A 127,130-nucleotide genomic window follows, 5' to 3' on the forward strand; every position below is an offset into this window, starting at 1 on the left:
GGATCCTCACTTGTTGAGCACCGCAGACATCACCGTCAACACAGAACGGTCCAGATCCTGGCCGGGCAGCTGGATGTGGGTGGTGAGTAGTGCCATGGATGGGATGAGGAAAATGAAGATGTGTGCGAGAGTGAATGGTGATGCCCCTTGAAATGGGAGTGAGCAAGAGCCCGGTAGATATGTCATGGGTTTGAGAGTGTGTGAGTTGAGAGTAATGGGAAAAGTGACTTACCCTGGTGGAACAGAGGAGATCATTCATCCTCTTGTGGCAATGGGTGGCTGTCCTCTTTTGCAGGGCATTGGCGTTGACCACCACTGTCATCACCTCCCAAGCCAGATTAGTGATGTTGCTGCCCATCCTGTGGCCAGAGTGGGGATAGAGGACATCATAGTGAGCCTCCACTGCATCCAAAAGGTGCTTGAGAGCTGTGTCATTGAACCTGGGTGGCTGCAGTCTTCTTGCCTTTCAGGGCCATGTCTTCTGTGCAGCAGTTGTGGGCTGGAAGCACTGACAGGTGTATGCACAGCTGCACTTTAAATATGGCTCCTCATGTGATGAAGCGATGAGGTGATGGTGTGGCAGGTGAATGAGAGCCCGTCTGCCATGGAAACGGAATGTTTCCCAGGAATGCATAATTAATACGGTGGGTTTGGGATGATACGGCATGAAAAGCTGCCATCGAAAAATATATGGCACAGGAGGCCATTCAGTCCAACATGGCTCTGCCGGCTGAAAAAGCACTATCCAGCCTAATTTTGCTTTCCAGCTCTCAGTTCATGGCCTTGTGGCTTTGGTAGCTCAAGGGCATATCCAAGTGTGCTTTTTAAAATACGATGAGGATTTCTGCCTCTACCTTTTCAAACAATGAGTTGCAGACCACTACTACCCTCTGGGTGAAAAAAATTACACCTCAACTCCCCTCTAATCCTTGTACCAACTACTTAAAATCTATGCCCCTGGTTATTGGCCTCTCTGCTAATCGATATTGATCCTTCCTATCTATTCTATCCAAGCCCCCCATAATTATATACAGTATATCTCAATTAAATTTCTCTTCACCCTCCTCTGTTCCAAAGAAAACAATCCCAACCTATTCAATCTGTCTTCGTTACTAAAATTTTCAATTTTTGGCAACATCTTCATAGATCTTCTCTCTAGGGTGATATCCTTCCTGTACTACCATGACCAGAACTGTACGCAGTACTCTAGCTGCAGTCTAATTAGCATTCTGTATGGTTGTAACATAACCTTCTTGTTCTTATTCTCTAGGCCTCAGCTAATAAAAGAAGCAATCCCATATGCCTTCTTAACCACCATATATCTACTGATACCTTCAGGGATCTGTGGACATGCACCAAAATTTCTCTGTTCATCTATATTTCTCAGATTCCTATAGTTTATTGGCTAGGAGGGCGGGACATGTCGCCGACGGGAAGGAAAACTCGGAGAGGCAGCCAAATGTCCATTGACTTTGTGTGGAAATTTCCGGTCTCACCAAAATCCTGGCCATTGTGAATTCCCTTGCCTTGTTTGTCCACCTGAAATGCATTATCTCACACTTTTGCAGATTGAATTCCATTTGCCACTTTTCTTCCGACCTTACCAGTCCAATGATATTTTCATGTGGTCTACGGCTTTCTTCCTTACTATCAGCCACGTGGCCAATTTTTGTATCATCTGCAAATTTCTTAATCAGCTCTATTAATATGTGGATAGGCAGTTAAAAAAGCATACAGGATCATGGGCGATATAAGTAGAAGACTATACAAAAATAATTAAGTTGTGCTAAACTTTTATACTTCACTTTTTAGAATTAATAATTAATTTAAACACTATGAAGGCAACAGGGCAGGTGATGTTTTGCAGCTGCAAATGTGGGAGCTTGTAGACTCCAGTGTGATCAAAGACAAATATACCTGCAGTAAGTGTCTGCAGCTCGAGGAACTTTGGCTCAGAGTTAATGAGCTGCCGTTTGAGCTTCAGACACAGTGATGCATCAGGGAGAGAGAAAGTTACCTGGACACTTTGTTCCAGGAGGCAGTCACACTCCTTAGGCTAGAGTCTTCTGATTTAGTCCATGGTCAGGGACAGGAGGGTTTGACTGCGAGTGAGGCAGGTATGGGGATCGAGAAGGTAGAAACGGGGAAGGCTCAGCCTTTGCAATTGTCTAACAGGTCTGAGGTTCTTGCGGCTTGTGTGGATGAAAGCAGAGCTTACGGGGGGGATGAGCAAACAAACAATTGTGCTGTGGTACGGGAAGCCATTCAAGCAGAGGGAGTTAGCAGGAATGTAGTGGTAGTATAGGACAGTATAGTCAGCAGATAGATATGGTTTTCGGTAGCTGACAGCAAGAGTCCAGAAGGCTGTGTTGCCAGTCCAGGTTGGAGTGGAATTTGCAGTGGGAGGGGCAGGGTCCAGTTGTCGTGGTTCTTGTAGGTACCACCAACATAGATAGGATTAGGAAAGACACTCTGCTTAGGAAATATGAGCAGCAATGGGCTAAATTAAAAAGCAGAGCCTCAAGGGTAATAATACAGAGACTGTTTAATAATAATCTCTGGATTATTACCTGTGCCATGAGTGAATGATGTGGGGTAACTAAGATCAGAGAGTTGAATGTGTGGCTCAAAGTTTGTTGTGGGAGAAATGGGTTCTGATTCATGGGGCACTGTACCAGTACTGGGGAAAATGGGGGTTGTACAGTTGGGACAGCCTTCATCCGAACCGTGCTGGGACCGGTGTCCTGGCAAGTCATATAACTAGGGCAGTAGAGAGGGCTTTAAACTTTAGAAGGGGCTTTAAATGGGGGAGAGGGATCAAGTGAGGGAAGGTGTGATAAATTAAAGGGAGAGAACAAGATAAGAGAGCAAGGTAGCAATAAGAGTAATGATCAGAATATGGCTGGAAGAGACAGAGGGTACAAACCTAAGAATGTGCCAGCTGGTAAGGCTAGGGGTTGTCAAAATAATAAAAAGACAGAATTGAAGGCTCTGTATCTGAATGCATGTAGCATTCATAATAAAACGGATGAATTGTCAGCTCAGATAGAAATAAGTATGCATGACCTGATAGCCATTACAGAGACATGGCTGTAAGTTAACAAAGTATGGGACCTGAATATTCAAGGTGCATAACATTTTGCAAGGGCAGGAAACGAGGAAAAGATGGTGGGGTGGCTCTGTTAATTAAGGATGACATTAGTATAATAGTGAGAGATGACCTTAATTCTAAATATCAAGATGTAGAATCAGTTTGAGTAGAGATAAGAAATAGCAAAAGTAAGAAGTCACTTGTGGGAGTAGCTTGTAGGTCCCCTAACAGTAACTACATGGTAAGACGGAGTACACAGGAAGAAATAATGGGGGCTTATGGAAAGGTACTGCAATAATCATGGGTGATTTTAATCTACATACAAATTAGACAAATCAGAAAGGATAGTCTGGAAGATGAGTGCATTGGGTGTTTTCAGATCAATTTCTTAGAGCAGCACATTCTAAAGCCAACATAGAGCAGACTATTCTAGATCTGGTAATGTGCAATGAGACAGGATTAATCAAGACCTCATAGTGAAGGCACCCCTGAGTTGGCTAAAGTGAACTGGGAAATTAGGTTAAGGGATAGGTCAGTAGAGATGCAGTGATAGGCATTTAAGGAGATATTTCATAACAATCAACAAAGATACATTCCAGCGAGATAGAAATACTCAAGGAGAAGGATGCATCATCCATGGCTAACTAAGGAAGTTAAAGATAGTATCAAAATGAAAGAAAAAGCAAACAATTCCACAAAGATTAATGGCAAGTCAGAAGATTGGACAGAATATAAAAACTAGCAAAGATTAACTGAAAAACAATGAGGGAAAAATTAAAGTGTGAGAGAAAACTAACTAGAAATAGGAGAACAGATAGTAAGAGATTCTACAGGTAGTTAAAAAGGAAAAGAGTAACTAATGTGAGCATTGGTCCTCTAGAAAGTGAGTCTGGGGAAATTAATAATGGAAAAAAGGAAATGGCAGACGCATTGAACAGATATTTTATGTCTGTCTTCACTACAGAAGGCACAAATAACATCCCAGAACTATATGTAAACCAAGAGATGAAAGGGAGGGAGGAACTTAAAACAACTATAATCAACAGGAAAAGGGTACTGTGAAAATTATTGGAATTAAAGGCTGACAAGTCCTTAGGTCTTAATGAACTTCATCCTAGGATCTACTGAGAAAGTAGATACATAGTTTTAATTTTCCAAAATTCATTAGATTTTGGAAAAGTCCCAGCAGATTGGAAAATGACAAATATTACTCCTCTATTCAAGGTAAGAGGGAGCCAGAAAGGAAGAAATTACAGGCTAGTTGATCTAATGTTTGTCATAGGGAAAATGCTGGAATTTATTATTAAGGAGGTTATAGCAGGGAACTTAGAAAATCTGAACGCAATCAGGCAGAGTCAAAATGGTTTTGTGAAAGGGAATCCGTGTTTGACTAACTTGTTAGAATTCTTTGAGGAACTGGCAAGCAACATGGATAAAAGGGAACCTGTAGATATGGTGTACTTGAATTTCCAGAAGGCATTTGACAAGGTGCCACATCAAAGGTTACTACTGTACACAAAGTAACAGCTCCTGGTGTAGAGGGTATCATATTAGTAACGATAGAGGATTGATTAGCTAACAGGAAACAGAGAGTATGGATAAAGGGTCATTTTCAGGTTGGGAAGATTTAACTAGTGGATTGCCATAGGGATCAGAGCTAGGGCCTCAATTATTTACAATACAGATCAATAACTTGGATAAACCAACCAAATGGTTGCTAACTATGCTAATCATACAAGGATAGCTAAGAGGGCATAAGGAGTCTAAAAAAGGGATATAGATGGGTTAAGTGAGTGGGCAAAAATTTGGCAGATCGAGTATAATGTGGGAAAATGTGGACTTGTCCACTTTGGCTGGAAGAATAGAAAAGCAGTATATTATTTAAATGAAGAAAGATTGCAGAACTCTGAGGTACAGAGGGATCTGGGTGTCTTGGTACAAGAATCACAAAAAGTTAGTATGCAGGTACAGCAAGTGATTAAGAAGACAAATGGAATGTCATCATTTATAGCAAAAAGAGTGGAATATAAAAGCAGGGATGCTTCACTACAGTTTTACAGGGCATTGGTGAGACCACATCTAGAGTACTGTTTTAAGTTTTGGTCTCCTTATTTAAGGAAGGATATAATTGTGTTAGAAGCAGTTCAGTGAAGGTTCACTCAACTGATTCCTGGGATGAAGGGGTTGTCTTAAGGTGACAGGTTGGGCAGGTTGGGCCTGTATCCATTTGGAGTTTAGAAGAACGAGAGATGATCTTATTGAAACAAGAAGATACGGGAGGGCTTGATAAGGCGGATGCTGAAAGGATGTTTCCCTTGTGGGAGAGACTGGAACTAGGGAACACAGTTTAAAAATAAGGGAAAATGAGGAGGAATTTTTTTTTCAGTGGGTCTTAGTCTATGCAATTCTCTTCCCCTGAGAGCAGTGGAGGCAGAGTCATTGAATATTTTAAAGGCTGTTAGATAGATTCTTGACTGACAAGGGAGTCAGGTAGACAGGAAAGTAGCATAATCAGATCAGCCATGATCTGATCAAAGGCTCGAGGGAACGAATGTTCTACTGCTGCTCCTAATTCATATGTTTGTATATATGTTCGTAATTCACTGGTTGGACCTCAGCTGGAGCATTGTGCCCACCTCACATTAAGAAGGATGTAAAAAGCCTTGGAGCAGGTGCAGAAGCAATTTATTAGAATGCTAACACTAAAATAACAATTGATAATTAATTAATTAATAGCATGATACCAGGGCTGAGAGGCTTGTTATTTAGATAGACTGACTAGAGAAGCCGGGACTGTTATTCTTTGAGCAGTGTTAAGGATTTTGATGGGATAAGTAAGGAGAACCTATTTGCATTGGCAGAATAGGTAACTATGGGATATATCAAGAGATTATGATAATTTTTAATGCAGTAAATTGGTATGATCTGAAATATATTATATATAACATTTATTGGCCTGCATGTTTTAAATGAAGTTACTATTGAACACAGGAACTATTCTGATAAAAATAAAAAACTGCGGATGCTGGAAATCCAAAACAATCTTTCCTTGACCTCTCTGTCTCAATCTCTGGTGATAGGCTGTCCACCAATATCCATTACAAACCTACTGACTCCCACAGCTACCTCGACTACAGCTCCTCACACCCGCTTCCTGTAAGGACTCCATCCCATTCTCTCAGTTCCTTCGCCTCCATCGCATCTGTTCCGATGATGCTACCTTCAAAAACAGTTCCTCTGACATGTCCTCCTTCTTCCTTAACTGAGGATTTCCACCCACGGTCGTTGACAGGGCCCTCAACCGAGTCCGGCCCATCTCCCGCGCATCTGCCCTCACGCCTTCTCCTCCCTCCCAGAAACATGATAGGGTCCCCCTTGTCCTCACTTATCACCCCACCAGCCTCCGCATTCAAAGGATCATCCTCCGCCATTTCTGCCAACTCCAGCATGATGCCACCACCAAACACATCTTCCCTTCACCACCACCCCCCCCCCCCCCCCCCCGTTGGCATTCCGGGGGGATTGTTCCTTCCGGGACACCCTGGTCCACTCCTCCATCACCCCCTACTCCTCAACCCCCACCTATGGCACCTCCCCATGCCCTCGCAAAAGATGTAACACCTGCCCCTTCATTTCCTCTCTCCTCACCGTCCAAGGGCCCAAACACTCCTTTCAAGTGAAGCAGCATTTCACTTGCATTTCCCCTAACTTAGTCTACTGTATTCGTTGCTCCCAATTCAGTCTCCTCTACATTGGAGAGACCAAACGTAAACTGGGTGACCGCTTTGCAGAACACCTGCGGTCTGTCCGCAAGAATGACCCAAACCTCCCTGTCGCTTGCCATTTTAACACTCCACCCTGCTCTCTTGCCCACATGTCTGTCCTTGGCTTGCTCCAGTGAAGCCCAATGCAAACTGGAGGAACAGCACCTCATCTTCCGACTAGGCACTTTACAGCCTTCCGGCCTGAATATTGAATTCAACAACTTTAGGTCTTGAACTCCCTCCTCCATCCCTACCCCCTTTCTGTTTCTTCCCCTTTCCTTTTATTTTTTCCAATAAATTATATAGATTTTTCTTTTCCCACCTATTTCCATTATTTTTAAATATTTTTAAATCTTTTATGTTCCCCCCACCCCCACTAGAGCTATACCTTAATTCCCCAACCATCCATTCTTAATTAGCACATTCGTTTAGATAATTTCACCAACTTCAACACCTGTGTTCTTTTGTCTGTGACATCTTTTGATGATCTGCTTCTATCACTGCTTGTTTGTCCCTATAACCACACCCCCCCCCCACCCCACACACACCTTAAACCAGCTTATATTTCACCCCTTCCTTGGATTCACCTAGTTATGTTGAAGAGTCATGAGGACTTGAAAGTCAACTCTTTTCTTCTCCGCCGATGCTGCCAGACCTGCTGAGTTTTTACAGGAACTATTCTGTTGGATCAGCCATTTATATGTTGGTGAAAGCTGAATCAATGGTAAATTTCAAAAGGGAATTGAATAAATACTTGAAAAGGCAAAATGGGGAAAGATCAGGAGAGCAGAGCCAATCAGATGACTCTTTCAAAGAGCCGGCACTAGCAGTGAAGGTCGAATGGCCTCCTTCTGTTCTGCGTGGCTCCATCAATTATCAAGGTCCTATTTTGTCCCGAATGCTGTTGCGCATTGAGCATTCTTATTCCGCCACAAAGTCTTTTACTTTGTTTTGAATGCAGGTGTTGCTGCAGAGCCAGGGTAATGTTAGGTGTGAACTGGCCTGTCCCCAGCACAGAGAAAATCTCTCGAGGCCCCGCCCCTCCTGGAATGCCAGCGCAGCGACGCGAACGCCCGCGGCCACGTGATCCGAATGGAATGAAAACAATGCGGCGCGCCGCTGTCAATCAGGAGCGTTGCAAACCCCGCCCACATTCTGAGGCGTGGGGGAAGCAGTGAGGAGAAAATAGAGTCTGATCAAGACCTGGAATCCTGGTAGAGGCTGCAAAAAAAAACTGGACAAAACATTGAAGGAAATAAATAAAGCCTCATAACTTGACCGAAAAAACCAACCCAACGACATTGTCAAGTAAGGAAAAACTTAAAAGACTCACCATGCATCTTTCAACAGTTGTATTGTATTGCTGTGTTTAACATATATAGATTATCTATAAAATTTCTTGGTCTAGATTGTTTTAAATAATTGTTACTTTTGAAAACTGGAGCTGTTCTATGAGACGAGCCATTGTGTTTTATCTTCCTAGAATATCATTGCACTGTGATGCTTATTAATAATTTATCTGAATTATTGTTGGAGACTGACCAGGTCTATAATATGACTTTACAGTGACATTTACGGGTGGTCGATTAATGAGAACATTTTTGATGCTGGCAGATTGAAATATATTTTCTCCCTGTTGTGGAATGCGGTTTCTCCGTACGAGTTGCCTTCTATTGGCTCTGATCCGCATAACTTAGCGCAAAGAGAGAGAGAGAGAGAAACTCCAGCGGTTCAGAAACTGCCATCACTTACTCCATTAATTCGGGGACAAATTTCTCGGCAGACTTTTGTGTTTTAAGGTACAGTTAACGAGAGAGAGAGAGATTTCCTCGATGGCAGTGGTAACGTATTAATTTAATTCCTTCTTGTGCTGTCACCTAATTTTTTTTTAAAGGTTCTCTCCACTAACTTGAAGCAAAGTTTCTTTTTAAACTGGAGCCTCAGCGACGTAATGAATCTTTCACAAACTTTCTCCGGGCCCCCAGTCAGTTCGAGGATGGATCAGACTTTCGGAGGGTCCGTCTGTCGCCCTTTGATTTCCTTCCCAGACGGTAGCGATCTCCGAACACTTTTTTCGAAGCCGGCCAGAAGACTCTACGATGACAGCTTGGGGTAGCCGACAATGTCTGCTGAATCAGGGCCGCAAAATAGTCAGCGCTGGAACTTGCATGCTTTCGGAAGTCTGTCATCGATAATTCTGGTGGTTGGGTTAGGTATATACTGTTGTGCAAAGTTTAGAGGGGCTTAAATTGCCTTCCCGACTCTCTTAAAATATCCGACCGTGTACATTTCCGATTGAAATATTTTAAATCCCACCTAGCATATTTTTGGTGTTGATCTAAGAGACTGCAACCAAAAGGGGTGGATTAATATTTCAGTAGAGTCAAAATATTGTTGGAAAAGGTGGTTTGACATTATCGATTCTTTTTCAATCCCTCTATTTATTGTTTTGTTTTTTAACTTTAGCTTCTCATTGATTAAATGCCGCGAATAACACTAATGTAGAGGCTAGTGCTGCATTCGATACATATTATAAAGACGGTCAAAACATTTAATGTATATATTATGTATAATTAGTTTTTCGTCGTAACAATCTGCAAACACGCTGTAATCCAAAATGATGTTATATATTTCTGCGAGCCGATGTTTTGGCATTTTAAAAACAGATTAACCTTTCCCTATACACCCAAGATAAAGCAGAATTTAACTGAATGCCATTTTGATTGCTGTCTTCCTGTTGTCTTGAAAAATCACAAAGCAGCATTATTGATAGCGATTACTTTGTACTTAGGAAAACACGCATTCTATTTTATTTATATTTCAACTGCAGGGTAAAGCCCCCGTTATGTTTCTATTTTCCCTCTGAATATTGATGGACATTTCTGAGACATTTATAACGCAGAACAACTTATATAAACATCGTGGGATTGTACATTATTAAACTAATGACACTTATTTGATATGTAATCTTCGTATTATCGATGCTATAATTTATTTAAAAATGCATATGGATGGTTAATAGTCATTGTGTTTTTTTAAAAAAGGTAGTGATTTAATTTAGTGTTGTTGAGCACATCACAGGTAATGAGTACAGTAGGTTAAGATAATGGTGATTTGTAATGTGTTTGCACGTTGCTGTGACAGAAACAATAATGACGCAACGCATATATGAGAGTTTTGATGGTCATTCCATATATTAAATATGGTACTAACATCCGCATTGGTATAGATGGTGTTGTTTACTTATTTAAGATGTCAGTTGACATGGTTTTCATTAATTTGCATCTAAGATGATGAAAAATTGTTTGATTTGGTTTTAAAATGATTGTGATGCTTGATTTGATAATCTAATAACTACAATCTATGTAGGTTTAATTAGCTATTTCTATTTAGTTACTAGATTCCTATAGAATTCATGTTCTCAAACTGGGGTCTACAAATCCTGGGGTCTACAAGTTCATCAAATGTCCACTGGGCTGGATACTGTCATATAAAGCTCCCAAGAACAGTATATGGAGACTTTTATATTTTTTCTATTTGTTGACTTATTAGCAAGTTATTTCTGTTATGCTTTGCAGTGTTATGGCAGTGTTTTCTAATGGGTAGCTAATACTGTTCTAGCAGTCAAGACAGGGCATCAGTATCTCCTGCTGATTTTTTTGGTGATTTAGATGCAAAATTCTTGCGCTTATCCATCCTATCATAGGGTGATTGCTACTACAGCTACTGAGCAGTCATAGTGTATGGGGAGCTTTAGTAAAAAAGTTGTGGGAAAAACGGGAGGAAAATATAACAGTTATTCATCAATGCCTTAACATATATGTTTGTATTTGTTGATATAATGCTTGTCTTTCAGGAGAGAGGTTATTTTGTGTATTATGTATGCAATTATAAATTAAAGAGGGAATAGTGCAACAAAACCATATGAAGGCAATTTTGTCAACATGTTTGAATTTTGATAGAGACAATTAAAAGTGACTACTACTATGACATTTATTAAATCTTTGAATTCTTCCAAAAATTAGATGTTTTAAAAATATTGTGTAACTCTTATGATTTATTTGTGAGTAAAGTATGTTAGAGGTATTGCAGCTTCATGAAAAAATGTATTAAAAACTATAATCAAGTTATACAATAAAATGTATACCAATGTCTGAAAGTAATTAGCAGGCAGGTGCACTTATTATCTCACGAAATGTAAATACTTTTAATTACTTTATAAGTTTAACAAATTGTTTTGTTTTCCTGTTCAAGTCTTTGCAAGTTATCACCCTCTTGATTGACACTACTAAACAGTTCCATTCAGGGTTAAAGGCAAAAGAAATGAAAATAATAATGCTATAACTTGCCTAAGCTTGTGATAAAATGCACAGCGTACATTTTTTCTACACAGTGCCTATAGTGAAATGAACATGCAAAAATATAAATATTGTTTCACTTTTATTAATCAAATATTAATAAAATAAACTGCCAATTATTTTCAAATCTGTATTCTAGCTACACAGCTACCGACCAGAAAAATTTAAAACTGACTGCTTTGTGTACTTCAGTGGAGCATTCTATTGAATGGCCCTCATCAGGTTGTTGTTTTATCTTTACACAAACCTGTAAGATAATTGTCAACTACTGACTAAAATATTAAGCTATAATCCTTTCTTTCTGCCATTATGGTATTATTTATCTGGATGCGGTAGTTATTGGGTTTTTTTGTGGAGTCTTTCTGTAATTGTAATTTGTAAGGTTCCTTTTGGTATGCTGTTAGTAGAAGTATTCACATTGCAATCCAGAGGGCAAAAGTTCAAGATCTTGCATTTCCTGATAGTAGAATCTGGCACTTTTGATTATGGTGAGTTTTATTCTTTTGTGGTGTGGCCACTTCAGAGGAAGGAAATAACCGACATTGTCCGCTCTAGCTCAGAACAAGTATTTCTCATCCCTGCTTCCCATTCACAGAACTGTATATCTGGCAGTTGTTGAATAGTGGGGAAGTTAGACTACCTTCTGCTTCTTTACCCTGCAAATAATGGCACATTCCTCAGGACTCCTGTCTTAATTTTAAAAAGAGAATCTTAGCTACCCAAAGGAAACAGTCCTGTACTTACAGAAATACATATTTTATTAATATACAGCAGCCAAAATAACATGTTAGTAAATTAAGAAATATAGAAATAAAGAAGGATAACAAATTAGTGCCCAGTATATGCATGACCCCAGTCAGATAGAAACCTGATGACTTTCCAGAGACAGTATGATCTATTAGAATGACAACAAAATGTTGGGAATGGAAGGTACAGATGTACTTCACCCTGCAAAGTAAACCTGTCTCACTTTGGTGTTTTTGAAGGGGTTTAGATGCAGAGTATTAGACACGTTTGCAGTGTGGTCTCCGCCCCTATGTTGGCTTATTAAGTCAAATGGTTAAGTATGGGGAAAATACATATTTATTTCTTCATTTAAGTTTCTATTTTTTGAATACTATTCATGGTGAATTATTGCAGTTCTACAGGAAGATGACCTGTGCCAAATTGATGAATTCAAGGATGAATGAAGTACTATCCAAGCTGAAGCATCTCATTTGTTCTTAACCTGTAGGCAGGTATGAGAAATTTCACAAATGATAGGAGACAGTGCAAAATAGAGATTAAGACCATAAGATGTAAGGGCAGAAGTAGACCATTCAGCCCATCGAGTCATGGCTGGTCTGATAATCCTCAATTCCATTTTCCTGTCTTTTCCCCATAACCCTTGATTCCCTGACTGATTAAAAATCTGTCTATCTCACCTTGAATATACTTAATGACCCAGCCTCTACAGCCTTCTGTGGTAAACAATTCCCTTGTAGATTCACTACCCTTTGAGAGAACAAATTCCTCCTCATCTGTGACTTAAATGGGCAACCCTTTACTCTGGGATTATGGCCTCTGGTCCTAGACTGTCCCACAAGTGGAAACAACCTTTCTGCAACTATCCTGTCAAGCCCCCCAAGAATCTTATATGTTTCAATAAGGTCGCCTCTCATTCTTCTAAATTCCAACGAGTACAGGCTCAACCTACTCAACCTCTCCTCATAAGAAAATCCCTCCATACCCGGGATCAACCTACTGAACCTTCTCTGGACTGCCTCTAATGCCAGTGTATCTTTCCTTAGATAAGGTGACCAAAACTATTCACAGTATTCTAGGTGTGATCTAACTAATGCCTTGTATGGTTTTAGCAAGACTTCCCTATTTTTATACTCCATTCCCATTGAAATAAAGGGCACATTCCATTGCTTTCCCTATTACCTGCTGAACTTGTATGCTAGCTTTTTGTGATTCATGCTCGAGGACCCTCAAATCCGCCTGTGCTGCAGCTTTCTGCAGTCTTTCTCCATTTAAATAATATTCAGTTCCTCTACTCTTCCTGCTGAAGTGCATAACCTTACATTTTCCCACATTATATTCCATCTGCCAAGTTCTTGTCCACTCACTTAACCTGTCTGTATCCCTCTGTAGACTCTCTGTGTCATTTTCACCGCTTGCCTTCCCACCCATTTTTGTGTCATCCACAAACTTGGCGATAGTACATTCACTTTCTTTATCCAAGTCATTAATTGTGAATAATTGTGACCCCATCACTGATCCCTGTGGCACTCCACTAGTTACAGGTTGCCATCCTGAAAATGCCCACCTTATCCCAACTCTCTGTCTATTAGTTAGCCAATCCTTTATGATAATATACTACCTCCAACACCATGAGCTCTTACCTTTATTAAGTAGTCTTATATGCAGTACTTTATTGAATGCCTTTTGAAAATCCAAATATATTACATCTACTGGTTCTCCTTTATCTATCCTGCTTATTACCACCTCAAAGAATTCTAATAAATTTGTCAGACATGATTTCCCCTTCATGAAGCCATGCTGACTCTGCTTGTTTGCATTATGCATTTCTAAAAGCTCTGCTATTACATACTTTACAATAGACCCTAACATTTTCCCAATGACAGATGTTAAGCTAACTGGCCTATAGTTACCTGTTTTGTCTCCCTCCCTTTTTGAATAAGGGTGTTACATTGGCAGTTTTCCAATCCTCTGGGACTTCTTCAAAATCAAGGGGAAAATTTTCTCCCTGTTGGGGTTGCTGAGTGAGTGTGGGCCAGCGCACAGCTGATCACTGCCCATGATGGGCTGTGCACCGCCATTTTACATGGGCGGGCCAATTAAGGCCTGCCAAGCGTGACACGTACCCAGAAGCGCTGTGCGTTCCCTGTGCGGACGGGGAGAGTAGGCTGACACGGGGCCTGCACTCTTTCGCACATGCGCTCGAAAGAGCGCCAAAATCTCCTTGACACACACAGCTGCCTCAGGGAGATTAGTTTGATTGTCAGAGAAAAATACTTTAAGACATGTCCCCTCATGTGACAGTGTCACATGAGCTGGGACAGGTCAATGAACAGTAATAAAAAGTTTTATTCAATTTATAAACACTTCATGAAACCTCATCCGCCCTTGGATGAGGTTTCATGATAAAGGCAAAGGCTGCCTGGGCTCTTCACCTGCCTGCCAACCTTAAGGTTGGACAGGTAGCTCAGTTAATTACTTTAATTAGTTTTTAAATGGCCTTAATAGGCCTTTAACAGTTTGGCAGGCCCTTCGAATTGAAGATCTGAATGACGCGCAGTGACATCGGGACACACCTGATGTCACTGCGCGTCATTTTATGTGTCGGTGAGCGGGGCACGCCCCTGCAAGCCGACCGAAGATTCTGGCCCTAAGTGAAAGGTTACTACCAGTGCATCCACTATCTCTGTAGCTATTTCCTTTAATATCCTAGGATGCAACCCATCAGATCCAGGGGACTTATCGGCCTTTGGCCCCATTAGTTTCCCTAGTACTTCTTCTCTAGTGATATTTATTGTATTTATTTCCACCCCCGCCCCCCGGCCTTTGCCTCTTGATTATTTAGTAGTTTTGGAATGCTTTTAGTGTCTTCTACCGTGAAGACTGATGCAAAGTATTTATTCAACTCCTCTGCCATTTCCTGGTTCCCCATTATTATTTCCCCAGCCTCATTTTCTAAGGGGCCTAGGTTCATTTTGGCCTCTGTCTTCCTTTTTATATATTTAAATAAGCTCTTGCTGTCCATTTTTGTATTACTTGCCAGTTTGCCCTCAAAGTTTATTTTCTCCCTCTATCTTTTTTGTCATCTTTTGTTGGTTTTTAAAATTTTCTTAATCCTCTGATTTACCATTAATTTGCCACTTTGTGTGATTGTCAGAGAAAAATACTTTAAGACATGTCCCCTCATGTGACAGTGTCACATGAGCTGGGACAGGTCAATGAACAGTAATAAAAAGTTTTATTCAATTTATAAACACTTCATGAAACCTCATCCGCCCTTGGATGAGGTTTCATGATAAAGGCAAAGGCTGCCTGGGCTCTTCACCTGCCTGCCAACCTTAAGGTTGGACAGGTAGCTCAGTTAATTACTTTCAATTTAATGCTATCCTTAACTTCCTTGGTTAGCCATGATTGCTTTATCCCCTTCCTAGCTTCTTCCCCACTGGGATATATCTTTGTTGTGAGTCATGAACTATTTTCTGAAATGCCTGCCATTGTTCATCAACCGCCTTTTCCGCTAGACTCCTTTTCCAGTCCACTCCAGCCAACTCTGCCCTCATTCCTTTTTAATTACCCTTATTTAAGATAAGCACAGTTGTTTCCGACCCAAGTTTCTCACTCTCAAACTGAATGCTAAATTCTACCATGTTATGGTCAATGTTTCCTATTCCTAGGGGATCTTTTACTCTGAGATCATTTATTAAACCTGCTTCATTACACATTACCAGATCCAAAATAGCCTGATTCCTGGTTGGATTCATGATATATTGTTCTAGGAAACTGTCCCGAATACACTCTATGAATTCTTGCTGGTGGCTACCTCTGCCTATTTGATTTTCCTAATCTACATGAAGATTAAAGTCACCCATGATTAATGTACTGCCTTTTTTACATGCCCTCATTATCTCCTGATATATTCTCTATCCTACAGTATAGCTACTGTTAGGGGGCCTATAGACTACTCCCACCAGTGTCTTCTTCCCCTTGTTATTTCTTACCTCCACCCATATGGATTCTACATCTTTCGATCCAAGATCATTTCTTGCTATTGTACTTATTCCATCTCATACTAACAAAGCTACCCCACGACCCTTTCCTTCCTGTCTGTCCTTTCGAAAAGTCACATACCCCTGAATACTTAGTTCCCACTTTGATCTCCTTGTAACCATGTCTCCGTGATGGCTATACGATCATACCCATTAACCTCTATTTGTGCCGTTAATTCATTAATTTTGTTCCGAATACCACGTGAATTTAAGTAAAGAACCATTAATTTTGCCTTTTTACCATTTTTTCCTCCTCTGACCCTATTTGCTGCTGTTTTATGTTTGTACACTCTGTCCCTTCCTGTCACACTCTGGGTGTCATTACCTAAATAACTGCCCTGTAATGCTGTCATATCCTTTTGCTTTGTAAGCCTATGTATCCCCTCTCCAGAACCCCTCTATTTAGTTTAAAGCCCTCTCTACAGCCCTAGTTATTCAATTTGCCAGGACACTGGTCCCAGCAGGGTTCAAGAGAAGCCCATCCCACTGGAACAGCTTCCTTCTAACAGACTATAGGACTAGCATCTTTATAGAGCCTTTCACAATGTTTTACAGCCTTTAGGAGAGTATAATGTAGGAAGTGTCAGACAAGATTTAAGTTCATAATGAGGCTTGACTCAGAGTGCTACTAGTGAACTAAGCTCACTCTTAACAATATGAAATAAAAACAAAAATAGGTGGAAAAGCTCAGCAGGTCTGACAGCAGCTGTGGAGAGGAAGACAGTTAACATTTCGAATTCGAACACAATCTGATGAAGGGTCATACAGACTTTAACTCTGTCTTCCCCTCCACAGATACTGTCAGACCTGCTGAGCTTTTCCACCTATTTTTGTTTTTATTTCAGATTTCCAGCATCCACAGTATTTTGCTTTTATCTTAACAAAATGAGTTGGCTGTGATGTCAGAAAGGGCTAGAGTTCCGCCACTGAATATGCAAGTATGAAATAGCAAAAAGCAATGCTATTCAAAAGCATGAAATATTGTTTTTGAATAACATTGTTTTTCTCAGATATGGGGCAATATGGGGGCCTGGCTAGGAAGAAAATAAACACCACACAGAATTTCTGCTTTCTGATTGATATCTAGTGTCTTGTGCTGTAAATTATACTTATGCAGTCATCTGGTGAAGATAGGGTGAAGCCTGGCTGCGATATCCTCCATTGTCACGTTCCCTGCCTTGGTGCCTTGACCCATATGTAAAGAATGACCATAAGGGAGCTATCCAGCTCTGCTGACAAATGTGCAACCGTACCCTGACAGGCATCAGCATTTTTAAGAGAGTGGGAAAAAAGGGGGTGAATATTAGAGGGGGATAAACTGTGCTCTTCTTAAGTATTCAAGTGGTCAGTTACCCTACTAAAGAATACAAGATGTTCTCCCAGCTTTCAAAATATGCACAGTTTTTACAATGAAGATTTGTGAATGTTCTGTAATAGATTTAGACAAATATGTCAAAATACACAACATTTCAAAATATTCCTGGAATATCAGAATTTTCAGCTTTGTTTTTTTTACTGTAATCCTCAGGTGCTTCAAATATGTGTATGTGTAAGTAAGCACCAAAAAGGGAGGAAATAAAGTGAATGTAATGTAGTGACTATTCAATTTCGCATTTAATTTTTCTGTTATCTCACACAACATCTTGTGTAACTGTGACAAAGGTAAACTGTCCTTCATCATCCTTCTTGACCTGTCTGCAGTCTTTGACACTGTTAACCACACCATCCTCCTCCAATGCCTCTCCACCATCATCCAGCTGGGTGGGACTGCTTACTTCTGGTTCTATTCTTATCTGTCTAATCGTATCCAGAGAATACTTGCAATGGCTTCTTTTCCCTTTCCTGCATTATTACATCTGGTGTTCCTTAAGGATCTATTCTTGGCTTGCTCCTATTTCCCATCCATGTGCTGCCCCATGGCGAGATCATCCAAAAGCACAGTGTTAGTTTTCACGCGTATGCTGATGACACTCCGTTTTACCTCACTACTACCTCTCTCAACTCCTCCACTGTTGTTAAATTATCACACTGCATATCTGACATCCATTACTAGAGGAGCAGAAACTTGCTCCAATTAAAAGCCGTTGTCTTCGGTCATCCCTAGCTACCGACTGTCTAACTGTTGGAGTCTAAACAACACTGTTCACAACCTTGGTGTCATATTTGATCCCAAGACGGACTCACAGTCACATATCTGCACCATTACTAAGACCACCTATTTCCACCTCTCTGTCATCACCCGATTTTGCCCCTTACTCAGCTCATCTGCTGCTGAAATCCTCATTCATTCCTTCATTACCTCTAGACTTGACTATTCCAACACACTACAGGCTGGTTTCTCACATTTTACCCTCTGTAAAGTTGAGGTCAACCTAAACTCTGTTGCTGGTGTCCTTACCCACGCTAAGTCCTGTTCCCCTGTTGCTTGCTACATTGACTCCCAATCAAGCCATGTTTTCAAAATCCTCCATAGCCTCACTCCTTCTTATCTCTGTAACCTTCTCCAGCTCACAACACTCCGTGACATCTGTGCTCATCTAATTCTAGCCTCTGGAATATCCCCAATTTTAATTGCTCCACCCATAGGTGGCCATTCCTTCAGCAGCCAAGGCCCTAAGCTCTGGAATTCTCTCCGTAAAACTCTCTGACTTTCTACTCCTCTTTCTTCCTTTAAGACACACATTAGAGCCAACGTTTTTGACCAAGCTTTTGTCCTAATATTGCCTTTTGTGGCTCAGTGATTAATTTTCCTTTATAATTCTCCATTTGAAGTGCCTTCGAACATTTCATTATATTAAAGGTGCTATATAAATGTAAGTTGTTATTGTCGCAATCTTATTTTGAGCTTTTCTACATTTCAGGTAAGGATGCCTATAAGAATGAAGTCAAAGTAGACTTTATGTTGAAAAAAATTCAAGGACCACAAGTAGGCATCAGTAAAAGGAAGAAAACTACAATGATTACAGCAAACTAAACGTTAACTTTCTGAAAATCTTTGTAGCACCAGAAACCCAAAGACAGCTTATTTATGATAAACAAAAGTTGGTTTTGTGATGAGGCCAAAGACATTTCCAGCCACTTCGTATGCTGGAAACAGCCGCCAGAGACTGCAGGAAATTCGGGAAGGGTTGAAACAACCTCATAAACCTTCAAGTCAAGCTTTAAATGTTGGCGTGAACAATGAAACTCAGCTTGACCCGAAAGTTGGAAAGGATGCCACCAGGCAGCAGCAGATGCGACCAGTCCCAAAATTTGGGCCTTATCAGAAAGCTCTCAGAGAAATCAGAAACTCCTTGATGCCATTTGCAAATGAGTCAGGTTCATCTAACAGTGTTGAAGTAAACAGACAGATGCTTCAAGAATTGGTGAACGCTGGGTGTGATCAGGTAAGTCATAAAGATATTATAACTTTGCTATATGTCAATAATTTTATAAGTTTATATTTCTATCTTGAAGATTTTGATGTCTGCTGGGTAACAGAAAAAATACCGACCCCCAAATTTCCATGGTGTAAGTTGAAAATGAGTGCAATAGAGAAAAAGAAAGTAGGGCAGGCCTCAGAAATGCTGCATCCCAGCCCAGACTATGCATTTCCATCAGGGCTTGTTGGGTGGAACTCTGTCAGCATCAAATATAGCCCATTATGTCTGAGGGGGTATGGCTAAAGGGCAATTAATTTTCTCAGAGTTATCCTGCCTTCTGCTATGTAATCTGGATGAACCCAGCATACAGGTCAACTAAGGGGTCAAAGTAGTCTTGGTGTGCAGGCTCGTGTCTTGGCCTGAAAGACGTCAGAAATTGTCCGCTTATACAAAGAGGGCTGATTATTTTTGTGGCTGCATTTTCTGGAAATGGGGGGGAAGATGGATGTTATCTGCTCCCCAGGCCCTGCCACAACCCCACCATGCAATCATTTAATGCTGCTTTTCCCACCTTCTTTGGTGGATAACAAAGCAGATCAACAGTGTCATGGGCTTGTCATTACCATGTAAATGAGGCGACCCTAGACACTCAGGACTGGAGGTCACTGGTAACTTCTCCACTGCCAGAAGACCATGCCTGAGGATTTCCAAGGCCATTGTTTCATCAATCAATGTCCCATTCCCAAATGCTGTGGTTGGAAAAGGTATTTTTCTCTTCTCTGACTTCCCTCCCACATGATACTATTGGTTGTTCTGTGGGTGCCTGCCAGCTGTCCTCCAATATTTTACCCATGTAATTAATCTCTAAATAAAGCCTGGACAGTGAATGTTGGAAGACTGTTCAATTGTGGGAGTCATTCAGTCCTCCCTTGAGCTTTACACTTTACAACTATCGCTGGATGGCGATCAGGAATGAGAACTCGACTGATGTTATACCTTTTCCCCTTACCTGAGAAGAATGAGGTTAGCTGTAGTGCCTGCCACTATTCTGCTGAGATTTACTAATTCAACACAGATTGGGGTGAATCCTAGGACTTTTCTGGTCTATATGGCTCAGCACCACTTTACACAGTACGTTTACTGCCTAAACCTCAGGCATTCAAATAAAGAGCTCTAAGACGGTTGGAATTTTGTTTAAAAGATTCATAGTGTTTATTTTGTACATTTGCTAAATAACTCTCAACTGGAGAACTTCACAAGCGGGATGTTGTCTGTCATCACTTGGTATTATGTTGTGGTATGTCCTGACTATGATTGCAAAACCTGCATGTGCATGGATCCACTATCATGCAGACTCCCTTGTGTACTCATTTGACTTTTGCTCAATGAGGAAAATTTTATGTATCTCTGTTGGTTGCAGAATTCCAACAGTGACCCCGTCATTTTCTTATGAGGAAGTCCTGGAATATTGTCTCTGTATTATTTGATTTAGATTTTCCATTTAATGTATCACACATTACTTTAGGCCTCTTCTGTCATTGGGTAAGGTTTAAAAATCGTATGTGTTTGCTGAACCTTGATTCCATTATAGTTTTATTGGTGTCTTGTTTTCTATACTAATTGATAATAACACAGCTCTGGTTTGCATGCTTTCTTAAACATATTTTTGATGTTTTTTGAACTTGGGTTAAAATTTTAAAAAACTGTTAAGATAAATAATTAAAAAATATATTTAATTAATTGAAATGTGAAGAGAAAAATGACTTCTGCCTAATATTAACAAAATATATATGTAGTACTTTGAGAAAATACTTTTCTTTGTGCTGTTGAATACAATTTAAATTTTATTTTTGAGTCAGGTGTGAAACACTGGTGTTTGGGGAACTTTTATATATATTTTTCTGATATTCACTTTTGCTCTGCTAGATATAAAATGGATTCATACTGTTTGCACAGCAGGTGCAAAGAACTTATGACAAAGCTGCTCAAGTTTTGAATTATAAAAAGCAAAAGACAATCACATGATAAGTTGTACTTGCCTCATTAAAAGGCTGTCTAAGTGCTGTGCATTGGACTGGAAAAAAGGAAATGGAGGAGAGGTTTCATCCTCATTATTTTATTCTTTCATGGGTTGTGTCGTTGGCAAGGCAAGCATTTATTGCCCATCCCTAATTGCCGTTTGGTGGTGAGCGTCATCTTGTACCTCTGCAGTTCACGAGGTGTAGGTACACAAACACTGCTTTTAGGGAGAAAGTTCCAGGTTTTTGACCTGGCAACAGTAAAGAAACGATGATATAGTTTCAAGGCAAGATGGTGTATGACTTGGAGAGAAGCTAGCAGGTGATAGTGTTCCCATGTATCAATTTCCCTTATTATTCTAGGTGGTAGAGGTCGCGGTTTTGGAAGGTGCCGTTGAAGGAGGCTTAGCCAGTTACTGCTGTGCATCAGTGGTGAAGGGATGAATGTTTAAGGTGGTGGATGGGGTGCCGATCAACGGGCTGCTTTGTCCTGGATTGTGTCAAGCTGCAGTCATCCAGGCAAGTGGTGTGTACTCCATCACATTCCTGTCTTGTGCCTTGTAGATGGTGGACAGGCTTTGGGGAGTCAGGAGGGAGTTACTCCCAGCCTCTTGTCTTGCTCTTGCAGGAGATGGTAATTGCCTAGCACTTGTGTGGCATGAGTGTTACTTGCTATTTATCAGCCTAAGCCTGAATGTTGTCCAGTTACGCTTTGTGGCACCTTCAAACCCTTCTCTGGGTGAAGAAGCTCTTCCTAATTTCCTATTGGATTTATTGGTGACACTCTTATACTTGTGGCCCCTAGTTTTGGTCTCCCCACAGGTAGAAACATAATTTCTTTGTCTATCCTATCAAACCCTTTCAGAATCTTAAATACCTCTATCAGTTCATTCCTCAGCCATTCCTTTTTCTGGAGAAACAAGCCTCAGCCTGTTCAAATTTCCTGATAAGTATAACTCTCAATTCTGAAGTCTTACTTGCAATGACTGTCTTTAATGAGAACTTGCATCAGCCTCCAATTCCTAGAAGGACGTTATTTTTCACATGCATTTGCTGTTTTCAGATACTTAAAAACATTTTTGACAGAATACTTATACATAATTGTTAAAATTACTGTACAGTTTTGTCATATGGTGCATACAGTGTACATTGACACATTTAGGGCTGTTACAAATGGCTTTTCACATGTTGAAAAACCCTATTTACTTCATTCTGATCTGAACAAATTCAACTAGATTTGCTTTTTCATTAGCACAGAACATTCTCCAAAAGAGGTAGCAAATCAAATCAAATTCTATCAATACATTCTATTCATAATTTTGTTTCAAGTATTAATTTCCAAAGCCAAAATGTTCTGTTCTTGTAAGATTACTGTAATCTGAAAGCACACAATAATCTCCTCACCACTATTGCAAGGAACAACTTCTATTCTGTACTACCGTTTGTTCTGCAAACCCAACAAAGTCCATCCTATGTAACTAAGGCAAGTAGTATAACACATTAATTTAAGCTTAGCTAAAATAACAAACATTAATGTCATTATTATAGTGCTTAGTGACGCACCACCCAATCCATCTTTCAGGTAAGATGTACTAGCAGGGCCCTGTCTGCCCACTCAGGTGGACATTAACGATCCCATGGCACTATTCAAGAAAGAACAGGAAAGTTCTCCTCGGTGTCCTGGCCAATCTTTATCCATAAACCAACACTACAAGAAATACATGATCTGGTCATTAGTTCCTTGCTGTTTGTGGGATCTTGCTTTGTGTAAATTGGCTGCCACATTTTCTACATCACAATAGCAATTACACTTCACTGCTTTAAAGCACTTTGGGATGTCCTGAGGTTGTTAGAGCCACTATGTAAATGGAAGTTCTTTCATTCTTTCATCTTTCACAAAGATTGTGTTACATTTTAAGCTCCCTTCCTTCAGCAACAACATGAAGATCCTATGCTTTGTAATGATGTTATCAAGGATGGTGAAGGGAAAATTTGTATTTGTACCACATTTCAAGTACAAAACAAAAGTGTCATAAGATGCCAAGATATGCTGAGATAATATTTTATAAGATGGTGTAGCCATAGATCTGTACCTTCAGATTTAGGATTAAAAATATGAATTCATAAACTTGAGCTCTTGGGAAGGGATTTCAACAGCATTATAGCTGCTTGAAAGTTGTCAGTAACCAAAAACAAAGTAGCTCATTGCATTTTCTGTGGCATCTGAGACAATTTTTCAGTGATTTGTAATAATCCCAGTGGTGCATATACAGAATGATTCAGGAAAATTAATCCAAATTAGAAGACTTGTCAATACTTCAATTATACTGTGACTACATTGTAACAACAAATAAAATACAGCCTTTGTAAATTTAAATGATTTTGTTGTGGTTCACGTAATCTATATTGTTCACCCATTTCCTTTCATCTGTAATATATCATCATACATATAAAAGAATTTGTAAGAAAAATAAGATGCATTGATACAGGAGTAGATTTTCATTCTTATTGTTAAGTATTGCTTGGGTGGAGCACCAAAAGGCAAAAATGATGGATGGACTGCATGCCAGTAACAAAATAACCCAGATTTTTCTTCCATTTAAATGAATGGACAGAACATTTGGCAGATTATGTTAGTGATGAGCAATCCTCTCCATCCGATTTTTCTTTTAGCACTCTATCTAGATGATGATTAACACCCAGGTGGTAAAGACAAAACTCTACCCTGTAGTGCCTCAGGATATCCCAAAGCACTCACAACTGCATAACTACTTTTGAAGTGTAGTCACTATTGCTATGTATATATACGTTGCAGCCAATTTATACACAGCAATATCCCACAAACTGGAAATAAGTTGAATGCTTAGTTAATCTTTTTTAATTGTTTTGTTTGGGGGGTGAAATGTTGGTTAGGACACTGAGAAAGATCCCTGCAATTCTTGAAATAATGCCATGAAACCTTTTACAGCCTCCTGAATACAGCTTCAGTTTAACAGCTCACCTGAAAGGCAGCACCTCATAATACAGCATTCTGTCAGTATTCCTCAGAAGTGTCAGTTTAGGTTATATGCTCATGTCCTGCAGGGTCTTTAACCTACAATCAAAGGGGAAGGGTATTTGTTGTCTGTTGAGCAAAGTTGATATTCATTTGTACAAGTTAATGTAGAAAAATTGTATTCAAAATGAACTGTAAAGCCGCAGAAGGGGCGAATATATGTGTGTAAAAGATTTTGCTGATTTTATCAGCTGGGAAAATGTAATCTTCATAAAAGCATAATATTGCGGAGCTGGACATTTGAAATAAAAACGGAAAATGCTGGAAAAACTAAACAGGTCTGGCAGCTTCTGTGGACAGAGAAACAGTTAACATTTCAAGTCCATATGACTCTTCTTCATTCTGTCTCTTTTCAAATTTTCCACTGAATTTAATATTTTGTTCTTTTCTTGGCACATTTTTCTCTTTCGTCCTTACCTTTTGCCTTTGCTTAAAGTTATTGACCCCTTGCTGAGTAAAGTTTCATGATTATCATTTGCCCTCTGTCACCTTACGCATGTGGGAATTAATTATAACAAAAACAAAAACAGAATTACCTGGAAAAACTCAGCAGGTCTGGCAGCATCGGCGGAGAAGAAAAGAGTTGACGTTTCGAGTCCTCATGACCCTTCGACAGAAATTATGTTTGACTCTTAACAATGTGCAATGCTAGAATATTTCTCTAAGGAAGGCATCACAATTGAACCCATTCTGTTCTCACCAAACCTTTACACGTGCATACACTTCCAACAGAGATCACTGATTAATGATCAGAAACTAGAAACCTCCCTAAACCTGCAGCAGCGAAACTAATCATAGTGCACTTCCACATTGGCTGAAATTAGCTAAATTAGCATCGGGATTGTTCCGGGAATGTTCCTTGTCTATATACCAGAGTTATTCACTGGATAAACTCGCTAAATCATTGGGATGTCAGATTAACTTTTTAAATGAAAACTGAACAGTTTCAAAAAATTTGTAAAAGTTAATCTGAAAATGAAGAACCCTATCTTTGCAATATTCAAATGTGTCAATGTTGCACAAATTTTATTCTATTGACCTGGAGAACATAATGTTCTAAATGAATTGTCTTCCTAATATTGTTAATGTATTTTTCAGTATTTACATTATTTTCAATGAGAACTCTTGCACAGTAGATTGCAGTTAATTTTAGTGGTAGAGCATTTTTTTTTAACTAGCTAACAGAAGATGCATTATCTATAGCAGTTTAATCCTGGAGTGTCAGTCAGTTGCTTTCAAATAATTTCTGTGACATGATTGCATAAGTAAATATTTGCAACCTAGTTTTGAATAAGATCTCATCGTTGTTCACCAGAAATTTTGAGGCCAAGCTCAGTGATGATTGAGAATGTCATTGAACTAAACAGGAAAGGTCTGGTGTAAACTTCATGAACGTTATGTTACATTTCCTCTTGAATGGCTAAATTTCACAGATGCATAGCTTAGTGAACGTGTGCAACAATCCTTTCAAACCATGTAAAATATTTCAAGACTGCTAGCAAAAGGATAAACACTATCTGAATTAATTAGCAATTTACAGGAAGAATGGATGACATTTTAACAGGCAAGTTATTGTTTAGTACTAGGCTGTTAATTGGGTCTTGGAATTTAGTAACTCAGTTAGCAGGATGGTTGTATTTCTATAATGATTGCATTGGAGCTGTTTGCCAGAATTAGTCATTGTTTTTTAATGCAACATGTTTTTCATCTCATTTGACATATACTTGTTTTCAGGAAGGCATAACCATTATTTTTAGCATGATATTTCATTCAGTATTAGTATACTTAACAGATTTCTGTGAGAAAATGTTTCTCACATGTATTTCATGTCTTTGAACCCCATGTCAAATTTCTCTCATTTTCCCTCCATTCCTGAAGCCATTGTATCATGATGGGATTTGGTTCAAAGGCCCATTTACCATCATCCTGGTTTTTAGTACCTCACCCAAATGACCATTTTTCATTCCACAGTCTAAGCAGCAAATGTTACCAGACTGTTCAATTTGAGGTATGGGGGCTGGGGTATGAAGAGTGCCACAGTCTAACCTAATGCCTTCCCCACTTGAAGTCTGTATTTTCTGTCAGAAGTTACTCAATAGTAAATAAGGAGCAGGAACACTGGCTGACTTATTTTCCCCTTCCCTAACCTAATATACTAAAGATCAATTGTAATGTTATAACCACAACCAACAGTGCCCATTTGAACTCAGATGTTTCTGTAAACATGTCCACACAGATTAAAATAATGAATTTAAATTTCACAATTAAATGACAAAGTATTTAATTTTGACGCATGACCCAAGATGATCAAATAATGGGTCTGAAATTTCGTGCAGATGGTGAGGCTCTCCGTCTTTGCAGAGATGGCTTGGATCCTCAAGTCCTGCCCCAGATTCCAGCCCCCACCATTTTTGCAAGGGATGAATGGGGGCTGATTCTAATAAATCATCTGTGATTCACTGCTTAGAGTGTGACATGAAAAACGGTCATTGGATGAGGTACTAAAAAGTGGTAGTGTGCCATTTGGAATTGGTAAGGTGCCCTTTGGGAGTGGTAAGGTGCCTTTAGGATTTTTAAAAGTAGATGCGAATGTGTGTAAGAAGTCCATAAACTCATTGGAACTGTCAAGAGAACTGTCAATGGATTTAAATCTACCCTTTTAATTTTAAAAAAGCAGTCTACAATGTTAAAAAAAATCAGTGCTTGCTATCTCACTGTCTATTGACATAAGCCTGAGGACTATCATTACAGGATTAGTGCTGTATGATCAATTTCACAAACTTTCATTATCACAGTGGGATGCCTGTCTGTTCACAGTTGTTACAACAGCTCCAAGTGCTTATAAACTCTTTGAAGTGGGACTTTGAAGACAAATGGTTGTTTTCATAATGGATTAAAGGAATTTAAAAGTAGTGAATGGGTTTGTATCAATGAGAATATTTTAAAGTAGTGAATTCGTCAATAGACACTTTAAAGCTTTATTTAATCTCAGCATGGGTCCTGAGGTCTGCCCATGGTGGATGCTGGGTGAGTTGCCATGCTAGGTGAAAAGTCAAAGGATGGATGGGGAACATGGATTGGCATAAGTTAGTACTAAGCTGGCATAGGGCCTATAAAGGGCCATGGAGGTGGGCAGGGGCATAGGTTGACATGGAGGGTATGGAGGGCTATAGGTGAGTAGGTAAAGGGGCATAGATTGGCATGGAGGGTATGAGGGTCCATGGAGGGTTGTGGGGCCATGAGGTGGCTTGGGCTGGTATGGATAGTGAATAGGGGGATGCGGAGGTGTAAGGGGTGAGGGCTGGAGGGCTGTTTTTTGTTTTATTGTTTATTTTCATTGCCTGAACAAAGTTCTGGTGCACTCAGGCTGGCCTTTTGCCCACCCCAAATCCACACCCAACAGCCTCTGACTTCTTTCCAGAGTTGCCTGCCACAGCTCCCATTTTCACCAGCTCCCCAGACCTAAAATCCGACCATTGAGGGCACTTTTTCCCGTGTCAATTGTCCCGGCTCTATGCTTCCGACTTGGGAACATAAGTTTAGCCATGAAGAAAGGAAGAAATAAGAAATTTACAAATGGATATGGACAAGTTAGGTGAATGGGCCAAAATTTGGCAGATGGAGTTTAACGTGGATAAGTGTGAGGTTATCCATTTTGGTCGGAAGAATAAAAAGGCGACCTTTTATTTAAATGGAGGGAAACTTCAGAATGCTTCAGTACAGAGGGATCTGGATGTCCACGTGCATGAATCACTGAAAGCTAGTATGCAGGTACAGCAGGTAATAAGGAAGGCAAATGGAATTTTGGCATTTATTGCTAAAGGAATAGAGTGTAAAAATAGGGAAGTGTTGTTGCAACTGTACAAAGCATTGGTGAGACCGTACCTGGAGTACTGTGCACAGTTTTGGTCCCCTTACTTGAGGAAGGATATTGTTGTACTGGAAAAAAAAACAAAAACAGAATTACCTGGAAAAGCTCAGCAGGTCTGGCAGCATCGGCGGAGAAGAAAAGAGTTGACGTTTCGAGTCCTCATGACCTTTCGACAGAACTTGAGTTCGAGTCCAAGAAAGAGTTGAAATATAAGCTGGTTTAAGGTGTGTGTGTGGGGGGGGGCGGAGAGAGAGAGAGAGAGAGAGAGGTGGAGTGGGGGTGTGGTTGTAGGGACAAACAAGCAGTGATAGAAGCAGATCATCAAAAGATGTCAACAACAATAATACAAAAGAACACATAGGTGTTAAAGTTAAAGTTGGTGATATTATCTAAACGAATGTGCTAGTTAAGAATGGATGGTAGGGCACTCAAGGTATAGCTCTAGTGGGGGTGGGGAGAGCATAAAAGATGTGAAAAAAAATAAAATAAATAAATAAATATTTTTTTTTCCTTTTTCTCTTTTTATAATGGAAATAGGTGGGAAAAGGAAAATCTACATAATTTATTGGAAAAAAAAAGAGAAAAGGAAGGGGGAAACAGAAAGGGGGTGGGGATGGTCATGAACTCTCTCCCCCATCCCCACCCCCTTTCTGTTTCCCCCTTCCTTTTCTCTTTTTTTTGCAATAAATTATATAGATTTTCCTTTTCCCACCTATTTCCATTATAAAAAGAGAGAAAAAAAAAAATTATTTATTTATTTTATTTTTTTTACATCTTTTATGCTCTCCCCACCCCCACTAGAGCTATACCTTGAGTGCCCTATCATCCATTCTTAATTAGCACATTCATTTAGATAATATCACCAACTTTAACTTTAACACCTATGTGTTCTTTTGTATTATTGTTGTTGACATCTTTTGATGATCTGCTTCTAATACTGCTTGTTTGTCCCTACAACCACACCCCCACTCCACCTCTCTCTCGCTCTCCACCCCCCACACACACACCTTAAACCAGCTTATATTTCAACTCTTTCTTGGACTCGAACTCAAGTTCTGTCGAAGGGTCATGAGGACTCGAAATGTCAACTCTTTTCTTCTCCGCCGATGCTGCCAGACATGCTGAGTTTTTCCAGGTAATTCTGTTTTTGTTTTTTTTTGGATTTCCAGCATCTGCAGTTTTTTTGTTTTTATATAGTTGTACTGGAGTTGGTTCAGAGGAGGTTCAGTAGATTGATTCCAGAGATGCGGGGCTTGTCTTATGAGGAGAGATTGGGCAATTTAGGCCTATACTCGCTAGAGTTTAGAAGGATGAGAGGAGATCTAATTGCGGTATATAAGATGCTAAAGGGGATAGACAAAGTAGGCGTGAAGCGGATGTTTCCCCTTCTGGGGCATTCTAGAACAAGAGGCCATAGTTTTAGGCTAAGGGGTGGTAGATTTAAATCAGAGATGAGGAGGAGTTACTTTTCTCAAAGGGTCGTGAATCTGTGGAATTCACTACCTCAGAGTACAGTAGATGATGGGACGCTTAATAAATTTAAGGAGGAGATAGACAGATTTTAATTAGTAATGGGTTGAAAGGTTATGGGGAGAGGGCGGGAAATTGGAGTTGAGGCCAAAATGAGATCAGCCATGATCGTAATGAATGGCGGGGCAGGCTCAAGGGGCTGAATTGCCTACTCCTGCTCCTAGTTCTTATGTTCTTATGATCTATGTTTTTGAGAAAATAGTGCCACAAACCAAACCAGTTGTAAACCACATGCCTGCAGGGATGCGGATTAATGAATTAATATCTATAGAACATTTCCCCCTTCAAAAATATTCTGATCCTTTGCTGAAAGTTTTCTGAACCTGTGATACAGATAAGTTTTCTCTGTGCACCTATTTCAGTTTTCATCAGTTTCTGGAAACTATTTTAGAATTGGGTTATCACCAGTTTTGAAAGATGTATGTATATATATATATATATGCCGAGCAGGATGAAATTCCTATTTCTGTCACAGCAGCAACTGGCCAAATTAAAGATGTTTCCCAAAGATGAAATGTGTGATATTTTGTCAGGAATTTTCTCAGAGGTTCTCCTGTTTCAGTGGTAGAAGTATTTCCGTGTGTAAGTGGTTTTTCGCCACACTTCTGTGGAAGGTACTGCATCTGAATAGGAGCACCTCTGAGGAAATATGTAAAATCAAATCATGTTTTTGAGGTAAGGTGTGTGTAATGTTGTGTATTCAGTATTCTGTAAATGCGATCCTATTAGAACCATAATCAAATATTGAACATAGCATTTGGTTAGATTAGTAGAACTGAGTATAAAGAAATGCATTTAGCTAGATGCTAGCCCCTGGTAACTTGCTTTATAGCAGGATACAAACTATAGGGTGAGATTTGTGTATTTTCTGAACCATGTGGATTAATTAGTGTGATATTGTTAGAAATTGCCAATAGAAATTTTAAATGTATGTTATGATCTGGAATGAACTGCCTGTAAGGGTGGTGGAAGTTGGTTCAATGATAACTTTCAAAAAGGATTTGGATAATTACTTTTATTTTCATTTATTCATTCACGGGATTTGAGCATTACTGGCAAGGCCAGCATTTATTGGCCTGGGAAAGGTGCTGGTGAGCTGCCCTTAGTGGCTTTCTAGGCCATTTCACAGGCCAGTTAACTGTCAATCACATTTGATGTGGGAGTCACATATAGGCTGGACCGAATAAGGATGGCAGGTTTCCTTTCCAAAAGGACATTAGTGAATAGGTTGTGTTTTTTTGCAACAATCTGATAGTAGCATGGTCACAATTCCTGATACCACCATTTTATTCCAGATTTATTTATTTAACTGAATTTAATTCACAGGTTGCTGTAGTTGGATTGGAATTCATGTCCCCAGATCAGTAGTCCAGGCCTCTGTATTACTAGTCCAACAAAATAACTATTATACTATCGTCCCTGAACTTCAAGTGGAAAAAAAATTGCTGGGCTCTGTGGCAGAGCAGAGGGATGGGATTAATTTGGCAGCACTTTCAAAGAGCTGGCCCAGGCACAATGGGCTGAATGTCCCATTGAGGCCATTGACAGGGTCAATTAAGTAATTAAAGGACCTGCCCATCCAACCTTAAAGTTAGCGGGCAGGCCAGGAACCCTGGTGGGAACTAGAAAAAAACATGAAACCTCATCCACGGGTGGGATGAGGTTTCATGTAGGCTTTAAAAAATTTAAGTAAAGGTTTTGTGAAAATTATGGACATGTTCCAACTCATGTAACATTATCACATGAGGGGACATGTAAGGGAAATTTTATTTTTCCATTTTTGTCTTTTTCACATTTTGAGCTGATCTCTCTGAGGCAGCACTTACCCTCAGGGAGACGACTGCACGCTTTCGTGCGCATGCGCAAAAGAGTGCACTCTCGATTTTGGGATTTCCACCCCCCTCCACACCTTCTCCTCCCCCCCCCCCCCCCCCCCCCCCCCCCCACCTGCACCAGGAGCGCATAGCGCTTCTGTGTGAATGTCACGCTGGGCCTGCCCACGTAAATTGGCCTGCCCACCTAAAATGGCGGCACACCTTTGATCGGGGGCGCCGATTGGAAGTGCGCCTGCACGTGCCCGCCCATCAACCTCCCCCCCCGCCCCAATGGTGTTGGGGGGGGTGGGGGGGAATTCAGCCCTATGATTCTATGATATAGAGGTAGATTTTTTATCTTCATTGCCCATGTGGTAATCTGATTGGGTGGGGGAGTGATATGGGGGAGATCGGGATGAGGTTATTGCCAGCTTTTGGAAGAGCTTGCTATAATGGGTCTGCCAAATGACTGCCCTGGCAGTGAAGACAAAAATCTACCCCATAGTGTCTTCTAAACTTATCATTTACTTCTACAACTTTCTTACATTAACAGTTGAATCTAAGAAGAGTAATGCACTTATCTTAAATTCTCAATCCTATATGATAAATAATATTTATACAAACTAATTCTGAATTGTCTTGAATATTATTTTTGTGAGGCGATCAAACAAAAGGCAATCCTGATTGCATCATGTATCTGTGAACTACATAACTGTAATTAATTTAGAACAGGAAAATGTGTAAATAAATTCAAGGCTAGAATGTAAGTACGACAGCTGGAATTCTCAGACCCTGTGAGGCAGCCAAGAGCATTTAGAATTCTTGCTTGGGTGTGATGTACATCTGTGTGATGTACATCACAGTTTGGATGGCCCCTTTGTAAGTTCTAGAAAAGTGTAATTTCACTATGTTTTTCTAAACATGTACTGCATGTACAAATTGAAGAACACTATTACTACTATATTAAAAATTAGATTCTGAATATAATGCTTCATCTTATGAGTACAATATGCTATAATGTCAACTCTTCAGTAGCCTGTTTTGTGTCAACCATTAAGCTTAACTTTGAAGTTAATGTTTAGTTAAACTGTAAATGTATTGAAAGATAAACAAATGTCAAACTCTTTGGGGATTTCACATATTTAATATGTGCTCTAGAAATAACATTTTACTGCATTTTATGTATGTAAAAAACACTGTCATAGTGTTAAACACGGAGAGGCCAGACTAAGTGCACTCCTCAAATCAAGTGGGAATAGAGAGATAGTTAGACTAGAGTTAAGGATAGGATTGCAAAACCAGAGGCCAGAAGAGGGAGGTAGAGCTCAGTGTGGTAGAGCACGGTTAGAGGCTGGAGAGGAGGAAAGTGGAAAGATGTAGTTTAGTACATAACCAAAGGAGAGTAGAGGCCCAGTGGGGGTGGAGGGAGAGAATCAAAGGATCACCAATGAATGCTGCAGTGGTGCTGAAGACCAGGGAAGGGATTGCATTGTTGCAACCAGTGACAGAGGACAGTAAGCCCAGTTAGAGTGGAACTTGGGGAGGAGAGGCAGTTGGGAGCAAGGATAGAGGTGGGATAAGAAGGAAGGAAGGAAGTGGAGGGGGAGGGAGAAAGTCAGGGAGGGGGAGATACTACTAATTTTTTGGAGTTTAATTTTAAGTATACATCTATATGTCAAAGCTTTGAATATGTTACGATGGAGCAGAGGCAGAGAGGCAATCATTGATAGCGTTTCGTGATAGTGGGAAGAATCATCCCAGATTTGAACTAAGTGTGGTAGTGGGTGGATAAAATGACGTTTTAACAGGTTTTCATGCTGTATCATCCCAAACCCGCCACATTACTTATGCATTCCCAGGAAACACGCTGTTTCCCGCCCGCCACACCATCACCTTGCCGCTTCATCACGCCAAGCACCACATTTAAAGTACAGCCACACTCAGTGCTTTCAGCCCAGGACTGCAGCAAAGAAAACATGGCCCGAAAGGCAAGAAGACTGCAGCCCTCAAGTGCCTTTTGGACGCCGTGGAGACCCACTGTATTGTCCTCTACCCCCACATTACTACTTTGGCTTGGTAGGCGATGGCAGTGGTGATCAGTGGCAATGCTGCACAAAAGTGGTTGGCCGTCCAATGCAGATAGAGGATGAATGATCTCATTCATGCAGCCAGGGTATGGCAACCATCTCATCACTAAATTTGCACACTCAAGCCCATCACACATTCACTGGCACCTCACTCACTACCAGCTCAAGGGACATCACCACCTGAACTTACATAGAAACATACCCTCACATGTCCCTCTGGCCTCATCATTTTGAGGCTACTTGCACAGATCAACATGTGCCCCTCCTGCACCCCCTCCCCCCACACACCCTGGGGTACCCTCCTTCCCCAGTACAAATCTCGTCCTGCAGCCTCTTTCCTTGCCTGATGCCACTTCACCCTTCCCCGAGTGAAGTGCAGCCCGCCAGGTGCTTGTTGCTTATGTGCTGTTGTGAAACACTTCGACGTGTTTTCCCGCCGATGTGGGCGGACATTCCAGTTGGCTGGGGTATTACTCCGCCAGGCTGGCCTTATGATAATGTGCTGATTATTACAATGAGATTCCTGACGTCCGATGGTGCCATATTGCCTGCTCACGCCACTGAACACGCCTGATGTTGGTGGGCACGGAAAATCCCAGCCAGTGTCTGACAGCACTGGGTTATTTGTGCATGGGTCCAGGCTGGCATGACATTCACAAAGATTTCTGTTCCATGGTAGTGACAGGCCATCAAAATTTATAGCCCAGTCAAGGGCCAGGTAGCAAGAACTCGTCAGGCAGCTGCAGCCTACAAAGATTTCCACCTAGGTTGGAAACTGAACAGCAAAAGCAGGGAGGACAGCAATGCTGGCTTCAGGTTGTGGGAGAAGACAAAGACAGCTGAGAGGACAAAGGAACAAGAAGCCAGGGGAATTTCCTAGAGTGGGAAGGAATTTGGCTGCTTATTGAAAAACAAGCACAGTCGCTAGGCTCTTATGCCGGGATATTACTGCCTGTGCATTTTGGACCAATGGGGGTGAAGTTGGTCTTTGGCAAAAGCATAAAATAGGTGATAGCAAATTGGCAGCCCATCTTGTACCCTGTCTGATTCCTTTTGCATTGCTTATCCTACCCCATCATCATCAAATCAGTGGCCCATATTCACACCACTGTGAATGGAAATTCTTCATGCCATCTAACTTATTTCTTTGGGATAGGAGAATTTAATTTTTTTTTATAGAAGAGTGTTTGAAAGTATGGTTCTCTTCACCTCCTTCCCACTTATGCACACATACATGCTTTCTTGTGGAAAAATAATCAAGTTCTCTAAATTGTGGGTACAGTCGACAAGCAATGTACAGGTATGAAAAAAAATGTTGAAAGGTAATCTATATTCACAACTGTAAATTTTCAATATTGCCTGTTTCCTAACCTAGCCCCATTCACCCATTACCCACACCTTTGCTGAGTTACATGGGACTCCTGGTCCCTCAGCATTTTAAATTTAAAATTTTCAAGCTCACGTTTATATCCTTTAATTAAAGCTTGTGAGACCACTACACACTTTGCATCTACACATGAAGAGACTTAAAGGTATGGTATTCCAAATACTGTAAGCATTCCTTTGACCTTTTAGCTATTCTGATGCAGTTGAGGGAAGAACAGTTAAGAATGGAGCTAAGGAGGATGATAGAATTTGAGGAGAAAGTGCTCCATAATATATTTGTCCTTTCCAAAGAATTTGCAGGTCATTCAGATCTTACAAAGTTCTTAGTTAAGAACTTTGTGTTAAAGGAGTATAATTTACCAAAGAGGCTATAGAAGACCTGAGACACCTTCAGTGCATGAAGACCTGCTGCCAAGGTTATCTGCCTGGACAGCCTGCCTGTGGTAGCTTTATGGCACTCAACTTTTCTGCCACCAGCTTACTTGAAGCAGTCACAGGGAACCCAGGGCGGAACCTAGGCATGCATTCATCAAATTTTTGAAATAGTATTAGGAAAGTTCAGGGAAGTTCATTCAGTTTGACAGGAAGGCAGCAGCACAACAAAACCACAACACAAAAACAAAATACTGTGAATGCTAGAAATCTGGTGTAAAATCAGAATGTATTGGAAATATTCAAAAGTTCTGATGAAAGATCATAAACCTGAAATGTTAGCCATGTTTTTCTCTTCACAGGTGACGCCTCACCTGTTGAATATTTTCTGTTTTTATTATAGCAGAATAAAAACATAGGGCTGCATTTTACATGCCCCCACCCGGTGTGTTTTAGGCAGTGGGGGCACGTAAAATACCTGCTCTCCCACCTCTGAGCTCGCCCCCATAATATGGGAGGTGGACAGGTACTGAAATCGGCAGCCCCCCCCCCCCCCCACAAACCATATTTAAATAAATAACCAAAGATTAATTGAGCTTGTTACCAAGCTAATTGACCCTGATAATATGCTGCCCCCAGGCCATAAAAGGTTTGGTGTGGGCAGTCGAGTGGGAGTGGACAGCCTGATTTTTTAAAAACAAGTTTCTGAAAGGGCAGGAAGGACGGTGGGGGTTTCTCTTTTTGGGAGCTGTCCTTTGCGGATTGGGGGTGGCACTCCTAAGATACAACACTCCCCAACTTTCTTCCTATCCATCTGCTGCGTTAAACCCACCCCTCCACCCTTAACCTGCCAAAACCGCCCCCTGCCCAAGACCCCAGACTTATCCGGGAATCCGTGGACTGCTCTCTGCTTTCCCGTCATAGTCCTGGCAGCACCTACTAATGCGCTCTTGGTGGGATTTCCTCCCCTGTGAGGGGCGGAGGTCCCACAGGCTGCCCATTTAACCTGGCAGCAGTGAGCACTCTAAGGCTGCAGGGTGGGCTGGCGTAGGGCGAGTTGGCTCCATGCTGACTTTTCTTCTTGGTGGGGAGTGGGGGGTGCAAGCTATCTGCATCCCCATAACTTCTGCCCATAGTTTCATCAAGTTGCTGGGTTCCACAAAGTACAGGGTGCAACAGATGGCATGCACCTGCATTATGAGCTTCTGTAGTAAATCTGCTAAATTTTCTGAATAGAAAATACTTGCAATTGCTGAATATACAGAGCCTATGTGATCAGAGGCAAGGAATTCTGCATGACAACGTCAGATTTGCTGGACGTTGCCATGTTACATTACTGCTCTGGAATTCTGCCCTCCTTGATTTCTTCAGGCAAAAAAATGTGAAGTTACCAAAAGTTTTATGCGTGACAAAGCACACACCCTGCAGCTGTGGATGATGACACTGCAACTGAAGAATGTTACAACAAGGTGCTTGCTTCTGCAATTTGTAATTGAGAAAACTGTTAGAAGCTTTTTTGCTGCCTTGTTAGACCTGGAACAGTGCTGTAATACACTCCTAAACAGGTATCCTACACCAAACACATCACGCAAGCTAGTCACTAAATCCCTGAAGCTACTGTGCTTTGAGAAGGAAGACTGATGCAGCGTAAATGAGAGGGTTTAACTGTATTGATTACAGGCTGCATTTGTTACACACGTACTCGGAACAATAGTTCTGGAATGGGGGGTGGGGGTTGCTTTTGCTGCTAAGCTAATGGCCAATGAAATGTTTTTGGTTAGAAGACTTTTGTGTTTTATTTATTGCCTGGATAGGAGGCTAGGGAGCTCACAAGTCTTGCAGCTGCTTTCCAGTGAAATTGCTGGCTCTGTGAAATGTCATGTTGGTCAGCCGTATGCAAACTATGTGAATAATTCTCATAAATGCCCTCCAAATGCTGAGAAAACTTGACCCTGGGATAATTCATCCTCATTGCTGTTCTTGCCTTTAGGTGATGTGAAAAGATTTGTTAGAAAACTGGAATGCCTGGTAAACTAACTATTTAAGTAGTTTATGAAGTAGAGTCAGAACTACAACACTGGGGTTGTTTGTGGAGCTGTACAATCCACAATAGTGTAAGCTGTGGATTACTAAAAGATTGACAAATTAAATGTTTGTAGAAATTCATTGTTATATGCTGTTCATGGTAGGGTGATGTTTCATACTTGCTTAAATCTATTGATTGAATTTTTTTTAAATCATGCACTGACATCATATTTGTGATAACCCAGAGAGACAAGTAACTGACCTACCTTCAGAACTATGCTGGGGGGACTCTGTAATCAGCCATGAGGAGGCAGTCAAGAGTTGCCTGGGTGTAGCTTCCTTTGCTTAGCAACCTTGGGATGAATCCCTGCCACTCTGCAACTTTCCAAGTGACACAGGTGAAATTGTGAATTCTGCATATATAAAATAATGGGCAAAAATCCTACTGTGATACAATGAGACCAATTTTCCTCATTTGAAACCTGTTTCTGAAGAAAAGGGCCCCATTTACATTTGACACACATTTCCAGAGGTATCCTCTGGCATGTGAATGATGTGGGAGTGATCTCAAAATGCGTCCTTCATCATGCCCAGGAATCCTGCCAGGTAGACAGCTCCAGAGAGTTGATTACCCAGAGGAAGTGTGTGTTACAAGTCAAAAAGGGGTTCAGGAAGAATAACTTTCTATGAGCCAGCAAGGTGGAGTTCTTGACAGCAGCCATTCAGCTCAGAAGCAGGTGGGAATTTGAATTGGCCTCTTAGTTCTACGGTAGCACACAACTCTCCTCTCCTAATCTGGATCACTTGCCCATTCACTGGCAGTATTCCCATCTGGGAACGTGCAAATGAGTTGAACCTGGAAATTAATTTCCAAGAACAATATTCATTTCACAAATGGCATTATAACCAGAAATAGAAAAGACATAAAACGTGGGCTGAGATTTTTGTTCCTGGGCTGGGTGCTCAGATGCAGGAGATTTCCTCGCTCTGTGAACTTAACCTTTAAAAATGGCCGCCCACGGGTTGAATTGTTGTTCTGGGAGTGGCGGATCCGGCTTCCAATCTAGCCCACCACCCCAGAATGAAAATCCACCAGGTGGCCATTTTAAATGTGGGGTCTGCAGAGCTGGGAGGCTGCTGGGTGCAGAGGCAGACTGGGCGGAAGGCCTGCCTCTGTGCTTCGATACTCTTGAATTAAATAAAAGAATAAAACAAATAACAGCCCTCCAGTCCTTGCCCCTCACCCTGCGCACACTCCTCCTGCCCCATCCATGTCAACCTATGTCACTTCATGCCCCCACACACCACCATGATCCCTCATACCTCCTATGCCCCCTCCATCCCCATGGCCATTTATAGCCCCAAGCCAACTCATGCCAACCTATGCCCCATCCACCACCCTTTGCACTTACCCCCTCTATACCAACTCACCTAGCAGCCTCTGACAATTCCATGACAGCTTTGACAGTTCTTTGACAGCTTTTACAGTTCCTTGAAAACTCTGGCAGTTCCTTGATAACTGGAGATTCCTTTGGCAATTGGACAGTTCTTTTATAGTTCTTTGACAGCTGGACAGTTCTTTGATAGCTGAACAGTTGTTTGACAGTTCTTTGACAGTTCTTTGGTAGCTGGATAGTTCTTAGACAGTTCTTTAACAGCTGGGCAGCTCTTTGACATTGGGATAGTTCTTTGACCGTTCAACAGTTCTTTGACAGCCATACGATTCTTTGACAGCTATACAGTTCTTTGACAGTTCTTTGATAGTTGGACAGTTCATTGACAGTTCCAATGAGTTTATGCACTTTTTACACACAATCATGTTTACATTTGACAATTTCAAAGGGTTCCTTACCTCCAAAAGCTGTCCCGGGACCATATACAAAGGAGTATCTTACCTCTTCAAAGGGTTATCCTGAATCCACTGAATTCAGACCTCCTCTTACCTGGTCTAATCTACACACTTTGGGTTTCACGATCCTGGTCTACTAAAATCCTACTTTAGTGGAGTCAGCTGTTGACTTAAATGGCCAGCTGCCTCCGTGAACCATGCATGTTCGTACTCCAGCCTCCCCCGCCTCCCTCCCCTCCCCCCTGCAGATATGGAGCACGCTGTGTTCAGGGGCGGGGCTTAGAATTTTTGGCCACTTCCGGGATTTTTCCCATAATGGAGAGGCTCTTGCTGTGGCAAAAATCTGGGCCATAGCATTTATTAGCATGGAGTGATCTTTTAAGAATATGGGAAATCATTATAGCCACAATCCTTTCAGTTGCCATCCAAGGTGCTGAGCCTTAATAGCAGGAGGCAGCTTGGAAAATTGGTAGCAGACCTTGTGTAGTAATTTTAACTCAGTTTCAAAGGCAATTTGAGGTGATAAAATAAGACTGCACTGATTGTATTATTTGAAGGAGAAGAAACATTCTTGGGAGAACAGTGCTATCCTCTACATTCATGGTCACTGACCCCACTGAAAAGCTCCCTGGCAGAGTCGTGGGAGGGGGCCTCAGCAGGACTGGAACAAGGAATGTTCCACATATCCCACAAAAAGACAAGCATAACCAGAGCTCATGCAGGTACCCATTCCACTCCTTTTATTTGGAGGGAATGAGACAAGTTAAAGGGAAGTTGTTTAAGGAGAGAGCAAGTTCAGCCAGGCAGAAGAGGATGGTGGTGGATGGGGACTGTTCAGGCCTCTGTTCAAGGAGAGCCCCCAGACTGTCCTGGTGGGGAATGGAGGCGCAGTGGGATTGGACGTCCAAAGCGCAGAGGAGGCAGTTAGGACCAGGAAACTGGAAATTGTTGAAATGACAAATCCCAACTTAGATTTGTACCACGCCTAATAACCCTGGCGAAAAATTGAAGTCTATAATTACCTTTATATTCCTTCTGACAGCATCAAAGGTCTTCCTCACTTCGAAACAGGTATGAGGGATGTAGGTAACTGCATTAGTTCAGTGGGTCATCTCCACTCATGTTGTTTGCTGAAGAAATTTGCTAGAGTGTGGCCCCCAAACCCAAGTAGGATTTCCCTCCTTTACCTGCAGCAGGATTTACATCCATTTTACATTAAATCTTTTGAAACAATGGGCAGAATTTTCAGTCACATGAGGAGGCAGGACCAGAGTTGGATGGGCCCACAATTTTCTGACAGTGGCTGGCATGCCAATTTGCTGACTTGTCCCCGCCTCCAGGCCATTGTGGAACATGCTTGTTTGGATGGAAAACAACTATCCACCCACACGCAGGGCAACATAGTAAAGGGCCTATTAAGGCTCCTCTCCCATCATCGACTTGAATTTTCCAGTCAGCAGGTGGGCCCTCTACAGTGGCTGGAACTCAGCTGGGGAATGGAGGTGGCCTCTCAACATCAGACTAAGGCGAGGACAGCACTTCAGTTGGCTTTTTAACCCCCACCCCACACTTTGCAGCCACAATTTATAAATGGCCAAGATTGTGGCTGCAGGCAGCCCTGTGGAGGGGCTTTCCCCTCCCCACCAGAATGGCACTCTGGCAGCTGTGGCCAGTTTTTATTGCAGTGATTTTATGAATATTTTATCATTTTGAGTGTGTGCCTCCATCTTGAGGTGCCCCCTCTCTCTTTTCTTCTACCTGCATCTGCAGCACCCACCTTTCACAATGGGGTGCTGCTCTCAGTGCTCTATTGGCCTTCTAGTCTTGGAAGCTTGCCGGCTATTCTTAATTAGATACCACTGTGTACCCTGGCCACTAATCCGCCATTCTTTCAAAAATTCCATTGGGAGTACAACAGCAAACGGGTGCGTGGTTGGGACTCGGAAATTCTCCTGACGTCGGGGGCCCAACCCCGGAAAAAAAATCTGCCCTAATGGTTCAGTCAACAGGCAAATTCTGCAATCTGCTAGGGGATTTCTAAGGGCCTGTGATGCATTTTTAAATAACCAAAACAATTATTTAACTGCAATATAAAGAAACTGTGGGGAAACTGAATGCTGAGTATGCTAGATAATAACCTATCATCTCTGGTGCCTTGGTTCAAATGCAGCCAAGATTGCCAACATGAGGTTTCCTTTGTGTGATGACTAAAGTTCCTGTGTTATATAAGTTTGGTCAGTTTCAAAATAGCATAGAAAATATCTCTAATTTAGCACTTTCACTTTCTCTCATTGAGGGCATAGGGTGGGAGAAATGGAAAGATATCATCCTTGTATCACAGGGGCTGCTTCGTTCCCCGGTACAAGCATGTTGATGAGTACAAAATTCACTAAAGAATGACATAAAGAAATTAGATGAGTTAGCAGATTTTATTTCAATTGCCCATGAAATTAATATCTTTAGGGAAAATATTTTTGTAATGAACCTGGATATTAATAATTCAATATTGCAGCTAATAGACTCTTAATGCATTTGTTTTTATTTATGCAATGGCACTTTCAAAAAGTGCCGTTGTACAGAGTAGAATTTTTTTGCTTGGGTGCAAATAAGTGGTAACTTAATGCATATGTTGCCAGGATTATGTTTTTGTATAAATCTAATCATCAGAGGTCACTAGCTACAGCTGAATACACAGGGGGAAAATGGAGTGCAAAATAGTTTGGCTTCCTTCCTGTTTTTTTTTCCTACACAAACACAGTATTTCTGCTGCATTGCCTTGTATTCGACTGAGTGTGGAATGTATGACTGAGATAGTAGATGAGGCTGAAGTATGTTTACCAATCCTCAGGCAAATGTTTGTGCAGTTTAACAATATTATTATGGAATTTAATAGGTGGTAACTTATAGTGAACTGCTGCAACTCCTGAAAAAGAAAATTGAAAAATAATCTGTGCTGGGGAATTCGCCAATGTTCCTACTCCTTATTGTTGTACAGTGAAATGGTTGTTTGTAGAATTTGAATGGTGGGGCGTCACATTACTTGCTGTGGTGCCTTGCATGGTCAGTCTTCTTGTTTTACTCACCATGTGTGATTGCACATGAAGAATAAGTACTTTAGTGTGGTACAGGAGACCTGATGTAGAACTTTATCCCAGCATAAATTGGTACCTTCAGCAGAGGAGGAAACCTGGAAAACAAAAATGAAATGATTTAAAATTAATCTTGTCACTTTTTAGTTTTATATATGTAATTTGTGATCCCACTATTTGAGAATTATGACTTTGCACATCATTCACCATTACTCAGCCAAGCAGTCAGACAAAAACTGTTTACTCCTAGGCCTTTGCCAGCACTACTTTTTAACCAGAACCTAAAAGGTATTCAAAAGTGAAGCATCCAACAAGTTTATGGTACAATTTCTTACACATGTTATGATCCCAGCTGACGTTACTACTGGACAAGCCAAATCCCAGTGCAGAACCCAGCTTGATAGATCTTAACTTTTATTTATTGTTTAGAGAGTGGCTACTGAACAGTGTCACAGGAATCAGCTGATGGTTAACAAAAAAAAAATTATTAAACAAGAAAAAAATGAACTATACTCCTTCATTCACAACTATACCTTTACAGATATATATAGATTCGTAAGGAAAGCACAAGTTACAAAAACTATTTTATACTCTAATGTTCACAGTAAGTACACAGTGCATGGAAACCAATAGACAACCTGTGGTCAGATGCATCACACTCTGAAACCAAGTGACAGATGCCACCCTAAACAGACGCTATAGGTCTCTCATCAACTCCACCAGATGCTCGTCCCACCGTGAGCCAACAGGTCTCACTGAACTCTGTCTTTCACAAGAGGGTTTACAATCTCCATTCTCAAAGAACTTGTTCTGGAATCTTCTCCCAAACAACGCTTTCTCTCAGACACCTTCCACAAGGGTCCACCTCCCAGGCTTCGAACTCTCCTTCCAATGTTCCTCTCCTCTAAATCGCCAACTACATTCAAGCTTCCTTCCACACACGTGCTCTCATATGCTCAGCCATGTCGACAGAACTTCGCTGCTTCGCATGCCCATAGTAGAGAGTTACAGGCCTTTGACTGTTCCCTTGGATCTTCCCTATTTCACTCCCCTGGATTTGGGGACTCTTTAGTTTCTGGAACCTGCTTCTGCAGTTCCTTCTCCTGTGTCCAGCTTCTCCTGGCAGCTGGCTTCAACTTCAGTTTGGGACTTGCTATCTGAGCCACCTCTCTGGAGTCCTGGCTTCAGCTGAACTGAAACTGCTTTTCTAGCTTTCTCTGTCTCTGTGAGTCCCTCTCTCTGGACCCCTGTTGCTAGGCAACAACACAGTTTCTTTTAACCTTGTGTTTGATTTAACTTCCCTTCAAGAGTTGTAAAACCTTCATTAAAATGCAGGCATCTTTTAAAGTGAAACTAAAACTCAACTTGCCCTCTTTCTTAACACCACAAATACAGAAATACAAATTAAACTTAACTTAAAGCTAAAACTTAAACTTAAAGATATACCTTATTCCTAACACACTCAAATACAGATATAGCTTACTCAAACTATCTCTACTTCCTAACACACACCAACTTGCTGCTTTGAACTGAATTATTTCAATAGATAATTGCCGTCGTGGTCTGTTCCAATCCTTGAAAAACAGTGCTCAAAACAATCATCTCTGCGTTTGTAGGGTCAGGAAAAACCAAAACATCTATGATCAAAGTTAAAGTACAGTGAATCGTCTACAAATATGAACACCGATACCAAATTCAGAAAACAGAAATGGTACTTAACAAATAACTTCAGATTTAAATAACAGTTATCTGGAATAATTAAGTTTTAAGGTGTGGTGGGTGACCTCAAGTCATTCTAGGCCTTATGGCCTCATCCACAAGCTGGTGATTAACCATGTGAAGACCCCAACTCTAGCCTACAGTCTACAGCATCTTGATGTGGGCCAGGCCAGTCTGTAGCAACTGGCTCCGTGACACTTAACAAGTGCATTGGCTGAGTGAGTGGTGGGGAGCAGGCACTCTGTTATCTCAAGAGAGAAAAGCAGGTACATCCCATGGAGCCGTGGTCACTCAACTGCGACTGTATCTCAGTATTCCTACAAACCTGCATGAGAACGGAGTGTAGGAGAGAAGTGATGCTATGGAAATCTCTTTCAACACTGCCCCTTACAGTCAAGATGGCAGCTGTCAGAATTGCATCCCATGCTGTTGGCACCAATATGATCCACACCAGCCATCCAACCAACCCCTAAGCAGTCTGAGTTGCTGTGGCAATGTACACTTTTACATGCACGTTGTAGCTTGGAGCTATGAACAGTGATGTTAAAGACTCCAATTTCATTCTATCGCATGGCTAACCAGGAATCTTTCCCAGTCTTACCGTCTGCCACTTGCATATGTTGGCAGGATTTACAAGTTGATACTCAACCTGTTTGGCCTCATTATGAACACACCTTCCTTGGCCATCAAGTCCTGGAGTGGGACTTGAATCAAAATACTAACCTATCTTTTTTTTCAAACATTGCATTTTTACTTCATTTTCAGATTTCATTATTTGCAGTTTTTTTTTATTCACATTCCTACCTTATAAGGTTTGGTTCAGAAATTTGACAGGTGCACAGAGAGTAGACTGCATGCCTATTCATGTTGACACAGAGAATGTAAAATTGGCGCAGGCAGCTCGTTATCATCCTCATCCCATTCTTTCATTTGACCACTGATCTCCAAATGTAAGTACTGTGGTCTCTTGCCCCAAGATTTGCAGGACTGAAATAATGTCACTGAAACAGCAGTGGAAACTGGCAATACAGACAGCTGCTTCAAGGTAAGGAGAAGAAAGGGATACTACATTTTACCAAAAGAAATGGTGGCCAGATATGTGGATCCTACCTTATGGGCCCAAAAACCTCTATGTCCCATGCCAACATAAGTGTCAAGAAGTGCCCACCTGTAACCTCAGGCTCTGACACTGCCAAGGTTTGCAGGATTATTTAGCATTAAACAGGAGGGGTGCATTCCAGGTACCTGCCTGCCCAAAGAGGCCAGAAATTATGGCAGATGGTGCAGTGTGCAGAGTGGGTGCCAAGCGTTGGGCTCCCTTTTCCCCAGAAAGATTACTCGTGGCACACTGTCCACCCTTTATAAGGGGGCCAAAATGCTTATGGAATTTTCTGCATTATTTGGAGGCCAGTACTCCTAGTCCAACCCAATATCTTTACATCGGGCAAGGAATGACAAAATTACAGTCCTGGAAATGTTTACTGGGCCATACCCTCTCTTACACTGGCACTTTTGTTTCAAAACAAGGTGCACTGGAAATGACCAAGGAAGGCTGGGATCAAGCCGATCCACTTGGCCTAATTTTTGGCTCTTTTGCCGAACATATTATCGTGAAAATGTCTAATTTCATGAATTATATCCGTTCCCCAAGAATTCCAGAGAATGGTTCCAGGAATGAGGAACTTCAGCTATGAAGATAGGTTGGGGAACTTAGGACTGTTTCCTTGCAGAAGAGAAGGCTGAGAGGGGATAGGATAAGAGGTAGTCATAGTCATGAGGGGTCAGGACGGAGTAGATAGGGAGAAACTTCCCACACTTGAAAGAATCAAGAATGAGAGGGCACAGATTTAAAGTAACTTGCAAAAGAAGCAGAAACAATATGAGAAAAAACTTTTCCAGGCAGTGAGCGATTAAGGTCTGGAATGTGCTGTCTGAGAGAGTGGTGGACGCAGGTCTAATTGAGGCATTCAGAAGGGAATTGGACTATTATTTAAAAAGGAACACTGTCCAGGATGATGGGGAAAGGGTGAGAATGGGACTAAGTGAATTGCTTATTTGGAGAGCTGGAACAGACAGAATGGGCCAAATGGCCTCCTGCACTTCAACAATTCTGTGATCAGTTTTAGGAGTATAACTTTTAGTTTGGGGATTGAAATTTTTAAATGCAAGATAAATGAAAGTCCCTGGTGAGAAGCTGGTCAACAAAGCCCAAAGTAATTGCAATTCAGAAGGATGGCCTGTGTTTATTTAATAAGGTCAGAGTTGGAAGTAGGAAAACAGCATACAATAGGTGGCCACTTTCTGAGTTTCTTGGTGAAGCTGAGATTTAGTGACTGGAAGCCAGTGGCATACCACAGGGATCTGTGCTTGGTCCCCTATTATTTGTAATTTATATAAATGACATAGATGACTATGTAGGGGTTAGGATTAGTAAGTTTGAGGATGACACAAAGATTGGCCAGGTGGTTAACAGTGAGGTTGAGTGTCTTGGGCTACAGGAAGATATAGAAGGGATGGTCAAATGGGCAGATAAGTGGCAGATGGAATTTAACCTTAAAGTGTGAGGTGATACACTTTGGAAGGACTCATTTGACAAGGACGTATTCAATGAATGGCATGACACTAGGAAGTTCTGAGGAACAAAGGGATCTTGGCCTGTGTATCCATAGATCTCTGTAGGCAGAGGGGCATGTTAGTGAGGTGGTGAAAAAGACATATGGGACACTTGCCCTTATAAATCGAGGCATAGATTACAAAAGTAGGGAAGTCATGCTGGAGTTGTATAGAACCTTAGTGAGGCCACAGCTGGAGTACTGTGTGCAGTTCTGGTCGCCACATTATAGGAAGGATGTGATTGCACTGGAAGGGGTGCAGAGGAGATTCACCAGGATGTTGCCTGGGATGAAACATTTAAGTTATGAAGAGAGGTTGGATAGACTTGGTTTGTTTTCATTGGAGCAGAGAAGACTGAGGGGCGACCTGATCGAGGTATACAAGATTATGAGGGGCATGGACAGGTTGGATAGGGAGCAGCTGTTGCCCTTAGTTGAAGGGTCATTCACAAGGGGGCATAAGTTCAAGGTGAGGGGCAGGAGGTTTAGGGGCGTGTGAGGAAAAACTTTTTTACCCAGAGAGTGGTGATGGTCTGGAATGCACTGCCTGGGAGGGTGGTAGAGGCGGGTTGCCTCACATTCTTTAAAAAGTACCTGGATGAGCACTTGGCACATCAGAACATTCAAGGCTATGGGCCAAGTGCTGGCAAATGGGATTAGGTAGGTAAGTCAGGTGTTTCTCACGTGTCGGTGCAGACTTGATGGGCCGAAGGGCCTCTTTTGCACTGTGATTCTGTGAGATATCAACAGTTGTCTTCCTAATTATTCATTTGGTTTCCCAGAACAAGAGGAAGGTTTGGAAATTGGAAATAATTAGTTGAAATCTTTATCTGGGACAGCTCAGGTGTGCCATGGGAATAAATTGCAGGGAGGTAGTTTGTTCTTTATTTTGGGTTTATCTCTGGGATTTCTCATAGAAACAAAAGCAGTTGCGGTTGGCCCCTAGAAGCTGCTTTGAGACAAGCAAATAGAGAAATCTGCCAGGAGCTGTAGACTAGGAACAAAGGCTGACAGAAACCAAGGGTGTTTTCTGATTTGGAGTCACTGAACAAGAAAGCAGGGAAGCCCAAGCTTGTGCTGGGCTGTCTACAGTTGTGAGATGCTTAAGAAGAGTTGGAGGGTTGCCCAGCCGAATGCTGCTGGAAGGACCCCAAGAAACCTCATAGCTTGGAGAATAGAAGGAACACTGAAGAGAATCAAAATGAATTCCTGAAAGCTATGGCACACCTTGGTTTGGTCCCAGGAGAAGTGAATGAACCTTCAAGATCCTGTAAAGTATAGGGGAACTCTTGAGTGGAAATAAAAGTAGAATGGGAAGGGTCCTGTTAAGATTTTTGGGCTTAAAAGAATAGGTGCTTACAAAATATAGTGTTAATTTAGTAGTACTTATTTTGATTAACCCTTGCACAGTAAAGGTTTTTGATTAAATGTAAAATCCTGTGGTGTAATTCTTTCAATTAATAACTGGGAGTTTGAATTACTTTGGGATCCACTGAGATCATAATATACAGGGAGCAGACCGGAAGATCTGTGGATTTTCAGGGCATATGTTGGATGTCCCATTCATAAAACTAACTTCTATTTGTTGGAAATGTACACCACCAAAATTCAGCATCACGGGAAAAGAGCAGGAAATTGGAACTAACTGGATAGATACATTTAGAGAGCTAACTGCCTACAGGAAAAATAGGCTATACAGCTCCCTTCTGTGCTGTATTCTACAATTCTGTGATCTTAAGACGAGCTGGTGAAAACAAGGAAGAAAGTTGGAAAAAACCTCAAGGTGTACCTTGTGTGTGCCAGAAGCATACAGAATGGGCAGATTGTGATGTCAAACAGCTTCTAATACTGATTTGGTGCAAAACCTGCCATCATAGACTTCGCAGATCATGTTAATGCCCTCTCTTAAATACCAAGCTGCATGAGGGACTCCCCAATAGCACTGTTTAAATGGATCACCATGGAACTTTCATATGATATATTTTTGACTTCCTTTTGCTGCTGCAGAGTGAGTAGAAGTACTGCGCTCAGTGTTGTTTAAGGAGTTTGGAAAAGGGTTAGGATTTACAAGGGAGAAGTGCTGGATTTTGACAAGGCGGTCAAAGAAGTTTGAAGACCTGTTAGCAGAAATCCTGCTTTCATTATTTCCCTCTTGGGCTGCAAGGTGACAGTGACATGGAGCTCAGGAAGCAGAGAGGAGAAGCTATACGTAGAGGGAGGAGGAAGAAGTCTTTCAACAGAAGGATGTACCTACCAGGAATCTTCAGGGAGAACATCTAACTGCATCTCTCCTGGAGCACTGAGGTAGCTCAACTTCACCAAGGAGTGGCCACTGAATTGTGCTGCCTCCTACAAACAGACCTGTAGCTGCCAGTGACCATGAAAATCACTGTGGCCCTTAATTTCTGCGCCCGCAGATCCTTCCAGAGGAGAGTGGGCAACATTACCAACATATGACAGCATGATATGCATCAGGGAGGCAACAGAGGCCCTATAAGCCAGGAAAGGGACCTTCATAGTCATAGATTTATACAGCACAGAAACAGGCCCTTCAGGCCATCGTGTCCATGCTGGCCATCAAGCACCTATCTATTCTAATCCTATTTTCCAGCACTGGGCCTGCAGTCCTGTATGCTATGGCGTTTCAAGTGCTCATCTAATTACTTCTTAAATGTTGTGAGGGTTACTGCCTCTACTACCCCCTCAGGCAGTGTGTTCCAGATTCCAACCACCCTCTGGGTGAAAAAAGTTTTCCTCAAATCCCCTTTGAACCTCCTGCCCCTTATCTTAAATCTATGCCTCCTAGTTATTGACACCTCCGTTAAGGGGAAAAGTTTCTTCCTATCTATGCCCCTCATAATTTTGTACACCTCTATCAGGTCCCCCTCAGCCTTCTCTGCTCTAAGGAAAACAACCCTAGCCTATCCAGTCTCTCTTCATAGCTGAAACGCTTCAGCCCAGGCAACATCCTTGTGAATTTCCTCCGCACCCTCTCCAGTGCAATCACATCCTTCCTATAGTGTGGCGGCCAGAACTGCACACAGTACTCCAGCTGTGGCCTAACTATCGTTTTATACAGCTCCAACATAACCTCCCTGCTCTTATATTCTGTGCCTTGGCTAATAAAAGCAAGTATCCCATATGCCTTCTTAACCACCTTATCTACCTGTGCTGCTGCCTTCAGGGATCTTTGGATATGTACACCAAGGTCCCTTTGATTCGCTTTACTTCCTAGGGTCCTATTATTTACTGTGTATTCCCTTGCAGTGTTAGTCTTCCAAAATGCATCACTTCCCTCTTACCAGAGAGCAGACACATGGCTTTGCTAGTCTAGCTGGATTCTCACTGGCACAGGGATGCATCGACTGCATGCACATAGCTCTTCAGACCCCACATATTAATGGGGAGATGTAATGCGACTGCAAGGGCTACCATTCCTGAGCGTGCAGTTGGTGTGCAACCATGCACAGAACATCATGTCATTGAATGCCTGCTGTTCTAGCAGCAGTCATGACACTTTCATACTGTGACAGTCAGCCCTATGCAGTATCTTTGGGCCATTACAAGCCAGAGACTAGTTGCTGGGTGACAAGGACTACCCACTTTACTCATGACTCCCCTCAGTCACCCAACCACCTGTGGACAGAGCATGCACAATGAGAGTGGTACCATGGAACAAACCATTGGTGTTCTGAAACAAGAAGCAGTATGCTATTTAAATGGAGAAAGATTGCAGAACTCGGCAGTACAGAGGGACCTGGGGGTCCTGGTACATGAATCACAAAAAGTTAGTATGCAGGTACAATAAGTAATTAGGAAGGCGAATGGAATGTTGGTGTTTATTGTAAGAGGAGTGGAATATAAAAGTAGGGAAATTTTACTGCAGCTGTGCAGGGCCTTGAGACCACATCTGGAGTACTGTGTTCAGTTTTGGTCTCCTTATTTGAAAAAGCATATAATTACATTAGAAGTAGTTCAGGGAAGGTTCACGGAACTCATTCCTGGGCTGAAGGGCTTTTCCCATTGGAGTTTAGAAGAACGAGAGGTAATCTTATTGAAACATATAAGTTCCTGAGGGGACTTGTTGGAGTGGATGCTGGGGAAGATCTAAAATGGGGACACAGTTTAAGAATAAGAGGTCTTTCTTTTAAGGAGATGCTGTCAACCTGATGGAGGACTGTAGGTATGTGTTCCACATTGTTACTGGCACTCCTCAGGGGCAGGACCTCAGTAATCCTAGCAATGTGCTGGAGCACAGATTGCTGGACCAGCTCTTTGAGCACTGGCACCTGCAGCCATGTTAGCAACTATCTGAGTGTATGACAACAGCATGGGTCCCATGATCTCAGTATGAGTTTCCACTGCAGCATTGAAAGGTCAGGTGGCTCCTGCCTGTGCTGCACTGGAAGTTGAGATAATGGAAGCGGAGCAGGCTCAAAGGGCTGATTGGCCTACTCCTGCTCCTAAGTCCTATGCTCATATCTGCTGCCAGACTTTGTATTGTGGGTCCTTGAGTGCTGTCATGGAGCTGGCTACTTCTACGCTGGGTCAAATTCTGGAACTCTCTTCCTAACAGCACTGTGGTGTACCTACACCAAATGGACTGCAGCTGTTCAGGAAGTCAGCTCACTACCACCTTCTCAAGTGCAACTTGGGTTGGGCAACAAATGCTGGTGCTGCCAGTGACATTTACATCCTGTGTAAAAATATTAAAAAAAAGAGTGCTGCATGCAATTTTGGTCTCCATATTTAAGGAAGGAAACACTTGCATTGAAGACAGCACAGCAAAGGTTCATCAGGTTCGCCAGATTGGTTCCTGAGATGAGAGGGTTGTGCCATGATGAGAGGCTGAGTAAGTTGGCCCTTTATTTTTTTGGAGTTTTGAAGAATGAGAGGTAATCTCATTGAACCATACAAGATTTTGAAGGGGTTTGACAGGGTAGGAACTGATATGTTGTTTCCCCTGGCTGGACAATCCAGAACAGGAGCACAGTCACAGTGTTAGGGGACAATCATTTTAAAACTGAGATAAGGGTTGTGAATCTTTGGAATTATCTACCCCAGAGGGTTGTGATTGCTTCATCATTGAATGTATTCAAGACTGGGAATGGTAGATTGTTGATCTCTCAGGGAATTAAGGGATTTGCAGAGTAGGAATGTGGAGTTGAGTAGAAGATCAGCCATGATGTTATTGAATGTGGCCTATTACTGCTCCTTTTTTTATGGTCTTATGACTCCCTCATGCTCCTTTACAATAATAACAAGCTATGTGGCAGCTATACACCAGGCATGTTTGTGTCCATGCCTATCGGTGTTCTCCTGTAGCTTACCCCATTGAAGTTCAGATCTGAGTTCTCTGTAGCAGAACTTGGCTGTGATTGTGTCCTCCAGTGAATTGACACACCTGCTATCTTGCCTCCCTGTCCTTGTTGCAGTCCACTTGAACCTATCTTCTGATCCTGATTCTATGGTACCCTCTAAAATAACATGCTGTGCCAGCATCTGAGTTGATGGCTGCAAGTGTCAGTTCAAGTGACGGAACTTCTTATCAGACATTTGCTGTTCCCCATGCCCATCAGTGGGGGGAGGTGAGGGTTGCTCTTGCTAGTCAGGTGGTAGTTCTTGGGTGTCTGAAAGCAAAAAAGCAGAAGTGTAGGGTTGGGATGAGGGAAGGGTGATGAGATAGAAAACAAGAGGTTCATGACTACACCATTGGCAGCTTGCTGTTTATGCCAAACAACAGAATGAGGGTGACGTGGAATTTAAGAAGGTGCATAGTGCAGGAATATACCGATATCCTGAATTTTCCTGATGATGCTGATACAATGGCTTCAGTCACTAACAGGCCCATAATAATGAGTAATATTGGCTCCAAGATGCTCAGGAGATGCAGGTGTGCCTGTGCCCACCAGTTCTGTGGTGCTGCCTCCTGGTATTTGTGACCTTGTGTGGGGTTTTCCACTCCCTCCCATAGTGGGCATTGTGGCAGGCGGGATTAGAAAAATCAGTTTTATGTCATAAAAATAGTTTGCGATCATCCGCTCTGGACCTTAATGGCGGCGCACGTTTCCCACTGTGCCATGTCAGTAACGCAATTTGAATACATTTGAATGTAATGAATACTGTTGTAGAGGTTGCTCGCTGGAATCACACCCCCCGATGCTGGTTTAATATTCCATGCTGGCATCTAATTAGACGGGCATGTTTCACAACCGTATATAAGCGACATGCACCTGGCTACCTGCACTTTACTCATGACTTTGAGGTTTGTTCAACAACCCAGCATCGCTCAGCGCTTGTGGCACCTCGGACTCCATGCCAGCCTTTGCGGGCAGCACCACATCGCTTTCAGGGGGCTTTCACAAGCAAGGCTTTATGTACCACACCAGCGGTAAGGTGGGGGTGGGTTGTAAAGTGCAGCAGGGTGAGGGCTCAATGGGGGAACGGGGAAGACCAGACAGAGGCAAGGGAAGGGGCTGAAGGGCAAGGCCTAGACTGGGGGGTTGCTTGGTGGAGAATGGGGAAGGTTGCACTCAGACACATGACTGGCGGGGTTGTGAGATGGAAGCATCCTCTGGTCCATAGCGGGGAGAGAATCTCTTACAGAAGAACATAAGCGAGTTTGGTCCAGAATGAGAGGTTCGCAGAGTGTAGAAGTACTTCAGTTTACATTGCTGAGCTTGCAGAGACTGGCCTTGACCCAGCCACAGAGGGGGAGGGCATGTCAGTCCATATGATGTAAACATGTCAGCACCAAGTAAGTCATGCCCTGCATGTTGTGTGCAGGTTGTGGTAGTAACTTCACAGGCGTCGGTCTGGGTGGGTCTCTAGCAAAATACTGGGTCACCAATGGCACATTCACAGGGGAGGCATGTGCAGCCTGTGGATGGAGACAAGATAATGTAGGCACACTGGAAGGTCTAATGAGGCATAGGTACATCCACCTCAAATGATTCAGGGGGTAATACAGGGAAACTAACCACCATCACAATGGGATTAAGGATTAAAGGGGGAGGACGGAGAGTTATTGGAGGGAGGGAAACCTGCACATTATGCTCCTCCAGGATGATGGGAGGTGTTACCACAGGCACACAGGGAGGGCCCAAGTTGGTCTGGTAGTGAAAGATCACCACCATTATCTTGAAACCTGAAGCAATGGCACAGCAGAAATTAAAAATAACAAATAACTCTGGTGGGCAGGGCTCTGAGGGCCTCGAGGAGGCCATTTGAAAGGACACCCAACTGAACCGGGAATTACCAAATGAAGAGAGACGCACAGCTGAGAAATGTTAGGAATCTTTCAATGACAATGCAGGGAATCAGGAGAGTTAACCAATGAAGTTTATTCATGTGAGACTAATCTTGAATCCTGCCACTAATCGATCTTGTGATAACCCCTTGTTCTAAGCATGGAAATTCCCTAGAGCAAGAATGAAGTCAAGAGCAAGGGGCGACCGGACAAGTTGCAGTTGTGCGTTAAAAGCAGGAGCTCAGAATCTTGGTGCTGACATGTTTACATCATATGGAAACCCTCAGTCCCCTCTAAAATAATCTCACTCCCTCACTAACATCTGCCCTGATGTGTATTCCAACAAGTGTCTTACAAGTAGCACATCCAAGTGCCGGGCCAAAGCAATCTCATTGCAGTCGGTCTAGTGAAGGGGGTGGTGGAGGGGGCCAGGGGAAGGATAGTATGTTCCTTGAAATGGACATTGTGCTGTCCACGGTTTCAGTGACAAAAGGTGCCAACACTGGTACCAAGCCCTTGAACCCACAGTGACTTACGAGCGATGGACAGAAACGGACCTTTGGAGGCTGATGCTTACTCATGTCTTCCTCTCATTGACCCTTCAGAGAGGAGATCTTCAGGAAGATGGAGGCTGCATTTATTGCTGCCTGCTTAATCGCATACAGGCAGGAGAGAAGGCAGAGCAAATTGCGACGGCAGAGCCAAGCTCATCAAAGGGATTAACTTCACCCTGATGTGCAAGGGGCAGCAGGGCCCCCTCCGGACGCAGAGGTTGAGGCTCACGGAAACGTTGCGCACAGGCATCTCCCAGGACTGAGGGTCCACAGACCACATATATTTCTTCTGCAGATGAGCGAGAAACAGTGTCACTGATGCCTCTGCATGTCCAGGGATCTGATGGCTCACATCTGCCATATTTTCCAGGAGTTGACGCCATGGGGACTGGGAGGACATCCATTGCCAGTGGATCTGAAATTCACCACTGCTCTTAACTTCCATGTGAGTGGCTCTTTTCAATGCTCCACTGGAGACTTATGTGGGATGTCTCAAGCTTCCACCCACAGGTGAACACAGGAGGTCACAGACCTCTTCTGTGTAGCGTTGGCAATCATCGGTGTGGACACCATCTCCCAGGCTGCAGTTGAAAGGTTCATGGACTTCCTACAGCCATCATGGGATAGAGCATGGACCTCCATGGCGTCCAGAAAGCAGCCCAGCAAGATGTCACTAAACTTGGGTGCTGCAGATGTCTTTGCTTTGAGGACCATCTCTTTTCTGGAGCTGTCCTGGGATGGAGACATTGAGAAAGCTGTGCGCGGGTGCGCTTTAAATATGGCGCCCAGAACGATGATCTGTTGAGGTAACAGTGGCGCGGGCAAATCAGAGGCTTCCAGCAGTGATATGACGTGGAAAAGATCAGTATCCTCCTTTCAACTAACTGGACTACCTCCAGCAGCACATCAGAGAACTTGGGAGTCCTCTATCTGATCTGTTGCTCCATTACCAGTCTTCTTCCTTCACAAAGATTTTCTGACAGAGCTCCACCAGCTTTTATAGCCTAAGTGTACCTCCCCTTTACTAAGGCTGGCTGCCTTTAAGAAGTACAGGCTAGCTGTTCATCTTGCTAGCCACGCACGCCTCTGGGCCCAGTGTTGAACATGTAACCAGTCAGCAGTGTGTTTTGTACTGCTATCCTCAACACGAACAGGCCTAGGATAATTGCTCATTGCAGTTCCCTGTGTCAGCTAATGGGCCAAATTGAATTCTTTCCCCTGTTACTTTGGGAGATGGTTTTCTGATGCAAATTCCAATATAAGGTCATAGAGTCATTTACAGAACCAATAGGCTATTAGGCCCTTCAAGCCCATGCCGGTTCCACCTGGAGCAGCCCAGTTAATCCCACTCCCCCGCTCAATCCCTATAGCCTTGCAAGTTTATTTCCTTCAAGTGCCTATCCTATTTCCTTTTGAAATCATTGTTTCCACTTCCACCAACTTAGTGGGCAGCAGAACAAAAACAGAAGTACCTGGAAAAACTCAGCAGGTCTGGTAGCATCGGTGGAGAAGAACAAAGTTGACGTTTCGAGTCCTTATGACTCTTCAACAGAACTAAGTAAAAATAGGAGAGAGGCGAAATATAAGCTGGTTTAAGGTGGGGGGAGAAGTTGGGGGAGGGGTGTTTGTAGGGACAAGCAAGCAGGTTAGTGGGCAGCAGGTTCAGCGACACTTGCTGTGTAAGAAAAGCTCTTCCTCACATTCCCTCTATTTTGCTTGCCCAAAATCATAAATCTGTCCCCCAATCCTTGCACCACTTGTCTACCTTATCTAAACATGTTATAACCTGTACACCTCTATCAAATCTCCCCTCAATCTCCTTTGCTTTAAGGAGAACGACTCTAGCCTTTCCAATCTAACCTTGTAATTAAAACCTCCCCATCCCTGGAACCATTCTGGTAAATCTCAGGAGCCTTCAAATCTTTCCTAAAGTGTGGTGACCAGACCTAGAGACAGTACTCTAGTTGGGGCCTAACCAGAGATTTATAAAGGTTCGGCATGACTTTCATGCTTTTGTACTCAATACGTCTAGTTATGAATTCCACAGACAGAGGCTATATATCAAAGCACATTATGTGAACATATAAAACTTAATAGGGGTGTTAAAAATAACAATTGTCACATTTTTAGCAGGAAGAGGAGACAAAATACACCCTTTCATTATCCTATCTTGCTGGGGAGTTTACCAACTAAAACATCCTGCAGGAACTGAAAATGTTACCAATTCACTTTGTTATCTAACTGTTTCCTAAACACAATTACTGTTGGTCATTCCAATCTGAAAGATATAATTTTAGTTCTACATCTTAAATTGTTTTTGCTTTTAGGAAATGGCAATCCGAGCTCTCAAGCAGACTGGTAGCAAAAGCATAGAAGCTGCTCTGGACTTCATAAGTAAGATGGGCTATCTGGACCCTAGGACTGAACAGATTGTAAGAGTTATTAAGCAAACATCACCAGGTAAACCCACAGCATTATTTCAAATAAATAAACATAACACTGCTTTGTAATCTAATTTTTTACATTGAGTATTGTAGAGAATACATGATTTTCTATTCCCTGTCAACTAGCTTTGGGTGAATCTGGGTCTGCTGGTAGCCCATTAATTGGCATCACTTTTGGTATTTACCACCATACGTAATTGTTCTTTCAAATAGCTGACAACAGGTATGATGAACCACTATAACAACTTGGATGTAAGGAACATCGGCATGCTTCCATCCCCAGTCACCCCAACAGCCTCTCTCTTTCCTATGGCACCTTTCCATTCACGTGCAGGAGATACAGCTTAAAAAACTAGTACTACCAGTTTTTTTTATTACTAGCTAGCTTTATCTCATTGCTGAGAGCTATTAAATATACCCTTATAAGTCTGGCACTGCATCGATACTGTCCTTTTAACCTAGTTCCCCAGTTCCCTTTAGCTAGTTGTGCTTTCATACCCTTATAGTTATGTCTATTCAGGTTTAAAACACTAGTCTTAGACCCACAGTTCAGCCCTTCAAACTGAACATGAAATTTTACCATGTTATGATCACTGTCACTTAAAGGCTGCTTTATCATGAGGTTATTAATTAATCCTGTCTCATTGTTCATTACCAGGTCTAGAATAGCTTGCTCGCTGTTTGGCTCTAGAACATATTGCTCTAAGAAATTGAACAATGCACAATCTATGAACTCATTTTACAGGCTTCCTTTGCTAATCTTATTTGACTAATCTACATGTAGATTGAAGGCACCCATGATTATTGCGGTACCTTTCTTACATGCCCCATTCATGTATACTCTGTCCTACAGTATAACTACTGTTAGCAGGCCTAAAAGCTACTCCCACAAGTGACCTTTTTCTATCTCAACCCAACCTGATTCGCTAAGGTCATCTCTCACTACTGTAATAATGTTATCCTTAATTAATAGAGTTACCCCAACACCTTTTCCTAGCTCCCTATTGTTTTGAAATGTCAAACACCTATCAATAGTCAGGTCCCAGCCTTGGATACCCTGCAACCATGTCTCCATGATGGCTGTCAGGTCATACATATTTATTTCTATCTGTGCTAATAATTCATCCATTTTGTTGTGAATGCTGTGCGCATTCAGATACAGAGCCTTTAACTCTGTTTTTCTATCATTTTTTCAATTTCTGGCTTTATCTGCTGGTGCACTCTTAAGTTTGTACTTGCTGTCCCTTCATGCCACACTCTGCCATTACTCAAATTGCTACCCTGCTCTAGTACCTCATTGTTACCTTTTGATTTACTACACCTCCTCTCACATGATCCCTTCCGTCTGCTATTTAGTTCAAAGCTGTCTCCACCATCCTAGTTATATGACTCACCAGAACTCTGGTCCCAACAGAGTTCAGATGAAGACCATCTCAGAGGTACAGCTCCCACTTTCCCCAATACTAACACTTTCCCTAGTACTACCCATGAATCAAAACCCATTTCTCCCACACAAGTCTTTGAGCCACGCATTCATCTCTCTATCCCTATCTTTGCCAGTTTGCTCGTGGCTCTGGTAATAATCCAGAGATTATCTTTGAGGTTCTGCTTTTTAATTTAGCCCCAAGCTACCCATACTCCTTAAGCAGAACCTCCTTCCTAGTCCTGTCTATGTTGTTGATCTTCCTCTTCCCACTGCAAGTTCCTCTCCAGCCCCAAGCAGATGCCTCAAACCCTGGCATTGGGCAGGCAACACAGCCATTTGGATTCACGCTCTCAGCTACAGAGAACTGTGTCAATCCCGCTGACTATACTGTTCCTACTATGGTTACATTCCTATTAATTCCCCCCACTTGAATGGCTTCCTATATCATGGTACCATGGTCAATTCGCTCATCCATTCTGCAGCCCCTGCTTTCATCCCCAAAAGCTGTAAGAACCGCAAACCTATTCGACAATAGCAAGGGCCGAAGCTCCTCCACTTCTACCTTTTCAATACTCTTACATACCTTACTCACAATCACACCCTTCTATCCTTGACCACTAACCAAAGCAGAAGACCTTAGCCTAAGCGGTGTGATCGTCTCCTGGAGTAAAGTGTCCAGATAACTTTCCCCCTCCCAGATGCATCAGTGTCTGCAGCTCAGCCTCTAGCTCAATGACTCTGAGCTGAAGCTCCTCAAGCTGCTGACATTTATTACAAACGTGTTTGCCCTGGATCACACTGGTGTCTAGGAACTCCCACATTCTGCTGTCACAGCACATCAACCTGCCATCTTTATTATGTGTTAATTCATTTATTAATATTTTCTTAATTAATAATTATAATACACCACTGCCAAAGAGCTTTACTACTGCTAGTAAACCTGACTACTACAACTGAAACCTTACAGTTGTTAATGAATTACCCGAGTTTTGAAAGATAAATGAGTAAAATACCAACCAGTCATTTACCTGGATACCTCATGGCACCAAATTCTCTCACTCACTGAGTTCTCTAGTTCACACTCTATGACTAGCTGCGCTCAACGGTGAGCTGCTGTCTTTGTCTTGCCTGATCCCACTTCCCAGCTTTTGTTCTGTAGCCTTGTAGGTTACAGCACCTCAAGCGCATGTCCAAATACTTTTTAAATGGGATGCAGGTTTCTGCCTCTAACACCCTTTCAAACAGTGAGTTTCAGACCCTCTGGAAAATATTTTCTCCTTAACTCTCCTCTAAACCTTCTGCAAATTACTTCAAATGTATTCCCCCTGCTTATTGATTTCTCTGCTAAGGGAAATAGGTCCATCCTATCTCCACTCTAGGCCTCTCATAATTGTATATGCCTCAATTAAATTTCCTTTAGTCTCTTCTGTTCCACCAAAGACAACTCCAGCCTATACAAACTTTCCTCATAGCTTTCCCCATAACTAAAAAAGGAAGAAAGAAAAGGGCTACTACTGATCATTTAGCCAAGCATAAGTTGTAGGCAAAATTCTAAATCTATTATTGGGACACTTAGGGTATCATAAAATGATTGAGAAAAGCCACATGAATTTGCTAAAACGAAATCATACTTGATAAATTGAGGAGGTAACGATGTAACTAGTAGGACAAAATATCTGACACTGAGGTGCTCACCTGAGCCGGCATGCCAAGCATGTACACCAGATTGAGACAGTCACAACTGAGTTGTACTGGTCATGTAGCCAGAATCCCTGACAATCACTTACCAAAGCAAATTGCCTATGGAGAACTTGAGTCAGGAGCGTGCTCTCATGGCGGTCAAAGGAAGCACTACAAGGACACTCTGAAGAAACTTAAGAGTTTTGATATCGACATCGAGTCCTGGGAGATGCTCACCCAGGATTGCTGCACCTGGCACAACCAACTAAAAAATGGTGCTGCCTTCTTTGGAAGCAAGCGCGTATCAGAGGCAGAGAGAAAATGCTAGGAGAGGAAATCCCGAGCCAGCAACTTATCCAAAACTCAATCGTCTGCAGTATCCTGTCATATATTTGCAGCAGAACCTCCTGAGCACAGATCAGCCTTAGCTGTCACCTACGTACCCATCAGAACCCTACAAACACCCCAGATGATGAACATAGTCATCTTCATCTCGAAGGATGAACAGTAAGATTGTCATGGATTGAGGACTGGTTAACAGAGAAAACAGAATGTAGAAATAAATAGGACATCTTTGCTTTGGCAGGCTGTAACTAGCAGGGTTAACCGCAACAATCAGTACTTGGACCTTAGCTATTTACAATCTATATGAATAACTTAGATGAGTGTGATGTATCCAAATTTACTGACGATACAAAATTAGGTAGGAAAGTAAATCTCTCCGTTTTTATCACCCTCTATCTAATCTGAAAACTCCGTAACCAGGAATATTGAACTGCCATTCCTGCCTTCTTTAAGCAATGTGTCACTAATAGCTTTGATATTATACTTCCATGCGCTCAGATCATCTGCCTTATTCACTTGACTCCTTGCATTGAAGTATATACCATTAAGTACCTCCAAATTCTTTTGTTGTTTATTTTCCAGCTGTTTCTTCTGCCTTCCACACTAGCTTACTAATTTTCTGCCTCTCCAGCTTTGTTCCTCTCCCTGCTGAATATACATTCAGGTTTCCTTCCCCCTTTCAAGCTAGTTTAAATCCTTCCAACAGCAGCAGCAAACCTCCCCGCAATGATATTGATCCTGACGCTATTCAGCTGGAACCGTTCTAGTTTGTTTAGGTCCCACCTACCCCAAATGCGGTCCAACTGCCCCATTAATCTGAAGCCCTCACTCCTGCATCGTTTCTCCAGCCACACAACTCATCTACACTATCACAAAAACAGAATTACCTGGAAAAACTCAGCAGGTCTGGCAGCATCGGCGGAGAAGAAAAGAGTTGACGTTTCGAGTCCTCATGACCCTTTGACAGAACTTGATTTCCAGCATCCGCAGTTTTTTTGTTTTTATCATCTACGCTATCCACTTATTTCTATATTCACTAGCACAAGGACCTGGAAGTAATGCAGAGATCACTATCTTAGGATATCATCCCTCTTTTTACCTATGTCATTGGTGACAATGTGGACTACAACTTCTGGCTGTTCACCAAGTCCCTTCAGAATGTTCTTCAGCCACTCAGTGGCTTCCTTGACCCTGGCAGAGGGAAGCAATATACCATCCTAGAATCACGTCTGCAGCTGCAGAAACGCCTGTCTATTTCCCCAACTATAGAATCCCCTATCACTACAGCTTTTCTGACTTGCCTCCTCCTCTCCGTTTACAGCTGAGCCACATGTGATGCTGTAGACTTTGCTCTGGCTGTATTCCCCAGAGGAACCATTGCCCTTACCAATAGTTAGGGCTGAATACCAGTTAGAGAGTGAGATTCACTCAGGGCAATAATGCATTACCTTTCTGTTCCTTGTCGTCTTGGCGGTCACCCATTCATTCTGTGCTTGCACACTCTTACACTGTGACCACTTCCTGAAATGTAATAAAAGCAAAATACTGCAGATGCTGGAAATCTGAAATAAAACCAGAAAATGCTAGAAAAGCTCAGCAAGTCTGGCACTATCTGGGACAGTTAATGTTTTATGTCTGTATGACTCTTCTTCAGGGCTGTCTCCACAGATGTCCTGGAGTACCAACATAGCACAAGATGTGCATTCAACGGGACTGAGCTATCCTGCCATGCCTCTATTTATTATACACTGTCTAAACTGACTGGAAATAAACTTAAGACTTATTCCTGATATGCACAAAAAAAACCATTCAGCAGCAACTTAGCAAATAGCCCTTTGCCCTGTGGTGACATCACTTTAGGTGCTTTTTCCACATTCACTGATGCTCAGCCTCCCTTACCACTGGGCTCCCTCATTCTTGAACTAATTAATCAGATACTAAAATGCCAAACACACACAAAATGGTTTCGAGATACTTGACCTGTAACTTGTCTTAAAGCCCTCAGCATCTGCTGCTCTTCCCTCCGTGTTGTTTTTTTATGTCACTCTGATGCCACTTCTTCAGTTTTTTCTGTGTTTGATTTTGTCTGGTCCTACTCATTTCTCTCCTGCCTCAGACCTTTTGGCAAGCTTTCAAGAAAGTGCCTGTGTGGACATTGGGTGATGTCAAGATCAGACTTGATTGAGATGCCTTGTGCAGCTGAATAGTCTGCCAATTCTTTTGGCAGGCACAAAGATGGATAATGGCCACTAGGACAGCTCCATAGAACTGTAACCTAATGAGGAGCCAGTACCTTAAGGGGAGGAGGGGAGACAAAACAATTGGCAATAGGGAACTGAACAAGTAAATAAATAATCTTGAGGGCCTCGCTCCAGCAGTTATCTGTAAGAAACAGGAAGAAACTGGGATTTTTTGCTTCCAAGGTTTTGTTTGTATTTACCCATTTTGGAATTTTAGGACAGATTTTCTACAGGGATTAAGACCTTGTGTCAAAAATTTTGGCACAAGCTTTTCAGTCTTCCAAGCTGCTCACAATTTTCCATTAATTAATTGTAATGTAATGAAAATCATCAGCACCTTGTCCTGAATTTGTGATAAACAGTTGCACCCTACTAAGCACCTGGATGCTGAAGAGCTTAAAATGTTACTGCATGGCAGCATGTCGTATGGCACTCTGATAAGATTGATACTAAGCTAGATTTGATCCTACAATGTATAATTTTCTCACATGTTTGGAAGTGTTTTACAGGAAAAAATTAAATTCATCATACTGAATGATAATTTTTCTTCTTAATTTTGCCTCATTTCAATGTAAATCCTTTCCCACTTTCTACACATTCCTTGGCTGACTTGCTGTCAGGCCTCTTGTGTTACTGTTTTTCTGCTCTATTTGAGAATGGCTCAGTTTAACATACATACGCACACAGTTCTAGCAGGGTCACGGAGTAACAATCAGAATCAGAATTCCTGCACAATTTTTAACTCCCTGTCCTGAGAGTACTTAGGCTAATTGTAACAACCCTACTGCTGCTCCCACTGAGATAAAACTGGGAATTAAACCTGGGACCTTTCTGGTATGTATTACCCAGCTACTCACTGCAGAAACTCACTGAACCATTAAGTGGAGTATTTATTACCTCTCGGGCATCAGGCATCTTAGGGTAATACAGACAGATTTCTTCTTAGCCATTTTCCTGCCTTTAATAATTGCAAGGAATGGATTGTGATAATAATGTCATCCCATTTGTTTATTTTAAGGAAAAGGTATTGGACCACATCCTCTTGATCGTAGGCCAAGTTTCGAAGGATCAAATGACTCTTTATCCACCTATCACCAGATGGGCAATCCTATGTATGAAGTAGCAGATTCTGGAGCCGAGAGTGTAAATAAACATAGTGAAATATCACGGCAATATGCAAATACGCCCAATATAAATTTTTTAGTTGCTACTGGACAAGCTATGACTGTCAACACTCCAGGGCAGAGGTGCTCCCCCATAGGACCTCACTCTACAATTGGTGGACAGAATCCTCCATCTAACGCTATATTCCCATCCACAACCTGTGATATTAAACACCAACAAAAAACATATTCAGCTAAAGGAGAAACAGGCCAACCTCTTCAAATTATTAATTACAGTCTCTCAAATCACAGCAGCCAACCAATCACATTGCAAGGCTCTCAAGTGTCAAACAATCCACATTATATGAGGCAACATTTAATGGCTCAAGGAGAAAACAGTGTCTCTTTAGGTTACGCTGTCCAAAGAAGTTCATCTTTCCAAAGCAAGATGCAACAAGAGGGAAATTATGGAAACCTTCAGAATAAAAGCCCTGTTACTCAAGGCATTCCTGGCCATACCTTCCAACAGCCTTCAACTGTTCTATACTTGCCACAGTCCCATCATAGACAACAAAGTCCCACATCTCCTCAAATACAAATGTTATCAGGCTTAGCTTCACCATTTGGAAATGAGTTTTCAGAGCTTGCCCCAACTATGATGACACCCTCAAGAAATAGCCTGAACATGGATATTTTTGATATGAACCCTGCCCAGGTACAACATTGGCAAGTACCATCTCCATCAAGGAGAGATTCCTTGCAGAACACCGGGCTAGAAACATTGCCAAGACCAGCTGGCCATCTTAGGCCAGATAACCAAATTCCAAACCGAACCAATTCGTTCAACAATCAACTGCAGGCTTCACCATCTATGAGACAAGTTGTGACCAGCAAAACGGAATCATCCTTAAACACCACCAACACTATTACAGCAGTAACATCAACGCCTATTCTTCAGCCAGTGAAGAGCATTCGAGTTCCAAGACCTGAGCCTCAGACAGCTGTGGCACCTTCACATCCAGCATGGTTACAGAATCAGGGTGCAGACAACAATGATATAATGGAGCAAAAACCCTTGGCAGTAGGTGGAGCTGTAAACTACGTCCTTGAGCCTGATGATTACACTATGAAAGAGCGTAGATGTCCTCCACCACCATATCCAAAACATTTGTTACTTCAGAACAATGCAGAGCAATTTGATACTAACTGTCTATGTATGGGTGTGGAGCAAGGTATTCGTGGTGTTCACAGCTTGACATGCAATAAAACTGAGGACAGCAGCAATGAGAAAAGTGAGAAAAATAGCAAGCCTAATAAATCAGAGAAGATGGGAAAGGACAAAAAACGCATTCAAACATCGCCTGTACCATTTCGCAAAAATAGTAAAGATGAAGAGAAAAGGGAATCGAGAATTAAAAGTTACTCCCCTTTTGCTTTTAAGTTTTTCATGGAACAACATGTGGAAAACATCATGAAAACGTATCAGCAAAAGTTAAACAGAAGGTTGCAGTTGGAGCAAGAGATGTCAAAGGTATTGATTTTTAACGTTGTGAAATTGTAACTGGTCTGTGCCATTAAACCGTTTAATGCATATACGAGATTCAAACTAAAGCAAACTAAATTTTACCTTTACTCAGTCTGTTCTTTGAAGTACGAGTTTCAAGAGTGTAGTTTCAAAGGCAGCATGCTAAACCACTGAAGCACATTTGAGTGCCCACTCAATCAGTTCCAATCACAGATGTATCATTTTGGATTAATGCAATGAATTGAAGCCAAAAATGTGCTTATGGGGAAAAAATCAGCAAGAAATTTGTTCCCAGGCTGCACTTGCACATCTACTTTTGACTGCTTCAAAACACTGATGGAGGTCTGAGAGCTGATCATTCTCTTGGCACTAGTTTATACATAGCTTATGAGAGAATGTCAGTCATTTGGATGAGAGCCTGTTTTTTGCGAATGTGGCAAAAACAAGGATGTGCTGACCCATGGCATTAGCTCATCTGCAAATGCAGCAAGCACGTGAGCCATGTTGCTACAAGAGTTTCTTCTTCCCCAATTTTACTAAACTGTTGACAAAGGTAAAGCTGCTTCAGACAGCTTGCCCTACGTGGAGGGAAAATATAAAATCTGTCAAGGCAGTAGTTTTTAAAGGCTGGAGCCTGTCATTAAAGGGAAATTGGCAGCGGGGATTGAAAAGTGGACTAATAGTTCGCTGGCACAAAAGAGAAATTTGGATGAGACTGGTTTCTTCACTGAAGGGCTGGAAGTAGATGTGGCAGCTGCAGAAAGGGTACCCAAAGAGAATTGGTCAATTTGAGGCTGAAGGTCAGCCTCCAGTAAATGTAATAAAAGACATGTTTGCCTGTCCTGCAACGACATTCTCATTTTAAGATGTTAGCTATATATTTCCATATATTTGCAATTCTCAGGCGCCCAGGAGTTTCGGAATGCCATCCTGTAACTGGTGACTGGAAACCGGAGGTTTACTCATGACTGTCTTAACTGTGATTTTCCTTTGCTCTCCTGAAGGCAGCAACTCATGCTGTGTTATGTATTCCCAGGGCCCTTCACTACATGAACTATTTGCCTTTCTTCTTACTAAAATAGGAAGTCTGCTTAGACAATGAGTAGTAGCATGCCATTCAATCATTGTGACATCACTTTAAATCTTGCTGCATCTTAAAGAGATTGGCATTATGGTTTTTGAAATTTGGAAGAGGGTGAGTTTGTAATCAAAAATGCCAAGAATTAGTATAAGTGAAAAAGGGAGGCAGAGCAGGGGAGATAGTCTTTTGCAGTGAGTCCTACATGCTCCTTATTTTCAATAGCTCAAAAGCAGGTGACCACTGGTATCAAAACCACTTCCACAATGTGCTTCAGACACATTGCTGAAAGTTTAAGACTTTACCAAGTTAGGAAAACCCACCATGACCGAAAATATCATTATGAAAGCCCAAAAATATCATGATGCACTAGGTGTACTTAGTACCCTTAGCCTTCATCTGCAACTGTTCCTTCAGTCACAGGAAGCCCAGAAGCCCAGATGAATCCATCTAAAGTAGTTATCTGTTATATGTACATATGATCACATTGCACACTGACACAACAACCCCAATTTTAACCCCCCATGTCTAACAAGAATGGGGCATTCAGGACTTAAAATCCTTTTAGGACTTCCTCACATGATCCTTGCTAGCGTGTAGCATTTTAACATTCTAACTAGCTATTGAGGCCCTGGTACCAGGTACATGAGGGTCTTGTTGAATTCAGAACTTCTAATGACGTCATTCAGACCCCAGCTTTATTTTAACTCTGGCCAACCTTGTTTGAGTGCAAAGGAGCAGCCGGCACCGAAGACAGTAGAAAAGATGAATACTTTTTAGATTTCCTAGAGGACCAGGTGGAGCAGAAGTGCTCCAGCCTTTCCCCCTCCAACCACCAATACCATTGGCACCAGGTTTGGGCTGGATTTTGGGCCTGCTATATCTACACCACCACCACCACCACCACCAACCCCCCCCCCCAACCACCCCAGACCCACCCACAGCCCCCATCTGAAATAAAAATCATGACCTTGTTTCTTACTGCTTTTCATCTTAACAGTGGTACATTTTTAGTTATTTCTATTCTGCTTGCAGGAGAAGACAGTCATTTCAATAGAGAGAGAGCTTACACAGGAGGAAGACTCCTAGCTGTTGATCTTTGGTCTAAACCCTTAGAAATCCTGGGAATGCAAGGCATAGACACTACAGGTCGTGGGAAGTAGGAGGACACATGCTAGCTCAGGGCTGCTTTTTCATCTCACCTCATTCTCTCATTGAATTTCTGACCATAAAACATATAATGCAGGCCATTATCATATCACCTTTTATACTGAATGTTGTATGCAAGGGCAGCTCATTGTAATTTATTTTCTTTTAGGTTTGTCAGAGCAAGTAGCGTCAGGGCCCCAGGTGATCTTCACAACACATAGCAACTTGCATTCATATTGTACCTTTAAAGTAATATACCATCCCAAGGCACAAAATGTAACTCACTCTATTTCTCACAAGCACCAGCTCAGATATATCCACATTGGAGATTAGACAGTGAGCCAGAGGAGAATGCATTAGGTAACACACAGCATAAATGGTGGCAAAGGAACCTAGTGTTCAATGGGCCTGTTTGCATCTGCATCTTAAGGACCTGATTTTAGAAGAACTCTGAACATCAAGGTCAGTTCTGAAGAAGAGTCATACAGACTCGAAATGTTAACTCTGTCTTTCTGGCTACAGCTGCTGTCAGACCTGCTGAGTTTTTCCAGCAATTTTTGTTTTTGTTTCGGATTTCCAGCATCCGCAGTATTTTGCTTTTATCTGAACATTAAATGCTGGTTCATTGGCAACCATGCCAATCATGTACTGCAGATGGTGACTTTAGTGCCTGCATGGGACCTACCTTCCAGCTCAGTCTCACAACACTGCAGTCGACTATGGAGTGTGTGGCATCTCTGCACTGGAACCCACATGCCACAGACCCTAAAACACAAGAATAAAAGATAGAAGCAGGAGTAGACCATGTGGCTCATCGCACCTGCTCCACCATTCAATACTATCAGGGCAGTCGATGCTTCTCCTAAGGAATTATCAGAGGGGTATTATGGTATAATTATAACTGTTAGGACTTTCAGGAATATTTGTCACTCAATAAAATTTATAACCCCCTCTTGCTGTTATCATTTGTCCCCATGGACCATTGCTTTACATGTGGTTCATGTTGCTGATGTCCCCTGTGTCAGCCTGGAAGTATAAAAGGTAAGGGTGGTTGTGACATATTGGACATTTTCCAGAATTTTGGTGGAGTTTGTGTATTTGCCACCACTGTCATGGCACCCTTAACTAAATTGAAGCCCCCGTTGTGCCTCTGATCAATGGGAGGTATGTTTGTAATCCTAATGTGAGGACACTACTGGGTCCAGAGCATATGTGGTGTAGCCTGCCTTACCTGACATCTCTATTAGCTTTCCTTCAAAAAGCAGAAGTGAAAGGGGAAACTTATGGGGAAAGCCTTTATCACGTTGTTGTGACTGCGGTCTAATAATTCTGCAAATGCTCCGAATAGATACATTACAGAAAAATGGCACCAAAGTGGCCTGGAAATTGTTCACAGATATCTTTGGGGTAAATACCTCAGTTCTTAACAACCCGATTGATATGAGTTGATCACATTGGATAATGCATACACATAAATTTCCGGAAAATAAGTGTATATCAAATTGATGCTATCTGCCCATTGATCTGAATACTGAGCAGGAGCTTCTTGCACCTGATAATCCGTATTGCCCATGGTCTTCCCGGAAATGCATATAATGCACAAAGGCAGCAGAGAGTTGATTGAATAAATCTTCACCTCATTTTCCAATTGGTAGGATCCACTTTGCTGATAGTATAGTGAGAGGGGAGAACTAGAGGCCGAGAGTCAAAGCAAGTGTATTTCATTTTAATTTCATTTTTTGTCTTAACAGTGATAGCAAATAATTGTTTCTCAGAAACTGAGAACTCCATATACTTCTCTTCCAACTAAAGTCACTGGATATCAATCAAGAGTTTTAACCTTGGCAGTTTTTTTTTTTCCTTAGACTTGGGACACCGAAGCACCTGTACAGCTGCTCCATCAGAGATCCTAAACCAGGGATTGAAGCTGTAACCTCCCTGGTTGTTGGCTTTGTAATGTTGGTTGGCTCACTGACCCAATAAGCCATCAAGAAAGATATCTGTAGTTTTCGGTAGAGGAATTACCAAATAGTCTTTCAGTTCTTTTGCATAGTTTAACTTTTTTTCTGATACCTATTTTCAATTAACATAATATATGACTTCCAAAGGCAGGTCTATCCGAAGCAGAACAGGAACAGATGAGGAAAATGCTTAATCAGAAAGAGTCTAATTACAACAGACTGAAAAGAGCAAAAATGGACAAGTCACTGTTTGTAAAAATTAAGACACTGGGAGTTGGTGCTTTTGGGGAGGTCTGCCTGGCTCAAAAAGTGGATACCAATGCTCTTTATGCAATGAAAACCCTACGGAAAAAGGATGTGCTGAGTCGTAATCAAGTGGCTCATGTGAAAGCAGAGAGGGACATTCTGGCCGAAGCTGACAATGAATGGGTAGTCAAGCTCTACTATTCTTTCCAAGATAAAGAAAATTTATACTTTGTAATGGATTACATCCCAGGTGGAGATATGATGAGTCTCTTGATACGAATGGGAGTTTTCCCAGAGTCCCTGGCAAGGTTCTATATTGCAGAACTGACCTTAGCAATTGAGAGCGTCCACAAAATGGGATTTATTCACAGGGATATTAAACCTGACAACATCCTGATTGACCTTGATGGACACATTAAACTCACAGACTTTGGTCTTTGTACTGGATTTAGGTGGACTCATGATTCCAAATACTATCAGAAAGGTAAGTCTTGGTTATATGATTTCTAACATTTTTCTTTAGTGCTTTACATGTGTTGCCTGTACTGATAATTTTATAGAATTAGTTGCATGTTTTTATTGGTCATAATAGAGCAATATTATACTTGTATTGTCAGCAGAATACTGGTCTGAGTTAAAGCAGAAACTGTTGGAAATACTCAGCAGGCTTGGCAGCATCTATTTCATTTGTAAGAGTGGGAGGAATTTGGCAGTGCCGCAAAACGTGGCAAGCAGTTCAAAAGTCCATTGACTTTGCTGGGATTGGAAAATCCAGCTGGCGGTAGGGGACGTAAAATTCTGCCCAGTGTTTGGAGCCTTGGATACTGAGAAGGGAGGACGTGAAAAGACAGGTGTTGCATACACTGCACATGCCTGGAAAAGTGACATATGAAAAGGAGGGGCTGTTTAGCGTGACTGACGATTGGACCAGGGTGTTGCGGAGAGAACAGTTCCTTTTGAATGCTGAAGGGGTGAGCAGGGGAGGGGATGGGAAGATGTGTTTGGTGGTGGCATCACATTGGATGTGGTGAAAATGACAGAGAATGATCAATTAAAGCTGGAAACAATAATTAGGGACAAAATTAATAGTCCCTTGGGCAAATGGAAAGCTAGCAAAGATTTGTTAAGAGCAAATAGTGTTTAACTAACTTGCTTGAGTTTTTTGATGAGGTAACAGTGAAGGCTGATGAGAAGAACATGAACGTGAACATGAGGCATTTGACAACAGACTTGTGAGCAAATTTAGAGTCTATGGAATAAACGGGGCAGTAGCAACATGGATATGAAATTAGCTTAGTGTCAGGAAGCAGAGAGGAATGGTTAATAGATATTTTTCGCTCTGGAGAACTAGTAGAGTTCCCCAGGGGAACGGTGTCAGGACCCATGCTCTTCCTGGTATATATAAATGACCTAGGCCTTGTCGTAAGGAGCACAATTTCAAAATTTGTGGATGATACAAAATTTGGGAGTATTGTAACCTATGAGGAGGACAGTGTAGAATTTCAAAAGGACATAGGTTGGTGGAAGGGTGGACAAATGCTAGATTAAATTTAATGCAGAAAAGTGTGAAGTGATTATTTTGATGGAAATAACATGGAGAGACAACATAAAATAAAGGATACAATTCTGACAGGGGTGCAGGAGCGGAGGGACCTGAGTGTATAAGTGCATAAATCATTGAACGTGACAGGACAGGTTGAAAGGGCAGTTAATAAAGCATACAGTATCTTAGGCTTTATTAATAAGGGGATAGAGTACAAAAGCAAATAATTTTTGCTTGTAATAAACTTATATAAAATAATGGTTTGGCTTCAGCTAAAGTATTGGGTCTAGTTCTGGGCACCAGATTTTAGAAAGGGTGTGAAAGCATTTGTGAGAATGCTGGAAAGATTCACAAGAGTGGTTCCAGGGATGAGGAACTTCAGTTATGTAGTTGGATTGGAGAAGTTGGGATTGTTTTCCTTGGAGAAGAGAAGGTTGAGAGGAGATTTGATTGAGGTATTCAACATCATGAAGGATCTGGACAGAGTAGAAAGAGAGAAATTATTTCCATTGGTAGAAGGATCGTGAGCCAGAGGGCACAGATTTAAGGTAATTGGCAAAAGAAGCAATAGCAACATGAGGAAAAACTTTTTCATGCAGCGAGTGATTAGGATCTGGAATGCACTGCCTGAGTGTATAGTGGAGGCAGGTTCAAACAAGGCATTCAAGAGGGAATTTGATTATTATCTGAAAAGGAAGAATGTGCAGGGCTACGGGGAAAGGCAGGGTAATGGTACTAGACGATTTGCTCCTCCAGAGAGCCAGCATAGACACTACTGGCTGAATGGCCTCCCTTTGTGCTGTAATCAATTTGTGATCCTGATTAAGGAAGCTGGTGGAGTGAAGGTTGGGGACAAGGGGAACCTTATTGTGGTTTTGGGAGAGAAGGGAAGGATTGAGAGCAGAAATGCTGGAAATGTGGCAGGTACACTCGAGGGCCCTGTCAACAATGATGTGCGGATTCCTCAGTTGAGAAAAAAAGCAAGATATTTTGGAAATGCTAATATGAAAGGTTGCACCGTACAAACAGATGCGGCAGAGATGGAGAAACTGGGAGAATGGAATAGAGTCTTTGCAGAAACTGGGTATGAGGAATTATAGTCAAGTTAGCTGTGAGAGTCAGTAGGCTTATAGTGAATATTGGTTGATAGCCTATCCCCAGAAGCCAAAGAAGGGAAAGGAAGAGTTGGGGATATTCAGGTGGAAATTGGAAGCAGAGTCGATGAAGTTTTCCAGCTCAAGGCGAGAGCAGGAAATGGCACCAATACAGTCATCAATGTACTGGAAGAAGAAATGAGGAAATGGATCTGAGTAGGACTAGAATAAAGCGATTTCCACATATCCCACAAAAAGGCAGGCATAACTAGAACCTATGGTACCCATAGCGACACCTTTTATTTGGAGGAAGCGAGTGGAGCTGAGGGAGAAGTTGTTCAATTTGAGAACAAGTTAGGCTAGGTGAAGGAGGGCGGTGGTAGATGGGGACTGATTGAGCCTACATTCAAGGAAGAAGCATAGAGCTCTCAGACCATCTTCATGAGGAATGGCAGCCGTAGGGATTGGATATCCATTGAGACAATTAGGGCCTGGAAACTGGAAACTGTTGGTGACGGAGTATTGGAAGAGTGACAGATGTCAGTGAGAAGAGACTGGACAAAGGGAGAAAAAATAGTCACAATAGGAAGAAATCAGTTCAATGGGGCAGGAACAGGTTGAAATAGGTCAACCAGGGCAGTCCTTTTTGTGGCTGTTGGAAAGGAGGTAGAAGTGGATTGTTCAAGGTTAGGGGACTATGAGATTGGAAGTGTTTTCTTTCTCTTGTTTCTTTCTTATTTCCTTTTTGCATTTGGATGAAATCTATCCTGTCATTCATGCCTCCTTTTGATGCAACTTTTGTTTCTTTGCTTGTCCCATTACCACTCCCTTCGGCTTTGCACCATGAAACTTCTTGGAATTTTTGTTCTCATTCCCAACTTCTCTCATTCACTGTTCAAAACCTTTTAATTTTCCATTTAGCTTTTCCCAATCCTGATGAAAGGTCACAGACCTGAAACATTAGGCAGGATTGTCCCAGCCCACCTGTAGGAATTGTCGCAGGCAGGACGGAAAATTTGACAAGCCAGCAAAAGGTCGGTTGACTTCAGGCGGGAAATTCATGGGACTGGAAAATCCCATCGATTAACTGTTTTTTCTCAACACAGATGCTGTCAAACTTGCTGGGTATTTCTGGCATTTCCTGTTTCTATTTCAGAGTTCCAACACCTGCACTATTTTGCTTTTGTATCACTTTGAGATCCTGGGGATCAGTTTACTTGCCCTGCTTGTATGAGCTTGTCATTTTGTAGAAGAAAGATCTTTAATCCCAACTGTATGTGGGAATGGAAAAAAAATTCCCAGCTTGACCTGCATGATTTAGATTCCAAGAGCAATGTTGACCAAGATTATGAAGTAGTCTATGATCTGAAAGAGCTCAGATGGAGGGAGACCATAGAATCATAGGGCAGAATTTTCCCCTCCTACCTGCTGTAGGTTTCGTGGTGGGCAGGACCAGGAAATTTGGAGAGAGCCCAAAAATTGGATTCCCGCTGGGAAAACAGTTTGGAATTTTTCCCTCACCTCTTTCATTACGGGCAGATGGTGGGTCAGGTTTCCCACTGATCCATGGCAAGAATGCCATTTACATGCATTACCACGTCATGAATGCTCAATAAAAACTCAAGTCGCCGGTATCACTTCCTAATCTAGTGCCACGTCAATGGGATATTAGACCAGTCTGAATCACGTTTGGAATTAAATGGCATACAACAGATGGCCCTCAATTTGCTCCTGACTTCGAAGTAAGTGCCAGGTTCAAAGACTACCTGCAACAGTGCCACTCGGGTTCTTACCAATGCCGGTGAGACGCTACACTTGTGGTACTGTAGGGTTGCTCTGCTCACTGGCTTTCTCCATTCTCTGGGAGGTTGTCTTCTGTGGGGTTCAGACAGGGCTGCAGATGAGACAGAGACCAGCATTGTGACCAGAGGGTGGAGGGAAGAGGGAGGGAAGGAAGACGGAAACACAGGGGACAATGGGCAATGATGGGTTTGGAGAGGGGGGTGGGAATGAGGAAGGAGACACGGGGGGGACAATGGGCAATAGTGGGGTTTGGTGGGGTGTGGGGGAAATTATGGCAGGCAGTGGAGAAGCTGGAGCCCAAAATAGAAGAATTCAGAGACAGAAGGGGGTGGATGGGAATCAAAGGCCAGGATTTTGCCCTCGTTGGGCAGGCTCAGCGGGGGCGAGCGGGAGTGGTTGGGAAGCCGACTGCTGCCCGTGATTGGGGCCCATCAGCAATTTCACACTGGCGGCCCATTCACAGGGCACCCTCAAACTGCTTGGACTCTAAACATTGAAATTGAGTCAGAGCTGAGAGAAAAGAGGGAGACTTCCTTGAGAGAGTGCAATTGGAGCCATTGCCTTTTGTTTCGCTTTAATGAGAGACTGCAGGAGTCACTGGCTTCACAATACAGTCGCTCCATTTGAACTTTAACAGAGTAATGTGAGAATGGAAAATGCACGCAACCATTAAGGTAACACAGCTGCTGCATGTCTGCCAGATCATCAATAAAAGCCTCTAATGTGCTTTTCTAATTGGTATGGATAGCTGGCCAAAGGGCATTCAGTCATTGCTGAAGTGCAAGTTGAGCTTGATAACCATACAAGATCATAGACTGCAGGAGTGCCTTTGGTAAGGTCACAATTCATTAATGCGTCTAAACCTCTCCCAACCTCTATGGGACGTCAAGTATCAGCATTAGCATTGTGGTCATCTAGATATGTGAGTGTGTTATGACCAGTGCTGGGCAAGGTTCCCCAATTTGTTAACTTCCCGAATGGGATCCCAAATTTTTTATGCTCCCGGGTGAGGAGGAATGAGTTGGCTCCCCTTCTTTATTCAACCTCCTTGGTTGGTTGCAACAAGGTTAATATAACAGGGATCCCTTCCCCATGTGGATATCTTTCCCCAGTCCAAATATATTTATTTTTTAGAAGTAGCCAATTTAACTAGGCTTTCTTGAGTCAAAGGAAGGGTACGTATTTGATTACTAAAATCCCGAGAAAAATAATCAAAATGTAACACACATACCCACAGAGTCTAAATAAAAGTTTAAAAAGATATGTGAATCAGTCTTTGGCTTGTCTTTGAGAAGTAGATGGCGAAACCTTGTGGCCTTTAAGTTGGGTGATTCCAGTAAAGCTGATTTTGGTAGTTTTGCAGCTGGTTTGGTGACAGTTGGTTCTGCAGGATAGCTGAAGAAGCTGTCCTATTTCCTTTTTGATTCTGGCTTCTGCTGCCTTGCCTCCAGCAACAGAGAGAGAGAAAGAGAGACTTTGCCTGCAACTGCAGGAGTGACTAGTTGGTGGTCTTCTTGCTGTCATGCACACAGCACACGAGCACACACTGCACTGCTCTGCAGCTAGCATTTTAACCAAATTTTTCCTGTGTATTCCTGTAAGGGGAAAAAAACCATGGGTGGGATTTTCTGCATCCGCCCGCTGCCAGGACCTTCTGGTCCCACTGCAGGTCAATGGACTTCTGGCTGGGGCACCACCTCACCCGTGGCGGGTCCCGCCTGCGACGAGACTGGAAAATCCCGGTCCATGTCTTGCACCAAGAGTCTGTTTTCTTTGATCTCTGATCATCTTACATATTCTGAGATATTAATCAACAGGAGGTGAATTTTAGATGACTGCTGAGAAGTGGTATTCAGTCTTTTGTCTCTGTAACCATAGAGATTTTGCATCTTTCCTATCTCCCTTTTAAATGTCTCTGCTTGAAGAAGGTCATGACACCTTTCAGGTGTGACATTCCATATTCTCTCAGGACAGGTTTGTCAGTATAATCCACATAGGAATTTTCCAGAAAATGGTCACTTTATATTATCAGCCGTCTTTTGCTCAGTGTGCTTGCTTGTATTTCTTTAAAAACACACACATCTTTCTTAAAAAGTTCAATATGCTCATAAGTAATTTGTGGCTGTAATTGGTTTTCCATGACAAGTGTGTGCCTCAGCTGCTATGTTATATCAACAAAAAATAGTAGCACAGATGCAGCTCTCGGGCATAACATTGGCTTTTTGTGTGTGAGTGGGAGGTCTACTATATTTGCCTAGTGTTCGTTAATATCTTGCGTCTATCAGTCCCCAGGGAGAAGGAAGATTTAATAATGAAGCTTGTACTCAATGCTGCTTTCTTAATGGCAGTGATCCAACTGAGGAGTAGGAGAAGAGGGGACCGGCTCCGCCTAGCCCAGCTTTGAGAGGAGGTCTGGCCTGAGATCCATGGTTCAGGGGAGCCCCAGCAACACCCAGAGGATGAGGAGGCTAGACCCATCCCATGAAAGCAATTTGCACGACCAAGGATCTACCGAAGAAGACTTTCCTATTTGGAGTGACAGACAATGCTTGCCCATCTGCGCATGTCAAGAGTGGCAGTGGATTGCATCTGCTACATTCTGTAGGAGGAACTAACACTCCATGGACCTGGAGGACATCCCTGCCAGTGGCCCTAAAGGTCACTGCCACTCAATTTTTTTGCCTGTGGATCATTCCAAGGGCCCACAGAGTACCTATGTGGCATCTCACAGTCCTCAACACAAATCTATCAAGGAGGTGACAGATGCCCTGTACCGTAAGGCTCATCATTATGTGAACTCCATACTCGATGAAGCTAGCTGCTAGATTTCATGGGTTTGCAGCTATCTCAGACTTCCCTGGAGCACAAGGTGCAATCGATTGCACACATGTAGCATTGAGAGCTCCATGATGTTAATTAACAGAAAGGGTTTTGCTCCATCAACTTTCAACTGGTGTGTGATCATTAAAAGTGCATCATGCACATTTGTGCCAGGTACCCTGGGAGTTGCCATGACTCATACAGCCTGAGTCACTCCCAGCTGCCTCACGTATTCAAAGGGCTTCAATGAATACTGGGATGGCTGCTTAGGGATAAGGGGTACCCACTCAAACAATGACTAATGACACCAGTGTGTCGTTCTCTGAGTCACTGAGAAATACAATGAAGTGCGTAAGGCAACATGATCCATCATTGAGCAGACCATTGGCATCCTGAAGACACGCTTCCGATGCTTGGACTGCTCTGGTGGATCTCTGCAGAACTCTCCGTTGAGGGTGTCCTGCATCATCGTGGTCTGTTGCGCCCTTCACAGCCTGTCACTTCAAAGCAGGGATCTCTTGCCAGAGGGAGACATGGAGGAGGCAGAGAGCTCCTTGGATGATGAAGAGCAGGAAGGGCAGGAACTTGAATTGGGAAATGAGGGTCTGCTTCCATGTGAGGATGCCATCGAAGAAGCATGACATGGAAGACATGCCCATACCACACTGATAGCCACACGATTCCTGCCTTCCACACAGGAGTGGTCTCTGTCCTCGCCTGCCAACTCGGTGGCATCCTCACCAAATTTGGTTAGCTCTTTGAGTCAGAACCAGAAACATGGGTGCACAGGGAAGAATGGCATGAGTAGACCATTGGCCCCTCAAGATTGCTCCTCCATGTATTTTGATCGCCCACAATAACCCCATATACCTCGACATCTTTATCGTGCCGAAAAGTATCAAAGTTACTTTGGAGTCCACTCAATGACAGCACCTCAGCTGCACTATGGGGTGTGGAGGACTGGCCACTCATGACCCCCCAATTGCAGACAGTCCTACAAATCTCAGTTCTTGATGCCCTTAGTATTACTGCAAGAATGTGCTCTGTCATTCTGGACACCCCAGCGGGGTTAAACATCTTCCCTGCATGGACCATGCAGAGCCCTTGATGCTTCACATCAATAGCCTCTCAGTTCTGCGCACTGTCCAGCACACAGGCCCATTCTACTCGCTCTCAGCTAATGGGATAATATCCCGGTCCTTTAATGATGTCTGGTGCACTTTGGTTGCAATCCTTTTATGTGAAGTCTATTGCTACCCTTGGTAAGGAAACAAGCAGGCCAACAATTCTCCATGAGAGGTCTCACAAAGGCTGCAGTCAACTGCACAGACATCTTTTTAATCCTACACTCAGCCCTTCTTGCAGTCAAGGGCAACTTGCCAATTGCCTCCAAACTTGCAGCCTTTACCTGCATGTAAGTTCAAAATTACAATTGAACAAAGACAGCCAGGAATGATTGGATGTGCACACCTCATCATTTTCCTAACATCCAAGGAAGCCTCTGGTTTTCTATTGGTCAGACCACAGTGGAGCGCTTCACTGTATTAACCCTTAAACTGCATCTACATCATCCCTTGCCACTCACGTAGTCTGTTAACTCCACTTAAGGCCTCTTTACATCCACCCACATCTCACAACAGGGCAACAGCAGCAGCAGATGCCATGACTTCACTGCACACTCTGCGCAGACATCATCCTCAGAGCTCAGAACCTGGTGAGCTGCAAGTAATGGATTGCATGATGCTGTTCAGGCCACATACACACAAATGATGGCCAGTGCTTAAACATTCTCATGTTTAAATATTCAGTAATCATAATGGTGATAATGTCAGAGAAGTGACTCTATAGGAGGACATTATTGGACTCTGATGGTGGTCCAAGTTCCGTGCCCATAAATGCCCGCACCATTGAAGCAATAGCAGCAAGATGAGAATCCAGGACATTTCCAGACAGTGCAAGTGAACATATATTTACAAATGCAAAAACTATATACAATGGTTATACACCCGTGCCACCAATGTGCCTTCAAAACTTCTTTATCTTGTTTTTCCTACCGCTACGCCTAGGTGCAACCCTAACATCCACAGCTGAGGCGACTGCTATGCCCTGCTGACTGATGACTTTGTCAGGTTTTCTCTGATGGCCTGAGGCCAAGGGGGCCCCAGCCTGCTAAGGGACTCCTGCACAGGTGCAGATGCACCCTCAGCCTCACCTGCTGGTGGCGATGAGGTCACTGGCAGAGGGGAGATTGAGCGGCAGGGCACCCTTGGAGTGTCCTGGGCTGAAGCCCTCCTCCCTGTCGGTGTGCAGTGGCACATCCCTGACTCTGAGAACACAGGCACCTGGAGGAAGATTGAGGTGCCCCAACCCCCTCTCACCTAGCCATGGCTGCACTGCACCCATGGCTAAAGTGATGGAGAGCAGGTCCAAGCGCATATCTGGCAGCCACTGTGTGTTATGCTGGACCTGCAAGATGGTTGCCACCCTTTCCATGGAGGCAGTCAAGTGCTCATGTGCCAAAGCTATAACAGCAGCCGGAATGTGGATGGGCTCCTCCAGCCTTCGGTTCAGTCTGCACATGGCCTCTGGCATCTCTGCCTGATGTTCCCTGCCTGTCCCTGCATCTCCAAAATGTCTCTTATGGATGAGTCCAGAGGCTCATCATCTGCATGGGGTTGAGCAAGGGCTGTCCTCCGAGTGTCAGAGTCCTCAGCTGTCACTTACTCCATCAGCTGTGGACAGGTGTTTGTGATGTGCTCACCAGATTGTGACCTCGAGCATACTCTAGAATGGGCACCCACCGAGGTGAATGTCTCTATGCTGGTGGAGGATGCAGGTGAAATCCTTGATTGTGCATCCTCTGAGTATTCTGAGGCATCACCTCAGAGGTGGTTTTGGAGATGGAGCTATGTGTGGGCTGCCTTCTTTTGCTCCCCCTTTTTTTTTTGCTGGTACCTGGAATGGAGAAGAGAAACATTTAGTGGATGCCTAAGCAGGCTCCCTTATCTAAACAATGTCTCACTTTGTCGGCACATCTGACAACTGAGGGCTGCAAGCATCCTCACTGGCTTGCTGGCAGAGTCCTGGCTTGCCTTCAGTGCAAGCATGGTGTAGGTCCTCCCTGATTAGTTCTGCGGCTTCCTTTTCAAAGGTGCTGAGCACTCGGCTTTCCGGAGTACTGCTCTGGGTCTTGCCTTGCTCTCTCCAGTTGTGTGTGTTTTTGTACTGACAGATAGAAGGATTGAATGCCATTTCAGTGGATGCATGAGCAGTTTAGGAGCATGCATGCCATTGCCAGCTTCTGAGCCCTCTCCAGTAAGTGATTAACAAGCACAATGTCCTGCAGCTGATAGAACATTGAGAGCATGAAGTGGCTGCCACACATCAATGCACATGTCCCATCTGCTGCTGACTCCTGCAACCTAAACTCCTGTCTGACATCCCTCTGCACTCGTGCATTTACACTGCCTGATGCCCTTATGAGTGTCACTTTGCATTGAGTAGCTGGTGCTACTTACCCTGGCGAAGCGCATCAGACTGTTCATCCTATTCCTGCACGGCTGCGTGGTTCTTTTGTGGGCCACACGGGCACTAACCTTCTCTGCCACCTCTACCCAGGCTGTCATGGTCAGACAGGAGGGTCTCCTGCTGCCATCTCTGGGAAACAGAGCCTAGAGCAGAATCTGGAGGGAGGCATTGCAGAATCATGGGGCCACACATTGTCTGCTCTGAGACATTATGGTGGATTCTGAACCTGGAGCTCCTGGCTTGCAGTGAGTGAATGGTTGTCTGTGTACCCTTAAAATATGGTGTCAGGACCTTCGACCCCCTGAGTTAAGGGCAGGGGCAGCAACTTCCTGCCTTATCCTCGCTGCAGGATTCGCCAAATTCCTCGCACATTCATATGTAATGAGCTGAACAGCACGCGATCATGCATGGCCAGTCGTTCTTCCCCCTAGCAGAAGTCACTCTTATTTCTGCTCCTGCCAACCAACTTATATTCCAGAACAGAATATACTGCATCAGGTAGCAGAAGGGGCACTACAGTTGGCCTCATGACCTATTATTAGTGACAGACAAACTGTCTTGCAAGAGTTTCTGCCACTAATTGCTGTGAAACAACTCCTGCTGGATGTGCATATTGATGTTGGGTAAGGATTGGATCAGGCCACTGAGACAATACAAAAGGGTATAAATTTAAATTAACCACAGAAATAGTTATAAGGAAGTTCAAAACTTGAGTATTGCTGAAGAAAGAGACTTCACTGGTTCATTCCTCAGGGTAACGCCTTGATCAATCAGTGTCTAGCTGATTGTTTAAACTTCAATGCTTGACAGTTACTGTCAGTCACCATCATTGGTACATTCTCCATGGCAACGCCACTACCAATCAGAGTCCACTTACCAATTAGCACTCTCTCCTCATACAGTATAAATTGTTGTTCCCTTTACATTTGCTGTTCTTGCGAATTGCCCTGAAGAGTGCAAGATGAAAAGTTTTGACAAAATGTCTCTTTTTTAGCAGTAAAAGGAAGTTACAAGAATGCTTTGCTTCCCCCTTTGTTTCTTACTCCCACCTCCCTCTTGCTCTTTCTTAACCCTGGTCTCTCACTTTCTCTTTCTTTCTCCCTCTTGCACTTGTTTTCTCTCTCTCACACCTCCCATTCTCTCTCTCTCTCTCTCTTTGTTGCAGCAGAGTCCATAAATTCTTTAACAAGGTAATTAGATAAATGCTTGAAAAAGAGAAATATTAAAGATTCTGAGAAGTGAAGAGTGATATTAGACTAGGTGGCACATGTGAAGGAAAACACAAATCCATATTTGCTATAACATTTGTTACAATCCTGTTGGGGACATTAATATTTAAAGAAAAATCTGAACACCTTGTGATTAACTGACAGAACTATGGCACAAGATTTCACATTTTTATACAAAAACACACTCCATTCAAAAGACTTAAGCAAAGCAAGATTAACTTAATCCCATTGTTTAAAACTACTTATGCTATGAAATCAGTTCTACCTTTTACTTCCCCCCAAGAGTTCCCTTATACATTACAAGAATTTTTAAGGTTCATTCTTTAGGGACCAACCCACGAAGTATGCCACAACCCTCCAGAATTCACTTTTATTCTCCTCAGTGTTCCAGTTATTCTCTGAGGTAATACTTTACGGGGACATTCCATGAGACTTTTGGCTAAGCGACCCTCCAACTTTTATTTACTACCTCAGGACTGTGGATGCCCCAGCTCCTTGCTCCAGCTGCTGGCCAGTACCCAAATTACTTCTCACAGCATCCTGGCTAACTCTGCTAACTGCTTTCTGCTTCAAGGCTCTTTGAGGACCATTGTAGATTTCTTCCTTTAGATGCGTACTAAGCAAATCTTCCAACAATCTTTCTCTAATGAAACCCAAACCAAGCTTGAACCCCATTGCATTCTTCATGGTGGATGATAAAGTTAGTATTTTCTCTGCTTAAAGTGCAGAAAACTAATAATCATCTCCCATTGGCTATCTCAATCCAGTGAGATGCAGTCCACACCAAAGCAAAAACTGCAACTGCCTGTTTTCTGAGCAAACACCCAGATAACTTAAACAAATCAACTGTGTACCTCTGCAGCCCATCCCTATGACAAGATGGTATACTTTGGAATGTCCTCAAACAGAAATGTATATTAATTATTTTACCTTCAACACAATTCCTTGCTTATTGCTGAAAAAAGAGACATGTTGCTGAAACTTTTCGTCTTGTACTCATCAGGACAAAAGCAAGAAAGCCAAATTTCAAACAGTCACTACTATTTATACAAGGAGAAAAGGGTGCTGATTGGTTGGCAAGTCAACTCTAATTGGCTGAGGCGTTGCCGTAAAGAAAACAACAGGGAACTGTAGGGTCCCCAAGCTCCCTAGTAATTCAAAAAAGGCGCAAAGCTTGAACATATCCCTTGATTCTGAAACCATATGAATATTTTTTATTGCTAATGGAGTTTATGACCCTTTCTCCAGAATTTCTGTCCCCATCAAGGAACTTCCTCATTGACCAGCTGCCTCCAACCTTTTTTCCTCTGGGAGCTACATACATAATTTAAATCCTTTATTGAAGTAAGTGAATACCCTCTGGCTCTACAAAATACCTAATGATAGATCATCCATTGTTCAAGTTCCAACTGTCAGCTCCGACCTTATTGAATAAACACAGATTACCTTTTAAGTAGAATAAACCCAGGTTTTTTGAGTTGCATTTACATCAGAGTTGTGTTTACCAGTTTCTCAACCAGATGACCCCATTTATCCACAGTTACTTTAATTCCTAAAACTAAAAATTATATTCCAAAACATATGAATTATGAACTAGGTTTTCACAACACATTCCATGATTCTAGATACCAAATCCATTCCTGAGCTGGCAAGTTTGCAGTGATTAGCCAAATATTGGAAGTGTATTGCATCAGCCAGCATTGCCACTACCCCCACTACCCACTGTTTAAGAACATGTCATACAATACAAACAGAAGCCTGACAACTAACAAGCGCTTCACACCATTAGCTGCAGCCCTTGAGCAATGCAACAAAAGATCATGATTGGGTCGAAAATATGACCTGAACATTGCGTTGGCATCTATATTCATAAGAGCTCACTTTGCTGAATAACTCCAAAGTCAGCTCAGTTTCATAATTTACTGCCACTCCAGGCATATCTTTAATAAGGCAGTGGGAATTCCAAGCTACATTACTGGGTGTTAGCAGCCACTGAGGGTCTGCTGACTGCCCGTTGTGCACTGGTATTTCCCAGTGTTGGGGAAGGGATCAGGCATGGAGTAAGGCTGGCAGAGGCAAGAGTACTGGAAGAGATGGCAGTACCTATTCTATTTTTAAATTTAAATATGGCATCCCCTTCAGCACTCCTTGCAAACAGTGATTGTGTGGCTTTGCACTATTCAGGCTCTCTGCCATACTGCAGAATGGGACATAGCTACTGACCTTACTAAGATATGCTGAGCATCTTAGACAATCTATGGGCCTCAGTGCTCCACGACCAATTTTCTGGGAAGTGGGTATCATTGTATTGTCATCCATGTATTTCTGATATGAATGTGGACAATAACACAGTGCTGAATGACATGGTTATAATATAATTTATTGTATATATAAAAAATTCTGTATCTTTAGTACAATTCCTCTGTAATGCATGACTTTAATATATATCTTGCATGAAGGCTGTTAATTTTGTATTCCTTAATCTGAAAATTTATATCATGTGTCAGTTATTTAAATGGAAGATAGAATATGGCATGAAACTTAATGTAATAGATTTGATACACAGCTGCCATTTTGAAATTGTTAATTTTCTCCACCTTAAAATACCATTGTAAATGATTATTTTCATTAATCCAATTTAGCATGGTTATTCGCACCTGCATTCTGACAAGAGACTTCAATTCTCATAGCTTGATTGCAGGAGTTAAAAACTCAGGTTAAAAAAAAAGAAGTCAGAACTATAAGTAAAACATTTTGCTGTGAAAGTTAGTTGTAATGCAACAAGAGTTTTAGTTTCATCTGTTTTATTTCCCAATTTACAAAAAGGGACCCATGCCAGACAGGACAGCATGGAGCCAAGTGATCTCTGGGGAGACTTGTCTGACTGTAAGTGTGGCGACAGGTTAAAAACCCTTGAACAGAGGGCTGCCCGACAACACCAAAGATGCCTAGCCCACTCGTTGGTTGGAACTCCAAACTATATTGCTCCCGAAGTTCTATTACGAAAAGGTTAGTGCCACAGGGTTTGTATGGTTTCAGTATATTTTTGAAAGAAATATATGGCATCAAAGTATTGGAGTCAGAATTCTTCAGTCATTCTGACAGTCACCACCCTAACATTGGCAGGGGTCAATCAGAATGGCCACAAACCTGACAGCCTCAGATTTCCCGGGTCCCAGCCATTTGGATGCATTGGTGAGACGGAGCCACCAGCTGCTTCTACAATCTCATTGATAAAAGGGGAAAGGGCTGAGGAAAAAGACACACTCTTCCATCTCAGCAAACACTGGCTAGAGTGTCAAAACTTTGGCAAGGGGTACACTGTCTATATTTCTTCAAATTGCCAAAAACCTACTCCTTCTGGCTCCTCTGAGTTTAGTGGAGTTACCAGTGGAATTCAGCAGCAAGCATGGGTATGAAACTTTACACAGTAATCCAACCTATCTTCAGCCGGAAGTGCCAAGTGAATGATCCATCTCAGCCTCCTCTGGAGGTCCCCAACATATCAGATGCCAGACTTTAGGCAATCTGATTCACCCCACGTGATATCAAGAAACAGCTGAAGGCAGTGAATACTGCAAAGGCTATGGGCTCTGACAATATTCCAGCAATAGCACTGAAGACTTGTGCTCCAGAACTTGCCACACCCTAGCCAAGCTGTTCCGGTACAGCTACAGCACTGGCATCTACTCGGAAATGTGGAAACTTGCACAGGTATGTCCTTTACACAAAAAGCAGGACAAATCCAATCTGGCCAAATACTGTCCCATCAGTCTACTCCATCATCAGTAAAGTGATGGAAGGGATCATCAACAGTGCTATGAAGCAGCACTTACTTAGCAATAACCTGTTCACTGACGCTCAGTTTGGGTTCTACCAGGGCCATTCAGCTTCTGATCTCATTACAGCCTTGTTTTGAAAATGGACAAAAGAGCTGAACTCCAGAGGTGAGGTGAGAGTGACTGCCCTTGATATCAAGGCAGCATTTGACCGAGTGTGGTATTAAGGCACCCTAGCAAAACTTGAGACAATAGAAATCAGAGGGGAAACTCTCTGCTGGCTGGAGTTATACATAGCACAAAAGAAGAAGGTTGTTGGAGATCAATCATCTCAGTTCCAGGACATCACTGCAGGAGTCTCTCAGGGTAGTGTCCTAAGCCCAACCATCTTCAACTGCTTCATCAGTGACCTTTCTTCCATCGTAAAGTGGGGATGTTCACTGATGATTGCATGATCTTCAGCATCATTCATGACTCCTCAGATACTGAAGCAGTCCATGTCCAAATGCAGCAAGACCTGGACAATACCCAGGCTTGGACAGCCAAGTGGCAAGTCACATTCATGCCATACAGGTGCCAGGCAATGACCATCTCCAACAAGAGAGAATCTAACCATCGCCACTTGACATTCAATGGCATTACCATTGCTCAGTCTGCCACTATTAGTATCCTGGGGGTTACCATTGACCAGAAATTGAATTGGACTAGCCATATAAATACTGTGGCTATAAGGGCACATCAGAGGCTAGGAATCCTGCAGCAAGTAACTGCCTCCTGACTCCCCAAAGCATATCTACCATCTAAAAGGCACAAGTCAATAGTCTGATGGAATACACTCCTCTTGCCTGGTGAGTGCAGCTCCAACAATACTCAAGAAACTTGACACCATCCAGGCCAAAGCAGCCTGCTTGATTGGCACCCCATCTGCAAACATTCACTCCCTCCACCACCGATGAACAGTGGCAACAGTGTGTACATCTACAAGGTACACTGCAGGAACTCACCAAGCCTCCTTAGGCAGCACGTTTCAAACCCATGACCACTACCATCTAGAAGCACAAGAGCAGCATACACATGGGAACCACCACCTGGAAGTTCCCCTCCAAGCCACTCACCATCCTGACTTGGAAATATATTGCTGTTCCTTCACTCTCGCTGGGTCAAATCCTGGAACTTGCTCCCTAACAGCACTGTGGGTGTACCTACACCACATGGACTGCAGCGGTTCAAGAAGGAAGCTCACCACTGCCTTCGCAAGCATAATTAGGGAGGGGCAATAAACACTGGCCTCGTCAGTGATGCCCACATCTCATGAATGAATAAAATAAAACTCCAGGTATGATCTCACCAAAGCCCTGTAACAATTGCAGCAAGAGCTCCATATCTTTGACCCCAAGTCCTTTAAATATTGCTATTATCACTTCCTTAAAAATTAATTCCATCATTTTCCCGATGACTGATTTTAGGCCGACTGGAATGGATTTTTCAGTTTTCTCTCTCCCTCTTTCCTTGCAAAGCAGTATTACATTTGCTTCCTTCCAATCCTCTGTGACCCTGCCAGATTCTAGGGAATTTTGGAAGATCTAAACCAATACATTCAATATCCTTGCAGCCACCTCTTAGAACTCTGATATTGGCTGTCAGATCCGGAGGATTTGTTAGGTTTCAATCCCAATAATTTCTCCCGTATTTTTTTCTTTAACATTACTTTAAGTTTCTCACTTATGTGAGACTTAGGGTTCACCACTGTTTCTGGTGTGTATTTTGTATCTTCTATATTTTGTGCCTTCTACTGTGAAGACAGACATAAAATAAAAACAAGAAACTGCGGATGCTGGAAATTCAAAACAAAAAATAAAAAATACCTGGAAAAACTCAGCAGGTCTGGCAGCATCAGCGGAGAAGAGAACAGTTGACGTTTCGAGTCCTCATGACCCTTCAACAGAACTAAGTAAAAATAGGAGAGGGGTGAAATATAAGCTGGTGTAAGGGGGGTGGGGTGGGGAGAATGGGGGGGTGGGTGTTGGTTGTTGGGACAAGCAAGCAGTGATAGGAGGAGATAACTAAAAGATGTCACAGACAAAAGAACAGAGGTGTTGAAGGTGGTGATATTATCTAAAAGAATGTACTAATTAAGAATGGATAGCAGGACAAGCAAGGTACAGGTAGCTCTAGGGGTGGGGTGAAATAAGACTTAAAGGGCTTAAAAGGTATTATATAGATAAATGATTGGTGGAATACATTAAAACTAATGGTGGGAAAAGAAAAATCTGTATAAATTATTGGAAAAAACAAAAAGGAGGGGGAAGAAACAGAAAGGGGGTGGGGATGGAGGAGGGAGTTTAAGATCTAAAATTGTTGAACTCAATATTCAGTCTGGAAGGCTGTAAAATGCCTAGTCGGAAGATGAGGTGCTGTTCCTCCAGTTTGCGTTGAGCTTCACTGGAACAATGCAGCAAGCAAAGGACAGACATGTGGGCAAGCGAGCAGGGTGGAGTGTTAAAATGGCAAGCGACAAGGAGGTCTGGGTGATGCTTGCGGACAGACTGAAGGTGTTCTGCAAAGCGGTCACCCAGTCTGCGTTTGGTCTGTCCAATGTAGAGGAAATCGCATTGGGAGCAACAAATGCAGTAGACTAAGTTGAAGGAAATGCAAGTGAAATGCTGCTTCACTTGAAAGGAGTGAGAGCATCCACCCTCACGCCTTGTCCTCCCTCCCAGAAACATGATAGGGTCCCCCTTGTCCTCACTTATCAACCCACCAGCCTCTGCATTCAAAGGATCATCCTCCACCATTTCCGCCTACTCCCCTAACCCTAATGATGTCACCACCAAACACATCTTCCCTTCACCCCCCCGACGGCATTCCGTAGAGATCATTCCCTCCGTGACACCCTGGTCCACTCCTCCATCACCCCCTGCTCCTCAACCCCCTCCTATGGCACCTCCCCATGCAAATGCAAGATATGCAACACCTGCCCCTTCATTTCCTCTCTCCTCACCGTCCAAGGGCCCAAGCACTCCTTTCAGGTGAAGCAGCATTTCACTTGCATTTCCTTCAACTTAGTCTATTGCATTCGTTGCTCCCAGTGCAGTTTCCTCTACATTGGAGAGACCAAACGCAGACTGGGTGACCGCTTTGCAGAACACCTACGGTCTGTCCGCAAGCATCATCCAGACCTCCTTGTCGCTTGCCATTTTAACACTCCACCCTGCTCTCTTGCCCACATGTCTGTCCTTGGCTTGCTGCATTGTTCCAGTGAAGCTCAATGCAAACTGGAGGAACAGCACCTCATCTTCCGACTAGGCACTTTACAGCCTTCTGGACTGAATATTGAGTTCAACAATTTTAGATCATGAACTCTTCCCTCCATCCCCAACCCCTTTCTGTTTCTTCCCCCTCCTTTTTGTTTTTTCCAATAATTTATATAGATTTTTCTTTTCCCACCTATTTCCATTAGTTTTAATCTATTCCACCGATCATTTATCTATACTTTTTATGCCCTTTTAGTCTTATTTCACCCCACCCCCACTAGAGCTATCTGTACCTTGCTTGTCCTGCTCTCCATTCTTAATTAGTACATTCTTTTAGATAATATCACCACCTTCAACACCTCTTTGTTCTTTTGTCTGTGACATCATTTGGTTATCTCCTCCTATCACTGCTTGCTTGTCCCAACAACCAACACCCCCCCCCCTCTTAAACCAGTTTATATTTCACCCCTCTCCTATTTTTACTTAGTTCTGTTGAAGGTTCATGAGGACTGGAAACGCCAACTGTACTCTTCTCCGCTGATGCTGCCAGACCTGCTGAGTTTTCCCAGGTATTTTTTATTTTTTGTTTCCCACTATAATTTATCCTGTCTCAGCTTCTAAGGGGTGTATGTTTAATTTCATTATCATCTTCCTTTTTAAATAATATTAGAAGCTCTTACAATCTGTTTTTGCATTTCTTGCTAGGTTTTTCTCATATTCTATTTTCTCCCTCTTTATCAATTTTTGGTCATCTTTTACTGGTTTCTTAAACTCTCCCAATCCTCAGACTTACTGACCTTCTTGACAGTATTACATTGGCAGCCTTCCTTCTCATAAGACGATGGTTTGCGCCAAGGTGGTCAACCATGTGTTAAGCATCACCTGACATCTCTCAGGAATCCCACTCTAGCATGGCAGTCTCTGCTGCATTTGCTGCAGAGGAAGACAGTGAGCTGAAAAGGTGCAGGATTCATTGTCCTCTGTTTTCTCTGGATCATCTTCTCAGCCAGCTGAGCATTCCATTTTTGCTCGCCTACTCCACCTCCAAACAATCAGCCTCCAGAGGTCATCGTCATCGGCATCTATCTCCCAGTTATCAGCTTCAATGTCCGACATCTTCATATCTCACTTGCAGGTTTCCTTGTAGCAAAGGTATGGATGGCCAGGAATCATGACCCAGTGGCCAGTTGACCGTACATAAGTTCTTTGGGTATACGGTGTGGCCGAGCCAGCACAGATATCATTAGGTTAGTGGTGAGCGTATAGTGTATGCTGATGGAATTAGCAAGCTCCAGGACCTCTGAGATGGTGATCTTGTCTTGCCAAGGGATGCTGAGGATATGTCTGAGACAGCGAAGATGGAAACTGTTCAGCCTTATCTCCAATCTTGCATATGTTTTCCAGGTCTCACTACTGCAAAGGAGTATGCTGAGGACACAAGCTTGGTAGGCTTGTAGTTTGGTGTTCTCAGCTAGGTTGCTGTAGTTCCACATTCTTTTACTCAGCTTGGACATAGCAGCTGCAGCTTTTGTGATGCGTGTGTTGATTTCAGCAGCAACTAATAGGTTGCTGGTGATTGTAGAGCCTAGAAATATGAAGCTAACAACAACCTCCATTGTCATTTTGTCAATGCTGATAGATGGCAGAAAGGCAAGGTCCTGGATCATGACAATTGTGTTCTGATGCTGATGGGCAGACCAGACTCTTTACAAACAAGAGAAACTGTCCATTTGCCACTGAAGGTGTTCATCGGCATGGAATGCTTGTGCTGGATCATCAGCGTAGAACAACTTTCTAATGAGGACTTGTGTGCACCTTTGTCTTGGATCTCAGGTGAGCAAGGTTGAGCAGCCTTCTGTCAGTTCTGCCATGTTAGTAGGCACCCTGTGTAGATGACCTGAATGTATATGACAGCAGCATAGAGAAGAATATGCTAAAGAGCATTAGTGCCAGAACTGTTTGATCTCACTGTGGATCTCAAAGGGTTCTAATGTTGCCCTGTCACAGCTGATCTTATCCATCATGTTGTCATGGAAAGAGGAGATCAATAATATAAACCTCATCTTTTAAACTAATACTATCTTAAAACTCTATAGTCTGTTCTTATCCATTATTATTAGTGCTACTGCCACCGCCACCCCTCCCTCCACCTTTTCCATTCTATCTCTCTTTTTGAAATGTCAAGTCCCCTGGAATATTTAGTTCCCAACCTTGGTCGACACGCAACCACATCTCTATAATGGCGATTAGTTCAAACCCATTTATCTCTATTTAGGGCATTAGTCTGTCTCTTTTGTTATGAATGCCTTGTGCGGTCAGATAAAGTAGCTTTAATTTATCTTTTTACCATTTTCCCTAACTTGACCTTATTCATTATTATGCTGTGTTCCTCCCTGTCGCTTTCCGCTTGTCTTAAACCAAATCGCTACACTGCTCAATAGCCTTGACTTTGCTCTTTAGATTTATAAATTTGCCCTCATTTGAACCCTCCTTGCCCCCTTTTTAGGTTAAAGCCCTATCTACAGCCTTAGTTATTTGATTTGCTATAACACTGGTCACTGCCTGGTTTAAATAGAGCCCCTCCCAAAGTATCAGCTCCTCTTTCCCCAGTACTGGAACCAGAGTCCCATGAATCGAAACCTCCTCTTCCACACCATCTCTGAGTCACATATTCAACCCTCTGATCTGTTTGCCCCTATACCAATTCATTCATGATTCAGATAGTAGTCCAGAGATTTTTACCTTTGAATTTCTGTTTATGAATTTGGATCTTAGTTCCTTAAGCTCTCTTAGCAGAACCTCATTTCTAGTTCTACCTATTTAATTTGTTTCTATGACAACTAGATTGCCCCCTGCGGCTCCAAGTTCTTCTCAAGCACGGGGATATAATCCTGGCATCGGGCAGGCAACGAAACCTTCGAATTCCCAGTTGTAGCTGCAGAGAACAGTACTTATCCCCCTGACTGCATTGGCCTCTACTACTACCGTATTTCTTTTTGCTACCCCAACCTGTGGTGCTGTGTTCAGTTTACTCATCCACCTTGCGGACTTAGCCTTTATTCACACAAACAGCAAGAACCTCTTAGCTGATGTATGAGGGCAAAGGCCAAGGTTCCTCCAACACTGAACTGGGGTCTCCTTACCTGCCTGACTTGCAGTCGCATCCTCCTATTCCTGACCACCTGTATCACTACCTGACCTAAGAGATGTGATTGCCTCCTGGATCAAAGTGTCCAGGTAACTCCTCCCTCCCCGATGCCCCATAATGACTACACCTCAGATTCCATCTTAACAACTCAGAGTTGGAGTTCTTCAAGACACTGATTCTTACTGTAGATGTGGTTGTCAAAGATCACGATGCTATCCATAAACTACCAAATGCTGCAGCTGTCGCACATCACCTACATTACTAACCCTATTTATTCTTTGTTTGTTTATTTATTTAATTAAAGCTGAGTAATTCAATCAACTTAGCTTTTTTTAAATTCAGCTAATTGTTAGATTAAATCTGTCGTCATTCCTTGTGCTGTGATGTCACTGCGATTTTTCCACTGCTCTTCCCCAGACCTTGCCCTTTCCTTAGATTTTAGGTATACTTATTTATCTATAGGCTACTAAACTCTTAATACTTAGATACATAAGAAATTAAACACTTCGCTCAGATTCATTGACTTCTTCCATTCTTCATTCTATACTGAAAATTACACCACTTTTTGAGTTTTTCCTTCCCTTTGTCGGGTATCAGTGGCTGTTTTCTGCCAATGCTCCTTTTAAATCCCTGGTGCTAGGGGCTCCTGCTCTTTTTAACCAGTTGCAGAGCTCTGCAACCACTCCTTTTAAACCTTACCTTGTGCCTCTCCTCATCTCCCAAAGGAGGGGGTACAGTCTAATGCTATCAGTTGCCCTCATTCAATTCTTCTTGTACAAACCTATACGCTGAGTACCAACAGAAACAGCACAGCCAAACCAAAACTCATCCATTTACTACACATGGATCAGTAATGATAATTGGTTGATTTCCTCCTCTCTCCTTTCCCCCACTCTCCTGCAACCCAGGTGCTGAGACCATTTATAATGCCCATACATCAAAACAGCATTCATCCAAACATATTTCTTAGCAAAACCGAGGTCACTTGGGCCACGGAGAAACAATGGTTCACAAATAAAGAGGGCTCAGGCTGTTAAAGGTTATAGGTTGCAGTCCAGGGCCATTGTTGTAGAACTCCTTCAGGACAATGCCTTGACCCACTCACGTTCAGGTGCTTCATTAGTGATCGTCCTTCAGCCAGAAAGTCAGTGGTGGTACTGTTTTTTGACTATACTACAGTGTTGAGCTCTATTTTCAACTGCTAAAATAATTAAGCTTTCCATGCCAGTCAATCGTAGGACCTGGAAAACATCTAGGCTTCAGTTGACAGGTGACGGGTAACTTTTACACCACATAAGCGCTGGGTAAATACCATTTCAAACAAAAGAAAATCCAGCATTTTCCCTTATCTTCACTAAATTCTGCACCAGCAGCATCCATTGACAAGAAACTGAACTGGATTAGTCATATCAACACAATGGTTACAAGAGCAAGGCGGAAGCTGAATAATCTACCACGAGTGGCTCACTTTCTGACTTCTTAAAGCCTCTTAAGTCAAAAGTGCAACCTAATACTTAGCTGGATGCGTCCTACTAAGAATGAAGTGTGGTCCAAATTTCAAAAACAAAATAATTTGTTTAATTCTCTGCCATTCCATGGCTGTGGTCAATGCAATCAAGTACAGACTAGGTATCAAAACTGAAATCTTTTTTCTCTTTATGACTTCTTGACTCAAGTGTCTTATTGGAAGGTGCGTGAAATGCCTAATCAACACACAACTAAGCAACTTCTGTCCTGTACTTTTGGGTCTGGCATCATACTTGATTTTCCCCAAATGCAATGTACTGCAAATAGTCCTTGCATTACTTCGAACGTATTCAACTGCAGCTTGATCTCCGTAGTGGCTCTTCTTTGTATCATTGAACATTTTTGCCCCCTCTGCTTCCACAAATTAACTGTTCATGGAAAATAAAGCAAAATAAAAACCCTCTAAACATATTTTGTATGTTGAAGTAAGTATACAGTGCTACTTTGTAAATGTTTTTTTTGACTCATATATCCAGACTGGTTTCTTTGACCTTTTTTTAACCTATCTTTTCTATCTCTTTCATCCCTTCATTATTTCTTTTTTCATTCTTTAATATATTACGTAACCCACACTCTTCAGTATAGATGAAAACATCTGGTCAGGTAAATGGAATAAATTTATTGACACTAAGGAGTACAAATCATAACTGTGGTTAGTGACACTTTCACTTCCATAGCAGTCAAAGCATATAGAAAGAACATGTATTTATATAAGTGCTGATTGTAATTTCCAGTGGTGGTGGTAGTGGATCGGCTGCCTGTCATACACCTATCCCAATCTTTGGATTGATGCAGAAAGGAAGTACCTTGAAGAAAATTGCATTACAGGCTACATTTGTCCAACTCTCTTCCTCCTTTGTCACCTCCTGACTTTATAATACCTATACTTTTCTGGCTAGCCTCCCATCCTCCATAAACTTTAGATCATCCAAAACTTTGCATGTCTGTATCCTATCGAGCAAAAAGACCCACTCACCTATAACTGTTATCCTTGATGACCTACTATTGGTTTGCCTGTAAGTGCTTTAAACTTAAATTGCTCAACCTCATGTTTAAATGCCTTCATGGACAGTCCCTTTCTATTTCTGTATCCTCTTGCAGACCCTGCCCTAAACTCTTAATTCCTCTGATTCTGGCTTCTTGTGTATCATCTCTGCTGCCCCCTTTGCTCCACAATTGACAGCCGTGCCTTCAGCAGGCAAGGCCTCAAACTTTGGAATTTCCTCCCGATACGCTACCACCTCTTTCTACTTCTAAGACCCTCTTTAAAGCAGTAAACATTAAAAATGCCTATCAGAGCACCACCTACAGGACTAAGGGGTAATACTGGTTCAGTGAAATGTATTTCCACATACTAAGTTTAATATGTAACAGATGCTCAATCCATTGTACCTGTGCCAGCTATTTGTTAGAGGAATTGAAAACTAATCCCACTGCCTCAATCTCTCCCCATAGCCCTGTAAAATTATTTACTTCAAATAATTATCCAACTTTTCCTCAAAAGGTGTTTCAACTACTCTCCACTGCAAAGCATTCTATGCTCCAGTAACTTTCTGTGTAAACAAACTTCACTTATCCTCCTTCCTCATGCTTGTAGTATCTATTTTAAATTGATGAGATTCTTTCTTTCTCTCCTGAAGGTGCTATCTCTTGCTAGGTATAGTTCCAAGGGCACTGACTGATCTTCGCTATCTCACCAAGTGGTTTATTTCACATATATGTCTCAACAGTAAATCTCTTCAGTCTGACCATGCTGGAAAGGGCAAACAGCTGAGTCTGATCCTTTCTTTGTGTGATGTCCGCACATGCATATTTTCAGCAAAGATTGCTGGATAAAGACCTCGAGCAAGAACTTTGGTTAATGATCATCCCTAATACAGGTGCATTGACGCTACTTGCAATGGCCCTACCTTCATGGGTGCTGAGATCAGTGAATGCAATACAGACTGAGAACTGAATCTGCAACCTACCTGGACCATATGGCTCAGTTCATAGAAACATGGAAGATCTGAAAGCATCTCTGTGAAGATTAATCTTCCTCCTTCCCTCCATTTATCAAGCGCTCCTGAAATGCACACCACTTAGAAGGACAAGAACAAACTTTCTTCTAAATTTTTTCTGCTGCATGTGGCCTATGCCTTTAAGTGCGTGGGCCCTTTAAATTTCTTTTGTAAGGCCTTGCACTCATGGCAACTTAAAGGGGCTGATTTATGCTTTCGCTAAACCCCATGTGCATTTGTGCTTTTAGGTCATTATAATGACCCCAGTTGTTCCGTAACACAGAATGCCCTTGGAAGGTGTTTGCACCCAAAAAGTAGAGGAGGACATTGTACAGTGATGTAGACCTGAGAGGCCTGCATCAGCGGTAATGACTACCAACTAAGGAGCCTTCAGGCTGCCATGTACAAAAGTAGTAACTTTGAGGCCCAGTGATCATCCCAGTGGTCCTGGAAAAAATGTTACGTACCCTTTTTTTGGAGCTTCTAAGAATTTTCTACTAAGCTCTTATTTTTTTTTGCAGATATTTCCTCCAGAAAAGAGAAGGCTGAGAGATGAACTAATAAAGGTCTGAAGTGGTTTGATAGGTAGATGTAAAGAAAATGTTTCCACTTGTGGAGAGTCTAAAACTAGGGGCCATAAATATAACACAGTTACCAATAAGGAATTCAGGAGAAATGTCTTACTCAGAAATAGGTTTGAATGTGGAATTTGCTACCATGTGAATCAAGATGAATAGTAGCATTGACATATTTTAAGGGAAACTAGGTAAGTACACGAGGGCGAAAGGAATAGAAAGATATGTTGATATGGTGAAGTGAAGTAAGATCACAGGAGGTGGAATAAACACCAGCCTTGGACAATTGGGCCAAATGGCCTGTTTCTGTGCTCTATGTAATTTTTATGATTTGAAGGTCTGGAAACAAGGGCTAAGACCTGCTTGCTAGAGGTACAATTACATTTGGGTGTCTTCCAAGCAGAGGTCCAGGAAAATATAAGGGAGGCATGATGTCATCACTTTCAACTTATTATCATAGTATTAACATGCCTATTCCAGTGTGCTCTACCTCTCTGTCCTTTTCTAGAACTTTCCAAAAGTGTGTATGAAGTGCAAAGGACATGAGGATCTGGCATCATCAATCTCTGTGACTTTTTCTTCTGGCTGGTGTCCATAAAATGTGTATCACAAGTAAAATTCAAAGGAAAAACAACCTCATTTATCCATCTAGCCTGCCTTAAATTAAAAGCAAATGTTTTTTCTATGCCATACTCTATTCCCTGACTGAGAATCTAAGCAGGCAACCTGCTTCCACATTTCTGAAGATGTGATTATTGATCTAGATGTTAACAGGAATCTGAGGACAGACATGGGCCATACTTCATTCTTTATCTGTTATGTAGAGAAATTGTGTATAATAAGTGGTGGAGGGGGGAGCTATATCAAATAAAAGAATATACATCACGATTGTCGTCTATACACAAATTTTGGTTACAGACCAATTCTACTGAATCTTGTAAATCTTTTACAGTACAGAAACGTGCCATTTGACACAACTGGTCTGTGTCAGTTTTAGCCTATTTTTTGATATAAATAGAAGTTAATTGCTCAATTCCAGTCTCAGTTAGTTATCCTACAAGTTTTACTTATATTTGAGGATTGTCTTAACTAATGCTCTCTCTCTTTCAGGATACACTCAACTTTGTGACTGGTGGAGTGTGGGAGTTATACTCTTTGAGATGTTAGTGGGGCAGCCTCCTTTTCTTGCTCCAACACCTGCAGAAACACAAATTAAGGTAGGTACCTGGAGTGGTACATCATTACCCACTTTAAGTACTCTTCTTAGTTCGGTACATCAGAATCTATATTAAGATGTGTACATGATGCAGTACCCCATAACCCAAATGGTGTACTATATGAGGGAATGGTAGCATAGTGGTAATGTTAATTGGCTAGTATTCCAGATGCCTGTCCAATGCTCCAGAGACATAAGTCAAAACCTACCACATCAGCTGGGAGAATTTAAACTCAATTAAGTAACAAATGTGCATCAAAAATGATGATCATGAAACCCATCTGGTTCACTAACCTGGTTCACTAATCCTTGCCCGGTCTGACCTACCTATGACTTCAGATCCACAGCAATGTGGTTGACTCTTAACTGCCCTCTGAAATGGCCACTAAGGTCTACTAAACTACTACAGAAAGGTTGAATAAGAATGAAACTGGATGGATAACCTGGTATCGATCTAGGCACTGGAAATAGCAAAGGCACATCCTACCCAATCAACCGTGGAAAGTCTTCCTCACTAACTACTTTTCGTCAAAATTAGGAGAGTCAAGCAACAGCCTAACATGGTCATACTTGAATAATATCTTACAGACAACCTCACAGACTTCTCCGTTACCATCCTTGAGTAAGTCCCACCGGCAGGACAGATCCACCAGAGATGGCAGCAGAGTGGTATTCAGGACGGATGGGGAAATTTAATGTCAACCACCAAGAGTGGTTAGTTAGCACCACTATTGGCCAAATCTTGAAGAACATATCAACCAGACTAGACTTGTGACAGAAAGTAAGAGAACCAACAAAAGGGAAAATCCTACTTGACTTTTTTCTCACCAATCTACCTATCACAGATGCATCTGCCCATGACAGTAATAGTAGGAGTGACCACTGTACAGTTGTTGTGAAGACAAATTCCCGTCTTCACACTGAGGAAATCTGCCATTGTGTTATGTGGCACTACCACTTTGCTAATTGGGACACACTCAGAACAGGTGTATCAGCTCAAAACTTGGAATCTATGAGGTGTTTTGGGCCATCAGCAGCAGCAGAACTGTATTCAATCACATTCTGTCACTTCATGTCCCGGCTTTTCTCTCACACTACCATTACCATCAAGTCAGTGGACCAATTCTGGTTCAATGTGGCATGTAGGAGAGCATGCCAGGAGCTGCACCAGACATATTTAAAAATGAGATGCCAAGTTGGTGAAGCTACAACACAGGACTACATGTATGTTAAACAGTGGAAGCAGTGTGCTCCAGACAGAATTAAGTGATCCCACAACCAACATATCAGATCAAAGCTCTGCAGCCCTTCCACATCCAGTCATGAATGCTGGTGGACGATTAAACAATTAACCAGAAGAAGAAGCTCTACAAACATCCTGATCTTCAATGATGATGGAGCTCAGCATGTCAGTACAAAAGACAAGGCTGAAGTGTTTGCAATCATCTTCAGCCAGAAGTGCCAAGTGGGTGATCCATCTCAGCCTTCTATTGAGGTTGCTAGGATCACAGGTACCAGTCTTCAGCCAATTCAATTCACTCCACGTGAAATCAAGAAACAGCTGAAAGCGCTGTATGCAGCATAGGCTATGGCCCTGACAAAATCCCAGCTGTAGTGCTGAAGATTTTTGATCTAGAACTAGCCACACCCTTAGCCAAACTGTTACAGTGCAGCTACAACACTAGCATCTACCTGACAAAATGGAAAATTGCTCAGATGTATGCTGTCCACAAAAAGCAGGCCAAATCCAATCTGACCAATTACTGCCTCACCAGTCTACTCTTAATCATCATAAATTAATGGAAACTGTTTTTGACAGATCAAATGTGGCCTTGATGTCAAGGGCAGTCACTCTCACCTCACCTTGGGAGTTCAGCTCTTTTGTCCATGTTTGAACCAAGGTTGTAATGAGGTCAGAAGCTGAGTGGCCCTGGCGGAACCCAAACTGGGCATCAGTGAGCTGGTTATTGCAAAGCAAGTGCCACTTTATAGCACTGTCAATGACCCCTTCCATTACTTTGATGATCAAGAATATGGGACGGTAATTGGTCGAGTTGGATTTGTCCTGCTCTTTGTGTACAGGATATACCTGGGTAATTTTTCACATAGCCGGATAGATGCCAGTGTTGTAGCTGTACTGGAACAGCTAGGCTAGGGGCACGGCAAGTCCTGGAGCAGAAGCCATCAGTGCTATTGCCGGAATATTGTCAGGCCCCATAGCCTTTGCAGTATCCAGTGCCTTCAGCCATTTCTTGATATCACGTAGAATGAATCGAAGTGGCTAAAGACTGACATCTGTGATGTTGGGGACCTTCGGAGGAGACTGAAATGGATCATCCACTTGGCACTTCTGGCTGAAGATTGTAGCAAATGCTTCAGCCTTATCTTTTGTACTGATGTGCTGGGCTCCCCCATCATTGTGGATGGGGATATTTGTGGTGCCTCTTCCTCCAATAAGTTGTTTAATTGTCCACCACCATTCACGACTGGATGTGCAGGACTGTAGAGCTTAGGTCTGATCTGTTGGTTATGGGATCGCTTAGATCTGTCTGTCACTTGTTGCTTATGCTGTTTGGCACGCAAGTAGTCTTGTGTTATTTCTTCACGAGGTTGACACCTCATTTTTAGGTATGCCTGGTACATGGGAGCACCATCATCTGGAAGTTCTCTTCCAAGCCACTCACCATCCTGACTTGGAAATATATCAGCATTCCTTCACTGTCACTGGGTCAAAATCATAGAACTCCCTCCCTAACAGCACTGTGGGCATACCTGCACTACATGGATTGCAGCGGTTTAAGAAGGCAGCTCACCACCACCTTCTCAAGGGCAATTAGAGATGGGCAATAAATGCTGGCCTAGCCAGTGATGCCCACATCGCATGAACGAATAAACAAAATTAGACCAAATGTGGCATCAAGGAGCCCTAGCAAAACTGAAGTCAATGGGAATCAGGATAAGACTCTCCACTGGGTAGAGTCATACCTAGCAGAAAGGAAGTTGGTTGTGGTCATTGGAGTTGTTTGAGGTCAATCAACTCAGATTCAGGATATCGCTCCATGAGTTCCTTAGGGTAGTATCTTCAGTTGCTTCATCAATGACTGTCCCTCCATCATCAAGTCAGAAGTGGGGACATTCGCGGATAATTGCACAAGTGTTCACTGCTCAGAATTCCTCAGGTACTGAAGCAGTTCACGTCCATATGCAGCAAGACCTGGACAATATTCATGCATGAGCTGATAAGTGGCAGGAAATATTCGCACCACAAGTGCCAGGCAATGACCATCTCCATCAAGGAAGAATCTAACCATTTCCCATGACATTCAACAGCATTACCATTGTTGAATCCCCTACCATCAAGATCCTGGAGGTTACCACTGACCAGAAATTTCACTGGATTAGCCATTTAAATTCTCTGGCTACAAGAACAGGCCAGATAATGGAAATTCTGAGGCAAGTGACTCATTTCCTGACTCCCCAAAACCTGCTCACTATCCATTAAGCACAAGTCAGGAGTGAGGTGGAATACTCCCACTTTGCCGACATGAGTGCAGCTCCAACAATGCTCAAGAAGCTTTACAGCATGCAGGATACCCCAGCCACCTCTCATTCCCTCCACTGCCAGTACAGACTTGGCAGCAGTGTGTTCCATCTAAAGAATGCAATTCAGTAACTTGCCAAGGCTCCTTCAACAGCACCTTCCGAACCTGCAATCTCTACCACCTAGAAAAACAAGGGCAGCAGGTGCATAGTAACACTGCCACCAGCTATTTTCTTTCCAAGTTGCACCTGTCTTTACTTGGAATTATATTTTTGTTCCTTCAATGTTGCTCGATCAAAATCCTGGAACTTCCTCTCCACTGTACTGTGGATGTACCTACACTGCATGAACTGCAGTGGTTCAAGAAGGTGCCTCACCACCACCTTTCAAGGGCAATTAGGGATGGGCAATAAATCCTGGCCTTGCCAATAGTGCACACATCCTGAGAACATTATTGGTCACATGAAGGCATGTGAATGGAGTGGTACATTTTACTTCTTTAGCATATTAAGAACACTAGACTGCTTAGTCATTAGGGACTGTTGAGAGAACTTACTAATTTGTGAGGGCCAAATGCAGTTTAAAATAATTATTTTGAATTTTTAGGCTTACAGAAGGGTATATCGCATGCGTGGTTCCTGGTTTATCAAAAAAGGTAACCCTTTTGAGACATCAGTTGATGGCAGCACAACTTAAACCTGCTACAACTTTATCTTCCCACTTTTCTTCCTTTACCTATTCAACCTTGAACCTGGCATGCCATGCCTGAGTGTGGTTCCTTGCTTTATAAACATAATCATTGTCACTTTTGGCCCTGAAAAGTGCCCAGTCTACCTCAGATTATCCTGGAAGGGCGAAGTATCTCAAAATTTGAGCAACAGGTGAAGCTAGCTGTTTCACGCTGCTACTATGCAGTAGCAACACGAGAGGTATTCACCACCAACAGGATGCTGCTGTCAAGCCAAAAAGACGTCTGCCTATCTCACAAATGAGTAACGTGGTATATAAATTTCAATGCCAGTGTGATGCTAGGTATGAAGGCCATACTTCCGAAAGACTGGCAGATCATATCAAGCAGCCTGTTCGGAACAGGCAAGGTGCAGTCTGTATCCAACCAGCCCGTGCCTGCAAAACTCAAAACACAGTGTCCAATATTAGATGTGATTCCGCGATTGGACAACATTTGCTAAATAATCCTCAGTGTGCTAAGAATTATGCTGACAACCAATTTAAGATTGTCAGTCAGGCTCACAATGTGGCGCATTTGCGTATGCTGGAAGCTACATATATTAGTACTCTGGGTCCTGTTCTTTGCAGACAGAAAGAATATGTACACACATCATGCCTGTTTCAGCTGAACACGATAAGTGACAGCCATTCGCAGACTCATTCTTCAGGGCAATGTCTTGACCAATCAGGATCAAGCTGCCTGGTTTAAATTTCAAACAATGCTTGGCAGTTAACTGTCAGCCACCATCAACTGGTGCATTCGCCAAGGCAATCTCTACCATCAGAGTCATTTGCCAACCAATCAGCACTCTCTTCACATACAGTATAAATTGTTTTCCCCTTATATTGGTATTCTTGTGAATTGTACTGATGAGTGCAAGACGAACAGTTTTGCCATGTCTCTTTTTCAGCAATACAAAACGTAGGGCAGAATTTTCAGGTCAGCGTGTGGGCATGTGCCCGACCCACTCGAGCGTAAAATAGTGCGTGATGATGTTGGGCAAGCGTCCCAACATCATCCCACGCTCATGCAATATTTTGGTCAGCGGGCGCCCGCCAACGATTAAGAGAGCAATTAAGCCCATTAAAGTTATAATTGTCCCTGATTTTTCATGGTCCATCCAACCTCACGGTTGGCAGGCAGGCAGATCGGCCAGGCAGCCTTTGTATTTTTCATGAAACCTCATCCAAGGGCGGAATGAGATTTCTGTTATTAAATTAAAAACAATAAAAATCTATGGACAGAAGTTTTATAATGTATATGTTCAGGTGACTGTTTGTGATGCTTGGACATTTTTGTTCTGATTTTAAAATACTTATTTAATAGCTTTGAAGTCTTCAGCTCCCTGAGGCAGCTCTCTGCTTTCAGGGAGCTTTCATTATGTACTTGCCCGCACCTGCGCTTGTGGCGCCCCCCCCCCCCCCCCCGGCAATGCTGAGCATTTTAGCATCTGCTTCATACAGGCTGGCCGTTAATTGGTCAGGCAGTGCGAAATCGGGGTTGGGGGCCGATCAAAGTCGCCAGTTCATTCCCCGGCCGCTCCTAGACCCGCTAATTGCGCCCGCACGCCGACCTAAAAATCTTGCCTATAATCATTCTTCATGTGTGACCATGATAAGGAGTATTGGTGGTCATTTCAACTACAGAAGGGAGATATCGCATATCAAAATGATCTAACCATAATGTGACATCCACAGAGGGTTCACTGGATAATAATGCTTCCTAGCATGAGCATGCTGAAGCCAGTTATCATCCCCTCACTATCACTGCAACTAAGATTGGGTAGCTTAGAACAGAGTGAGTCTGATTCAGTATCACAGCATGAAGTGCATTTACCTTCTGTGTGTGTGGGTTTTTTGAGGTCCGATGTCAGCGGGAGTACTTTGTTAGCTTCAGCCGGTGGTGTTCTTTGAGGAGGATTTTTCCCCTGCGGCCATCAGGAGATTCAATGTATGCTAGCACAGGAAGCCAGTCAAGCTGTGTTGGTCTCAGTGTCCCAGAAATAATCCTAAAGACTTCCCAGAGGTGGATATCCATCACATTTCTGCAGCAGCTGCTAAGCCAGGTTGAGCAGCAGTACTTGATTCTTGGTGTCACACTTTGTTTTATAGTACTCCGGTGAAACACTTAAGATGCTTTCTAATGTTAAAGGCACCATATAAATATAAGTTTTTGTTATTGTTGGATGGGATATACCAGTTCCTGCTTTCAATCGCTGTCAAAGAATCTGTGCACAGGCCAGTGGTGGGAGACTTAGAATATGCAGAGAAACAGTTTGACTGCAAAAGAAACCATTGCATCTCAGCTCACAATTGGTATAAATTAACCTAAGTATGCTGAAATAATTACATGCTTCATAATTTCTGTTCCTCAGGTAATAAATTGGGAGAGCACACTCTACATTCCACCACAAGTAAAACTTAGTTCTGAGGCAACAGATCTCATCACAAAGCTCTGTTGTGGAGCCAGTGACAGAGTGGGTGGAAATGGAGCGGATGAAATCAAGGCTCATCCTTTCTTTACTTCCATTGATTTTTCCGAAGACATCCGCAGACAGCCAGCACCCTATGTCCCAAAGATTAGCCATCCCATGGACACTTCCAACTTTGACCCAATAGAAGAAGAGAACTCATGGAATGACAGCGGTGATAGCACCAAGGCATCTGACACATTAACTAGTCATGTTAGTGGCAATAAGCATCCAGAACATGCATTTTACGAATTCACCTTCCGAAGATTCTTTGATGACAATGGTTATCCCTTTCGGTATCCCAAACCCTTGGACAATGACGAACCCAAACAAAATCAGCCAGATTTGGGCCAGAGGGATTCTGTTGGCCATAGTGAAAGTTATAAGCCTGTATATGTTTAAAGAGTATATGTTAACATTTTCTGTCATTTTTTTTCTTCCAGCATTTGAAATAATACAATCTACAAAAGAAATCAAGATTGATGGTTGAAAACAGAAAGCACTTACCTTGTCTTAGTGGCATATTGTGCCCTCTAGGGATAATTGTTGAGCTCCTGCTGCTGAACGTTTTGTTTGAAATATGTGCGATATTTAGCATCAGCACTAATTTTATAGCAGAGAGTAGAACTAGATAATAAGTAGACATCAAATTCTAAGGGTGGAATTTTCCAGCCCCCCATGGCAGGTTCCCCCGCGGCAGGGCCAGCGAGCCATTGAAACCTCTGTTCACATCGGCAGAACCGGATGATCCCACTGGCGTGAGAGGCTGGAAAATTCTGGCCTAAATCTAGAATATATAGACAGGATTGGAAATATACAGAAAGCTGAAAGAAGTTTTGAAAACTGGCTAAGTGCAATAATATGTAAATCAATATATTATGTTTTTATATATAGTGCCATTAGTAACTGTAATACAATAAATGTACAATTATCTTATAAACATTCTGTTAAATTTATAATAATCTATATTGAAAGGTCTGGAGCAAATTACATAACACTGATGCTGCTTTATGTCCTTGTATGATACATACAAAGTATTTTTCAATACAAAACATGAAAAAAGTGAGTTGATGAGTGGATTATGCATCTCAGTATGCTTTTGGTGTGTGGAACTGATGCATGAACAGTATTTTTTCTTTTTAGCTAAACTCGTTTTTGAAATACTTTTAAAACACAGGCAGGTCCTGTGTGATTTGATTCATTTATATTAATTAAAAAATATCAAGCTCGTTCTTGAGAAGCTATTATGTTAGTCTGCCTCCTTAGTACTGTCAGTGATTTTATAATCGGTGTCCTTTGCGTGTTGTCCATCTCATAAGGTTTTTTGATTTTTTTTCTATCCACAATATTGATACATCTTTTAAGATGTTATTGTAGTCTTACTAAGTGCCATTTTTCAGCCTTTTTACAGACACAGAATGTTTCTCTGTTAATCAGTGTGAAATTAATATAGTCCAATGTTATGATATTCTGAATATAAAATTATAGACAAGGTATTATTAGATACTGTCTGAAAAAGACCTACTGATATTTTAAGTACTTAAGAAGGTAAACTTTTCCACAGATCTAAATAACTGACTGAGTCCTGATAAATAATTAATAAGTTTCTTAGTTGCACTTAATTCATTTTCATTTACACTGATAAGCACCAAATTATCAATTTTATCATGCATTCTGAATCTTTATGGTATTTACTTATTTCTGAAAGTAATTTGGACGTAATCAAAGAATAATGAATGCATGTGTATTCTTTGTTAATTGAATATCGGTTAGATGATTGAAGTATGAGATGGGAGTTTGGCTCATTAATATTAGTTTAATTTGTTAAGCTATTTGCATATTCATTCATTATTCAGGCACACCTGTAATGCTAGTTGGAATGGTTCAAAGTATGGAAATAGCAAAACTGGAGTCAATGGGAATAAGGGTGAAAACTCTCTGCTGGTTGGAGTCATACCTAGCACAAAGGAAGATGGTTGTGATTGTTGGAGTTCAATCATCTTAGTTCCAGGACATTACTGCAGGAGATCCTTAGGGTAGTGTCCTAGGCCCACCCATCTTCAGCTGTTTCAACAATGACCTTCCTTCCATCATAAGGTCAAAAGTGGGAATGTTCACTGACGATTGCACGATGTTCAGCACCATTTGCAACATTCTGGGGGTTACTATTGACCAGAAACTGAACTGGACTAGCCACATAAATACTGTGGCTACAAATTCAGGTCAGAGGCTAGGAATCCTGCGGCAGGTAACTTCACTTCTGACTCCCCAAAGCTTGTTCACCATTTACAAGGCACAAGCCAGGAGTGTGATGGAATACTCTCCGTTCACCTGGATGAGTGCAGCTCCAAAAACACTCAAGGTGCTTGGCACCATCCTGAACAAAGCAGCCCACTTGACTGGCACCCCTGCAACAAACATTCACTCCCTCCACCACCGACGCACTATGCGGCAGCAGTGTGTACCATCTACAGAAACTCACCAAGCCTCCTTAGACAGCACTTGCTACACCCATGACCGCTACCATCTAGAAGGACAAAGACAGCAGACACATGGGAACACCACCACTTGGAAGTTACCCTCCAAGCCACTCAACATCCTGACTTGGAAATATATCTCCATTCCTTCACCGTCGCTGTGTCAAAATCCTGGAACTCCTTTCCTAACAGCACTGTGGGAAGACCTACACCACATGGACTATAGCGGTTCAAGAAGGCAGCTCACCACCACCTTCTCAAGGACAATTAGGGACGGGCAATAAATGTTGGCCTAGCCAGCGATGTCCATCCCATAAATTAATTTTTAAAACTTTAAAATTAGCAGAATTTGGACAAATTCAGGGTTTAGCAACAGTGCAAAGGCTCATTGTAGAGTCAGTGCCAGAAGTGTTAGTGGCAGACAGTAAGTAGTAAGGTCCAGTAAGAAGGCAGCTCACCACAACCTTCTCATGGCAATAAGGGATGGGCAATAAATGCTGGGCTAGCCAGTGATGCCCACATCCCATGAATGAAACACAAGATCAGCCAAAATCTTATTGAATGGCAGAGCAGGCTCGAGGGGTGGAATGGTCTATTCAATTTCTATTTCTTATGTTCTTAATGATTATTTTAAAAAAGTGCAAGATTATGGTTTTACACAGCGGGAATCTTTACATAGAGGTAGCTGGAACACAAACCTATACACATCTCATATTTAGGAAAACTAATATAATGTTGTTTGCCATTAATAGCCAAATACTCAACTGTGCATAAAACCACTTTCTTGTGGTCACATACACAATGTCATGCATTATCAAAATCAACTCAATGGGCAGAATTTTATGTCCCGCGGGAAGGTGCATGCCTGACCTGATTGGGTGTAAAATGGTGCATGATGATGTTGGGTGAGAGTCCCAACGTCATTGCACACTCGCGCAATATTTCAGATGGTGGGCACACGAGATTCAGCAGCATGCCCGCTGACAATTAAGAGGCCAATTAAGGCCATTAATGTAGCAATTAACTGATTTTTTGCTGTCCCTCAAATGTAACGCTTGGCAGACGGACAAATCGGCCAGGCGGCCTTTGGATTTTTGAGGAAACCTCATCCAAGGACAGGATGAGGTTTCCAATATTAATTTTAAAAATTAAAAATGTTTGGGCAGAATTTTTATCATCAATATGTTTATTGATGGGTGGAATTGATGGGTGTTTCTTATGGGTGGAATTCTTTTCCCGCATTTTTACATCCTTATTTGATGGTTTCAAATTCTTCAGCTCCCTGAGGCAGGTCTCTGCCTTCAGGAAGCTTTCCTTCTGTGCTGACTTCAGTGCTCACTCTCCTCCTGTCTCCACCCTGGTAGCGCTGAGCCCTTCAACGTGCCTTTCATGCTGTCTAGCCGCTAATTGGCCAGCCGGCATGAAATCACGGTCGGGGGCCGATCGCGGGCAGCAGACCGTTTCCCAGGTCCACCCACCGCGCCTTGCCCAACAAATGGAAAATCCTGCCCAATAATTAATAGTTGATAAATTCCACTAGGTACCATTTAGAAAGATGTAATTGGACATCAACTTAATTTAAATTTTAGTTTGGTTTCTTTTAGGATCTACCCAAATGTGAAATCAGCAGTTTTTAGAAAGGTTTATTCTATAGCTGCTGTTTCCACTTGGACACATTTCTCAAGGACCTAATAACAGCTGTGTTTTTAGGGGTTAAATAAAAATTCTCAATTTTTCGAAGATGACGTACAGATTGCAACTTATTAACAAGCCAATGTAACATAAAATACTAGCCAATGTTTAGTTTTGATTAAAGGAAAAATAGGCAAAAAAAACTTGCAACAGTAGTCAAGTTGATTGTTGCAATATTAGCGGAATAGCATTCAGCAGGATTTTTGTTATAAATATTGTTCACCAATTCATAAATGCATAAAAATTACATTCAGTTATGATATTTCTAGAGCATTCACATTGACCAGATTTGAAGCATTTCTTAGCTGTTCAGTTTACTTAGTTACATTCAGTCTGATCCTCTTGTCATTTTGATTCCTTGACTAATTATGTCAATTTTTCTTCCCTATGCTTTTACTATGCTTTTTTTCCCTCTTCAGACGATGCTGAATTACATTGAAATATTGTTCTCTTGTTGCTGACAGTGTTACAATATTTTACCCAAATGGCCATTTTAAAATGGGAGCCAACAGTAAATATTGAAAGGAACCATGAAGAGGGTGGTGCCACAGCCAAGCCTGACTTTGACATCCTGACACATGCCCTTTCCCACACAATCGTATGGTGACCAAGGGCAGGATTCCTGCCTGCCCCTAGCTGATGGATGTTATGCCCGATTGTAGAACCCGCACTGCTGCCATAGCGGAGATCAGCTAACTCAGCTTAGACAAAGGATTAAACTTACTGCCTTTCTGGTTTAAATGGCCCAGTACCACAATACACAGTGTCATTTGCTAACCTCTCCTATGTTAAATAGATTGATACATTATTCATTAGAAATTTGAAGTAAAAATGAATTGCATGCACAAAAGAAATGCAAATGAATGAATGGGTGCCGAAAATAGCTCAAGATCCACCAGGGTGTTGGGGGAGGGGAGGGGTGGAGGTGGCAGTTGGAAAGATTTTTGAGAAAAGAAACATCATTATTCAGAATAACATTCTGTGTCAAGTTAAAATGTAAGGAGGTTGAATACTAGAAGATATTTCTGTTATGCTATCATCATCAAAAACGCCCAAATCTAATTTGGGGACCTGGTCACTATTTAGCCTAATTACATACATGTTTATTATGACACCTATATTTGCCTGTATAACATATCAAGTTCTTTTGTTTTGCAAACTTGGAGTATCTATGCAATGTGGAGATACAATTAGTAAATATCATTGTAAACCTTATAGAGTACACACAATCTTTTCTGAAATAAAAACATATGGTATTCAGACTTAATAAAAAATGTTATCTATTTTATATGAACTTGTTTACATTTATGGATAAAGGGGTGTTCTGAACATATGACAATTATTGTGTTGTGTTTGTTCTGTGACGGTCTCTTTTTGATTATCCAGTATTATAGGTTTTATAACTTTGTCACTTATATCTAACAGGTCTCATGTTATTTTTTTCCTCAGGAATTCAAATATAACTTTATTTATTAGTGTAATATGAATGCCTTTTCGGATCTGTGTTTTGGAAAAAATCACAAAAGTAAAAAAAGTAAATAAAATGTATTTTGTGTGTCTTTGTGACAATTTGTAAATGAGTTAAATAATTTGGAAAGACTCACAAAGTTCTGTTGTTATTGTATTTAATCAATCAAATATATTTTATTGCTGCTGGAAATCTGATATATTGTATCTAAAAGAATATGCTTATTTTAGAAGTTACTTATAATTTTTTCATTGCACCATGCATCATTCCTGACCAAGAGGCCGGATAGGCAACCAACTCTTCTTCCTGCCACCTATATCACTATATTCAGTAAGTCCCTGTTTTAAGTCATTCCACTTTAACATTGCAGATATAATGGGGCCGGTATGTCCACTTATCATCGGGATTTCTATTTTAATGTTGTTTCAAGCTGGATCAGAGGTAGCGTCTCCTGACCTGACTGGTGCCATTTTGCGGCAACCTCTTTTGCTCCCTAATGCTCCTGTTCATTGCCTGTCCTGTTTCCTAACCCACCTGTTCACCTGCTCTCTTGCTCTCTGACCCACCTGTTTGCCACCCTTCCTGCTCCTTGACCCTCCTGCTTGCTGCCTCCCCTGCTGACCACCATTCCTCTGTTCACCATCCCTTCTCTGACCCTCCTGCTCACCATTTCTCTCCCCTCGCCAACCCTCCTGCTCACCGTCTCTCTTCCATTGCCAATCCTTCTGCTTGCCGTTTTTCTACCCTTGCCAACCCTCCTCACTGTGTCTCTCCCCTTGCCGACCCTCCTGCTTGCCGTCTCTCTCCCCTTGCTGACCCTCCTGCTTGCCGTCTTTCTCCCCTTGCCGACCCTCCTGCTCGCCGTCTATCTCCCCTTACCGACCCTCCTCGCCGTCTTTCTCCCCTTGCCGATCCTCCTGCTCTCCGTCTCTCTCCCCTTGCCAATACTCCTCGCCGTCTCTCTCCCCTTGCCAACGTTCTTCGCCATCTCTCTCCCCTTGCCAATGCTCCTGCCCATCATCTCTCTCCCCTTGCTGACACTCCTGTTCGCCGTCTCCTTCCCCTTGCCGACCCTCCTGCGCGCCATCTCTCTCCCCTTGCCAACGCTCCTGCTCACCATCTCTCTCACCCCTTGCCAACACTCCTGCTCACCCTCTCTCTCCCCTTGCCAACGCTCCTGCTTGCAGCTCCTCTTGCTTGCTTCCTCCCTCTCATTGACCCTTTCCCGAACATTCTTTGTAATTCTACATAAGTGATTTTCTGCAAACTACACAAAAAAACTTTCAAAACCAGTGATATTCTCACCTTCCTTGCAGTCTGCAAGCCCAGCTGTTGCTCCATGTAGTTTGGAAAAGGCTAGTTTCAGCTTGAGTACAGTGCTCACAGCAAGGGTTTGGGAGAAGGAAGTGGCAAGCGGGAGAGGCAGCAAGTGGAAGGGTCCGTGAGCGGGGAGGGTTGGCGAATGAGGAGGGTCAGCGAGCAGGAGAGGCGGCAAGCTGGAGGATCGGCCAGTGGGAGGGTCAGTGAACGAGAGAATTAGCAAGTGGGTGAGGCAGCGAGCGGGGAGTGTTGGCGGTTGGCGAGCATGGAGAGTCAGCGAGCAGGAGAGGTGGCGCGTTGGGAGGGTCGGCAAGTGGGAGATGCAGCGAGTGGGAGAGGTAGAGAGTGGCAGAGGCAGTGAGCAGGAGGGTCAGCAAGCGGAAGACTTGGTGAGTGGGAGAGACGGTGAGCGGGAAAGTAGGCAATCAGGAGGTCGGTAGTGGGAGAGGTGGCAAGTGGGAGAGTAACTCTTTTGTTACAAAACAATTAAACTAACAAAATAAGGACAAAGTAAAAGGCAGCCCCTTGAAGGTAAACTGCAAAAACAAAAGACAAAATTTATAGGAAATTTACAAACATTAAACCAAAATTTGATTAAAGGCGTCAATAAGGTACCCCAGTTCCCATGGTGCCCATCGAGCCCAGAAGGCCTTGACTGTGCAGCGGACATAGCGTGCTCCTTCTCCAGAGACACCCAGCCGCAAATGTAGCCGTGGAAGAGGGGCAAATACTGGGGCCAGATGACCCCCCCCAATCACCCCTTACCTGGACCTGTTGATGGCCAACTTGGCCAGTCCCAGGAGCAGTTTCATGAGGAGGTCCTCCCTCCGGGCCAACCTCTGCATCAGGAACGTAGGCTGAGATGCAGACAAAACAAAGGCAAAAAGTTTATCAAGTAACTAAAAGGGGCTGCAGCCTACAACAACTTACATGTGCGTGGTCCACGGACTCCACAAGGTCCCAAAAATGGGATTCCATGAACCGACACATCCTATGGTTGTATGGGACTGCTGCATGCAATGCCCTCCAGCTCAGGTCCCCAAAGGAAAGGGAGAAAGACTCCTGTGTAGACAGCCCACCACTGGGGACCCCTGCCGCTGGACGGCAACAAGGCACGCCAGGGCGTGTCTGGGTGGTGGGCAAAGGCAAGGAAGAGAAGGACGTGCAGCAGCAGACCATACAGGAAACCCTTCTGTGCTGTGCTAAAGAGCACAGAGGACATTTCCGCGAGGTGATTCATGTTGCTGGGCTCCAACTCCAGGGGAGGATTCGGGGCTTGGGGCCAATGTGGAATTCCGTCCGAACAGGGATACGCTCGGACGGAAGACCAACACATACCTGCACTACCTCAAGTCCCAGTAAGACGTCGGGGCCGGGCACGACTGTCCTAAGGTCTTGAATGGTATTGGCCGTGAGCCAGACGTCCATGGACACACGATGTTCCAACTCTTGCAGAAGCATCCAGGCCACTCCTCCGCCACCCAGCACATCCCTGATCCTGGTCACCCCAGCAGCCACAGCCCTCCTATCCACCAGCCACTGAAAAGGAAGGAGGGGCGGATTCCTGAGCAGTGGCTCTCTGGAAATAGCTGCTACTCCTGACAGCGGAGAGCTGCGTCGCAAGGAAACCATGTTACAGACTTTGATCAGGTCCTGGTAAAAGACGGGCCATGCCTGCAAGGAGCCACAAAGGCCCCTCCAGTCTACAAACAGGAGCTGCACATCATAATTCTGGCAGTGCACTTGGCAGAAGAAATACATCGCCAAGGCACACCATCTCGGAGCAGGCTCGACATAAAGGTATCACTGCAGGGCCTGAAGGTGGAAAGTCACCACCTGGGTGCACAGGCACACCAGTGCCTGACCTCCATCCCTAAGCGGGAGACTCAGAACCTCAGCAGCAATCCAGGACAGACTTTTGTCCCAGAAGAAATCGATGAGCATTCTCTGGATTTTCATGACAAAATCCAGGGTAGAGATTAAAGTGACCAGCTGGTCCCACAACATGGTGGCAATCAGCTGGTTAATGACCAGAACTCGACCCCAGTAAGATAGCACATGGAGCAGTCCAGTCCAGTGCCACAGGCGAGTGGTGACTTTGGCCTCCAGCTTCAGTCAGTTCGCCGGCCAGGATTCCTCAGCAGGGCAGAGGTGGACAGCCAGGTAGAGGAGGCTGGTCCTGCTCCAGGTGAAAGGCCTGAGCTCCTCGGGGATCCATCTGCTACTGACCAACCAGGAGTCCAGAACATTTGCCCCAGTTGATCCTGGCAGAGGATGCATCAAAGTAGACCTCCTGGCACTCGCACATCTTCCGCAGGTCAGCTGGGTCAGTGAACATGAGGAACACCTCATTAGCATAAGCCGAGAGGATCACCCCAATGCCCTGCCTATGTGGAACCAATTCCGACAACTTCCTCTGCAAGAGGCGCAGGAGAGGCTCCACACAGATAGAATACAATTAGCCAGAAGGGGGCGGCCTGATGTATTCCTCTCCCAAGTGAAGGGATGCCATCAGGGTCCTGTTAACATTAACTAGACACTCTATGGCACTGTACAGAAGTCAGGTCCGGGTGACGAAATGCATGCTGAATGCTCGCAGAGTCCCAAATAAATATTCGTGATCCACCCTGCCGAATGCCTTTTCCTGGTCAAGAGACAGGAAGGCGCTCAACAGACCAGTCCTCTGGAAAAAGCAGATAATGTCCTGGATCAGATGGATATTGTCAAAGATGGTTCTGCCCGGGACTGTATAGGTTTGGTCAGGTTGGAACATGTGGTTCAGCACGATGCCAAGGCGAGAAGACATTGCTTTTATCTCTTGGATAAATGAGTTTGTTGGCCAATCGAACTCTAACTGCACGCCTTCCTATGTTCTCATCAATTGCTGCTTGCAATCAGTAACAGGGAGATACTGATGTAAGAATAAACAGTGATGGTTTATTGAGACATAGGGCAGATCACCAGATCATACATACTCAAAAACCTCCAGGACTAGACTTACAGTTCCCAATTGCCCACGCTGTACAGTGATTAGTCAGTGCTGTCACATGATCAGTACACTTGCATTCTCTTAAAGGGAAAGGGTACCTCACTTTGCCACATACTTAAAAGTACAGCTAACAAGCTTAAAACGCATTAACTATTTACATGATAACTATTTATAGATCAAGTCTCTCAGGAGGCTTTCTTGGACGTATTAAGTGTTTCAGTTCAACAACCGTGGCTGGTTTTTTTTTAGGCCTCTTTTTCAGGGGACAGTTGTCCATTAGGTTCCTCAGTGGAAATTGACAGGTTTGTCTCCCTGACCTCCTCGGGTCCCACAGGCCTCACCGGTGCTTCCAAATCATGTGACCTGACCTCTACACGCAGCACAAACTCAAGTGTAGATGAAGACTGCATTTCTTCTTGCAGGACCGGTGTTCTTTTTTGGAGATGAGCCACCTGTCATCTAATTATTCAACCGTTTACCAATACATTATAGGAGAGGAGTCCAGTTACTGCACTCACCTCACCTAACAGCCAATTGGGTCCATCTCCAAAGTTCTTTGCGAGGACTCCGACCGTGAAAGTTCTTTCACGACCCTGACTATTGTGCCTGGTTTTCTGCGCCTCTTGGCTTTTCTCCACCCTTCCCTCTAAATTCGGTTGGATTAGGGTCAGGCAGGTGCAGAGGCCTCTCTTTATGAGCAGTTCTGCAGGGGCAATGCCAGTCATCATGTATGGCATGGTACCAATATGTGAACAAGAACCAGGGCAATCTTGTGCTGACGGAATCCCCTTCCATCTTTTTTATCCCGAATTTAAAGGTTTGGACTGCCCGCTCAGCCATGCCGTTTGATGCTGGGTGGTAGGTTGAGGTTTTGATATGGGTAATGCTGTTAATGGTCGTAAGCCTGTGGAACTCCCTGCTGGTAAAAGTGGTCCCGTTGTCAAACAAGAGGACCTTCAGCAACCCATGCACTGCAAAACTCTGCTGCAAACGGTCTATGGTGGCAGCCGACATGGGAGGCTGGACTTCATAGATGTCCATCCATTTGGAGTGGGAGTCAATCAGTAAAAGGAACATTGTACCCAAGAAGGGTCCCACATAATCAACGTGGAGGCGCACCCATGGCCGCCCCAGCCATTTCCATGGGTGCAATGGAGCTAAGGTGGGGGAGCTTTTGCACCTGCTGGCATTGAGGACAGCTTTTGACCAGGGTTTCTATATCCAAATCCATGCCTGGCTACCACAAACAGCTGCGTGCGAGCATCTTCATTCTGCTAATGCCCGGGTGAGCAATATATAGCTGGGCTAATAATGGCCTTCGCCCCCTCAGGGGCACGATAACCCTTGCTCCCCAGAGTAATATGCCATCCTGGCAGGAGAGTTCATATTTGTGATCAGAATAGAGTTTCATCTCCTCGGATTTAGATCCACCTGACCAACTATTCAAAACCTGCTCCTGGACACTAGACAATAGTGGGTCCTGGCTTGTCCACTCACGGATTTGTCTGGTCTGAACAGGGGAGGAATCTAGAAAATTTAGCACTAAGGCCAGTTCTTGGGGAATCGGAGCGTCCCCGTTATTAACTGGCAGGGGAAGGCAGCTTAGCACGTTGGGATGTGCAATGTGAGTTCCTGAATTGTGAACAAAAGTGTATTCATAGGCAACTAATATTAGTGCCTATCTCTGGATGCGAGCCGATGTGATAGATGATATCACTTTGTTTTCTCCATATAATCCCAGTAGGGGCTTGTGGTCAGGTATAATATGGAAATGATGACCTTGGAGGTATCGATGAAACTTCCGGACACCGAACACAATCCTTTTCAATCTGGGAATATCATCGCTCTGCGACACTGAGTGTGTGAAATGTATAACCAATGGGTCGTTCGGAGCCATCCGCCATCCGATGTGCAAGGACATGTGAAAGGCCTCATGAGGGCCATATCACATGTTAAAATTAATTCCTTCTTGGGGTCAAAATGGACCAACAATCTTAACAATCACTTTACTTTCAGGAAGGCATCCTGGTGCGGAGCTTGCCAACTCCATTTCTGGTTCTTCTTAAGCAGGCTGTACAATGGGGCCAACACAGTCGAGAGGTTTGGGAGGAATCAGCCGTGGTAGTTTACCATGCCTAAGATGGCCTTAAACTCTGTGGTATTTCTTGGGGCAGGTGCCTCGCGAATGGTCTGGACTTTTTCTTCTACAGGATGCAGGCCCTGCGCATCAAACTTGTGGCCCAAGTAAACTACCTCTTTAGCTTGGAATAGACACTTCTCTTGTTTTAAATGTACCCCAACTTGTGCAACGCATTTGAGCACCTCTTCTAGATTTGCTAAGTGTTCATTGTCGGTCAGCCCATGACCAATATGTTGTGCAATTAAATGATAATATGGGGCAGTCCTTGGAGCAAGTTTTCCATCATTGTTTGGAAAATAGCACACACCAAGGAGACCCCAAAGGGTAGATTTGTGTTTTGATACAATCCTTGGTGTGTATTAATGGTGATGAGTTCCCTAGAGTCCTTTCCCATGCTGGTAGGCATGGCTCATGTCTAATTTCGAAAATGTGGTGCCCCCTGCCAACTTCGAATACAATTCCTCAATCTTGGGTATTGGGTATCTATTAAGTTTGGCAACCTTATTGACAGTTGGCTTACTGTCAACGCATAGACACATGTTTTGGTCCGGCTTTAATACAGGTATGACGGGTGCCACCCACTTGGAAAATTGCACTGGTTGTAGGATGCCCAATTTTCCAGTCTGTTCACTTCGGTTTCAACTTTGTCCCGTGGAGCACGAGGAGCTGGTTTGGCTCTTATAGATCTGGGGGTTATGTTTGGGTCTACATGGATCTTGGCCTGTAGCCCTGGAATCCTTCCTAACTGGTCATTGAAAATGGAAGCATACTTTTGCAACAATTTCTGTAAGCTTTTCCTTGTAATTTGAAAAATTTCGGCCCATTTCAATTTAATCTTTTCAAGCCAGTTGCGGCCTATTAAGCTGGGGCCCTCTCCAGCTACCACTAACAAAGGCAACTTTTCAGATTGATCTCCATATGTCGCCGAGACTTGACATAACCATTTCAGTCTTATTTCTTCTCCTGCATATGTCCTCAGCTTTGTGTCCAAAACTTAACTTCAAAGGTTGGGTTCCTTTACTCAGATATCTAAATGTATGTTCTCCAGTGACGGACATTGACACTCCCATATCAACTTCCATCTTGATGGGTTGTCGTTAATTGTAATGACTTTTAATGGATTGGCTCAGTTCTACCCACTTTGAGGTTATATAATGAATGGATGTCTGATTCTATTTCTTCTGGCTTTTCCATGAGGCATATTCCATGATTTTTCCTTCCACCTTTATAATGTTGTTTTAGCCTTTCTCTGCAGTGCCGCCTTATGTGGCCATAGCAGTGGCAGAAAAAGCACTCAACTTGTTTGAGTTGTCGTTCACTCATTGGAGGCCTGGATGTATTTCTCTCATTCATTTTGTGGGTGTTCGCTGCAGTACCGTTGTTTTTCAATGGTCTGGAGCTAGAGACTGTTTCCCGCCTTCCCATGGTATCCAAAGTTTTTACGTCTTTTGTTGCTTGATTGTCCTGCTCGACCAGAAGGACGGCACCATTTTGTATACCTTTTATAATTTCGGAATTTCTAACAGCACTCTCCATCGTAGTAGCTAATTCTAATGCCTTATTGAAGTCTAGCCTAGGTTCGGCTAGCAAATGCCTTTGGATAGTATCACCTCCAATCCCTCATATCAGCCAGTCACACAACATATCATTAATAGACGTTCCAAATTCACAATGCTCATTTAATGCCTTTAAAATGGCCACATAGTCAGCTATTGTCTCCTCTGGAATCCTGTTCCTTAAATTGAACTTGAAGCGCTGCATAATAACTGAGAGCTTTGGTCTCAGGTGGCTTTGTACAATTTTTATTAACTTATTGAATGTCTTCGAGTCTGGGGTGCTAGGTGACATAAGGCTGCGGATCAGCCTGTATGTTTTGCTCCCCATGAAGACAAAAGAATTGCCCTTTTCTTCTCCCCGCGATGTTATTAGCTGTAAAAAGGAGTGCTAGGCATTCAACATACTGAGACAGTGATCTGAAGTGGGGTCGAATAGTTCAGCACACCTGAGCGGCAGCATCATGAACAAGAGGACTGCACTTCTGATAGGCTTTCCAAGTAATGACGAATTTAGGTTTTTGGCTTACCACGGAGTTGCCCTTTCTCTTGGGTCTCTTATAATTTTCTGCCCATAGCCATTTTTCATGTATTTACCCTTTTAAATGTATTGCCACTTTAAAGAGCAGTCACCATATGTGTTTTAACTCTGCAGCTGTTGGCTTTTCACTGCTGGATTTCGCACTCTCTTTGAGTTTTGGCGGGATTCCCGCGATCGCGATTCTGCAGGTTTTAAAAAAAATTTTAAACTGCAGCACTTCTTTTTGCTCCGATTGTCAGCTGTCACCTATTTTATAAGTACAGATGCTCTTTCCAATGCTTTGCTCACCCATCTTGAAATTTATTTTCTTTTGTTCTTTATCCTCGTCGCCACTTCTATGACTTGGGTAAATGGGTTTGTTGGTAAGCCAAACTCTAACCGCACACCTTCTTATGTTCTCATCAATTGCTGTTTGCAATCAATAACAGGGAGAGACGAATGTAAGAATAAACAGTGATGGTTTATTGAGACATAGGGCAGAGCACCAGATCATACGAGCTCACTCAATAACCTCCAGAACTAAACTTACAGTTCCCAGTTGCCCATGCTATAAAGTGATTCGTCAGTGCTGTCACATGATCAGTACACTTGTATTCTCTTAAATGGACAGGGTACCTCACTTTACCACAATTGCCCTGGCAAAGATCTTGTAATCCATGCTGAGGAGGGAGACTGGACACCAGTTCTTAAGATGGCAGACATTCCCCTCTTATGCAGCAGGGCAATCGAAGCCCTGTGCCATGAGAAGGGCAGCTCCCTGATTGCGAGTCTCTCCCCCAGGCCCCCCGTGTTGTCATTCCCTAGGATGTCCCAGAATACCTTGAGGAACTCCACGGTCAGTCCATCCAGCCCTGATGCCCTCCGGATTCGAGACAAGGGCTCCCATCTGCCAACATTGTGAAGAGCTGCTGATAGACCCCATGCCTTTTTTCCAGCGAGTAGAAGAAGCAGGAGCCACGGTCCAGGCACTGGAGGAACTGGATCGTGACCTCACGTATGTTGCAAGTGCCACAACACGCCCTTCTTCTCTTCATACACCAGCTGCAGGGACGGGTCCTCGCCAGAGTGAAGGAGACGTGCCTCCAGGTTGAGCACCTCCTCGACCCTGGATTTCCACCTCTTTGTCAACCCCCTCGCGTCCTCCTGACAGAAGATGCAGACGTGAGCCTTGCCCACATCCCACCATAACCTCAAGGAGGGGAAGCCGCCCTGCTTCTTTCTTCAGCTGGCCCAGAAATGACGAACGGGTCCAGGAACTGCTCATCCTCCAGCAGCAGGTTGTTAAAGTGCCAGTAACTCTTTTGGCTCAAGACAATTAAACTAAATTAACAAAATCAGGGACAAAGTAAAAGCAGCCCCTTAAAGGGAAACTGCAGAAACAAAAGGGAAAATTCAAAGGAAACTTACAAACATCAAACCAAAATGTGATCAAAAGCGTCTATAAAACACCACAGTCCCCGTGGTCCGCACTCAGCATGGAAGGCCTCAATGGTGCTGGCAGACACTGCATACTATCTCTTCAGAGACACCCGTCCGCGAACATAGACCCAGAAGAGGGGCAGGCAGTTGGGTTGGATGACCCCCTCGATTGCACACTGCCTGGACCTCTTAATGGCTAACTTGGCCAGGCCCAAGAGCAGGTTCACGAGAAGGTCCTCCTGTCTACCAGCCCCTCTCCGCACTGGGTGCCCGTGGATCAGGACCGTGCAAACAAAATAGAAGCATAATGTTTTTCATGTAACTAAAAAGGGGGTGCAGCCTGCAACAACTTTCATAAATGTGGTCCACTGACTCCACAAGGCCGCAAAAAGGTGTCTTGGGAGTCTGTGAACTGACACAACCTATGGTTGTGCGGGACCGCTGCGTGCAACACCCTTAACCCCAGGTCCCCAGTGGAAAATGGGAGGACACCTCCCCAGAAGGCCCCCCATTGGGGATCTCAGCTGCCAGGCAGCAACAAGGCACACCAGGGCGTGTCCAGATGGCAGGTGAGGGCAAGGAAATACAGGGTGTGCAACAGCAGCCCATACAGGAAACCCCTACGTGCCATGCTAAAGGGCATGGAGGGCATTTCCATGAGGAGACTCTGATTGAGGTGCTCCGGCTCCTGAGGGAGAGTTTAGGGCTTGGGGCCAATGTGGAATTCTGTCCGAACAGGGGTGCGCTCAGATGGAAGGCCACTACACACCTGAGCCACCTCGAGACCCAGAATGATGTCGGGGCCGAGCACTACTGTCCTAAGGTCTTGAAAGGCACTGGCCGCAAGCCGGACGCCACCGACGCATGACGTGCCAACTCCTGTGGAATCATCCAGCCCACTCCTCCACCACCCAGCATATCCCCAATCCTGGTCACCCTGACAGCCACAGCCCTTCTCTCCGCCAGCCACTGAAAAGGGGAGATGTGCAGATTCCTGTGCAGCGGCTCTCTGACGAAAGCCACTACTCCTGATGGGGGAGAGCTGCATCGTGAGACGACCATGTTCCAGACTTTGACCAGGTCCTGGTAAAAGACAGGCAATGCCTGCAAGGAGCCACAGTGGCCCTTCAGGTCTACAAATAGGAACTGCACGTTATAATTCAGGCTGTGCACCTGGCAGAAGAAATACATTGCCAGGGCACCCCATCTTGGAGGGGGCTCAACGTTGAGGTATCGTTGCAGGGCCTGAAGGCGGAAAGGTGCATAGGCACACCAGCGCCTGACCACCCTCCCTAAGCGGGAGACTCAGAACCTCAGCAGTGATGCAGTGCAGTCTTTTGTCCCAGAAGAAGTCAGCAAGTATTCTCTGAATTTTGGTGACAAAATCCAGGAGAGGGGTCAAAGTGACCAGCCGGCACCACTACATGGTGGCAATCAGCTGGTTTATGACCAGCACTCAGCCCCAGTAAGACAGCGCTCAGAGCAGTCCTGTCCAGCACCGCAGGCAAGTGGTGACTTTGGTCTCCAGCTCCTGCCAGTTTGCTGGCCAGGATTCCTCAGCAGGGCAGAAGTGGGCCCCCAGGTAGAGGAGGCTGGTCCTGCACCAGGTGAAATGCCTGGGCTCCTCGGATAGGGGATCCATCTGCCACTGACCAACCAGGAGTTCAGAACATTTACCCCGGTTGATCCTGGTGGAGGACATGGCAGAGTAAACCTCCTGGCACACATACATCCTCTGCAGGTCAGCTGGGTCGGTGAACATGAGGAGTGCGTCATTGGCGTAAGCCGAGAGGACAACCCCGATGCCTGGCCAGCGCAGAACCAATCCCGACAACCTCCTCCGCAAGAGGAGCAGGAAAGGCTGCACACAGGTAGAATACATTTGGCCAGATGGGGGCAGCCCTGACACACTCCTCTCCCAAAGCGACGAGACCATCAGGGGCCCGTTAACCTTAACCAGACACTCTGAGGCAGGGTACAGCAGTCGATCCGGATGGCGAAATGCATCCTAAACCCAAATGCTCGCGGAGTCCCAAATAAATATTCGTGATCTACCCTGTCGAACGCCTTCTCCTGGTCAAGAGACAGGAAGGCGCTCAACAGACCAGTCCTCTGGGAAAAGAGGATGATGTCCCGGACCAGATGGACATTATCAAAAATAGTGTGGCCCAGGACCATGTAGGACTGGTCAGGGTGGATCATTTGGTCCAGCATGGTGCCAAGATGAGAAGACATCGCCCTGGCAAAGATCTTGTAATCTGGTTTGAGGAGGGAGACCGGGCACCAGTTTTTAAGGTGGCTGAGATCCTCCTTCTTAGGCAGCAGGGCAATCACAGCCCTGCGCCATGAGAGGGGCATCTCCCCAGTAGCAATACTCTCCCCCTCTTCACCAGGACGTCCCAGAACGCCTTGAAGAATTCCATGGTCAGCTTGTTTAGCCTTAGGGACTTGCTGTCGAGGGCACCGGTCAGCTCCCCCGGTCTTACAGGAGAGTCAAGCTTTCCGGCGCCCTCCGGGCCAACCTGCAGCAGGTCTTCCCACAAAACTCTGCAAGTATCCTCGCTGGACGGATCCGGAGAGAACAGGGCAGTGTACCACGTTTTGACAATGGCCCTGATGCCCTCCGGATCCAAGACAAGGAATCCGTTGTTGGGAGGGTCAGCGAGCGGGAGGGTTGGTGATTGAGAGAGGTGGCGAGCAGAAGGATCAGCGAGCGGGGAGAGTTAGTGAGCGGGAGGGTCAGCCGGGGAGGAGGCAGCAAGCGGGAGGGTCGGCGAACGGGAGAGGCGATGAGCTGGAGGGTTGGTGAGTGGGAGAAGTGGAGAGCGGGAAGTAAATAGAAAGTGTTAGCATATATCTTTTATATTTTAAAATTTACTTTAAAAATTATTTCATTTACAAATATAGGAATTTAGGAATGTTCTGTATTTCTGCCTGCAGGGTATAATGTTTTCACATTATTTTCTGGTGCGTAACGTCCTACAGAACCTAACTATAGCTTTTACATTGGTTGTTATGGCAAAATCAGACTTGCTTCATGTTCTCTCATCTAAAGTTGCACTTTTCAGGAAGGCAACTACAACGTTATGCAAGGAATTACTGTAATTGATCACAAGATATGGTACATGAATGCTTGGTGTGATTATGTTAATATTTGTTTCCTATCCCCATTTGAGAGGATGTACCTGGCCTTTGCTCCACAAATTTTCAAAGTGGTAAGACACAGATGAATAACTGTGATTAATTCACAGTGTAAATGCCTGCATTATTACATAAGAAATTATGAACACTGACTTCTCTGATGGCTCATAAAATGAAGAGAGAGAGCAGGAACGACCCAGGTTTGCTCTCTTCTTTGCACAGGGTTAGCCAATCTCAGCCAATTTGGCATCAAGAATATTACAGTTGGTTTCAGAATAGAGCCAGGCAGGAAAAAGTTGATCAAGAATTCTAATTGCTATCTAGTGACGCCTGCTGGAGATCCATATATATGGCTAGCAGGTGAGCCACAGAATCAGGCTTGTCCTCCAGAATCAAATAACGACTGACAGCTAAAGGATCATTTTCCAACTTGTTCTTTTGGTGGATAGCCTTGCCTACTGGGAACACATTGGGGAATATGTGTTGAAAAGCTTGTGTACAAATTTCATTGTGCTTTCTCACCATACCAGAGAATAGAATGCCAAGCCTACAATAAAAATATGAACTTTAAGATGCACAAATCTGGGGATTGGATTTTCTGGTCCCAGCGTTTGGGCTAAAGGACCAATGAGTGCATTTGTCTGAACGGAGGAACAACCAATGCTATTAGATCTCTTGGAGTCAGCATTCATTTCATTTGCCTAGTGAGGTCCCATTTTGCACCAGCCTTGCACTGAAAGCTTGTCAAAGAGGGGAGAAGAATTTCAGTATACATTAGCAGCTCTAAATGCCAGTCAGGAGTTAAAGGAGGGCAGCCATTTATAGTTAAATGTCATAGTGGGTATAAAAAAATATTTGTCTTTCCAAAGGCCTTGTAAAGCTTGATGTGGTAGCTGCTTACTAAAAGACTGTGTGAAAGTGATGGAACAGTGCAGTATCAAATCCCTTGTTGATGGCTACTAAAGTGGAAATCCAAATAGGGTAATTTGCAAGGCTATGGGAAAGAACTAATTAAATTGCCCTTACAAGGAGCTGGCAGGGGCACAATGGACCAAATAGCCTCCTTCTGTGCTGTAAAATTCCATCGCACATCATAAAGTAAGTGTGAAAGATTGCTTTGTTTGCCACTCCATTGAACTGTTCCTAGAGGACAACAATCCAGCATTCCTGGCAGGAGGTGGCAGCCATATCATTGCTGTGTGCATGAGTATTCTCTCATTGATTGGTTTCAGTGATGGTAATTTAGATAAGCGTCCTATCCGAGATCCAATATAATTCGATGTGGACTAGTCTAGAAGATTGTGTTATCAGAACAAATGTGACAGAGATGAAGAAACTGTGAAGATGGCATAGAAGTCCAGGAGGGAGTGAGGAATGGTAATCAAGGTAGCAATGGGAGTCGGTGGGCTTATAACGAATATTGGTTAATAGGCTATCCACAGAAATTGAGACAGGGAAGTGGAGGAAAAGACGGGAATAGTCAGAGATGAACCAAGTGAAGGCAAGAGAAAATAGAAATTGGAAGCAAAGTTAATTAATTTTCCAGTTCAGGATGATTGCAGGAAATGGCACCAATACAGTTATCAACCTACTAGAAAAAGAAGTGAAGGAGGGGCCTGAGTAGGATTGAAACAAAACATGTTCCACATATCCCACAAAAAGGCAGACATAGCTAAGATCCAAATATAAAAACAAAAAACTGTGGATGCTGGAAATCCAAAACAAAAACAAAATTACCTGGAAAAACTCAGCAGGTCTGGCAGCATCAGCGGAGAAGAAAAGAGTTGACGTTTCGAGTCCTCATGAACCTTCGAGGAGTCGAAACGTCAACTCTTTTCTTCTCCGCCGATGCTGCCAGACCTGCTGAGTTTTTCCAGGTAATTCTGTTTTTGTTTTAGCTAAGATCCATGCAGGTTCCCATTGCAACACTTCTACTTGGAGGAAGTGAGTTGAGTAAAAGTAAATATTGTTGAATGTGAGAACAAGTTGAGCCAGGTGGAGGAGGGTAGTAGTGGATTGTAGTGGTTACGCATCCGTTAAAGGAAGAAGCGAAAAGTCCGCAGACCATCTTGGTGGGGGAATGGAGATGTAGAAAGATTGAATGTTTATCATGAAAAAGAAACTGAAAAATGTTAAAGTGACAGAAGGCATTGAAAAAGTCAATGATGTAGGTGAGAAGGGACTGGACGAGGGGACAAAAAAATGGAGCAAAGATAGGAAGAAAGCACTTCAGTGGTTGTCTGAGTTGGCATTCGGCTTCTGGTAGAGGCTGGTACACCAAACAACAAAGACATTGTATTGAACCTTAGTTATGTCACACTTACAGACACTGGAGAGGTATACAGGTTGGACAGGTATACAGGTTGGACAGGTATACTGGTTGAGTGTCTTCTCTTAAAAAAAAACAGATAACCTAGTAGAAATGTCTAAAATTATGGGCAGCATTTTCTCGTCAGTGTGTGGTGGCAGGCCTACGATGATCTCTGATGAGTGCCCGCCATTAATTAAGGAGCCAGTTAAGGCCCATGAGCCAGTAATTGATTCCAATTTTTCAGGGCCTGTGCAATCTTCAGATCGTCGCGTGGGCGCAACTGGTAGGCCACCTTTTTATAAACCTCATCCACAGTCAGGGTAAGAGGGATGAGTAGAGTCGCAAGTGGTCTTTGGCAACATTTAATGTTTAAACTTACTGCTATGTGCCTGTGTGAGCAGGAATATTTCAAATCTCTTCACAGCTGTTTGGACAGGTGAGGACTCTGGAGTAAACATCATTTTTGGGGCCTTGCTGGTTTCGCGAAACCTTCCCTTGCCCTGGGAATGGGAGTTGTGCTCTTCACTGGAGGCACCTCCTCTGAGAAGAAAGGGAGAGCCAGAAGGGGAGAGGAGGCCAGGAGTACATATTCAGCCTCCAGGGGAGCCACCTTTGGGAGGACAGGCGCAGGCACAGGGGGTGCAGGGCAAACAGGAAGTGCAAGGCATAAGGGGCTGCAGAAGATGCCACTATCCTGCTGCCAGGGTTTACAGATGGCAAAACAGCTACCTCAATATATCTGAGGCGCAGTGCCGAAGGAGGCCCTCTGTCTCAAAGAAGACAGTGACCTCCATCTGTCAGGTGATAAACCCTGAGATCTGCGCCAACTGTGAGGGTGGGTACCCCATGCCAGTGGCATTGAAGGTTACGGCTGCTGTCAGCTTCTATGCCTCCAGCTCTTTCCAGGGGTTGGTGGGTGATCTTTGCGAAGTCTCCCAGTCAGCTGGGTCAAGTAGGTGACAGATGCACTGCTCAGGTGTGCATTGACTTTCATCCACTACTTCTGGGACGAGGCCAGCCAGACAGAGCGAGCCAGAGGATTTGCAGTGCTTGCTGGGTTCCCCCGCAACCAGGGTGCAATCGACTGCACGCCAGCGGATGAGCTGGGTGCCTTCGTCAACAGGAAGGGATTCCACTCCTTAAACATGCAGAAAGTGTGTGACCATAGGATGCAGATTCTGCAAGTCTGTGCAAGGTACCCAGGCAGCTCCCATGATGCTTACATCCTCAGACAATCCCAGGTGCTGAGGGTCTTCAGTGCTCCAGCCCGGCTGGATGGATGGCTGCTGGGTGACAAGGGCTAACCCCTCAAAATGTGTCTCATGACGCCCCTCTGCCATCCAAGGACAGAGGCCGAGCAGCAGTACAATAGGAGCCACACCTCCAGAAGGGCTGTGGTATGGAGAACCTTTGGTCTTCTCAAGATGCGCTTTCTTGCCTGGACCACTCCAATACACCCCAGATCATGTGTCACTGATAGTGGTTGCATGCTGCGCTATCCACAATCTGGTGCTGGAAAGCGGGGACGCTGTGGAGGAAGAAGATGTAGACACAGATGGTCCAGCTGCACATGATGAGTCCAGTAGTGAGTCTGAGGATGAGCAAGCACACTGAGGGGGTAGATGCTGACCCGGGCATCCTCCAGGGAGGCAGGGACGCCCGGGAGGCTTTAATCCAACAAGCCTTCAGCTAGCCCACCGCAGATGGACCTCCAACACACGCCAGGGCTGCAGGCTCCATACTCAATACCTGAGAGCAACATCTGCCTGGTTAGGAACATTAACTACGTGCCTTGTCAATAAAGCTCAATGGCAAACAAGTCACTCATAACATCATGGGTTCTCGTACACCTGCAGAAGTAAGGAATCACCCTGAGCCATGTTCACATATGAAGCATTTAATGAATCACAAAATAAAACACAAAAGAAGCTTAATTCAAAGGTGTTTAGCATCACACCAAATTATAATCAACTAATAGCAGGGCAACATAAAACCACCAGTGAGAAGCCCTTGGTGTACCTTAAGTTTAC

At 43.2% G+C, this 127,130-nt stretch overlaps 1 protein-coding gene across 8 annotated transcripts; it reads left to right on the plus strand.

Annotated features, from left to right (window-relative positions):
- The first annotated feature begins 7,869 nt into the window (after positions 1-7,869).
- On the plus strand, positions 7,870-105,294 carry lats2 (large tumor suppressor kinase 2). Of its 8 annotated transcripts, none has more exons than XM_041199326.1 (10): positions 7,870-8,163; positions 8,422-8,696; positions 12,354-12,451; positions 18,865-19,389; positions 56,923-57,055; positions 63,749-65,364; positions 69,694-70,276; positions 84,636-84,818; positions 97,203-97,309; positions 103,954-105,294. In XM_041199326.1, the coding sequence occupies exons 4-10, from the start codon at positions 19,057-19,059 to the stop codon at positions 104,449-104,451; spliced, it is 3,453 nt and encodes a 1,150-aa protein (XP_041055260.1). In that variant the 5' UTR covers positions 7,870-8,163; positions 8,422-8,696; positions 12,354-12,451; positions 18,865-19,056; the 3' UTR covers positions 104,452-105,294. The 8 variants fall into 8 exon arrangements, with proteins under 8 accessions (XP_041055260.1, XP_041055266.1, XP_041055263.1 ...); XM_041199332.1 differs by having other exon boundaries at positions 8,422-8,654; XM_041199329.1 differs by having other exon boundaries at positions 8,470-8,696.
- The last annotated feature ends 21,836 nt before the right edge of the window (positions 105,295-127,130 follow it).

Source organism: Carcharodon carcharias, chromosome 11, assembly GCF_017639515.1.
Source record: "Carcharodon carcharias isolate sCarCar2 chromosome 11, sCarCar2.pri, whole genome shotgun sequence".
Classification (NCBI taxonomy): Eukaryota; Metazoa; Chordata; class Chondrichthyes; order Lamniformes; family Lamnidae; genus Carcharodon; species Carcharodon carcharias.

Excerpts from the sequence above, each read along its gene's own strand:
- lats2 (XM_041199326.1), top strand. The coding sequence starts at position 19,057 with ATGAGGCCAAAGACATTTCCAGCCACTTCGTATGCTGGAAACAGCCGC. Across the intron at positions 65,365-69,693 it reads TGGAGCAAGAGATGTCAAAG|GCAGGTCTATCCGAAGCAGA; the intron begins GTATTGATTTTT and ends TGACTTCCAAAG. Across the intron at positions 84,819-97,202 it reads CGAAGTTCTATTACGAAAAG|GATACACTCAACTTTGTGAC; the intron begins GTTAGTGCCACA and ends TCTCTCTTTCAG.